This window comes from Chenopodium quinoa, unplaced genomic scaffold (assembly GCF_001683475.1).
Source record: "Chenopodium quinoa cultivar QQ74 unplaced genomic scaffold, ASM168347v1, whole genome shotgun sequence".
Classification (NCBI taxonomy): domain Eukaryota; kingdom Viridiplantae; phylum Streptophyta; class Magnoliopsida; order Caryophyllales; family Amaranthaceae; genus Chenopodium; species Chenopodium quinoa.
Genome location: NW_018742205.1, coordinates 1087862 through 1214369, shown reverse-complemented (window position 1 = coordinate 1214369; position 126508 = coordinate 1087862). Strand labels below are relative to the sequence as shown.

Sequence of the window (126508 nt, the reverse complement as noted above, 5' to 3'; positions counted from 1 at the left end):
GAGCCACAAAAGTGATGAGAATTGATTCCAGGATCACCTGACACCGGGAGGAGACCTCTAACCACTTGAGGTATTCTTCACTCTCAACATGATTAGTATATGATGGCAAAGTATGAATAATGTAGTACTATAAAATAAAAACAATAGAAAGAATTATGCTAGGTTGAGAATGAATGAAGATTGATCATGTTAGTTTGGTCCAATTGTATATTTGTACGACTACGTCAGATTTGGTAGTCATTAAATTTAGTCAAGCAGAGTCATCTGATGTTGGTAGAAGAAAAGTAGAAGTAATAAAATAAGATGACATATATATAAGGTGAATGGATAAGCATTAAAGAGAGAGTATTAAAATCCAACACAGAAAACATTATTGATTATTCTACGTAGTATTTCTTTTATCCAACCGTCAAACTCGCACAAGCACATGTAGCGTACGTTAGCATGAGCCAGCCGTAACAACTAGTGGAGCCAATTTGCCGCGTAGGTTTAAAAAATTAAAAGGAGTTTAAAAGGGGTGAAAAAGAGACTGACTACTTGGCTACTTGTTAACATACATACCAATTTTAGTAAATTACCAAGTATAGAAGAGCTTCTCATTTGGACGGATTGAGGGGTTAAAGTTAAATAGGCTATTGGACTAAAAAGTCATTTGACTCTTAATAAAGGGACTCTAAGGCTGAATATAGGGGTGAGCAAATTTTATGTTACCTAGTTGTGTTCATCTCTAGCTGGAATGTAGTAAGTATCTATCACGCGCAACTTTTATGTCATACTCAATAAATTTGGTGCTCTTTCTTCGCATCTTAGAGTTGGTTACACTTTTTGTTCTCCTCCATTCATTAAGATGATTAAATTACATTTGTCTCGGTACAAATACTTCATATTTCTACTATTTGTCTAGTTAGAAAAATTAAATACTTAATAATATAAAAATATGAACAATTAATAATTATCTACAATTGACCCTCAAAATAAAATTTAAATCTGAACAATCTCCTAACACACGTGGCATAAATATGAAGATTGAAAGAACAAGATAAGAACTTAAGAAGGCTATAAGTGCCACCATCTAAACTTGAAATCTTAATTTCAACTCCCAAACCAACATCAAATTTACCTATACAACATATATTTATTATTATATATGTATTTGGAGAAACTTAATAAATATACGAGATTTGTACCATATTAGTGTTACAAGCCATATTATAGGTACAGTACAACCAACAATCATGATGAAGATACTATATAAAAGTGTAACAAGCCATATTATAAGTATAGTATAGCGACAGTATCATGATGAAGATACTTTATAAACATTCTTTATATGAATCACGTTCAAGAAATTAAGGGATACATTACGATTTTTTTGAATATACAAGATACGTGTACGTACGTTGGACTTTAAATCAAGTAGTTTCTTGGAATTTTCATACATAAAACCAACATAATTGAAAATTGAAGAACCAAAACTTTCACAAGATTTCCATATCAATCTAGAAACAACATTTTTTAAAAAAAAGAGTCCAAACCCCAAACCCAAAGTTGACCCACCCCAATGAAGAAGCAATAGCTTAGCTACCCATCTAAAGAAGACAACACAAGTTATAAACAACAACATTCTTTCTTTCCTTATTTTTAATTGTAACTTGGACTGCTTCTACTTTACGCGTATTAATTTAATCATATTTTAGGAAACTTTCTTTAGTTTCGATATCTGCCCTTTTCCCACCGTCCTTCCTTAATTTTGTTTTTAATTAATATTTTTTCCAGATGCTTCCTTTTTCCTCTCTCTTTCAACCCTATATATACCACCTCTTTATTCCTTCTTTTTCTCCAAGTTTCAATTATTCCGCTTTTTTTCAACCATCTTCATTTTCTCTCTCCTCCCCAAAAAAAAAAAAAAAAAAACAATCAAAACTTCTAAATTTCTTCAAGATGATGTCATCCATCTTCAGTTCGTTTGAAGCCATGGGCGCTGAATCGTACGGCTGGAAACTCGTCAATTTCACTCCTCAGAAAATCTCTCCTAAATCAACGACGGCTAATACAACGAACTCGTCGAGTGTCGTCGAGAATAAGAGTAATCATGATGATAATAATAATAATGGTAATAATAATAATTCATCGTCAGTTTCGGGTTCGGTGAAGAAGGAATTGATGAACAACAAGAAGAAGAATCCTCGTTTTGCGGTGGAATTGGATGGTGTTCATTGTTTCGAGACTATTGTTCCGTACTGATCGATCAAATTAGGGTTATAATTCATATGATTTACTTATAATTGGTAGTTTTTTTTGACGATTTATATTGGTTTAATTGAGATCTTAGGTAATTCGATTTATTAATTTCATCAATTGTAATGTATATAAATCTATATTCTATATGAAAGAAAGATTATTGTTCTACTGATATTAAAAATTTATGGTTTTTTTTTTTAATCGGTTTGGTAGATCAAGTTTCTGTTACTTTGATCTTTTTGGTAATTACGCCGTTTCTTGCTTTCGCCGGAATTTTAGGAAGAATAATTTCTGTGGTTGCTTTTGGAAGAAGCAAAATTGGAGGGAAAGAATCAGTTAGTTTGTTATTGTTGTTTCAAAACCAAAACAGAGTATTAGTATTAAATATTAATAAAAAAAAACTGTTAATTTTTTGATTAGGGGTTAAATCCTGAAAGTAACGACCTTGGTTGTAGTATAGTTTATTTTGAAGATTAAATAGAGTTAATTGACAATAACATTTGTATCTTGGAACATGCTTTTGTTGAGTTAAGCTTGTACACTAATTATTCTTATTAAGCTTGGATTTAATACGAAACTATATTTCAAGGTGAGTTCAAGTTCAAAATTGAATTTGATTTAGTCAAACATAGTTGGTCACTTGGTCGACGTTAGAGTTCCTATGTTAACCATGAGAAGAGATGTTTAATTTCAAACAATATGGATCCAAGAAAGAATTGGAGAGTAAAGCATGATGTTATTTCTCTAATGGTCTTAATTCTAACATTTATAATTAGAATTTTGGGATCATACCTATTAAACCTATATATGGCATGGCACTTCGAGGGTAGAGATCTATCACCCTTTCCTCATTTCCGAAGATTTTAATCTACTAACAAAAAATCAGATTGACTCTTAAGAGATTTCAGATCAATATTATAATAGTAATAAGAATAAAAAAAAATTGTATGGGAGGCCGGAGATGGCCGGGGAAGATTAATGCACTCCACTAATTAATACTTCGTATATCTTCTTATAGAATGATTGAATTATGTAGTGGTTAAATGATGATGCAAAATTGCAAATAGTTAAGGCATTGGAAAATTAGGATATTGAAATGATAGAATAAAATGCACCGAGGAAGGTTAAGGCCTATAATTAAAGAGCCCTCATACTTCACTTATCATAACTTATCTATCAACTAATGGTCAACAACAAACCAATAATTCATGTCTATCTACTTAATTATTATCTAAAAGTACATCCAATACCTCTGCTTTTAATAGAAAGAGAGAGAGAGAGAGAGAGAGAGAGAGAGTTGGTCAAACAAAGTAGATAATAGACGCCGTCCCTTTTTTTTTTTTTTGGAAGTAACGAGGCTTTATTAAGTATTCATAAGATCAGAAACAATACAAGCTTGAACTTCAGTTGGGAGCTCCTCAATCCAAATACGAAGCTCATAGTAATTTTTACTAAGTTGGGCTAACTTATGAGCAACCAAGTTGACTCTTCAATAGAGAAGCTGGAGCAGCATTTAGCATATTCTAGGATATCTCGCACAATCAAACCAAGACAGGTTGAAGAGGTTCATACTGTCAGTCTCCAACTCGATTTTGTCCAGACCAGCTTCAATAGCAATGCTAACAGCATGTCTTGCTGCTGAGGCCTCAGCAACATCAACATTACCACACCCTTTCTGTTTTACGCACGTAGCAACCATTACATCCCCAGTGTGGTCTCGCATAACACCACCCAAACCCACATAACCATCCACGAAACAAGCAGCATCTGAGTTTACTTTGTAGCAACCTGCACTTGGGGGAGTCCACACCTGACGAGTGGGGGCTGATGTTGGAGCAGCAACGGAAGACGCCTCAAGAGCAATCTCAAACTCACCTACAACACTCACAGCTTTCTTAATCACATCAAACTCAACCACTTTTTTATTCTCAAAAATCCAGGCATTTCTTCGAAGCCAAATTCCCCAAAGGAGACTCCAAAACAAATTCCACCAGAAGGAGGAGAAAGCACATGTACTGACGTCAATTCGAATACCAGATACGAGCCGCACCCTCACAATGGACCAAAGCATGCATAGCATTTTCAGTATCAGTTCCACACAACGGACACACACTGTCAACAGGCATACCTCTCTTAGTGAGATTTTCACGAACAGGCACTCCATTGTGTAACACTTTCCACCCAAACATCTTAATCTTTGGGGGAATGGCTGCATTCCAAACTTTATTCCAGATGTTGTGTTTTTTAACATTTGATGACGAGGCCTTCGTACTTCTATTTGAGTTCAGTTCGGCATAGTAAGCGCTCCTAACACTGAAAGACCCAGACTTAGTTTTCCTTTCTTCTTCTTCCTCAAATAATGGAAACATTCACATGCTGCCAGGATATTATCAGTTATTAATCTACCCGGAACAAAACCACTCTGGGATTCATGAATAACAGCAGGAAGAACTTTTTTCAATCTGTTTGTTAAGACTTTTGCGACAATTTTATAGAGCACATTACATAAACTAATCGGCCTATAATCAACAGCAGACTCACATTCCTTTTTTTTCAGAATTAAAGCAATATGAGTCTGATTAATAGACTTGATTTCACCATTATTGTTCAAAATATCAAGCACTCTATTAATCACATCTGATCCCACAATATTCCAGAATTTTTAATAAAAGATAGCACACATACCATCGGGACTAGGGGCCTTTGTGGGGTGTATTTGGGAGAGGGCATCCCACACTTCCGAGCCACAAAAGGGGGCAGCAAGCATATCAGCCATAGAGTTGGAGACTTGCTTAGCTTATTCTGTTTTTTGCTTACTTTGGTTACTTGCTTTGTCTTTAGGAGCAAGGTATCTAACTATTCTTCCACTCTTCGAAGTTAAAACGATAAAGCAAATATTAGGAATTAGTATATTCTAAAGTATCTAAATAATACACTAGAGAATATATTGAAGTATAAGAGAATGTTATTATGAGAACAATATCATACAAGTATGTGATATTATTATGATACAAATAAGAGTCTATTAGCTAGGATTGTGATGTTGCATAAACAAATAATTCATTAATGAGAAAGAGTGCGACCAATTTGGAGACTTAAATGAATAATTGTCATTTGGTTTTCATGATAGAAACTTAAGAAGTCAAATTTAGTATGGAGTAGAATAATTTATTAATTTATTAATTAGTCATCAATCATTACTCTTGTAACATTTGTGTCATGATTTGTTAATCAAATGACCAAAATATGTTTGATAAATGTAAAGTGACAACTAATTAATTTGGAATGTACTATAAACTATAATTCATGCATGTAAATTAAATAACCAGAATTATACATGTAAAACTAATTTTGAACTAGGTTTGTGAACTGTATTACAACAATGAAAAATAAGATAATAATGTTAATTACTTAATATCAAGACATATAGTTAAATTCTGTTTATATCAGTGCTCCTTGTGGTTGCACTCTTAATACATATAGTTTTACCTTTGACTAATAGACACTAATAAGCGAATAACTATAAGCTTATAGGTGCTATATGTTTGCTAACATATAGGATGACATTGATGAAATTAAGTTAAAGTTTGTCACATGAAAGTGGGCTAATAAATTACCAGGTGAAAGGGATTTTTGGGGAAAATATGATGGCAAAAAATACCACTACGTGCATACGATATTACATAAAAAGTACTATTAAGAAAACTTATATTTTAATGGTACATTATACATGCATACATAAATTGTACACATCAATGTACCACGGTAGAAAAACATCAAATGAAAAAAAAAATAAAAACTCCAAAACACCCTTCTATATACATGCTTAATAAATACGAAGTAATTGCTATGCGCCTATATGCACTCTACTAATGATATTCTTATAATTGCATCATTAGTGCTTGGGTATAAAGAAAAAGAAAATACTACGTATTTTAACTTTTAAGGAATCAACTACAATAGCAATTTGTGTGACAAGGCACTTGAATAAAGACAGCTATGAAGAAGGCCAAAGTGCATGGTACCTCAATTTGATAATTAATTTCCTACGAAACCGTAGTGGCCTGAGTCATTTAATTATGTATTTGCGTGTAAGAAAGGTTTAATTTCTTGGTTATCAGTTTGTTTTTTACGAACTTGCCAAATGTGAATCCCAACATTTTTTATCGTACAAATTGTACTGCATGCATGCCTTCATGAACTTGTTCTCAAGGTAACATCTAAAGAGTTGAGTATTTTATTGCGTAGGGGAAGTACTAATCAAATTCGATGAGAATGATAAGCTAAAATTTGCCATCTATTTTTTTAAAAAAAAAAATTAAAATAAAAGTGCTCATTTTTCTAATAAAAGTGCTCATTTTGTTGTTCATAATCAGCCCAAAAGATTCAATCAGTACTATAGATTGGGTCTACTCAATAAATTAGAACTGATTGAATCTTTAATATAGATTTAATCTTTACGTACTTGCTTCATCATGTCTTGATTGAGTTCATTAAGTACTCCGTAATTATTTTTACTTTGGGCCTGAAGTTTGGACAGTTTTCATTTTTAACACCACCTAGTTTAATTAGTAATAAGGAGTTGAGATTTTGGGTGCTTTACATTTTATAACTAGCTTAAATCCAATGCCACGTAAGGTTTTTACAAATTATGTAATGAAAAATGTTAATTCTATTATACGCAATTTTAACTAACCAAAAAAAAAAAATTAAAGCAGAAAAAAAAATCAATTTAAATAAATTTATACCCATAACAAAGACATTAATTGATTAATGCATTAGACTTTATAAAATAAATATATATATATAATTTAGGGATTATGAGGTTAATACCAGTATGATAAACTCACATATCTTTTGCCCCCCCTTTTTTATTGACACCCATTGACTGATAAAACATTTAATACAAATTAACTATTTTTTTTACATTACTTTGTTATCATTATAATCAATCTTTTTAATTAATAGTTACTGAATACTATAGATCGATTATAATGGAATGAATACTTGATCAAGAAAAAAAAAAGTCTGAACACGTGTAATTTCTGATTCGCTTTTAGTATAGATAAATAGAAGATTCAAAGGAATAATATATGATGTATTTTCCTATTTAAAGATAGGACATAATATATATAATGTACGAAATATAAAACAATAGGTATGGAAAAATTTTTATACAAGAATATGAATATTTTCTATAATATAAATGACATGAATCTTTTTTATTGTATGAAAAAATATGGTGTTCAAATAGAAAGGTTATATTATAATACTATGTTAAATATAACTCTAAGAAGTTTTGACGAAAAAAAAAAGAAAAAGAGGGTTATAGAGGGGAAAAACAGCATCAGGAAATGACACGAGTCGTTCCTGATGTCTATTTTAATATTATGTTATTGATTTCATTTTGGATAAGTCCGTGGCCTTACATGACCGTCACGTAAAGGCACAATACGACATAATACTGTTCTTGTCGGGCTGTAGACCGGGCTTAGGTCACATTTTATGAGAAGCATGATAAGATCTTACCAAGCATGCACGAAACATATGAATCGAACTTGTGTCATTTCTGGACTGTACTTGTGAAAATTTCGACACGAAACATGGCAAGTGGATCCTTAATGGGCTAGGCCCAAGACGCCCCATATCCATCTTTTTTTATGAAAAACATTACATCTAAGTAACAACAACACTTCTTAATGTGAAATGTGAAACTGAGGTAGCTAAGTATAAATTACCACTAATTAAATGTTGTCTTAATCCTACTGTGTAGTTGATCAAGTCTGGAGAAGGTCATCACCAGTTGCAACAGCTGGCTTACAGCGTATTTATTAAGTTTAAGAAAGTGCATATTTACACAATTATATTAATCTGCATCTTCATAAATTTCATGTGACATTGTTCTGGTAGTTAGGAGCCTAATTACAACACACTACCTATTTCTCAAAGTACCCCAAAATTGTATAGAAAACAAAAACATGCAATTCTTAAGAAAGCTTTCTCCAGAAGATGAAAACTTTTTTTTTTTTGGGTGGCATATGTAATTCCGTAACTAAATAGGAAACATTTTAGAAGAGAAAATCTTGACAAGAAAACAAAAGACTAAAACATCAATACTAATCAACTATCTAACAGACTTTCGCTGGTTAAAATGATTATTTCTTAAGGTAAAGAGAACATCATCTTAGTTGATACATACTTACAGTACGTAGTAACGCTTGCATACAATGTTGTTAACAACCCTACATTTAGATAATACTGTGTTACTGTGTATGACTTTTCTAGAGGCCAAAATCATAGCTAATCCATCAATCTCAATCTCAATCTCTCCCTAAAATTTATGTGGTATCAAACAAACAGAAGTGGGAAATTGCTAATAAATCCAAAGGTATAACAACCAAGTACACCATAGACAACTTTACCAATCAGTATCAGAACAAACAGAATTCAGAGAAATCAAGTTGACACAGAACAAAACAAATTTGATGATATAGGTGAAAAATAAGGGAAAATATATGGACAGAATGAATATTTGCTTAGCAAGATCATAATAATAAGAAATGGCTACTCAGCTAGCAGCAATAAATTGAAGAAAAAAGAGAACCAGTTTCTGCTGATATACAAATTTATGATCTACTAATTTCTTCAAGTACAGCTTCTGTAGCTTCATGCTACTGTCTACAACATGCAAAACTCCCTAGGATATCGCCTTACGAAGCTTTTGTTCCTGGATTTTGATTTTTCTTTTATATTTTTCAATTATTTGGGGGGGGGGGGTGTTTGGGATTGTCTTCCTGCACAGGAATAATACGATCACATGATGCAGGAATGTCAATACTACCTCGTTATAATTAGAGCACCTCCGGTTATAATTTACCTCCTATTCTTCCGAGTTTTCTTGCGACACCAAAGATAACAGCCTTTGTTAGAAGCCCTCGGTCAAGACTGCATGCAAGAGCAACTGCCCCGCTAAAAACGAGGAGTTTTGGTACGTTCATCCCTCGTTGTTTTTCCTCAGGAGGAGCTACTTCAGTCGTCACTGACTGATCATCACCACTCAACAAAGAATTCAAATAATTTGGGTTTACTTTAGTGGTGATATGGGCCATGGAGGCAGAGGAAGAGAGGGGCCCGCCAGCAGCTCTTGCTTTCTGGTAAACTCGTAGACCAGGGTCGATTTTCTTAACAGCTCCCCACATCCCTTGTCGTACACCAAGTTTAGCTATTTCCCATGGAATGCCCATGTCTTCGTGATGAAACAGAAGCACTTCACACGCTGTCATCTGTCCAGTTCCTTTACTAGATTCCACTGTTTAAACAATTCCATAAAGACAATCAGAACCCTTACCATTCACAAAAAGACTAAGCAGAAAGTACAAAATACAAGATATGGAGTAATTAAGGTTCATCTTTTCTACTAGTCTAATATACGGAGTATGTAATAAAGTTGGCAAGTTATTGCCATATTTGCATTTAGGACTGAATTAAATGGATGTAAGTCTGTAGCTCATAATCACTACTCAATGGAAAATTTTAAATAGGAAACATAAAACCTACCTGGGCGAATACACCAACTTGAATAATACAGATCCACACGTCTTGGCTTGTCTTTACGTGGTACAGTATTGGGTACTCCCTAATGAGAAAAATGGAAACAAAAAACATTAGTAGAGAGCTTCAAATGTTGAGCATGTGAAAATACAAAGTAAATTACAATATGAAAAAGGTGGTGTTTGTGTAGCTTGTATAGAAAATGAAATGCACTTCAATAGCAAGAGCTTTAATCACAATGATGCAAAGTCCTTTTCCGCTTAATTAAATGCCACTTTTAGACTTAATGAGCTCAACAAAGGCAGCCCACATTGTCCTTTCTCTACTTCCATTTTATTAGTCTCCTCCCAAGAAGGAAAGGGAAATGAGAGTAAGAGGGATTAATCACAATAGCGTACTGTTCTTTGGCTTTTGGACTATGAAGTCTATGATCAACTAAATGAACATGACTCATTAAATTGTATGTTGTTATTTATTGTGAAATAACATTTGATCTTTATACAATGAATTAGGATCAATTGAAAGTTGATAATTCAAACACGCTTCAGTTAAAATCCTATTTGGAGATAAAACTATTGATTCAAGACCATCAAAATTATTAGATTCATGATTAAAATTACACGAAGTAGCATGTACCTTTGTCACGCAGTAATATGTTCTTCCAGACTCCCATATCCTACGGCCAATTATGTACTCTCGGTCACTGCAGAAGAATGGAAACTGCACACACAACCAACAAAGGTTAATTACATGCCACAGATAAATCAATCCACCATTCCACTACAACGATCCATAGAAAAACTTTCTTACCTTGCGAACCCACTGTACAATCATAGTTCCTGTGCTTTGAGACTCTTCAAGGATTTTAGAATCTATGAGCATGGTGTCCCACTTAGGTCGAAAGTCATCATCCCAAAAGAAGTCTCTCACCATCTCAGGCGTAGCATCTTCAAAGATTGTACTACTACGGTATTGAGGAGGACCGGCCTAACAAAAGTATACACATGAATTTCACAATAAGTTTATAGTCAAATTTAAAAACTCCATCCATCACATACACTACTAATTTCCTATGTATTTATGTTATGGCTTCAAAATCACATGCACTTAATTTCCTTCACATTTTTTGTAATGGCTTCAAACTTCACATGCATAAGTAGCTCATAATCAACCATTCCAAACAACTACAAAGCTAAGACAATCAAACAATGATCTTCTTAAAGGCGGCCTACAAACAATTAACTTCATATGCCATTAATCATTGTAATTAAGCTACTAACAAGCAAGAAATCCCTAGATTATAAGGTAAATTACCTCAGGGTCTCGCCGCCAAGCTCGATATCTCATGGTTGGGGTTGAACGGTCCATCATTGGTATCCAAGAAGGACCTCCATCTTTCTCCTCAACAAGCTTAAAAAGATGTACCATATCACCTTCGTTCACAACACCATTCTCTTCACCTTTCTTAAGCTTTGATGAACTACACAACCAAAACCCCATCATTATAATTCACTTGATCACTTCCAAAAATCCAATATATATTATAATACCCAATAACACAACTTAACATACTCAACATATGGAATTCTTACATATATAACATGCACAACTTTAAACGAGATCATGCAACTATAAAATGAAGTTCAGGCTACAAAAACCCATAAATCATACACAAATTCCAAACAAAAAATTAAACCAAAAAAATCCCAGAGATTGAAATTACCTGCTACTACTGGAGACATCAAATCTGGGTTGCAAAGATAATGTTTCATTATTTGCACTAATAATTTCATTTCCAGCTGATTGCCCCTTTAAGCTTGAAAAGTTCAAGTTAAAAGGAGTGAAGTTCTGAATAGGAGAATAAGGAGGAGCTGGAAAATCCGCAATTTTTGATAGGAATGAATCAAACAAGTTCTTATCCAAATTCTCCCACCACTTTGGCCGCCATGTCCATCCAATTACAAGACCAAGAACAAAGGCAGTCCAAATTGGAGTAATAATTAGCATAATTTCAATAAAAATTCCTCCTCCAATTGGAAATGCTTCAGTTAATCCCATTTCAACCCCAAATATGAACAAATTGAGCAAAACCCAGAAACTTATTCGCACAAAAGATTACAACTTTAACCAATTAATCTCCCCCCAAATTAGAAAATTTGGGGTTTTTTTACATGGGATTCAAGATATTGGCTTGAAACCCAGAAATGAAAACCAAGAACTTTCCCCCCCCCCAAAATTGAGAGAAAGAAAGCAAGAGAAAAAAATGAAGAAAATGGGGGGAAATAAATAGGGATAAAAATAGAAGTAATTTGTAATTGAGAAATTAAAGAGAGAGAAAAATGAAGAAAATAGAGGGATAAGGATGCCACAGTGGATGAGGCGTCTGAGGGTCAGAAGTCCTCTTTCCCAAAACAAGATGAACCAGAAGAAATCACCCCTTATTTATTGTATTTATTTATTTAATTAATTATATTTTATTTATTTTAAGTACAACCGTTCATAATAAAGAATCTGGCAAAGTGGAATTGGAAGATTTTATTTAATTTTTTGTGAAGAATACAGATCCACCAAAAAAATAAAAAATTTAAAGGGGACCAAACAAAAAAAGTAAAAACTTGCTAAAAAACAGAATTTTGTGAAGGTTGTAGTGTTCAATCACAAGATAGACTATATAGAGATTAGAGGAAAGAGAGAGAAAGAGAGGCCGTGTAAATATGACACGGTTGAGAAATGAGAATTGGGAGACTTTTATTTAATTTTTCACGTTTATTTTGACTAATTTGGACGGCCGTGTAAGATTACTCTATTTTTCATAACCTATAAACATGATTTTTATTTTAGGTGGGTGTACTATGATTGGGAAACCAAATCATGATTTCATCATACTTTTGAAGTTTTAAATATTAAAGCAATTTTTTTAGGTGGTGATGAATTGCTTATTTTCAAGGGGGGTTGGTGTTGGATTGAATTCAATGAGGTTGTGTTGAGATTGGCGGTCAAAATCATTTGGTCAAAATTGAAAATTTTTACTAGTAGTATGATATCCTTTATTTGAGTTGAATATGTTTACTAAGATCAAGGATTAAGTCAAATTAAATTAAAGCTTGTATTCAGGAGAGGTAAGTTGAATCGTTCATGGATTGATGTTTACAATGTTTAGTTGTTACAATTGCAAATGATCTTGTTTTGATAAGTTATTTGAATTAATGATTTAACAATTAGATGTATTACAAAAGTTTTTGAAGTACATAAACTCGTCATCAAGTGGCCTGGTGAGATGTAGTCATGAGATTTAAGGGGGAAGACTAATTCTTTGCTCCTTACGCACTTCCACCTCAAGATCGATCTTGGATAATTTCCTTCCTTTTTTCACACTTTTTCAAAATAATTATATATGTTAAATCTTGTATAAAGTACGAACATGTCTTATATCAATTTCACAATAGCTTATTTTGAGTTCATGTTGACATTATTATAAATTATTATTATTATTATTATTATCTCAAAAACAAAGTCATACAACCTACAATAAATTAGTGGGATCAGAAGCCGAGATACAATATGAACCCCCACTCCTCTAGCTATAGCAAAGTCTACCCTAATGAAGATATAAGCTGCAGCACGAGCCCCAATGTCTTGCGTCGTCGAGAACCTTTGAACCCGCTTCAGCAACGCAACAGCCTCCTTCTCTAATTCCCCAAGTGAAGAAAAGAAGAAGGGAATGAAACCATATCCAATCAGCTGACAACTAGCTTCATACTTCACCCGCTTCCGATGAGCCGCATCAGCCACAACCCGTCCAGGAACAAAGTCAGATAGCCCTGTCTGTGTCAAAAGAGAAGACTCTGTTAAGTCGTACACACAAACATCGCGACCACGATCCCAGGAATAAAGCAACACATCAGCAGGTCTGAGGGTCCCGTCATTCCCTCCAGACAACCCTATGTCAACCTCCTTTCTTGCTGAAATCCCAGATCTGTAGTAGGTATCAACAAGGGTATCCCGGACAACATTAAGCTGATGTTCAATACCCACAATACCAGCACACGACACCGCGTGATCACTGAAAATATCCCCAGTAAAAACCCGAGAACAAGCAGAGCACGGCGTCGAGATAGAGAAAATTATTATTATTATTATTATTATTATTATTATTAGAAAATTTATTCCCTAAAATTTGATCTATAATGAATTGATAAGTTTTCCAATGTAATTACAAAAGAGCTAAAGTAAGCTACGTCATTAGAAATAATTAAGGTGCTTCTTTACAAAAAAAGAATGCTTGATAGTAAGCGAGTTATTCAAGTTCAAACTGGATGTAGCAACATTTAGTATCTTGGATTCTTAGCTTGAAACTAATAAAATATAGTTTAGACTAATCTAAAGAGTAAGATATATAAGTTTACCTTAGACACAAGCCACCTTTTAATACGTAGTATTATTAGTATATATTTCAGTCCAGTCTCTCTTTAAAGCTCCTGTTAGTGTATATAAATACAACGTATACCTATAATACACGATATATTTGTATAAGTTTACTTTATATGTAAGTCACCATTTAGTAATTTAATAGTATGAGTAGTCAAATTCCTTTTAAACCTCTTGTTCGTGTATATAAATATGATGCACACATGTATTTATATACACTTAACACTTCTAAGAAGATATTAGAGAAAGAGCTTAAAATAAAATATATAAAAAAAAAAACATGTATTAAGGTGTTTTTGGGTAAGAAAAATAACATTAGAAAGTCTTCCTTACGAGGGGACGGAAATACTTATACTAAGGTGTATGTATTTATGTGTTTTATATATGCCTCAGTGAAATACACTAAAAATTAGAGATGATCAAAAAATCGGGTCGAGCCAATTAACATCTTAACTCGTGGCCAAACCTGCCCAAAAGTGGTGGGCTTTTTGGGCCTAAGCAGGTTTGTCGAGTTTGTTGAGGGTAAAAATACTCCGCCACGTGGTCCAATTTTATGGTGACACGTGGCCCAATAAATGGGCGACATGTGCCCCAATAGGAAGATGAAACGTGGCAAATATAAGACACTTCAGCAGGGTAAAAGGCAACCATCATATCAAAACCCAATTACCGAGAGAGGCACCAAAACGGTGCCCCCAAAGGACACATGTCCTAGGCTAATTGCACAGTCAATCAATGTCCTCCATTCTAAGGTGCAAAACCCTAGGAGGGCACACATTCCCGCCCCTATAAATACTCCAATAATTTATGATAGGAAGGTGGATAGAGACATTGCATTCAAGGCATTATTAATTGTTGATTGCTCTAACTTCACCCTACTTTTTTCTTTCTAAAACCCTCCGTTTTCCGGTTACTAACTTAATCATCGGAGGCGATGGAATATTCATTATTTTACAGGTGTCTCTGGCTGTCCGAGTGACATTGAAGATCTGTATCACAAGGGAATCTCAAAAAATCCCAAAACAGGGTTTTTTCGGATCGTGTTTGAATTTTTAACTAAAATTGTGTGTTTAAGCTTGTCCAAACCCATCTAATTTTCGAATTGAATTGGACTAAACTAGCACGTGGGGCAATAGTTGATCACCTCTGTTAAAAATTACACATCTCATGTGAGTGGAATTGAAATTCATGATAGATTCAATTTTATAGCCTTGAGCAAACATCATGCTCCATTAGATAAAACACTACGGAAAACACATTCCACGTTTTTTACGCCGCAATTGTACTTTTATCACTCGTAAAGTTCATAAGGCGTAACTACGCGTAAGCACTACTGACTTATGTCATAATCTAAACTTTATTTTTTTTTTTAGAAAATAATCTAACTTTTTATAGTAACTCATGATTCAAATGGAGTTTGTGGTAACTGGTAAGAGTGCAAGACACAAAGAAATAATTGCGACCACTTAATTAAAAATATAAAAATGTTAAGAAGCAATCACTAATAAGAAAGATAATCGACGACTTCCTTTGTTTTTGGTTAATTATAATGAGAGTATTTCGTAGTACAGTATCTAGGGAGTATAAAGTTTAAAGAAAATTACAAGATTGAGATGAAAGTAATTTTATGATACTAAAAATAATCTACTCGTATAATTAGCAGAGGTAACTAATTATTGAGGGTGAGAGATGTAATTTTAAAATATATAATTTTGTGCGAGTAGAGTGATAATCATACACATAGTACTTTTTATGATGAAAAGTACATTGAAAGTTGAAAAAATTAATTTTAACTTATGACAAAGGATGGTAAGTTCATATCAAATCGATCAATGCTTTCTATGCTTATGCTAACAACACACTGTACGCTTACGATATAAGAAAAACATTTTAGTAATACCTCTGCTTGATGTTGTGGAAGAGAAAATAAGTGGTGGTTGGGCCATGCCACTAACTCACTGAATTTCAAATTATAACTATTTTGAAATACTGAATTGGATATTATGGATTTATGGTTACCTAATTATGTTCATCATAACTCATAAGCAATTAACTCACAAGAAAATTCAAACCTATTATGTTTATTATAGGGTAATAGTGTACTTTCAAGTAAGGTGTTTGGAGTTATTTAGTAAACTTACTCCCTTCCATATAATATAATGAGACATTAACTGACGTTAAAGCCTATTTTCTCCCTCTTTCTCGTAGGTAGATTCCTTTATTCATTGTTAGTATCATATCGTTCTTAATTTGTAGAAACTTGGCAGAATCTAAGAAGGTGGTAAGAGGGAGGATCTAAGAAGTTGATAAGCTACTTTACAGTATCAATTTTAATTTTACTAATGAAAGTCGTTCTTTCATCTTCTTTATCAACTTTAATGGAGAAATGGAAACATAAACATACTCACAAGTATTTTCAATGTTGCAGGACAATAAACCTTACCCTTTAGGATCAACCATGCTATTTATTTCACCATTTTCTCTTAGGATTTTCATTTTCGCCGCCAAATATATGGTTGAGTCAAAATCAACTTCAATGGAGGACATAGATAGATAAGCAGTTCTTTTAGGCTTGATTCCTCCATTGTTATAATATGAAGGCGATCTTCTCTTTGTCTCTCTTCTATTTGGAAGGAGAAGTTAAAAGTGAATTATTAGACGTTAAATGCAAGTTCTTAGCGACAGCTAACAAAAGAAAAATATATTATTTTATAATTTGTAGCACAATATTCAAGGCAAAATATTTACTGAATTGCCTCTTGATAAACGTTTCTCGTCTCCCTTTAAATCCACTACCCTACTTAACTTACCAGACCAACTTAACTTACAACCCACAAACCCACCCTTACCTAGTTTACCCTTTTCAACCTATCCCGAGACTCAGCCCACCCCGTCCCTTATTGCTAGTCTTGTGTCACCTCAATCTAACCCAAGAACCACCTAATCCGACCTAGTTATCACGGTTGACCACCTTTACTTTGACTTATGCACTATTCAGATTTGATGAATATAATTAAGAATCAATAAGTACTAATATAGTCACGTGAGATCATGATAGATTAATCTCACTTAATTATTTCATTTCATGATTTCAAATGACAAGTATAGCAATTTTTAAAACAAAAGGGAATTATATCAAATCAAAACTTAAAAAATTTAGTACGGGAGTAGAACGTTTTTTTCATCCAACATAAACATACTCTATAAGTCTATAACATATAATTGGGCCAAAAATCCAATGGACAATAATTGGGCATCACGCGTCATCCTATGAATACCAAAGAGGCCCAAATCTCAAAAGATATTTTCTTTTAAGCAAAACTAGTTTAAGTCCCAAGCAACACATGGTTTTAACTAATATTGTTATGAATTATAATATTAATTCAATAATAATTTATCCAAATAATGACATTAAGGGTAACTATTGTATTAGGTCGACATTATGAAAAAATAAAAGAAATTTAAGAGCTACAGAGTTGTGTTTAATAAATAAAAAAATTAGGTTAATACTCATGCGATATACATATATACCTCCATCCTTATTTTGTTCACACATTTTGACGGACACAATATTTAATTGATTAGTAAAGAACATTTTTTTTTTTACAATTTTTGAAAATATAATGGTGGGAAATTTTTGCTCCAAATTTTGACATATACGGAGTATATACTACTTACTTTTTTTTTTCTTCTACGGACGCATGCTATTATTGATATGCTTTTTAAGAATGGAAAAATAAAGTATATGAATTATATATTACCAAAATGATTTTTCTTTTATTTATTGAAATACAATTTATTACCCAAATAATGAAGTTGGAGCTATTTAAAAATAGAAAGATTATTATAAAGAAATCTTGGTTAATAATATTATTCTAAATACGTTGCATGTTCATTTATTTTTAAACACCTAATTGTAATATGAATATATATTATACATAGAAAATATAACACATCATTATTTTTCTTTATGTAGGAATCAAATTATTCTTTTGAGTGTATATGGAAGCCAATATAATTGTCAAAATGTAAGGAAAATATTTTAGTTACGAAAAAAATAGTGAAGATCAGATTTGGCAAAAAAAAAAAAAAAAAAAAAAAAAAAAAAAAAAAAATTAAAGGGAAAATTTTCATTTTTCAACACATGGGTCACTCCTGATTTCGTTTTTACTATATAATTATTATATTGATTAAATTACAAAACGAAAAAAATATTGAAGTGTTTTATGCCAGTGTAGTGGAGTAAATTTGTGTTTTACTTTCATGTCTGAAACACTCTGATGTTTCACCTGAAACTCTGAAAACCAAAGGAGAGAGAGAAAAAATCCCCAGAAAAAAAAAATCCATCAAAAATTCAATTTTTTTTTTTTAATTTAATTATTTTTTAATTCTGTAATAAAAATTCAAAGACATGATTTCAACGTCAAGCTCAAACTGGTTAGACCGGCTCCGGTCATCGAGAGGTTTTCCGACCGGAAAAGAACCGGATCTAGACCGGTTTCTTTCATCCTCAAGCTCCGGTTCAGCTCCAACCGCCGATTCAGCAACTCACTCCGATTCGACTCATTCACACGCGCCGCCGATTCCGGCTCGTTCGAGGAGAGAGAAACCGCCGGATTCCGCAGGAGAATTCGCCGGAGTTTTATGTGGGTTATTTAATATGGGCGGAGAAGCTTCCAGAACTTTCTCGAAGAAGAGTTCTCGGAAGCAGGCAAACCCTAGGTTTTGTGGGGCGAGTTCGGAGAGTGAGTTGCCGAGTGGACCGAGTTCGTCTGATGATTTGAGGAGAGAGAAGAGTGATAATGGTGGCTTTGTATCGAGCGGCGATAATAGTTTGAATGATAATGGTGGGAATATAAATGTTAGGGTTGATGAGGTGAAATTTGATGATGATGTTGTAGAAGAAGTAATTGACTTGAAATCGTATTCGAGAAGTGAAGTTACAATTATTGATACGAGTTTTGATGAATGGAAATCGGATAAATGGGTATTTAGGAAGAATGATGAATGGAAAATCAAAGATAAGAAGTGTAAATTTAAATCAAGGGTTTCAGGTGGGAAGAAGAGGAATTTGTTGGTTGATAATTTGGGGGATGATAATAAATTTGATGATGATCAGCTGAATAAGAAGAACAAGGTGGTGATGAAGGAAGATGATAAATTGTTGCAACCAAATAAAGTAAGAAAATTAATAGTAATATTGAAAATAAATTAATTAATGGGTTTGTTTGATTTTCTTGCAAGCTTGAAAAAAGGGTTTTGCTGTACATGGAATAATGATAATGATTGGGTTGTTTTTTTTTTTTGGGTTTTTATTCTGTTTTAGGTGATTTTGATGGTGTTTTCTTGCTTGAATCTCAATATTTCATGTTCAATATGATGTGAAAATTATTGGGGTTGTTGTTTATCTTGGTTTAAGCTTGGAATTAGGTAGGAATTGTGAATTGTTTCGAGTTTTTGGTTCGATTTTCATGATTGAGTTTGAACTTGTCGCTGAACTCTGAAGCTATTTGTTGACTGGTTTTTGTGTATGAAATCCATTGTAGTAGCAGCTTGTGGTAGATTTGAACCAAGTACGTATTATAATTTACATAACATTGGTTAGTTTCTGAATTTCTATCATCTAGGAATTATGCATCATGTACATATGATAAGTCTAGATCAAAAAATGTTTGTGGACAGCTTTGTTTCAACTCTGTGATTGCCACTACTTTTGGCTTTGAAGGAGTTGTCAGTGCTTTATTAATGTGCTTATATATGGTGTTTGTATGTGTGGTTGAGTGCCGGCCTTTCTATTAAGAGTATGAAGATCTGCACTTATTTTCAGATAGCCTAAGAGAATCTCATCATAGCATTATTTGCTGACATTTTTAGGGGCATGTACTATTCATTTTCACGACTTGGGTTTGCCATCCCGTGCTTGTTTTTAGAAATTTTAAGCACCAATCCAAATGTGTAACCTCTGAACTTTATGATAGGGCGCGCTCTTTTGAATTTCGTTGTAGGATCTTGCTGAAAACTCTGTATTTCTTGCTCCTATTTGCTGCATTGTTGCTAACTGTTTGGAAGTTGATTTGGTACTCTGGTAGTCTGGTGGTTGTGTTCTAGGGTTCGCTTGATTTTCTGATATGGCTGTAGGGCAAGTGGGGGTTGCTTATACACTAAAAGTGTTTTGTATTTCCTCACTGTAGAAGAAGTTGCTCTGAATGTAATATGGGTTGTTGCTGATTTAGTATGTTACATGAGGAGAATGCTTCAAATTTATGTCTTGATAGGTTACTTATGTATTTGTAGTGAATAAGCTGCAGCACTCTAGTTTTTCTAGCTATTTTATGAGTACAGTGTTGTGAATTTGACATAAAATTCTGAAGAATTATTTGCTTCTTGGCTGTGGTTCAGTTTTGGAGTCAATAGTGAATAATCTAGGATGACTGATTTGTCTTCCTATTCTAAGTTTATGATGAATTGTGAAAACAGGTGAGAAGGAATAGATCGAGTAATGTGAAAACAAATTATGTTTTAGCCGAAGAAAAACCGTATTCTAGTTCCATTTCTTCTGGCTTTTCTGTTTAAACTAATTGTCATGCAAGCAAATGTTTCAGAATTTCATTTTCGTACTAATATTAATCTGCTTTAGCTTCAGGTGAGCATAGATTTTTCTGCATGTTTGCTTGCAGTATTCACTACTAGCATGAAGGCATGGTTTTGTAAAATATGCCTGAACTTGTGCAGAAATCTAGGCAGCTTGAAATCTGTTTATTTTGGAAACTAAGCTGGAAGTCTTAGAAGCATAGCCATTTTAGTGTACTATAGAAAAGAAAAAATACAACCGATTCAATTCTTGGGATTTAGTTTCATAAGGTTAGCTTATAGTTGAAGTTTCAATCAGGTTTGATGACAATGTTGTCTTCACTGCTTTAATTTCTGGGTTTTGTTAAATTAGTTGCATTGGATAAGCTTTAGTTAACGGTCCCTTTCTGCACTTGATTTGACACCAATGCAACCATCATGAGCAAATATTTGCTGTAATTTCCTTGTTGCTCACATTTTTGATCCCCATGTTTATATTGAGATTCACTTATAATAATGTTTATTAGATAGTTCTAATCACACAAGAGACCCATTGACCACATTGTAAATGTATGATAGTATTGCTAATATTTTTGGAAGACTAAAGAGTAGCTTTCACAGTTTCATGCTGGCCTGGGCGGCCTTCCTGAATCAGTTTGTTTGGGGATTCGGAGGGGCAAATAACAATCATTTGTAACCAGTTGGTATATCTTGCGTTTGATTCTATGATGCCGATCCTCACAAATAATTGCTCTACATTTCCATTCATACTGGTGGTATATCTCACTCCGATGCAAACACGAGTGCGTTGCTCATTCATATGCACACTAATGTGTTTTTCTCTTGTTTTCTGTTCTTTTTCCTGATCAACTTATGAACAAGATCTATGTTGTTCATCAGCACTTTCTTTTCTTTCTGTCTTGTCAGTGTGTTAGATGCTGTTGCTTATCACTTCTACATAAAATCTTTGGTTAGAGATTTTTGTTTCTTATTTTAGGTGTTTTTGGTCAGCATGTTTTTCTAGGAACTGTTATTTTATGCGAATTAACTCAGTAAGTCAGTAACAAACACTTCATCTTGTTGAATTTCCTTCCTTGGTCAAAAATGGCTGCAACAGCCTCCAGTGAGTATTCCTAGGTTGTTTGATAAAATTACTATGCTTATCCTTAATTAATTAAATATGGAGGAGTGATTAGTTGCGTAAAGATATTATTACCGAATGGGTGTTTCACTGGTGTTTTTACTGAATATTGTCGAAAATGTATTATTTTGTGTAGTTGCTACTTATTTCGCCTTAAAAATGACAACATTTCTCTCTGTGGTTTCTATTATTTCATGCAGGGACAACACCAGAATGACAAAGAAAGAAGACCTACACAGGAGAGAGAAAATTTTCCTAGCAAAGTATCTCAAAGGAGGCAAGTTTGTTTTAGCAACACAAATTTTGTGATCCTAATTCCTAATTATACTTCATAGCACTAAAGTTAAGCATATGCTCTATTACCTTTATCCTTCAGGTTCCCTTGCCCGAGACCACCCAAGAAAACCAGAAAAGAAGACTCACCAGTGATCCTCCTAAAGTCGATTCCATCAAGTAATACTAATGCAGCCATAACAGCAGGCAAATGCTTTCAAAAGAAGCGCCCTAAACAGATGAAGATCACATAAACATTGAAGGAATATGGAATACATACCGATAATCAACTAATTATATTCAATGCCAATTGGCATAATGCGTATCCAAGGTAATGTAGAGTGTAGAGGACGAATTCGTCCAATCCTGGAGTTATATCAACACCAGCTGCTCACTCGAACTCAAATTGAAAGATGGATTGTGTGGTCGTATTCGGCTTACCAGTCCCAATCTATGTGCTTCTTGTGTGTAGAATGTAAATTGTACTGCAATTTTGTTGTACTGATGTTACTCTAAATTTTTTACCCATCATTTAATATCAGATCTCATTTTTTGGTCTTGATACATTTTCTATACCATTGTGAACAAAACGGCCTAATGTTTGGTGGACGAGAACAAGAAGCATTCGCCAACTTTATTGGTTGTTTTTTCTAATGTTCTTGTCTTCATTTGAACTATTGTCATATGATTATGATGTATTGTCGTTTGATTAACATAGTGATTTGTCACTTTTCTCTAAATATTCGAATCAAATTTCAACGGTATTAATTAGATTGTTATGAATATAATTTACGCAAAATAATGACTTATTGAATTAAAAATTACACTCTATGTGCTTTATGAAAAACAAGATAGTCAAATAAGGACGATCATCTGAAATTGAACAAGTATTTTACGATTTTGAAGATTTTGTTAGACTCGTTGGTGAAAATTTAACCGCCAAAGTTTGATCTCAATTTCAAAATATTGGTAATGTATTGAAATTATTTATTGAGACGAATACAAACATGAAAACTAATATTGGTATGTATTGAAATTATTTATTGAGATGAATACAAACAATTATTAGAGTAGAGTTTTTAGTACGAGTAGTGTAAGTGTAAAGCCGTAATTTAAAGTGCAACCGTTATATTGCAACGTGGACGGAATATTCCACATAGAGTTATAGTCACTTTTTGAGAAAAAGAAAAGATTGGAGAGAGAGATTGGCGCCAAGTACATCTCAAAGTCTCAAAGTCACAATTATAGGTTCATACTCATAAAAATTCAAATCACAAGATTTTACCATCTCAAAAGAAGAACGTTGAAAGATGATTACTTTGATGTCATCATATTCTTTTTATCCTCAATTATTAAGCTTTTCTCCTCAACTTCCTCTTTACGCAACTCATACTTCTCCTCATCTTTGTTTTTCTGGGTTTTTTGGTGGAGATAATCGAGCTTTCTTGTTGCCAATTTCAATTCAACATTCCAGAAATGTGTTTATTATAAGAAAATCCAGTAGACAAAGTGTTAATCTCACTGAAATTGGTATGTACTTCTCTTAGCCCTTTTATCAAACATGTTATCTGCATTGTTATAGCGAAACAGCTTTTCATGTGATAATGTTTTTTTTTTTTTTTTTTTTTTTTTTTTTTTTTTTTGTGTTTTTAGGACATCTGTTTTCAGTTTTCCAAGTTCTGGGTATTGATGATAGAGTAGCTAATGATATTATTGGGAGAAACCCGGGTTTGGAGGTTGTACCAGTTGAGTTGATTCGCAGTCGTATTCGTGGGTTACAATCAGTTGGAGTGAATGAAGTTGTATTGTCTAAGTTGATTTCCAAACACCCAGATGTATTAACTGCTGAAGAAGTTGGTTTTTTGATAGAATTTATTCATGATGGTTTAGGAAATAAGATTGAAAGTATTCAGATTGAGCGCCTTTTGCTTGGGGTTGAGCCTAGGTTTATTGCAGGATTTGATAAGAAGGTTGATTTGCTGCTTCAACATGGTATTCCTCAGGAAAAGATTGCATATATTCTCAATAATGTTAATCTTAGCAAGGCTTTTTGCTTGAAGTCATGTGAAGAGATTCAGAGAATGTTGACATTTTTGAGCCGATTTGATGCTGTGAGTATCATTGCTAAGCGCCCTGCAATACTCAACTATGATTTGGATACTCAGTTAGTACCGCGAATTGGGTTCCTTCAACGGCTTAGTGGGGGAGATACAGATGCCGTAGGTGAAGTTCTGAATAGACTGCCTGCTATTGTAACCTATAGTGTGGAGCATCTGCAAGGTCATGTGGAGTTCTTCAGGTCATATGTTGGCCTAACTGATCTAGAAATCTTTAAGATAGTGCTTGTTTTCCCGAATGTGATGAGTACCAGCAAACAGCGGAAATTGCAGCCCAGAATTGATCTTTTGAAGGAATGTGGATTGGATTCAGGAGAGATTTATCGGTTCCTGATTAAAGCGCCTTTGTTTCTTGGCCTTTCTTTCGAGAAGAACCTCTCTCACAAGCTGGCAATGCTGGTAAAGATTGGTTATGGCCATAGGACGAAAGATCTTGCTATGGCAATGGGGGCTGTGACAAGAACAAGCTCAGAGAATTTGCAAGAAGTCATTGATTTATTTTTGAGCTACGGCTTTTCTTCTGAAGATATAGTTGCAATGAGCAAAAAGCATTTTCAGATACTGCAATACAATCCAAAGTCTTTAGAGAAGAAGATGGATTACTTGCTCGTAGAGATGGATCGAGAAATAGGAGAGCTCATGTCTTTTCCTGCATTTTTGGGGTACAATCTTGATAACAGGATCAAGCATCGGTATGAACTGAAGAAGAAGGTTGTAGGCAACGATATGTCTCTGAATAAGCTGTTGAGTGTCTCCAGTAAATCATTCTCCAAAACAAAGAAGCAGTTGGTCCAAGTTAGCTGCGATTTGGATGAAAAGGGCGCTGGTGAGATAGAGTAAACGGTAAATGCATCATATTCTTGGTTGTTTCAGAATTTGACATTTTATTAGATGAAATAATGATTATTAATGCGTTGTGTTCATTTGGAAATTGTACAACTCAACACTTAAAAAATACGAGTAACATTTTTATATAGCTCATACCTTCTTTAAAATGACAATAATCCATAAAACATGCAATGTATTCATAGCCACTCTCTAATTACTGTCAACTACGGAGCAGTTATTTAGATTTAGTACAATAATAAAAAACGTATATTCCTTAATAATATTTGTAGTTGGACCTATGTATATTCTTTGTCGGATAGAAGTGAGGAAATGGTTAGCCTAGTAGCCTACTAGTATCAGTTCAAGAACCCCATTCTTAAAGCTTTTAGGCAGCTCTAACAGTCGTAACTCTCGTAACAACCTTGACTTCGACGATACAGAATGTGCCGCTCAAGGTGTGGAAAGTTTGTCAAAACTCTGAACTCAGAAATTTGAATATGTTGTATGGTTCGTTCCAAGCTTTGTGAATGGTGATTCTAACTTCGTGGTTTAATCATGTACATGATGAGAGGTCTGATATGGAGTACTTGTTACTTTATGTATTTCGTATAACATTGGGCTTTGTATATTGAAAGAAAGAAACATATCATTGTATTTTACTGGAATATAATGAATGCATTCTCTTTTAATTCCTCCTATTAGCATTTCTTGCATAAAATAACAATTTACTTGACTGCACTTCCATGTTGGATTACCAACTACAAATGTAATGATATACCTTAATCAAACTGGTAGCAAATTCGCCTGTAAAACTGTCTCCAAGAGAAGTACAATCTAAACTGAATGCAGGTTTTTTGTACTAATATGGACTCTGGAGTGGAGATATTGGGGTTGCCAAACCATCTTCTAAAGGCAAATGTGCGTTCTCCCATTCTAAATGCTACTTTGAGATGTTCTTGGCAATTTGGCCTACATAAGAATTGTAAAGTCTTCGTTTCTCAAATCCAAGCGATTTACCTTGAATATGGGCAGATAGATCAGTAAGGCAGTGTTGTTTGTCACAAACTGATGGGCAGATACTTCAGAGAGCCATGCAGAACATCTAATGAAGGTCTACTTTATCTCCCTATCCTGGGTTTTCGCGAGGAGAAAGAAAGAAACACCCATCTCTGGTGAAATTATTTCCGAATTAAGGTTATAAGTGTACACAGCAGATAAAGTTCAGAATCTGAAGTAACAATCTTGTAATTATTTGTGAATTTCACCACGCATCCTTAGCTCCTTACCGTTGCAACAATAATCAGTCGGGCCCATAGCATACACAATTTTATTTTATTTTATTTTATTTTATTTTGAGATAAGCTTAAACATACAAACTAAACAACATTATTAAAAGAAGATAAACTATTATTAGCCGTAGTTGCGAGGATGTGCATCTTGTCTACACGGTCTCTCTGAACTTTGTGGATGCTACACCATGCAAATGCCTTACTAGCTCGGCGAATGTTATCAACCGTCTATCGAAGACTGACATCTGTGATTGTATTTTGTTTGCTCATCTTCCTAGTTATCTTCATTTGAAGAAATTTTACTTGTATAAATATAAAATAACTAGATGAAAGTCGTTCGATGTATGGTTTTTAATACATAAATTTCATAAAAATATATTTTTCATAATTAGACTCTAAGTTATTTTTAATTATTTTATTCATTTTACTATTTAATTGTTTTTACAAAAAGAAATCCTATTATAATTAGATAAAATTACTAATGCCTATTAGAATAGTGTAATTTATATTTTTTTTTAATGTAATTGTAAATATATTACTCATTTGTTAGATATTTGGAAAAAAATTTCAAATGTGAAAAGATATTTTTTTTTTTTTTAAATAGTCTAATCACTATTCATTGTTTTTTATACTTGAAAATAAACTCTCAAATATCATATTCGTTAATTTTGCTTGCGTGAAGATTGAATTTTTTTAATCTAAAATAAAATATAAATATAATTTTTTTTCATAAGTTGAAATCAGTCCAAGCTTATATGATGCGCCGAATACTTTTCGAAAAATGTCTCCTTTATATACCTTGCTATTCTAATTCGTTGGTCAATTTTTTTTCCTATAAATTAGAATAGCTAGTTTATTTAAAATTATTTAACTTATTTTATGATATACTTCTTAATATTTAACTATTACACTATATATGATTTTATTATAATGAATATCTCTTACTCTGCATGTTTTTTTTTTTTAATACAATTAATTAATATTTCTTGCATGCCTTTATGAAAATTAGTTCAAAGAAATGCGATGGAGGATTTTTTATAAAAGGAAAAATTAATTTCTATTATGTATAGAACGTACTAAAGATGGTACCCGGCATGGCCCAGCACGAAAAAGGCACGACACGACACGGGTACGGTATAGGCACGGCACGACACATTACTATGTGTGTTGGGCCGTGGGCCGCCTTTATTTGGGAGAAGTACGATAAGGTCTGACACGACAAAGCACACTAAAATCAATGAAATTTTGCTTAGACACGTAAGCCCGTTACGATGACACGTGGGCCTAGGCCGTACACGAGCTAACCTTTTAAAAATTTCGGCACGACCCGACACGACACGAAGCTCGTGGGCCTAGCCATGGGCCAGGCCTAACTAATCCCAAAGCACGTGAGCCTGACACGACCCAACACGACAAGAGCCATCTTTAGAACGTATCCTGCTAGAGCACGAAGTATATATGTTTCTTGCGACGAAAATTAGTCTTTGAATAATTGTAATAGGTAGTTATGGTTTTTATTTATTTTTTATTTTTTATATTTTATTTTTAATTTTTTTTTTAATAGAAGTTATGGGTGGTTTTAAGAAAAAGTAATTGGTATTGTTTTTTTATTTTTATAATATATGTACTTCCTTTGTCCCTTAATAATTGTCTCTTTTGGTAAAATTTTAGTCCCAAAATATTCACCTTATTTGTCTTTTCCAACAACCATGCATTAATATTGATTTTTGTTTTTTTACCAAAAATTCCCTCCAATTTGCAACAACATTTGTGCAAATTTAGCTTCCCCATCTAAATTTTATTTTGCATTTCTATAATTTTATTACTTTCTCTCTCTACTTTTTTGCATACCCCATGTAAATTTACTTTTCCAATGTATTTTTACTACTCCCTCCGTTTTTAAATACCTGCTCCATTTCTCTTGGACACGTATGTCGATGCTAATCTTTGATGAATAATATCTTTAATTATCAATAAGTATAAATTCTAACAATTGAAAACTAATAATCTATTCCTTGAGACGATTCCAACAAGTACTCACAAGACTATATTTTTTCTTATGTATAAATCACAAACTTTAGTCAAATTAGGATAAATGAATAGTGCAAAAAATAAAAATGGAGCAAGTATTTAAAAACAGAGGGAATACTTTTTATTTAAGTTTCTTAATTTCCGTGAAATTTAACCAAAAAGGACAATCATTAAGAGAGAAGAAGTGGAAGTTATGGTTTTAAGGATTGGAGTTTTGGAGTGTAGATAAAGGTTGGGGAATTAAAAAAAAAAAAAAAAAACTCTACAACTATATAATACGAGTAGAAGTTATTAAAAAATTAACGTTTTTCATTTGTTGGATATTTAGATAAAAATTTTAATATCAATAAATAATAATCTGTATCTTGTTTTAAAATTAAATTTAAATATTAAATCATCATTTTTTTTAATGACAATTGAATTTAAATTGTCAAATCTAATTCAGTGATAGAATACTATCTTTGACTAATTGAATGTGAATATATTTTGTAAGTATTTTTGTAGATAATTATAAGCTTGCCTAACTTAAAGGTCTAAAATATTGTATAATTAGATTATTGAATATTCAAAGATATTCCTAGAATCAAGTTTTGTATCAAATGAACTAATATTTTGTATCAATGCAAATCAACCTTACATAAATGCATTTATATATTGTTTCAAAAAAAAAAAAAAAAGCATTTATATATAGGTAATTTTTAGTTATACAATATTCTAGTTCACAAAAGAGTAATGACAATAATCAATAGAGAAAATTAGATACTCTGCATTTACATAATCAATAAAAAGCTTATTGTATAACTAGAAAAACTAGAATATCCAATACATGGTCCTAATGAATCAAGCTTATATAAATGCAGAATGTCTAATTTTCTCCATTGATTATCACCCGTCTCTGGTGAAATTATTTCCGAATTAAGGTTACAAGTACAAGATAAAGTTCAGAATCTGTAGTAACAAGCTTGTAATTATTTGTGAATTTCACAGTGCATCCTCAGCTCCTCACCATTGCAACAATAGGCAGTCAGGTGCGTAGCTTTGCTTGTATATGCTATGTTTTTGCAGTGTAAGACTGGTAGTAACATAAGCTAATAATGATTCTGGAATTATTGGAAAAGAAATGAGCATGTTTGAACTTATTTTTTCTACTTATTTAAGTGAGCCGTAGAAAGTTTATGAGGTTCCCATAAAAAAAATAATAAAAAAGTTTATGAGGTTATAATGAGGCCTGGCACCTCATTATAATGAGCCGTATAGAATTTTAATTATGTACTAAAATAAAAAATTTGAAGTAAATAGACAACATACTTGTGCTAAAATGCTTGAAAAGCCACTAATAATTTACACCAAAATCGTCTTCAAAGCTTCAATTTTTTTGAAAGGGAGAACAAACAAATTGGGGGGGGGGGGTGGGTTGATGACGAAGAGTGGGAGTTAAAAAAAAAAAAAAAAAAAATTTTTTAGTCTCTTTTACAAATAAATTATAAACTAAAACAATTGATGGGCCCCACCGCTTAACCATAGTTAATTTATCTGACTAATATTTTTTTTCTAGGTTCCAAACGGTGAAAGAAAAAAGTTTAGGTCCCAAAAGGTGAAAATTATAAAAAGTTTAGTCCCTAATTGTTACCTTAACTCGATAAAATATTGACCAATTGATTGTGAATATATTTGTATGTATATCTAGAATATTGTATAATTAAATTATTCAAAGATATTCCTTGATGTAAGCCTTGTATCAAACAAAAATTCTGTGTATATAACGAAGCCTAGCTTCTCAATCAATTCAAATCAAGCTAACATAAAGGCATATATATAGGTAATTTTAATTTATTGTACAATATTCAGTTCACAAATACATAATGCAATGAATTTAAGGTTATATGCCAAATACATAAGATTGAGAAGGCTTGGTTGTACAATATGAGTGAATATTCTAGTTCTCAAATACAACGACCCCTCTATACATGGAAACACAAGGCAATTATTGTGCCAATGCATTAATTAGTAATAACAATATTCAAGGCTACGGATAATATTATAATTTCCTTTGTAACATCAAAATTATTTGAAGTAAAAAATTATGGAAAGGAGTAAAAATTTAACAGAGAAATTTAAAATAAAGATGCATATTTGTCCTTTGGTTGATTCATGCCCTAAACTTAGAACTTTACAACACGAAAATGAGAGGTAAGAGATTTAGAGATTTTTATTTATGTAATAATATTTAGAAGGACGTTAGCTGTTAGGGAAATAAATCAAATTAGATAATTAAAGTGTCGAATTTTAATTTTTACTCCATAAATTTTTATGTAAAATTCTGTTCATGTTTAATATAGGAGATGATTACTTGTTTTCTTTTTTCTTTTTTTTTTCCCCCACATCTTAGCAAGTTATACTGTTATATGACATAATCTTAGGTTGCCAATTTTATTATTTATAATCAATAACACCACATGCCAATGTACTCTCCCTCTAAAACATACCAAATTCATCATTATTTAAGATAAAAAATTAATAAGTTTACCAAAATTAATTGTCATATTCCATAAGAAGATTGTCTTTAAGTTTTGGACAATCTTACAACACAACACAACACCACATGCCAATGTACTCTCCCTCTAAAACATACCAAATTCATCATTATTTAAGATAAAAAATTACTAAGTTTACCAAAATTAATTGTCATATTCCATAAGAAGATTGTCTTTAAGTTTTGGACAATCTTACAACACAACCCCTATATATATATATTCTAAACAACTTGGAGTATTAATCCTAAATACATTATATAATCATCAATTTATCCTCGAGTCAAAGAAATAACTAGTTCAAAGTCCAATTTCTTCATTTGAATTTCAATTGACATATCTTTCAATTCAGTCAATTTCTGTAAAATTTCTCTCTTCTATTTTTTTTTTTTTTTTTTTTTTTTTAAAAAAAAAAGAGAAATCTAACAAATTTTTATGGAAGAAACATTAGTCCTTGTAGTAGGGGCGGGACCAGCAGGACTTGGCATTGCTGCATGCTTAACCAAAAAATCTATCCCATACATTCTTCTTGAAAAAGAAGATTGTTGTGCTTCTCTTTGGAAGAAACGTGCATATGATCGATGCCACCTTCATTTAGCAAAAGAATTTTGCTCATTACCCTTTAAGCCTCATGCACCACAAGCTAATAAATACATGGGCAAGGATGATTTCATTGAATACATTGATGATTATGTTTTAGACTTCGATATTAGACCGCGCTACTATCACTCAGTTGAATCTGCATCATTTGACGAAGCTACGGGCAAGTGGCTAGTTAAAGCCAGGGATATCTTAGTAAAGGCAACTAAAGTCTTTGTCGCTAGTTTTCTGGTTGTTGCAACAGGTGAAAATGGCAAGAGTTACATACCTGATATCTCTGGATTGAAAGATTATAAGGGAGATGTCATGCACTCTAGTGAATATAAGTGTGGTCGTGAGTTTCAAGATAAGGATGTTTTGGTCGTTGGATGTGGTAATTCTGGGATGGAAATAAGTTATGATTTATGCAATTCAGGAGCCAAAACTTCAATTGTTATTAGAAATCCGGTTAGACTTCTTAATTCTTATCTATTGAATCCATTATATATATAACACAAATTAAGAGTAGTTATATAGGAAGTAGTAAGCTAATCCTTTGTTAATACATGTAGGTTCATGTAGTTGCAAGGGAAATGATCTTTGTTGGAATGCATTTGCTAAAATACATCCCCGTATCAACGGTGGATGCTATAGTCACTTTTGCTAGCAAGTTGAAGTATGGAAACTTGTCCAATTATGAAATTCATCGACCAAATGAAGGTCCCTTTTTTCTGAAGGCAACCAAAGGAAGGAGCCCAGTTCTTGACGTGGGAACTGTTGCTAAAATTCAATCTGGTGACATTAAGGTAAATTTCCTACTTCTTATTAATTTCTATTACTCATAGTGTTTTAAGGAAATGATTTATATTCACTTGTATAATTTATTTTTACAAGAGGAAAGACTATCTTATTTCTTAAATTTTACCCTTAATATTTTTGTAACTTGGGGACAAATTTACAATTCAAAAATGCACCTATGTATTGTATATATGTCTTGGCTTGTATATATTTATTGTTTATTGCTCACAGTTTTTTTTTTTTTTGTTAAGGAAATTATACATATTTACTTGTAGTCCGTATAATTTATTTTACAAGAGGAAAGAAAATCTTATTTCTAAAATTGCACCCTGATGTTACTTGGGGACAAATAATTGACAATTCAAATATGCACCTAATATGTACTGTAAATATGTCCATATTTCGAAACTCTACCCATTTCATTACCAAAGTTATTTAATGGAGTTATATAACAAAGATTCTACTGTATTGTTGTATCTTTTGCATAGCCAATTTCGTCATGCTTATACCCTAGATTAAATCTTTCCATAAAAACCCAAGTGGCCATATAATATATAGCATTTGATGTTTTATGTGAATTTATTACGAGTATTTTAATTCTTTTCTTATTTGTAAAATTTATAGGTTTTACAAGGAATTTCGAGGATTAATAAGACCAAAGTCATATTTGAAGATGATGTTGAATTAGCCTTTGACGCAATAATATTTGCAACTGGATTTAAAAGCACAGCATGTGATTGGTTAAAGGTATGCACAATATTAACCTTATATATATGTGACCTTAATTATAATTAATCTTGCTCTCTTAATATTATCATTTGTATTTTCCTCTAAAAAATATTCTCATTTGTATTTATGAAAATTTTATTCTAAGCTCATCCAAAGTATATTATATTATTATGGCATAAACAATTTATCAAATTGTATTTTTTTTTTTGTAGGATTATGATTATATACTGAATAATAATGGATTTCCAAAGAATCGTTTCCCCAATCACTGGAAAGGAAAAAATAAGTTGTATTGTGCTGGATTATCAAGAATGGGAATACAAGGTGCATCAAAGGATGCCATAGTGATTACCAATGATATTGAGATGGTTGTGAGAGCTATGATTGCCCCCTAAACACTATTAGTATTAAGTTTTTTGAATAAATACTAGAATTAATTAAGTTATCACATACTTGTCTATCTTAGTCGCTAGTGTTGAGTTTTTCTAGAAGTTAATTTTCCCCCTTTGCCCTTAAGGTTATGTTGTATAGGGTTGACTTTGTATAACTTCTTCGATCATGCTCTATAATAATATGGGCAAATCTATATTATGTTTTCGTTAGTTATATCCAAGAAAATTAATCAACTCCAAAGAATATATCACCTTCTTGACAATGATTGTAATTGTAATGCAATGCAACAATGTTTTGCTATTCACAAGTTATTAGCCATTACTTAACAAGCTTGCATTATGCTCCGTACTTTGTAGTTATATAACGTCAACGACCTCATTCTAAACCAGGCTGCATTAGAGCTATTGATACATGCAGAGTTGTAGCCAACAGAATAGACAGTGAACAAACAAGTATAAATAGCTAATTCATGCATTTACAAGATTGTCTAACATGGATAGTGTTTCTATACATACATAGCAGTATAGCACCGCGACAAACAGGTCATCCAAAAAGAGGAGGATAATCACAACTGGAGATTCTCTAATATCCAAAATCTTCTCCATGGAGTCCACATCCTGATTTTCAAACCTTGATTGTTTTTACAGTAAAAAAAAGGAAAAAAGAAAAACTGAGTTCTTTAAGGTAATTAGTACCCAAGACTAGCAACCTCAGCCTATTCTGCGAAGGAGGGTTGTTTGTCGGTTTGAACTTGCAAAGGATCCAACTTCTCTGTTTTCCCGTCCTTAGGAACAATAAGCCCATATCCTCCCTCTTTCCTTTTGTATAAAATATTAATTTGACCTGTGTGTATAACATACCCGAAATTACAAAATTGGCAGGGAAACATTTAAGACAAGCAGTGAGCTAAAGAGTAAAGTGCCAAGGTTGGTTACCAGTTTCTTCATTTCGGAAAGCATAGAAGTCATGATCAACATTTTCGAGCTGTTCAACAGCTTCTGTTACTGTTAGGGGTGGCATGTCAAAGTACTTTGTACGAACCACCTGATGGGAAAAGTTCAAAGATAAAAGTAAGACGTTAAGAAAATCTGATAAGCACAAAGTAAGCGTTAAGAAAGCATGATATGCACAAGTTAAGCATTAATAAAACCTGATATGCAGAAGAATATCAGGTCAGTAAGATTAAGAATGGCATGCCATGAAATAAAGCTTAGCAAGTGCAACAAACCAACCTCTTCAATAAAGTCATCATCTTCAACAGAAACAGGAGGGGCTGTTTCCATCTCTTCCTCCAAGATTTCTTCTCTAGTAATTCTTATTGGCTCAGGCTCCCTCACCTTTGAGCGATTGAAGCCTTTCATATGTCGACCATGGTCAGATACTTTGTCCTTAACCTTCCTCAATTTCCTCTGAATTATCGAGGAGACCAAATCAATACTTCCGTAGAGACTTTCAGCATCTTCCTCAGCTCGAATTACTCCATGCCTCTTGGTAAACAAGGTGACCTAAACACAAATTCTTTCAATAAGAATATTACTCATGTAAAGGCGTAAAGCATACAGAGAAACAACGTGAAAACGAAGAGGGTGAAATATAGTACCTCACATCTCCTTAGTTTAGGTCCTTTACCAAGCTGTCCACCTCTAGCAGACAAACGCACATCCACTTCCCTCACCAAATGGCTATGCTTCGTGACAGCTTTACCAACCTTTTCTTCCACATAGCTTCGAACATTATCAGATAACTGCAACACAAACATTCAGGATCAAATTTTCATTACAAAATCACAACAACAGTCTAAAAATCTTCATCTGTTATATAATACAACATCACAACACCAGTCTAAAACCTTCATCTCTTTATTGTCATCAACATTTTCACTCAAAAGTTTTCCCATAGAATTAGTAAATGTACTACTTAAACCTCATCACTTATCCTTCATTAATCAAAATCTACATCCCCACCATATTAAACTAAGAGTTTCTTTTTTATTCCTTGCTAAGAACACAGAAAGTGGCATATTAGTTTAGGCAGACCAAAAATAGAATAGTGGACTACTCCGTATTATTTAGAAATAGAGGAAGTACAAAAGTGATCATTGTATACAGTCTAATACAAGTACATTATAATAGCAACCACAATATTTTTTTAATCAGGTACTCCTATATTGGAAACCTGAAAATAGATGCTCAGAGAACTCAAATAATCATTCTAGGCTATCTGAAATAATACAAGAGTAGCTTGAATATAGGATGGATAGCTAAACGAAAGAGAGCTGCTCAAATGCATCATAAATATAATTATACTTTGTACAATGCAAAAAGACCAATATACTGAAAGGAACACTACTAACAATCTCAACAAATTACTAGAATTTAGTACCTAAAACAATAGTCAATTCAAGAGCAATCTCATAACATAAACGTTCATCATACTCAAAATTAATATCATATGCCTTTAATTTTGAAGATTGCACACACAAATTCAGAAAAAATCCCAGCAAATTACATTAAATCTATCCAATTTTAAAGTTTTCATCAGACTACATAGTAAGCATCCAAAGATACTAACTTTAAACAATTTCTCACAAATTTGGCATAAACACAGCATGAAACAACCATAAATCCATAATCAACCCAGATAACCAAACAACCAAATATTCAAAACCCAACCCCAAAAAATCACAGAAATTACAAAGAGAAATTCAAAAAATTGAATGGAAATTAGGAAAAAAAAACCTCAAGATTACGGCCCTGAAGAATAAGTTTAACAGAAGAAAGAGGACCATCCCATGACATACAAACAACATTAGGCTTGTTTCTGGTGATTTGAACACTCTTAATTGCAACAATAAGTCCCAAAGAAGAAGGATTAGTGAAAGTAGAACGAAGGGAAGATAGATTAGTGGGTGTTAATGATAAATTAATGGAATTGGAGAGAGGATTTGAGAGTTTTGGATTCATATTAATGGCGGATGCACACAAAGTTGCCATTTTTTTATATTTTCTGGGTAATGAAAGGGTTGAGATTTTTTTTGTTGAGTTGCAGAAATTGAGTACAGTACAGAGTAGTGATTAGTGAGTGAGGTTGGAAGATTGAAGAAAGAGGGGGTTGACGTGGCATATTATCCGGATTTATGTTCAAATTCTTGAATCCGAAAAAAAAACGGTGGGTTGTGGGTGGGACCCACTGACCCGTGAATAAAATTGATAATATTGGATAAGGGATGGAGTAGATATTTCCTTGTTTTTTGGCAATTTTTTTTTTTTTTATAAAAAAAAACAAAAAACAAATGAGACATATTGATTGGATCACATTTTGAAAATATTTTTCAATCAAATGAGCATAATCATGTTTGATCTTTGGTGATTTTCCATGATAAAATGATAAACAATGATTTTATGATTAAGGTCACTCACGTAGTCATGTGTGTACGTGAATGTAGCTTATCTTTAAAATTAAAGCCTATTTAAGTGAAAAGCAAGGTGAATTAGACATTTTGGGGGAAATTTGGCAAATTAATCTCATAAGTTTAGTGCCATGTTGGATATGGATGGGATTTTCAATTAGTGATGTTAAATGTACAAATTCCATTTGAGGGTTGTAGGAAGTTTATGATGGATTTGAAATTATATTATAAGTATGATGATTTCAAAATACACAATATAAATAAAATATGAAAGGAGTATTTAGGTCATCTTTTCTTCACCCGATATAAGGTTTTATAGTAAGATTTTTAATAAGGATGATGTAGGCCTCGAGCAAAAAAAAAAAAAAAAAAAAAGAGTGAGGCCTAGTTTGCTATATAGATGATTGTTTGACCACCAAATTAGCTATTTTTGTTATTTGAAAAAGAAATGATAAAGAGCTTAGAGTTAAATAACCTGTGATTTGAAAAAAAAAAAATATAGCTGTGGAGGTAGCTGTTAGGTGTGGTAATAGCTGTTAACTGTATAAGTAATGTTAACTGTCAATAAGCTGTTAGTTGTGAAAATAGATAATTAAATTATAAGTGTTTAGTAAAGTAGTGGTTGACTAGCTATTACATATAAAAATCAATACAAGTATTTGTTTTCTAAATCTATATAATACGTATTATTAAATTTTCAATAGCCACCTTTATAACTTTTAATAAAGCTACCTCCACCACTAAACAGTAAACACTACTCCAACCACTATACTGCCAAACACATATCATTTTTTTTATTAAGTAGTGGTTTGACTTACTCAAAAACTACTACTGAACACGCCCAAAGTCTAGATCATATCATCAATAACTTAATACTAAAACAGACACCGAGAGTGACACATGTCACATCCTAGTGTTGTTTTTTCCCTCTAAAACTTCCTTTTTTTTTTTTTTTTTTTTTTTGTGAACATTTGATACAATTATAATAATATCATTCGGGTATACATAATTTTTCTATACACATTTACCAAAAATATTATTCTAACTCCTTTTTAATTATATAAACCAAGTAATATTAAATTTTGCCGAAAAAGTAATACTCCGTAATAAAACTAATTCATATTATTGATATTAAAGAAATCACTTCTATCTGTTAGATATAATTATTATTTTATTTTTAAAAAAATTACACTTATCGTGCTAGTAGGATTAATATTGGAGCTAGATTTATTTAATAAGTTAGTCTTAATTTCCAAAAAGCTTAATATCGTAGCCTAATAGCCCAAAGCAAAAAAACAGCTCAATTACCATATTCTCCCTCTCTCCGTCCATCAGCTTTTCTTCCTTATGGCTTATCAAATCTCCAGCACCACCAGCGCCACCGTGATCAGTGCAGGAACCGCCGGAGTGATTCCTCGGTCTTTGAACTGGTCTGGTGGCGCTGGAGGTGACGATGATCGCTGAATTAGGGTTTGTCAGATGCTCCATTTTAGTGGTTGATTTCAAGGTATACATCTTTCTTTTTTGTTTTGTACCTAAATTTAAGATTATTTTTGTTTGTTTTCCAATTAGCAGTAAATCTTTAATTAGTAATTCAATTATCGATGTTATTGTAGCTGTATTTTGTCATTTTCTGTGCTAGAAACGATTTGAAGTATGGAGTATATTAATTAATTTAATTGACTGCGCGAAGTAGTATAAAAATTGTTATTCTAAATGATTTAGCTAATTATGTATGTGAAATTGTTTTGTAAATGATCTGGTTGCTAATTGTAGTATATGTTTGTGGAATGTGTTATACAATGATGTCATTTGAGGAGGAGTCACAATGTACTCTCTATTATTAAAATAAATTATGGAATTACCGGGTGTTTGGTTCGGTCATGCTGGGATACACATCATAGAGGTATCACAGTGATAGACTTGAAGGAAGGTTATGATTGATGGTGAGTTTCGGGTAGAGCTGTCAAATCGGGTGTTTGGGTTGGGTTGATTAGGTTGGTTGAAGTTATGTAGGTTCAATTAGCTGGTTAGTTATGGGTTGATTATGGCGGACTTGACCTCATTTTCAGAATTGTTGAATTTTTACTTAAATGTAGATGATAAATTTAATGTCTTGATAATACTGGAGTTACACTGTTATGTTTGATTTAAATGGTTTGATTAATATGACATGATTTGGTTGTGGAGAAAGGGCGTGCAATATTGGTATTGGTAAACGGTAACTGAAATATTCGTTGCATATTATAGGCTATGGATACTATTAGATAGGAAAACTGGCTGATCCTTGAGTGATCCTCAATCATAGCAGAGAGGCCTTAAACCTCTAACCTCACTAGCTTAGCAATTGTTGTAGAGTTTTGTTTTAAAATAAATAAAGGGACAATCATGATTCGTAATGATTAATGCTTTGCTCCAATTAAGTTGCGTCCTGTAGCTAATTTTGGGTCTAACAATCTAACATTCAAATTCTTCTATGAAAATGAGGATAAACAAGCAAATTAGATGGGCACTTTCCTGTTTTCAAGGCTATCAAGGTATTTTGGATAGCTTGTGTCCTCCCACCGCATTGCAGTTTGGTTCCCATCTTCCTTTTTCGGGTTGGTTTTTTACATGGGCCATTGGTCATGCCTTGTTAAAGCAAGTAGATGTCTTAAGCTTAGCTGAACTGCAAACCATTTTGCCGTTTCTATTGCATTCTAGGTAGGGCAAGATATTTCTAGCCTTGCTTGTGCTATGGTGCATCTGGCAGTGAGGAGGTATGTGGCAGTCAAATGTAGGTATATGTACAATCAATACATAAGGTAATTTATAATATATTTAAGTGCTGCAATATTGTTAGAGATATTATTATACTCCGCTGATTATATTCTTGGTGGGTCTTTGCATTTTACATATCGTGGATATTATGAGATTTGGTATGCAAGATCAGTATGAAAGAAAATGGAGTTTCTTGAGAATCTATGTTTCTTGTATTTTAGATTTTTGGTAGTGGAGCTGCTGGTTTCCCATTCTAGTGATTTTTAGGATTTATTACTTGAGATTTGTTAATCAAATGGTGATATGTTATTTGGGAAGAACAGTGGAAATTTCACCTACTGTTTGTGAGATATGAGTCTCTCTGCAGTCGTACGAATTCTAGCCTAAACTTTATTTTAAAACTCAGTTTTGTGGGAGAGTTAGATCTCATTTAGTAATAAGTATTCGATTTTTATTTAGTCAGGCTCTATGGATGATGTTTGTTCATTTGTTGTCATGTTTTCGAGTCATCAAAAATCAAAATGGTGGTGCCAATTGGTTTTTGAGAAGCATGTTGATGCACCTTGCTGGTTGAATTGTCAATGAGTACAACTCTTGGATATTGTATTATTCAACATCCAATGGGATGTAATCTGGACAAAAGTTTGTCCAACTTCCAGGAAAATAGTGGTTTCTATACTTAATTACATTTCTGTTGAATATATTATCCTTCTTTTAGGTGAAATATGGTCAAGATGGATATAAAAAAAGGCCACCAGTCTTAGTAATGGCTGATTTCACAAGGCAGGCCTCTTAGGCTCATTCAGCTAGTTGGCTATTGTCATCCAAGTGACTCACTAATAGCAGATTCCTCTACATAGTACTTTTGTCTGTTAGTTCACATTTTGTTGGTATTCATATTAAAAATTGAGTTGGAAACCCTAATTGTTTTTCTTAATGTATTTTTTTATTACATCTCATTATGCTACAATATACGTTTTATTTAAGGGTATAATTTAGGGAAGCATGGGACTATGGGTACATAGAAAGGTTGATATACTAAAATTTTGAATGTGACCAATTCCTTAGGGACAAAGGGATAGATTATAGGAATATAGGATCCTATGATCAAAATTTCATACCCTATGATCTCTAATGTAGTATAATTTTTTAGGATCATAGGATCTATTAATGAACTTTATGTTTGTTGAATTTTAAAAGTGTATACCATGTGTATTCTATTATGTCTAACAGGGTTTTTTTATTTATTTATTTATTTATTATTTTATTTTTTATATTTTAATTTTTTAAGGATTTTTTTCTAATTTTTTTAATTTACTATTATTATTTATTTATTTATTTATTATTTTAGAGTTTTAAAAAGCTGAAACTTGTAATAGATTAATTTTTACTTCTATTGACAGATTCAACAGAAATAGTTGCTCTTATATTCAAATTACCACTTGACATAAAAAAATAAAGAAAGCCTAGCATTTTTTTTTTTTATACTTTTTAGCACTTTGGGTTACTGCTATCATATTCTATACTCTATGGAATTATAAAATGAGACATCATTCACAACTCAAAATGTGTAATACTTACATAAAAGATTGAGGAAAACTGTGCTTCTATTGGGTGCACATCTTGACGGTAAGACACAGCAGTTTAAGGCCATTGTCAATGAGGTCACTGGATTCAAAAACTTATGGAAGATTTCCTTATTATATGCTCTGTGCTTTTCCCACCTACTCCCTTCCCCCCCTTCAAAACACTTCTACTAGTGGATGATGTGTGAAAAGGAACTTTGATTTGCAAGCTTTCTTGTTTGTTTGGCAGCATTTTATGAGTTTCAAGTTGATTCTAATATATGGCAGAGACTGTAGTTTGTTTTGTTTTGGACAAGCTCGTCCCTTTAATTACTGCAAAAGCAGGCATGTTAAGCGGCTTACCCACAGAGTTGGTGGCCATCGGCAATGAACTCAGAAGCATAAAAGTTTTCCTCAAGGATGCGGAGCTAAGGGCAGAGGAAAATGATGGTGTCAAAGAATGGGTCAGACAAGTGAGGGACATAGCTTATCAAATTGAAGATGTGATCGACGAACATTTGCTGCTTCAATATCCTCACGACCATCCTTATCATCAGTGCTTCAACATCTTTAGTTATCTAACCCGATGTGTGTTTCTGTTGAGGCCAAAACATCAGATAGCAAGCACCATAAGAAGGGTCCGGTCGGAGGTTTTGGAAATCAATCAAAGGAGGAGCAGTTTCACCCTTGGTGGAGGCCCAAGCTCTTCAAATGGACTTGAGTATGAAGATCCACACAAGCACATAGACCAAGACCCACGAGCAGGCTTTCTCTATGTTGACGAATCTGAGCTTGTGGGTATTGATGATCCCAAGAGGGATTTAATTAGGATGTTGGACTTGGAGCCTCAGGATTTTCCACAAGGCAAGTTGATATCAGTGATTGGTATGGGTGGCCTAGGAAAAACAACAGTGGTTAGAAAATTGTACGAGGACATGTATGTGAGGAAGCACTTTCCTCTTCGTGCTTGGATCACTCTTTCTCAACCTAATAAAACGATACATGTAATAAGGAACATGCTGACCCTATTTTACAGATCTGCCAGGGACTGTGTACCCCCTGAGATTGGTAACATGGATGAAGAATCTCTCATTGAAGTATTGAGGAACTACCTACGAGAACGAAGGTATGTAGCGGTTAATTTGAATTCTTAGTTATTGTGTACAAGGGTTATAATGATTAATGAGTTGAGCTGAACTCAAATTTGACTTAACTTGGCTTTGAGGCTTGAGCTTAGAAGGTTTATGCCCAGCTTGACTTACTATTAACCTTGATTGAGATCAAAAGTCACAAGTCTTTACTTTTTTATCTTTTTGATACTTTTTCACCTATTTTTTATTTATTTATTTATATTTATTTCTTATTATTTTTATTTCTAATAACTGGTATCCTTTGAAGCCCTTTGTAATATCTATGTTATTATTCAGAAGTAATACATCATGTTACTCACTTTGACTTATTTGGGTCTCAAGTTTAGCTAACATTCATTTTTCTAAGTATTCCAGATATTTTGAAAAGTAAAATTTCCAAACAAGTACTGTACAAGCTATATGTTTCTTTTTGCAGGTTTCTTGTTGTTTTTGATGATGTTTGGTCTATTGAAACATACATTAAAGATGTCTTGCCCACTAATAACAATGGAAATAGAATATTGATGACAACACGCCTTGAAGATGTTGCTCTTGCATGGAAGGGGTCATCTTTTGATCACGTTTACAAGCTTCAACCTTTGTCTTCCGAAAAAGCGTGGGATCTCTTCTGTAGGAAAGCATTCCGAGACCTTAAGGCAAATTGTCCTCTGGAACTAGAAAATTTGTCACGTGCTATAGTCAGGAAATGTGAAGGATTGCCACTTGCAATTGTTACCATAGGTGGTCTGTTATCAACCAAAAACAAGATTGTGATGGAGTGGCAAAATTTGTGCAACAGCATTGGTGCAGAACTGGCAAGTAATCTTCACCTGGCCAGCCTAAAGAAAATTCTGCTACTCAGTTATCATGATTTGCCTCACTACTTGAAACCTTGTTTTTTATACATGGGCATCTTTCCTGGGGATCATTCTATTGAGCTCCACCGTTTGGTTAGGCTGTGGATGGCTGAGGGTTTTATCCCAAGGAAATCTGGCAAGACACTTGAAGCGGTAGCAAATGAGTTTTTGATTGAACTTATTCGTAGAAGTTTGGTGCATGTTACCTGGGTAGATGTCTCTGGAAGACCCAGGAATATACGGGTCCATGATCTCCTTCGTGAAATAATACTTTTGAAATCACATGAACTCAGCTTTTTTCGGGTTCTCAATGAGGAAAACTCGTCCATGGATGCTCAAAGTAGGCGTTTGGTGATTCAGAATGATAAGCAGGGAACTAGTACTGAGGTGGTTGTTGAGGGAATGGCTAGAAAGCAAGGTGTCCGTTCTCTCTTTCTGTTTTTGGAACATGAAGCCGTGCCAAAGTTCATGACAGGCTCATTTTTAAGGGCTGTACACCTCTTAAAAGTGCTTGATCTTCAAAATGCTCCTGTAAATTACATCCCAGAAGCTACAGGAAGTCTACGTCACCTGCAGTATCTGAGCCTGAAATGGACTAAGGTAGAGAAGCTACCAAGATCCATTGGCAAACTTGGGAACCTTCAAAGTATGGATCTCAAACATTCCCTCATACAAGAGCTACCGGCTGAGATAGGTAAATTTCTTCATTTAAGACACCTCATGTCATATTCTTACCATTGGGATGATACTTTCAGTTTGTATGTGAAAAATGTGAAAGCTGCAAAGGTACCAGCTGAACTTTGTCGAAATTCCCAAGAAATGCAGAACTTGGGATGGGTGGACGTGAGTCATTCAGCTGGTTTCATAGACCAGTTGGGGAATTTGAAGCAGTTGAGAAGGTTAGGAGTCGCACAGCTCACGAGAGAAGATGGGAGGAACTTGTGTAATGCAATCAAGAACATGCATCACCTTGAAGAATTTATGATTGCTTCTAGAAACAAGGACGAGGTGCTTGAGATAGATCGTATGTCTTCTCCTCCTATGCTTCGCCGCCTACTTTTGATGGGACGGCTAGATAAGCTACCGGAATGGATTTCAATGCTCGAAAATGTTGTCAAATTGGTCTTATGTCACTCAAGTTTGAATCATGATCCGCTTGAAGTTATCGGAGCGTTGCCAAATCTGATAAAGCTTATAGTTTGTGAGGCATATGATGGTGAGCAACTACATATTAGTGCAAGAAGGTTTCAAAAACTTAAGGTGCTACGCCTTTACAATCTCTGCAATCTTAAATCGTTGAAAATATTGCTGGGGGCTCTGCCTGTATTGGAAGAGCTGGAACTTGGACCGAGCCCATTGCTGAAGGAGGTACCAATCAGCATTAAAAACCTCGAGAACTTAACTCTGCTCAGGTTCCATGATATGCCCAAGGAATTTTTGGATGACTTGACCCCAAAGACGGGCCAGCATTATCACATCATTGATCATGTGCCAAATGTTTATATTAATTTTATGGCTGGTGCAGCCCACTGGGAAACTTCTTTAAGACATCCACAATACAAAGAAATGGTGTCTTACAAAACAGGAGCCATGTATCAGAGATGCAAACGCAGCTCTGCTTGGGGTACAACTGGTGCTCCAATATATAAACCGTCTGGTGGTACTGGAAAGTGATTGCGACGAGTTGATGCATCAGTTGTGGTTGAGGATAATTGTATAGGGAACATTTCTTGGGAGGTAGACACAATATCCAGCTCTTTAATATTGTTTATGTATCACTTAGTTAACTTGGGGCCAGTATGAAAATTTTTATACACAATTAAATCTCCTTTCATTACTTGTGTGAATTGTGATCTTGTGAGCTGGTATTAATCTTGCCCTGTTCATGATGTTGTTTCTGACAGATGAAAATTTCATAATTTATTTTCAGAATAAATAGTTTTGTATCTGATCTAAGTATGATAGCATTAATTAATTATCCCCATTGCTCACAATTGAAAAATTCCATCTTTTCGAGTTTTGACAGCACGCTTAACAATTGCAATATTGAAAAAATTTCAGACTGCTTCAAGCACAATGTCAAGCAATCCAGTACCCTTTACTCCCATACTAGGAGACAGCATGTCTAGCAATTACAATAAAGGTATGTTTCATAGTATTTCTATGCTCACTGTCCAGTCTGTTCTATATACTCTGGTGCTCACCATAGCGAAACTCTCCATGCTGATTGTGTTGTGTGAATACTACTCCATACTAGTGAATTTGTGATCTTCATGAGGCTCTTTATTCAAACGACTCTGTAAAATGTAATTGCAAATAATTGTCCCTTTTAATTTCTAACCCTTCATTCATCTTGGAGGCAATTTACTAAAATGCAAACTCTGAGCATCCTTTTTTTGTTCCTGAGAATTCCTGCTAGATTTATATGCATGTCTCGTGCAACATTCCTATCTTCTTTATTCGTTGCGTAATATTTTATTTTTTTGTGTTCTTTTTCTTTGAAAACTGTAATTATGGAAGTGTAATTATGCCAGGTATTGTAACAATTAAAATCATAGATAATTTTGTTTTTCTTCGGGTGCTATATGAAGAATATTCTGTAAAATCTGGAACCAAGATGTCTCAGAATCTATTATAGAAAATATAAGAATTTGTGGTAGATTGAATGCTAAATTTGGTGTCACGTACACCTATATGGCTAAGCTTATTGGTTATTATAATAGGTCAATGATTTCTCAAGAATGTTTTTTTTTTTTTTTTTTTTTTTTTTTGGGTTGAACAGATCTTGTCAAACTTGTAGCATAAGTCCATAGTTTATGTAATGTATAGAGAATATTGTTGTGCCAAACATTTACTTAGAAGTATTTAATTACTTAATTTAAGAATATAATTGTTGATAAATAGTTCGATTAGTGCTGTATATGGTCGTGCCAAGCATGTACAATAATTGTACATGCAGAAGTTAGCCCCACAAGAAGGCGAGCACGTCCATTCCTTTTGAAGTGGAAAAAAATAATCAATCAATAATAAATCTAATAAATCACAGTTAAAAAGCAGACAAAATCTCAGCAACTAAACAGCAATAAGTTTTAAATGGGAGAATTAAGCTTAGCCCAGCTTCCTTTTACTTCAAACTCGACAATTAGTGCTTCTGTCAGCATTAACAATGTCTTGAATGATAGCCTGTTAGTTGAGATTCTTCAAAGGCTTCCAAGCATCTCTGTCCTTCGAGCAAAATCCGTCTGCAAACACTGGTTTTCTCTCCTCTCTGATCCTTGTTTTCTCCAGAGCTTTGTTCGGTTCCATGACCATCATGCATTACCTTTCACCCTTGTCTACGAGTTTCATTTCTGGCATCGCTGTCTCAGTGATCACCTTCATCACAACTTCCATATGGTCTCAGAGCACAAGAAGTTTCAGTTGCAAGGATTTCACCTGGGTTTCCTCCCTTGCTTCCGACCTTGGGAATCACACCCCATTTGGGTGGTGGCCTGCCACAAAGACCTCTTAGTTTGCTGTCACCTTAAAATGTCTTTATTGCAAGGTGTATACTACATCTGCAATCCTTTAACCAAGCAGTGGCTCAACCTTCCACCTTCCCCAGGCCACCATAGAGTAGCAGATACTGCTATTGGCTTCATTACTTGTGAAAAATCTGTTTCTCTAAATAGCTTCAAGCTGGTGCAAGTCCCTAAACTAGACTCGTGTGTTAGTAATGGTAACTGCTTTGAGGTGAACGTGTTTTCCTCTGAGGTGGGTGAGTGGAGAAACTTTAAGATAAGTTCTCCTCAGAGTTTCACGAGGACTTGGCAGTTCAGGCCTGAGTCAATTACTGTCAATAACAAGTTTCATTGGCTGGTGAACAGCTCAAATATTGTTGTGGTTGATCCATTTGAATTAGCTGAGGGATCATGCCGAGTAATTGAGCTGCCAGCTGAGTTGAATCTTGACATAGGAATTTGCTTAGGATTCTGTCAGGATTATCTCAGAGTTTGCCAAATTTCTAGAGGGTGGTCAAATTGTCTCTTAGTAGTTTGGAAACTCCTAGATTATGTTACCGGAAACTGGGACTTGGAATACGAGACCAGTCTTAAAGAGATGGCATTTTTTGAGAATGTAAGTCTTCATAAGTTTGGATTTTCGACAATGGAGGCGCTGGCTTTCCATCCAGTTGACTTTGGGATTTTGTATTTGAGATTCAATAATCAGATAGTGATGTGTGATGTAGGAAGAAAGACACTGGAAGTGGTCAGTGAGTGTTTGCAAGACTCGAGTTTCTCTGTAGGAACATGTGGTGTCTTTTTGCTTATGCATCCATGTTGGCCATCGCTGATCCCTTCACCCCTGTCCTGAAATTGCATAGTACTGTAATGAGCTCTCAGCCGAAAGAATTTGAAATCTGAATTTTGTTGCAGAGTAAGATCTCATGTAGATCTTGGATGTGTGCTGCTCTGTTTAGCACTCTAGTGTTTTTTCTCTTAAATTTGGTGTAATTTTTGAATATTTGGAATCAAGTTGAGCTGTTGAAGTATATGCTAAGCTTGCTTGCTATTCTTTACTTTAAACTCATGATGGATGTCATTGACAATTCATAACTAATGCACACTCTAGTTGTTTATTTATTTATTTGGTCTAAGATCGAACATCTTAAGGTATGAAAATTTTTCTTTGGTAATTCATACATATATGTAGTAATAATCTATAAGAGTATTTACAACAGTTTTATACAAATAGCATAAAATTTCAAATATAATTTCACTTGGGTAGTAAATGAAGCTCAAAAACATTACCCTGTTTTACTCTATGCTATATGTAATGGTATCTGACTCGCTTTGTAGCCTTTGTTTGTACTTTGAGGTGAAATGAGGCAAGCCGTGATAGATTAGACAGTAAATCTTTTGTGATGGACGTAGCTTGACTCCGTCTGGCATGCCAGATTCATTTGCTCTATTTAGTGTAGCTTTTGGTTTCTATGTGCAAGTTTGATTTGGCTCGGTTTCACAGTTAAACTAGTTAAGATGGTCTCTTAGCCTCTTGTTTCCCAATTTGCCTCAGGAACTCCTCCCCTACAATATATATATTCATTTTTAGTCGACCAAGCTCCACTCTTTTTTTTTTTGAGCGTAAGTGCAGGAAGATTTGTCTCAGGCACAAGTTTAATCATGGATCCTCACTAACTCATAATTATCCCAATAATACATGAAAGAAAGTAGATTCCATTAATTTAGTTTTATACTTCCATAATTTAAGATTGAGGGAACCACGTAATAGAATATTACATCAATCTGAAAGCACGTCTTCAAATTGCATCCTATCAAGAAAATGTCAACATATAAGCCTTAGCCATTCTAAATTTAGCTAACTCTTTTTTTTAGCATCTTTCAATGAAACAGATTCAATAGACACAATGCAAATCAATGATCTCCCAGATAGCTTGCTTATTGAAATCCTTACAAGGCTGCCTTGCCAATTTGCTGTCCGATCCAAAACTGTCTGCAAGCGCTGGCTTTCTCTCATCTCTGATCCGTTCTTCATTCGTAGCTTTGTCCACCACCAAAGCCTTAACCATTCTTCACCCTTCACATTGGTGCACCAGTTTTATTACTGGCATCACCATTTTGCCGAGACAGCTTCTAGGAAGCTCCATGTAGTTTCCGAGCATCCCATTCTTAAATCCCAAGAGCTCTTCCTAGACTTTCTTCCTTGCTTCCAACACCCTAATCAATGGCCTATCCGCATACTTGCATCACATGGAGACCTCATGGTGTGTCATGACAACAAATTATTTTCTCATCAAAGCAAGTACTATGTTTGCAATCTTCTAACAAAGCAATGGCGGGCTCTCCCACCAATCCCTGGCCGCCATGTAGAAGATGATATGGCCATTGGTTTGGTAACTTATGGCGATATTCTTCCAATTTTCAACTACAAGGTGGTTCGGATCCTAAAGCTAGGCTCCCATAGTAGTCATCTCATTGCTGAGATATTTTCTTCTGATACAGGGGAGTGGAGCGAGTCTTTGCTGTCCTGCCCACAGAGCATACGCCGAATCTGGCAGTTTAGGACAAGTGCTGTTACTTTGAACAATGCCTTACATTGGATTATTAACGGTAATGATGGAGAAACCATAATTGTGCTAGATCCTTTTAGTGGCATCAATGGCCAATGCAGGCTAATCGATCCTCCCTTTGAGTTAAAGTTTGAGATGGCACACGTTTGTCTAGGAACCTGTAGGGAGAAACTCAGGATGTCCACAATAAAAGGGGTGCACCCGAACCGGATGCTTAAGGTTTGGGAGCTAAAAGACTATGATAAGGGGGAATGGCTCCTACAGTACAGGATTTGCCTCAAGGAGATGGTGTTTGTTAGTGATTATCAGTTTAACATGCTCGAGTTTTCGACCAATCTTGTGCTGAGTTTCCACCCAAAAGATGAAGACGTTGTGTATTTGAGATGTCATAATCATATAGTGAAATGCAATATGAGGAAGGGAACATTGGATGTAGTTAGCAAGTGTCTCGGTGATCCGACTTTTGTTATCCGTACTCTCACGGTTTTTCCTCTGGTTCATTCCTGCTGGCCGTCATCAGTACACAGCCAAGTGAAACAGTAATTTAGAGCTTGTGATTTCTGTTTTTTTTTTTTTTTTTTTTTTTTTTTTTTTTTTTTTTTTGAACGGAGTTTGTTTTTTCTGTTTGATAATGAGCTGTTCATGATGATTTTAGTTGTCTCGAATGCAGTTGTTTTTTTAAATAATTAGAAGCCTATTTTTTTAGGAATAATATCCGTTCATCATCATTTAATAATGGGATGCTTGTTTTCCTCCAAAAAAAAAAAAAAAAAAAAAGAAAAAAAGTGATGCTTGAATATTACGGAGTAAAATTCTGAAATTAATTATACCCTTGAAATAATTTTGATCAATATTTGTAAAAGATATACAAATTTTTTGGACATAATTTTAAATTTGTGATACTATTCCATTATTTTGAGTTGTAAGATTTTTAGATAAAATCCTTTAATTAAAAGATATTATTTTTTAATAAAAAATAATTTAAATTCTCGAATTTCATTGGTTAGTTTTTGCTTATTTTGGCAATTAAATTTTATAATTCTACATTAGATTGTTATCTTTTTCAGTTAAAATAACATATACCAATAGAATCCTATATGAAGTATGTTTACTGTCTAGCTTAGAGTATGTAAATAAATATTGCAACTAAAACATCACATCATCAATATCGAATACACCTTCACATAAAGTTCTCTAGATCAACACAACAAGAACAACATCATGAATGCTCTGAATCTTGTTCTTGACAATCCTAAACAATTATCTCCTTCTCTGTCCAAATCTATCCATGAAAAACTCCGACAAAAACACACTCAAAAAATCATCAAACATCATAAGAATCACACGAGACACAACAACGACAACAACAACGATAACGAAAACAATTTTGTTTCTCGAAGAATAGACGAACTAGGTGGTGATATATTGCTCTTGTATCTTGTCAAAAATAGACTCATGGAAACTTTTGGTTCAATGTCGAAGTGTTTCGAAGCGATGGAACAACATTATCTATCAACCCATCTTCCTTGACCTTATTTCTTCGAAGTTTATTTTTCCCTTTCACCCTTTACGTCGTAAACCATGCATCATAAAACCTCCCTGATATACAAGCACCGTACCCGTTTTTTCAATCCCAAAACCCCCCATCCGACCTCGATTTTCACCCTTTTTGTGACCATATATACAAGCTCAATGTAGTTGGTTCCTACTCTAATCTCTCGATTTATTGTAATCATACTCAATATTTTCGTCTAAATAAGTAACTTTATTACTACTTCTGCAATCCAATTACTAGAAAATATGTCCAAATTGAAATACCTATTGACTACAATAATGATGGAGGTAATTTGAAAACAATTGGAGTACTGGAAATTTAGAGGGCATTAGTAGTGTTAAGGGTGAAGGAGGTTTTAAATTTGTACGCATCATATCAAGATCTAATTTTTCCCATGATATTTTACAAGTGTTTTCTTTTGAGAGTGGTAAATGGAGCACATATCGCATACCCCTAAAGTTTGATCTTCGCCTTACTTCTTTTCACTCCTCTAATTTTGTAACTGTGAACAACAAGCGGCTATTATATGACAGTATTCTAGTGATTGATCCATATAGCAATGATATTTCAAGGTATCGAATGTATGGGACCATATATTACTAAGTTTGGACCTTCCTTCGCCACATTGAATGTATGGGAACTCGATGATTATAACAAGAGCACTTGGACCATTGTGTGCATGACGAAAGTGATCAGTACGACAATGGTTCACCCTATTATTTATAGTCCCTTGAAGAAGTGTTTGGAAAACCTCCCAAATATCCGAGCACCCGTTTTTCCAATCCCAAAATCCCCCATTGGACCTCAATTTTTTCCCTTTTTGTTACAACTCCTACATAGTTGGTTCCTACTCTGATCTCTTGATTTATTGTAACCACGGTAGATATTCTTGTGGAAAGAAGGCACTTTATTACATCTGCAATCTATTTACTAGAAAATATATCGAAATTGAAATACCTATTTACTACATTGCTATTGATGGATGGAATTGGGTAGCAATTGGATGTGCTGGAAATTTAGAGGGCATTAGCAGTGTTAAGGGTGAAGGAGGTTTTAGATTTGTGCGCATCATATCAAAATCAACTTTTCCCTATAATATTTTGCAAGTATTTTCTTTTGAAAGCGGTACTTGGAGCACATATCGCAAAACCCTGAAGTCTGATCTTCACCTTAGTTATTTTCACAACTCTAATTCTGAAACTGTGAACAACAAGCTGTATTGGCCTTCACGGTATCTCCTAATCAAACTGCCGAGCCAACAACCTACTAAATGCATTCTAGGAGTATGCAAGTAGAGACTTAGGTTGACGGAATTTGCATATGATTCTAAGCTTCCATCTTCCTTCGCCACATTGAATGTGTGGGAACTCGATGATTATAGCAAGAGCACTTGGACCGTTGTGTGCATGAAAGTGATCACTACGACGATGATTTACCCTGTTATTTGGCCATTGAAGAAGAGCTTGAGAAATATTTTCAAGGTTATGTTTCATCCCTATGATTGTGATGTTGTATACTTGGAGACCATAAACACAATTGTTCGATATAATCTCGAAAGTGGTACTTTCAAAGTGGTGGTGGATGAATGGGGAGCAATATACCCACTGGTGAATCCTTTAATTTGGTGGTAGCTTAACAATGCTTTGGCCTCATCAACATGGTGTTCTTATACTAGTGGGGTTTTCTGTGTTATGGAATTCATTAATTTTAGAGAATTTAAAGGATTACTTGGAAAAGGTTATTTAAACCAAATGTTAATCTTGACAAATATTTAAAAATAAAAAAGGTACTCTATAAAATATTTACCATTTTTATTGTTCAGGATCTTTATTTATAGCGATGTGTGTGAGGGATGTACCATATTGCAAGATTTCGTAGCTTTGATTAAGGAAACCTTTGTTTGATTTTGTTTTATATATTTATTGACATAGATTTTATTTGTATATTAATGAATTGATTTTGTTCAAAAAGTAAATTAGGCACAAAAAAATAAAAAAAAAGTTTACATTAAATTAGATCAGAAATAATATGTTCTAAGTAGATCAGATCAAATCAATGAAAATAATAATCACAAGTAAGGTGAGCTAAACTATTCCTAAAAAAAAATTAAAAAAAATAAAAATTCCTTATCATAAGAAAAGAACTAAAGTCTAACAATTGGTCAGTAGGCCAAAACTTCTTATACTTTGTATTTTACAATTATGTAAATTGTAGCTTTTATTGGAATAATAATCAATTAATTATACATTATACTAAAAGCGAAATTTGAGGGACACTTGACAACATAGTATAAAAAGTTTTCCCTCCAAAATAACCTACTAAAAAAAACTTACCCTAATATAAAAATTAGGGTTGTATTTAAATTATGACTTTTTCTTTGTAAAAAAATTTAAATTAAACTTCATTAAATATTAAATTGCCCAAAATAACTATTTCATATTACATGTTTAATTATTTTCTTTCACATATATTTCATAATTTTTAATACGAAGTCTATTTATAATATTTTATATCAAAATTTTTTTTTTGTAAAATTTATTATTATTATTATTATAATTATTTAACAAGATGCACGGGGTTTAATCTAGTAATTACATATCTCCAAACCCTTGATCCTTGTAGCCGTCACCAAAGTTCAGCAAGTCTAATTTCATAGAAATATATGTCTACTTTTATTCCTTAACAATTAACCATGACCAAGAAAAGGGGACAATCCCAACAAGATGATGACGACGACAACGACAATAATAATAATCGTATCGACAATCTCGATGACAACGTGCTATTAGAAATCCTAGAAAGGATACCATGGATATGGGCAGTCGAATGCAAATGTGTTTGCAAAAAATGGTACAATTTAATTTCAGACTCTCATTATAGTATATGCTCCCCTTTTACCTTCATCTTCCAACTCGATTATTATGATAAGTATCAAGTCAATCGAGATGGGTTCGTGTTCTATGGTTTCACCGAACACCCCGGTTTCAAAACCCTTGGTTTATCCCTATCTTTTCTTCCTTGCTACAACCGTACTAACCCTTTTCGTCCCGTACATATAGTCATGTCTTACAATAATCTCTTAGTGTGTAGCGAACCTCCTATTTCTAATCCTATTGGCATTATAAGTGAAACCGTTTACTACATTGTGGATCCTATCATGAGGCGGTACATACAAGTACCTCCTGTCTTAACTATACAAAAGCCGGCTGCTTATGGGCTTTTTGTCGCAAATAGTGCTTTGTTTTTGAGTTATAAAATGGTGCGTGTGTCGTCGTGTTGGAGTAGTTGGATGCATGAAAGTGAATATTTTTGTATCGAGGTTTTTTCTTCTGAGGTGGAGGAGTGGAAGAGGACTTGGTTTTTATCCCCGAAAAGGAAGTTGTTTAATGATGGAGGGTGTTCTAGTACGAGTGCAATCGCCGTAAATAATAAACTACATTGGGTGGTAGAAAGGAATGTTCTAGTCTATGATTCGTCTAACGAAACATGTACCTTCATTGAAGTGCCGCCTCCACAAAGCATGGCGAAAGTCACTCGTTGTCTAGGGGAGTTTGATGGCCTGATTTGGCTGTGCCAATTGGAAAGTTGTGCTCCTTTTAATAATATTCTTAATGTATGGGAGCTCGAGGAATATGGATCAGGCCATATAAATTGGAGATTAGAACATTATATGATGTGGTTTGGTTTGGAAGTTGAAAAGTTTAAGAGTAATGAAGTGTTGGCTTTCCATCCATTTGACCCTAATACTTTGTTGATGACCTATGGTGATGGATTGGTTAGGTATAACCTCAGGAGAGGAACTCTAAAAGAAGTCATGAGTTGGCGCGGTTGTGATTCATCACATGTGTGGACAACGAAGAGGGTATTTCCGCATCATTCATCCACCCGATTCTATAGTTCTACCTTCTACTCCATGATAGATTTAACTTAAGAAAGAACTCGTGTTATGTTCTTGATAACTAATAATTTTATTCTAGGAGGTATTCTGTTTGAAGTTAAGCATATATATATATATATCTATGTGACATTTTTATTATTGATTGTTGTTTATTTAAGTTGTACTTGCATCGTCATTATTTTTTTTTTAATTTTTAATGAAGAAATAGTTATTGAAACTTTCTCAAATTTGAAATATTGATCATGTAGTAAAGTATTTAAAGTTCAGGAGTCTGGACATACGGAATACAAGATTAAATAATGATACTCCGTATTATACATTACAAGTAGAATATATACATGCACCCAAAACTATGTTGTTTCATCGTATTTAAAAGTTGTAGTTTGATGGGTTTGCTGTTATTTAACTCCCTAGTCCTACCCAAACGAAATAAAAAGAAATACAGATATGGAAGAACAGGATTAGATACATTCAAATATTCAATTAAGGGAAATTTAAGCTGATCAAATCTATTGAAAGAGTTGATGGTGTTGAGGCTTGAAAATGAAGTTGCATTCAATAGTTGAAGGATAAGCCTCGAGTAATCCAGGGAGATCGCTTCCTGCAAAGACGATGATTGGAAGACAAGCGAGGCCAGAAATGCCAAGATAGAGCCAGCCGAATTCAAAAATAAACGGAAGTGTTGCTGCGAGTGCTATCACCAAAGTAGCTATTGAGATGATGAGCAACGTGAGGCCTACCATTAGCTTGCGAGGCAATGAGTGGAGAAAATCTTCTTCAGCGAAATTTGAAGTCAAGATTGATGAAAACACGAATATTGAAGCAATAGATGATAACAAGGACATGGAATCAAATATTGCAAATACCCAATGCCATGCCCCGTGACTGAAAGGTTTTACAAACGATCTAAGTGCTGCAATCAACACTACAAAAGTGACTAGGATGGCAAGAGTAATACATAAGTTTGCAGTATCTACAATCCAATATTCTCCATGTTTCTTAAGTTTTTGGTGCTCTTTGGTAAACAAAGTTCGCGGTGTTTCCTCATCAAAATTCCGAGCTAGTGCAAGGTGGGGCTGTACAAGATCTTCAATTGCCTGGCACAATTGAAAGTTATATCCATGAACAATAAGCTTATGTACTTCATTGTTTGATAAGTTTTGACAATTTCCTGGTCGAACTTATCATCAGTTATAAATTTAATATGTTCTTCATCCACCTGATCATGTATTTAGATATTTGTATATTTTAAGGATGTACTAATTTTAATTCAGAGAGTAAAGAAGATACGTAATTTACCTTAAACCATAGCATCTCTCGATGCATCACGATAAAGGCTGAATTTGATGGTCTTAACCCGTAACAAACATCAGGAGATAATAGGCCAACCAAATGAAGGATGTTATTTCCATTACTGTCATTTACACAAATTGCAAGCAAATCTTTGACGACATCTATCTCAAGAACGAGCCTGAAAATCTTCTCTCGGCGATACTGAACTGCAACATGAAGTATACTTTGATGTTCGTCGTTCAGTTTCCATATCAGATCGGGATAAGAACTAAGTATCGTTGTCACAAACTCAACATTGCCTACTTCTACTGCAGTAAACAATAGCTTCCAAGGATGTGGACTCATCAGTTTTGGTACATTATTGCAATCTCGTCGATGCCTCAAAACTTCATCCCATAAACGTACTACCAGTAGAAGAGCTTTAAACAATTGTAGATCATTTTCCTTACGGCTTCCAATTCTCTTAACTGTAGTAAAAATTAAATGTAGAAGTATGAACTATATAATTTCTTAGCCTAATAATACATGTTAAATAATTAATAAAGTTTAGCATGCTTATAGTATACCTTGTATGCTCATTATTGATAAGCATATGCACTTCAATTATTTAATTCTATTTATATTTTGGTAAGAAAAAAGAAAACATTAGTACTACAAGTATTTATTAAGACGGGATTGAATATGTGGTTCAATTACTTGGTAAGTTGGTAGAAACACCGATGGAAATGAAACAAGTATTTCTATTTATTAAGCAAGGTAAATAAACTATATTAGTACAAGCAAATTAAGCTTAAGGAAATACTAACAAAAGTTGCAGCAGTAGCTCCAGATGCTAATAAGTCGATGTCCTCGACGACTTCCATTAGACTTTAGCGACTGGCTTTTTGCCATAGCCTGCAACGCCAGCGGTGCCTCCTCATTATCATACAGCGCCAGTTCAGGACGGTTGTTTAGGATCTGAAAGGATATATCTGCATTTATTCGTACATAGTGGTATATTGGTCATTATATCAAAAGGATCTACAAACTCTCAGACAAGTTTTACAAATTAAATGTAAGATATACTCTATGTATTACCTCCAATCCGTTTCTTTGACATTTAGAATTTTATCAATTTTCATAAAGTTACTTTGGTCATCACTTGCTCAATGTTTTATTTTTGTAAGTTTTGATGTATACCGAGTACATAGTAATAATGTTACATACCATATTATTTTTTTTTTGAGGAAATGTTACATACCATATAATTCTTCCTTGATAGTACTAATGAAGAGATCGACGAGGTCCTTGTTTGAGAGATACTCTAGAGTGAGTGGTAAGAGGTACCTAACCATCTCCCTATGGCCTAACAAAGTGGCCATATGGAATGGCGTCAAACCTTTATGACTTCGAATCAGTGGCAGCTCAGGCTGGACACGAATCCTCTCCCTCGCAACTGTAACAGTTCCAGATGCCAAAGCTAGACAAAGGCTTGTGTTCTTGATCGAAGCCAAGTCATTTGTAGCATCAATTTCAGTGCATAATTTCATAAAATATACCACAATATTAGAGCTTCTTGCCACAGCGGCGAAACAGTTTGGATGCTTTGAATGAAGTTTTCTCGCAGTTTTCCAGTCTCCCTTTAGTGCAGCGCCATAGAGTAAAAAACCATTTGAGCACTTAGCCAAGCTTTCCTCTTCATTTGGATTCCGTTTTTCAGTATATACATATTAGAGAGGCATATCGAATTCACGAAATAATAATGGTGTTAGAATTTATACGTGATTATAAAGAGAAAATTTGTCTATCCATGAAAAATGAAAGAGAGACGGTATAGAAAATGAGAAAACATACCAGATAACAGAGAAAAGATATCCTGTGGTTGATTTTCGAAACTATCATCGCTGTATTGTCCAACTTCCATTATTAGATGCTAGCAATGTTGATTAATTATTATGAATTCGCGAGGCTGGTTTAGGTTGACTGAGAGTAGGTGCTTAAATAGAGAGCTTGAAACGTGAAAATGAAACTTAATCAACCATGACATCTATGATATGATCATAAGGCATCATAGCGTTTGTTAAAAAAATTCAAAGAAAATGCAAATTGGTGTAACGATTTCTAGCAATTATTTACAATCAAGTGGACATTATATTGACTCCTCATTTTTTTTTCCTTTATTTTTTAGTGTTACTTTTAAATGATATGAAGTAGAAGTAGGCGATTATGGATAGAGGTGTCAAAAACTGACTTAATTGAATACTTAATCTGACCCAACGAGAAAGCAAGTCGGCTAGTTTCAACACGTATGGGCACAATAATTAACATGATTCAAAGTTGAAATAGATTAGACCCAACCAGGATCATATGATGTCTCTAATCTTGGATGTATTTATTTAATTTTTCCCATTTGTTGTCACTTATCAATATCAAATCAATTATAAATAGAAAAAAGAGACCATTGACTCAACAAAAGTTTTGTTTTAATCCTTGCTACTTGGCCAACTTGGATCCTTGATTGTGACACCGGCCGGCCACACCACAACACCCATGACTTCAAATTAAAAAAAAAAAAAAATATATGCACCCAAGGTGCACATAAAGGTTTTTTCTACTCATTTAGTACGTTTTGCTCATATTAAAATCTTAAAATGAGGAAAAAAAATAAAAATCAAAACGCATACATTATTAGTTAAATTAATATTTCAATAATATACATTAAGATAAATCAAGCAAAATCTTATTTAATAAATTATTTTGGACAAAATATAATATTACGTATTAAAAAAATGGTAAAAATCAAAGTGTATCCATTATTATTGAACAAAGGGATATGTATATATACTCATGAACCAAAGTACAAGATACAATAGACTATTACGTGTTGCGCATACAATAGTTAGACAATTATTTACGGCCAACAAATAAATCACATCACCTATAAACAATCTTGAAACCCTCATGATAGAGATAATGAGATGAAACCCTCGGGTTACATATAAGGTCTAACTATCGAAATATTTAATTACATTCGCTTCTTAATTCATGAATCTCGAAAGAGCTCTTGTTGAGGTTGAAAAATATAATTAGATCCAAATGTTGAACTATAAACATCAACCAACAATGGAAGATGCTGCAAAATATAGGAGCCACCAATGATCCATGCTAGGATAGCGATAGTTATCCATAACATTCGTTGTGGGTAGATGATGACAATAGCCACGGTGAAGGCTAACAACATTGTCATTATAGAGAAGAAAAGTAATGCCAACCCAACTATTAATTTGAGAGGCAACGATACTAGAAAATCCTCCTCGGCGTACCTTGAGGTCAAGATGGAAAGGAATGTCAAGATCGAGCCAGTTGAAGCCAATAATGAAAATGCATCCGATGCTACAAACATCCAAAATAACTTTTTGTTTTGGTTATTATTACTAGGTGAAGGTGGTTGAAAGATTGCTTGGAAGACGACTGCTGTGACTAGAGTTGCAACAACCATACATGAAGTTGCAGTGTCTCGCATCCATTTCTCCCCTTCTTTCCTTAGCAATCTATGCTCTCTAGTGAACAATGTTCGAGGTGTTTCTTTGCATTCAGATCTTCCTTTGTTTGAGATTGGTGGATTGTTTTTTGCATCAGCATATTCTCGTTGTACAATATTTTCAACGGCCTGTGTGCATCGATTTTAAGCTGTTATAGTTATGCTTGATTAAGGTTGAAGTAACTTTTAAATACGCCATCCGTCCCTAAATCAAATTTTCTTAGAACAATATTTTCAACGGCCTGAGTAAATCAAGTTTAACCAATTAGTTAAGCTTGATTACAGAGTACGTAGCTTTTAAAATACTCCATCCGTCCCTAAATCAAATTTTCTTAGACCAATCTTCTCTTCATTGCTTTTATATTTATTTTTATTAAACTTAAATCATGAAATGCTTACACTATATTTTGGGTCAAATTACGTCGATCTACATATTTTCTTAAGCTTTAAGGGGTTTATATTGGATACACTAGGTTAAATAATGGATGGACATTAGAAGTAACATTGTTTGTGACCAAATAGCAAAATCGAGAAGAGAATTAGAGAAAAACAATCACCTGAAACCATAAGAGTTCACGTTGCATTTGAAGGGCAGCCCCAGAAACAACGTTGAGTCTGTCAGTGCAAGGTAAATTGGCTGCTAGATGAAGAATATTATTTCCGTTATTAGGATTCTTGTAAGCTGCAAGTGAATGGTTGATACTACCTATTTGGCGAATATGACTAAAGATTTTCTCTTGGCGGCATTGGATAGCAGCATGAAATATGGTTCGATTTTCTTCATCTAATTCCCATATTAGGTCCGGGTAATGGCGAATTAGTGTGGTCACAAACTCGTAGTTTCCTAACTCTATAGCCACGAAGAGCAGTCGAGGCTGAGGGTGAGATAGAATCTCGGATATTTTCTCATGAGGTTGTTGTATTACTATTTTCCAAAGGCGCTCAACCAATTCAAGTTTAGCTTGATCTTTTTGTTGCTCCCTCCATAAGTTGGTAACTGAAACAAATAATTTAAACATAATAATGATATTAGTTATATTAATGCAGTGTACAATTTAAATGTTCTTATGGATGATCTAAAACCTTGATTTATATTAATTATTTGGATATTTAGTTTTCATTACAAAATGTTGATCACTTTTTGCATAAAGGAATGGGCCTGACTTGGGCCTGCCAGGTATAAATTGGGTTTGTTGTGTTTGGACTAAAATTAGGCCATAGAGGCCCAATACTAAAATGGAGTGATAACGCTATTCAACTTAACCATATGGTCCACATCCAATACAACGGCTTGATCATATAGGTCGAGCTAGAGACCGAGCCAGAAATCGAGGTTCTAGTAGATTTGAGCTAGGGCATACTCGATCATCTTTATAGAATATTCAAGCATTTAACCATAACTAATATTCCATCAATAAGAATGAATTAAACATAAGTTGGTCGATAACTTACACATATTGCATAATTGTCTCCAACAATTGAAATGACTTGTAATCTTTTTTCGATTCTTCCGTGCCAAGACATGCAATGGTGTCTCTCCCTGTCCATTCTTGTCAATAGCTAGTTGCTCATTCCTATTAAGTATCTCCAAAGCAATATCTGAATTGCACCAACAATAATATATATATATATATATATATATATATATATATATATATATATATATATATATATATATAAATCTTGCACTAACATAATTCATACTCCCTCCGTTTTTAAATACTTGCTCCATTTCTCTATGCGCGGAGTTTTAGGAGAAATTGAAGAAAGTAACAAAATATGGAGGTAGTGGGGTAGGTGAAAAAATAAAGAGATTGTAAAAAGCAAAAGTAGTTGAGAGAATTGGAGGAGAGAAAATATAAATTTATAAAATATGATTTATGTTGGGTCCACTAGTTGAGAGAAATGAATTAAATATTAAAAAAACTTTCCAAATTAGGAAATGGAACAAGTATTTAAAAATGGCCGAAAATGAAAAGTGGAGCAAGTATTTAAAAAGGAGGGAATATATATGTTCTTGTATCAATTGTATGTGATAGAGTATAAAACATATTTCTGGGCCTCAACCATTCAGCTTATGTTTTATACTCTATCAATATATTATGCGTACAAAGGGTTTAAGTACCAAATAAATCGGTGTTGATTGTGCCAATAAGTAGATCAATGCGTTCCTTATGCGACAATAGATCAAAGCAACGAGGCATGAGATGCTTAACCATCGCCCCATGACCTAGTAGAGCGGCTATTAGAACAGGTTTCATGCCCTTATTCCCAGGAATGTTTCGCAGCTCTGGATTTCGTCGTTCCATTTCCTCCACAATCTCAACCACACCAGAAGCAGCAGCCAAACAGAAAGCAGTATTACCAAATTTATTTTGCAACTCCAACTGCGTAGCAGTAATTTGGGATACTCGTAGTAGTTCCTTAACAAAATGACAGCGTCCGCCTTCTGCTGCTATGTGCAAAGCAGTATCTCCATTTCTCGAAATTACCTCTATAAAACAATTTTCATGTTTATCATGGATTTTCTTTGCGACCTCCCAATCACCACATAGAGCCGCTCTATATAAGCGTACTTGATAGCCCTTGCTGTATTGCTGCAGCTCTCTTTCATTAGCTGCATCAACAACTCACTCTTAGCTTGTTAAGAAGAAATACAACTCAATATCAATGAATGTAAATAGCGTCCGTTTGAAATATGACTACCATATTATTTTAATCATAAACAATATAAGCGATCCATTTTTTCACCTTAGTATTCTAACATCTACCATGCAAAAATAATTTTTGAAAAGTTTTATCCAACATAAAGTAAGAATAAAAATTACATAAATGAAACTAAAAATTTGATAAAATTAAAAAAATGTTAATAATAATATTTTATAGCAAAATTAAAGTAATATAATTAATTACTTGGAGAAAAATGCGTCAATCATGAACTACATAATCATTAAAATATTATGGTAGTCATATTTCAAACGACCACTATAGAATTTTCAGTCGGGACACGTATGCTTTTAAAAAAAAAATTCCCACTGTATACATGTATATAAACTTACCAGACTGTTGATCAGGATGATCAATGAACCCAAGTTCGATGTCATCTTGTTTTGGCGCCATTTATTAGTCAATTATAACTAACTAGTAACACTTGCTATACATAGGCCCTGCATTCGGCAACAACGAAGACTCGAAGATTGTATCTTTGTATGTGTATGTATGTATATATGGTAGATTAGCTTCAACTTACTAATTATATAGTATTAGTAGTATAATTAAGCTTACCTAAATGAACATTTGGCATATAGTGACACTTTTGTACGGTTCGTCAACTTTAAACTCCATATAAGCTATGTTGCACCGATACGGACACGGACACGGACACGGGTACGATACGGACACGGTAAAACGGCAATCCTAAAATAGGGGACACGGGTACGGCGAATAACTAGGCATTTAATATATTAAAAAAACGAAAATTTGACAACCTATTCAATAAAACACTAAGTAATTAAACTCAAAATAAGTCATTTTGTTTAAAACAAGTAATTATTTAGTGTCCGTACCAGTGTAATTATTTAGTACCGTAAAACAAGTAAACAAATTCGGTACTCATCTATCTAAACAAGTAAACAAACAAGTACACAAATACACTCAAGTAAACACTATTTCTTCTTCCTTTCTCTCTCCTCTCATCTATCATTTCTCACTCTTAAACTCCCATTTCTCGATCTCTCTGTGTCTTCCTCCAATCATACATCACAACACTTTGAAATTTTTTTCAACTCTTCAATAACACCAAAAAATCTACTCTAACAAGAAAAATCGAGAATTAAGGGATGAATTTAAATGAAAACGAGAATGAGAGGATTAACTGAGAGCACCGGCGGTGACGAGCGAGGGCGACGAGCGACGGGAAAGATTAAAGGGGGTTTCCGTTAAATTCGAGAAAGAGAGGACGGAGAATGACACCTGCGACCGGTGTGAGTGGTGATGAGCGGCGGTCAGCCGGTGACGAGTGACGGCAGTCGGAGACAATCTAGGTTGCGGTGAGGCTGAAGTTCCAGTTGTTGCCTTGTTGGTGTTTGAGTGACGAGAGAAAGAAGCAGAGAGGATTGAATTTGAGATAGGCAGGAGGACATGAGAAATTGAGCAGTAGGGTTTGAGGAAAATGCAAAATTAGCGTGTCCACTACCAAACGGGCCGTGTCTAGGGGTGACACGGTCCGTGTCCATGCATCGTTTTTTAAAAAAAAGAATTGGACACGGATTTTGGTGTGTCCGAGACGTATCGTACCGTGTCCCACCCGTGTCGGTGTCGGACACGCGAGTCGACTCGGACACCCCTATTATGTGGCGTGTCCGTGCATCACAGCATATAAGTATTAATTATAAATTAAGCTTGTTTGGATTAGATGAAAAGTAGGGAATAATAAGTGGTTGATGACTTTAATGCTGGTTATAAAAAATTTAATGTACTAATTCTGAGTTTACTTGTGTTGTTATTGGATAATTGGTTTTATAGTTGTTGGCTGAGGTCTTTTCTGGCTGACGATTTGGGTTTGTCTTGTCAAACAAGTCTTCGCTTGAATGTGTGGCAACACCTTGGCTATTATTTTCTTGTCTATTTGCGAATAAAGTTTTCTTTTTTTTAACAAAGTTTTATTAATTGTTATTGAACTTGGGCTTTAATTTTTGCAAGTAACGGTTAACATCTCCAATCACTAGAAAAATATATATCCTCTATTCCCGAAAATTCGACTCACTTTGTATTTGCGTGGTCTCCAATGAACATTTTGACCATGAATATCTTTGGCTATGTATGAGTAAAAATTATAAAAAAGTTGATATTTGAAAAATTTATAATAAGGCAAATCTAATAAAATCCCATTTGCTAATTTATTTCTATAGTATAAATCATAAAATTTGGTTAAACTTATTTTATTTTGACCACATGAATAGTATTGAGTCGAACTTTCAGAAACGGAGGTAGTATATTAATTTCACTTACCATTTTTTCATAAGTTAACTCGATCTAATTATACAAATGTCAAGGTACCCATTTGAAATTATCCAATTTCTTAAGCCACTTTTTTTAAACGGAGGTAGTATATTAATTTCACTTACCATTTTTTATAGGTTAACTCGATCTAATTATACAAACGTCAAGGTACCCATTTGAAATTATTCAATTTCTTAAGCCACTTTTAAATTTTATCCAATTTGATAATATAATAAAGTATGAATTTCACAGCTTAATTTCATTACAATAAAAAAATGACTCACACACAGTCATCCACATCACACTCCAAAACTGGATATAAAATGCCCTTCAATTTGCGTTAACTTTGACCTCATCAGAATTTCATGTACAAAATGTTTCGAAATCCCAAGTATTACGCCGAGGCGCCCAGCCCAATTTAGTTGGGTTAAGACTAGATTTTTGGTTCAAAGATCATGCCCAAAATAATTCTTTTTAGCAAAAACCTAGCCCAAAGCGTCTATTTATCCATGTTTAGGCCCAAAGTGTAGTTTAGCTGTTTATTTACAATCTTACAATTATACTTTTACGGAGTACATAGTAGTATAGTACATACACAAGTTTTTTGTATCTAATTACCTAGTGATACATTAGGTGTTTCCCGCGTGAAGTGACAACTATTTTAATGTTGTTATATTCCTTACCTTGGGAAAAAAATATCCTAGAATGAAGGATACTCGCTACGTACTAGACTAGTGTAGCTGTCTCGATCAAATCATGTAGTCCTATGGATTGAGCAAGAGTCATCCATTAATCACGAAGTAGTTCATACTGAGGACGGAAAAGATACTTTGCTCCAAAGGTTGAACGACAAACCATAACTAACAGCGGAAAATGCAACCACACATAGACACCACCAACAATCCAAGCAAAAGCAGCAACAATGATCCAACCCGATCTGTTGGGCGATTGCGTGATGATCGCCATAGTAAAGGCTAACAACATGGTTAGTATTGAGAAGAGAAGCGTTGCAAGTCCGACAATCAATTTAAGCGGCAGTGATACTAGAAAGTCCTCTTCCGCATACGTTGAACATAGAATTGCTAGAAATGTTAAGATTGAGGCAGTCGAGGATAACAAGGACAATGCATCCGATATGACAAAAGCACACTTCAGGTTGTTGTTGTGTGTTCCCGGTGATTGAAAGACGGCCTGAAAGACCATGGCAGATACAAGAGTAGCAACCAACATACAAGAGTTCGCGGTTCCCCTCATCCATTCCTCCCCTTCTTTCCTTAGGTTTGTATGTACTCTTGTATACATTTCTCCTGGCGTTTCCTCAATTACATCTGTTACAATCCCGTTCGATTTCTTAATGATTCTGTTCTTAGTATGAGCAAATTGATATGGTACTATACTTTTGACAGCCTGCCATAATTATAGAGATGCATATTATTAGAATTTTTATACAAATTTTTTTATTGAATCAAAATAATGGCCAAATTTGACCTTTAAGTTTTGTATTACTTCCATTTCTAACTTTTTGGTCATATTTGAATAATTGACACACTTCTTTGGGCATGAAAGGATATATATTTACTAATTACTCCGTAAATGAACTACTCCCTCTATTTGAAATAATTGAAACATTACTTTGGACACATAGTTTAAGAAAATATTGGGCGGAGACCATAAAATAAGTTGTTTCATGTAAAGTAAAGTTAGTGGAGGATGGACTACATGAATTACCTGAAACCACAAGAGTTCTCGTTGCATTTGGAGCGCTGCACCCGAGACCTTATTGAGAATTTCAGGGCGAGGTAAGGAGGCAGCCAAGTGAAGAATATTATTTCCAGTGATAGGATGCACATATTCAGTTAGCAAATGGTTAACATCTTTTAAATGGAATATATGACTAAAGATCTTCTCTTGACGGTACTCAACAGCAACATGAAATATGGTTTTTTGTTGTTTATCCACTTCCCATATTAGATCCGGGTACTCGCGTACAAGGGTTTCGATGAACTCATTGTTGCCCACCTCTATTGCTTCAAAGAGCAGTCCAGGCGACGGAAACCATAAGAAACTAGAGATTGACTCATGATCTCTTTCTCTTATCACTCTTTTCCAAACTTGTTGCACCAATTCATGCTTGCCGTTGTGATCTTTCTCTTGCTTCCCCCATTTGTTTTTTACTGTAACAAAATTAAAGATTATATCAATATATTGTCAATATAGTAATGTACTTGTAGCAGATAATTAAGTAGTACTCAGTATTATGTTAAGAGAATAACCTATATATGAGTTGTTGAAAAAAGATTAGCTAGGATAGCTAACATATGAAAAATTAGTTTGATGGCATACTCCATCTATTATCAATTGGTTACTTAAATCCAATTGCTAGTGAACAAAACTCTTAGGTAAGACCCGTCATTAAAGAAAAAAGAAAAAAAAAAAGGTTTATATGGCCATGTAGATTGTAGAATGGAATGATTTAGAATAAGTTGAAAGGGACAATTGGAATTATATTGGAGTAGTTGAGAACCTACGTGCATTGCAAATATACTCGAGATAACTTAATTTGCTCATCACTGGAGTCTTTCTAGCCAAGGCGAGCAATGGTGACACCGCGTTTCCATCCCGCTTAATGGCTAATTCGTCATCTTCGTTTAGGATCTTCAAAGCCACATCTGTGATTTAAGTATGTACTAAGGGAATCAAGTTGACAGAAAATCAAATAAATAATTTTATCACCACTGTGATATCAAACTTACATTAGGAATTCCCCCCATGAGACCGGGAGGGTTTCCTAAAATGATACCAAACTTATTAGAAAAAGTAACATTTTATTCCCTTATACAATTATTACATACTTCTTCTGTTCCATAAATATTGCAACAAGGATGAAATTCCGCATCTCAAAGCATATTTTATATGCTATATATCTATAATGATATAAGAGTAAAAATTATAAAAAGTTGATATGGTGAAAGTATTTTACGAGACGAATCTAACAATATCCCACTTGACTATATTTTACATTATGTATAAATCATAATATGTGATCAAACAAGCGTGATGAATAGTATAAAAGTCTAGTTGTTGCAATATTACTAGAACGGAGGAAGTTAATATTGTGCAAACATACCGTATAAATCTTTTTCGATGACAGTGATGAGCAGATTGATGCGGTCTTCTGGAGACAAATTGGTAAAGTAAGTCATGAGATGATCAACCACCTTCTCATGGCCTTGCATCGCGGCCATTTGAATTGGTTTCTTTCCTAAATTCCCGCCAATATTTGGCAGGTTTGAATTATGCTTCTCCATCTCCTTCACAAGATCAACCACACCCGAAGCAGCAGCCAAACAAAAAGCCGTATTTCCGGCTTTGTTTGGCTGCACCAATTGTGTATCCGTTAAATTGGCATGTGCAAGTAGTTCTTCAACAAATTTATGTTTCCCTGCTGCAGCTGCTATGTGCAACGCTGTATTTCCATTTTTAGAAATTATTTCCGAGAAGCACTTAGGATCTTTTACAAAAATTTCATGAGCAGATTTCCAGTCACCATGGAAGGCCGCTTTATATAACCGTACATGATAATCTTGGAAGCATCGTCGTCCTACAACATTCATGATGTACATTATGTAATACTCGTATTAGTTACATTAAGCTAGATACTCTTCCAAAAGAAGAAATGTACTTTATTTTGTGAAGAGCACTAATAGCACGTACCCATCGATAATCTACACAAGTATATCATTACCAATATCATATACTCTGTATCTAGCAAGTATACACCCTAATTAATAAAGCGTATAATTTCAAATATGAGATTCTAATCATCTATTTACACTTTTAATTGACTTGGTTCTTTGACGTGGTATTGGAGCCAACGTTCTTGTTAAGTTTCTGTAACCTACGATGTATGGATTGCTTTAACAAACGATAATATCTACAAACTTTCTCATGACATGAAACAAAAAAATTCTAAGAAAAATTCGAGAATCTGACTAGCTATATATATTTGAGTGTTTATTACTTACCAAGCAACTCTATTTCAACATTGATTTGTTCAGGCTCCGTGGAAAAGGCCATCAGATTAATTTGACCAGTTAATATACGATCACGATGAAGCTTTTGAGAAAAAAGAAAAAAAAAAAAAGGTGAAAGGAAAACTAAACCTTGAGTATTTGGAAGAAGATAACACAAACTCAGAGATTGGTATAGATTAGAGAAACAATGGCTTAGGATAAAGTAATTATAGGCAATGACCCTTTTATAATATGTGATTAATTATTCAGTAATAAGACTTGATAAACGACTACCAAATGAAGAGCTGAGCTAAGTGGTCTTCAAAAGCTTACCTAAAACCCATTAAGTGGAGGAAAAAGTGAAGTTAAGTGATTAATAAAACTGAGAGACGTGTTTAATTTTTGCACTAAGAAAAATCTCTTTATTACTCCCTCCATCACTAAAATTGTCACATTATCTCAACCTTTCATGATATTGTTATTTGAACATCCTTCATACTCCGTTTAAGATATATTAATCTCATACTTGTGATCTCTTGCCATTAGTCTATCTTAGTAAAGATATTGTGCGATTATTATATCTAGACTTTAGAGTAATTAATATGAAGTACGTACCATTTATACATTCTATTTTATTATACTTATATATTTTATTATTTCTCTAATTCCATTTCATTCCGGTCCAGCGGATGTATGTAAGCAGATGTATGATTCCTTGTAAGCTCTAAGCAACATCCAAAATTTATATCAATTTTTTAAGAATATAATCAAAAAGGAAGAGAAGAAAAAGTGAGAAGATGGACTAGGTTTTCTAGGAGATCGAGAGCCTTCATAGAAGTTACCGTCTCGGCTTCTCCATTTCAGAGAGGTTACCCAAATTCTGTTTTCTTCTTATTGTAACTTTCTATCCGAAAATTAGAAATATATTCATAATAAAGGCCAAGAAAATACAAAATTGCAAAACAAACACATGCGCAGAGCGTCTCAAACTTTGGGGGCCTGTGTTATTAAAAAAATAATAATATGAGGTTCTCCTACATTTTTATCTCAAATACTTTACATTTCTATGTAATAAAAAAACATAGAAAGAATTTTTTATTTATTCACTAAAATTAATACTAAATTATTTTTAGTAAGTAAGATACATGGAGTAGATTAGGGACATCTTCTCACAAAATCATACTCTAATCTGCTTAGAAATTAAAAAAAAAAAGAAAAAGAAAAATTGCTATTCATAGATGAGTGTATGGGTTTATATCTTGGTGCATCGGAGTAGAAGATCCAAGAGTGGCAACATAAGCAGCTGCTCGATTTCTTTCATGGTAGATATGACTGGACTTGAAGGGCGAGAAAGAATCCAAATGTTTTTAACATCATTCATCAACAACAGGAGTTTTCACGGTTAGTTATAGTGACCCTGGAAAATACTAATAATGAATAAGTATGCTAAAAATAAAAGTTGGAAGTTCAGTGCATGCATAATTTCTTCTTTACGTTAAAAAATAAAAATAAAAAAGTGTAAAAGTTATAGTTTAAATAAAAAAAAGCCAAAATAAAAGAGTTTGAGGGCATGGAAGTTGGAAGTTTGGTATGTATAAATGTATAATATCTTTAGTTAAAAAATAATTAAGAAAGCATAAAAACTACTTGTATAACTTTTTTACAAAGGCCAAATTAATAAAGTTAGGGGGAGGGGGTTCGAACCAAGAATATCAAGGTTAGCATTTTTCCTTTTGTGTGCAGTGACCAACACGGCTAACTTGATTTTGTTCAAAGCATTACGTAAAACATTCATCAATTACTTTTATACTACGTATAAGGTTTCTTCAAAAAAAAAAAAAAAAAAAAAAAAAAAAAAAAAAAAAAAAAAAACGCCAGATTACAGGGCCCAAAATTTATAAGAAGCCTGTGCTGTACAATTGGGCTGTTTAGCCGGCCCTGCACATGCGCCAGAATAGAATTCAAGTGTTGTACTTCATCCTTTTTTATTAATTGCTTCACTTTTTTTTACAGTTATATTTTTATTCATCACTTATTTCATTTTTTATAAGAGTTTTTAACAATATAATTTTTATTTTCCTTCATATTTCATATATTTTTTCAAATTTCCACTTATACTTACTTTTGTGTTTTTTTTTTGTTTTTTTTTATTTTTTTAAGTAACCCCACTTCCATCATAAATTAATACTTCGTATATTTTACTATTTCTCTTAAAACTTCATGTTTGAAGAAATGAAACAATTAATAACAAAAGGAAAAGAGTATTAAATAAAAGGAAAAATTAAAATAAATAATCCCATCTTTTCTCGATCTTTCCAAAACAATTCCACCTTTGAATATTCTCAAAATAATCCCACCTTTGACATCAATCTTCTTTTAGTAGGCCATGACCGGTTTTGATAAGTTAATAATCTGCTAAAGAAGATAAGTTGCCGCGTGTTGAGTTTCTATTGGACAATTGGGCTGTTTAGCCGGCCCTGCACATGCGCCAGAATAGAATTCAAGGATTGTAGTATTGTACTTCGTAATTATTCCCTCCGTCCCTATTTGTTTGCCCAATTGTCAAAATGTAGGTCAAATTTTGATAACTTTGATGATAAATTTTCGTTGTTCTACAAAATGAAATATAGTCATGTAAGATCTTATTTGGTTCGTCTCATTATAAATTTAATTAATATCTACTTCTTATAATTTTTACGCATATGGAAATTGAGATATAAATGTTTTATCACATGTCTTGGAGACCGCGTAAAGTCAAATGGGGCAAAAATAAAGGGACAGAGGGAGTATTTTATTAATTGCTTCACTTTTCTTTTACAGTTGTATTTTTATTCATCACTTATTTCATTTTTTTAAGAGTTTTTAACAATATAATTTTTATTTTCCTTCATATTAATGATATCCTCATATCATATTTTAATATTTTATATATTTTTTCAACTTTCCACTTATACTCACTTTTGCGTTTTAATTTTTTTTTTTTTTTAACTAACCTCACTTTCATCATAAATTAATATATTTTACTATTTCTCTTAAAACTTCGTGTTTGAAGAAATGAAACAATTAATAACAAAATGAAAAGAGTATTAAATAAAAGGAAAAATTGAAATTAATAATCCCATCTTTGCTCGATCTTCCCAAAACAATCCCACCTTTGAATATTCTCAAATAATCCCACCTTTGACTTCAATCTTCTTTTAATAGGCCATGACCGGTTTTGATAAGTAAATAACCTGCTAGAGAAGGTAAGTTGCCACGTGTTGAGTTTCTATTGGACAAATTCTATAAAAAAAAAGGAAAAAAAAAAAAAACTCTTTCCCTCTTCCCTTGCCCCACCTCCTCAGTCCTCCCTTGGCTTACCAGCCACCTTTCCCTTCATCCTCCATAGAAACACCAACACAGCGCCCATAATAATTGACAACCACTACAAACACGAGCAATCAAGCCCAATTATGGGGAAAAAAAATGCAAAAGAAAGACTTATTAATTTTGGAGCTTTTTCCTTCAATTGTTACGAATTATCTCCTCAACAACTAAATTTTTTAACTAATTAGATGAATTGTATGATTAAAATGATTTAGTGTGATTTGATAGAATGATGATCTGATGGATTAGAGTTGCAGCAGCAGCTTACTTAATGCGGCTTCTTGGTGTTTATGTGTTTAGGAGGGAGTAGTGGGTTGGGCAAGGGGGCATTGTTGTTGGTGGTGGGTGCGATTAGCAATGAGGGAGAGTTGATGTGCGGGTTGGGTGGATGGAGTTGTGGTTGGCTGGACGTGGCCGGGTCTTTGTGGGTGGGATTATGTGTGGGTTTGGAGGAGGGTGGTGCCGTGGTGGGCAGTGGTAGACTGGTCGGAAGAACGAGGTGAGGAGGTTTTCAAAATTTCGAGTGGGTCTCCTACGGTAGCGATGGTGAGCAGGTGAGGGCAGTGGTGGTGTTGGTGTTGGTGGTAGAAGTGAGTTGGTGTTATGGAGAGGAGAGAGATTCAAGAAAAAAAAAAAGAAAAAAAAATAAAAAAAAGAAAATTATTAACCTGTAAACCAGGTTATAAGTCAAAAGGACCGTTAAAAGAAGATGAGGGTAATAGGTGAGATTATTTTTGGATTAATTGAAGGTGGAAATGTTTTTGAAAAACTAGTCAAAGGTAGGAATTATTGTTTTCTATTTTTCCTAAATAAAATGAAGAGTAGAAAAAATCTAAAAAAAAATTAAGAGGGTATAATTGGCCCAATGTCAGCGGCCACAAATCCATGAGAAGACCACAGAAGCCATGAGCCATGACCCAGCGAAAACAGGCGCACTTTCAAATGAACCCTAGGCCCAGTTAATGTCATGCAAAAATCAATTTCAATTTACGATTTATTCTGGATGTAAAATTCACACTTTGCAAATGTAATTTATGATTTAGAGTTAATATGATCACTTTGTATCTTTAATAGTGAATTTTTAGTTAGTAATCTAATAGTTAATCTGGAAAACACCCTTTTTTTTTATTTTTCCTCTCCCTCTTTTTCTTTTAATATTTTATTTTAGGGGATTAATAGTAATTTAAAAATAAATTTGAATAAAATTATTTATAAACAAACACCCTTTTTTTTATTTTTCCTCTCCCTCTTTTTCTTTTAATATTTTATTTTAGGGGATTAATAGTAATTTAAAAATAAATTTGAATAAAGTTATTTATAAACAACATAAGGCATTTCTAAAAAAGGAGGAACAAATCTCACAAGCAAAACTAAAAATTCTACAAAATAAACCGAATGTCAAATCCGTAATTCTTCCATTACATAATAGCTGACTAATTATTTTAGACATGTTTGTCAATGTATGTTTCAACATTAATATAAATTATGGATAAATTTGTTAAAAACCATCTTATAAAAAACATATTTTGTTGAAAATCATCTTATAAATTTTTTTTTTGTCAAAACACACCTGTTTTAAATTTTTTTTTTGTGAAGTCCCACCACTCCCCAGATTCCGACCTTTGACTGCATTTCCCGGCGTTGACTTGCACGTGCAAGTCATGTGACCTCTCTCTCTCTTTTTTTTTTTTTTTTGCTCTTTTCCCGCCTTCCTCCATTCTTTCCTCTCTCTGCTTTGCATCTTTTCATCCACCTCAATTGAAGCACACTGACTTCAACTTCACCATTAAAGGTCAGATCTTGAGCATAGAATCACATCAAAAGCAAATGCCAGACGCAATTCAGGCAAGTACTCCCACTCCTCCACCTTAATTCCAAAAGACACAAATTGATGAAACTTATATTCATACAAATCAATTGTTCTTTGAAGAGAGAGTGGTGTTCTGGATTTCAATTGATAAACACCAAGTATAAATTGCAGTTTACTAGAATCAGAAAATAAAGATTGAGATTGAGAAGTGATGTTTCGCTTGTTAGGATTCCGGCGAGTGTAGCGTCGGCGACGAGGAGGGAAGAAGTAAGAAATTGGGATGACGGAGCTTTTGGGTTGCCATTGATGCTGTAGTTGAGGTTAAAGTATGGATTCTGGGACTAAGAGGGAGGTTGGGGTAATGGCTGAGCGAGGTTGCCGAGTTGGCCGCCATTAGAGGCGGAGGAGAGAGAGTGCGAAGGTTGGTTGTTGGTTGTTGTAGTGAAGCGGGAAAGAGGTTAAAGGGAAAGAAAGGGGGGAGTTTAGTAGTGGTCAACACCGAAAACCCAGTCAATGGTCGGAATCCGAGGAGTGGTCGGACTTCACAAATTTTTTTTTTAAAATAGGTGTGCTTTGACAAAAAAAAATTTATAAGATGGTTTTCAGGAAAATCTGTTTTTTATAAGATGGTTTTTAACAAATTTTTCTAAATTATGAGAAATACAAATGTATACAACACCAATTTTCATATGTGTGGCTAGTTATTATAAGAGTTACTTCGTTAGTATTATAGGGGTTACTTAATCATTATTACAGGGGTTACTTCGTCAATGTTATAAGGGGTTACTTGGTCGGTTTTTTATTTTATAACTTTATTATTATTATGCATCACGTACTTGAATTATATATATATACTTGGTATAATACAACAATATACATACACACATACACATGCTTTTATTTTACTTATATTTTGATATTTTACATAGTAATCTCTCATCGTGGGCATCGTTTACTTTAGAGTGATCACATCTTAACACTCGTGAGAGTGAGGGATAACTCAAATGGTTAAAGCTTTCCTTCCGATTTCAGGTGATCATGGGATCGATTCTCATCACTCGCCCTTGTAACTCTCTAAAATTCCAAAAAAAAAAAAAAAAAAAAAAAAAAAAATTTAACACCCGTGGTTTGCGTATGTTTTATACTAGTACATAGCTACCAAGAGATACTCAAAGTGTGTAACAATCAACAACATATACGTAGCCATCCTGCATCATATTCCGGAGAACATTATAGCCGCGAACCACATGCCCAAACGTCACACATTGAGCCCTCAAACTTGAAGCCTCGTCCGAGGAGTGGCTGATGATGAAGGACCCATCGTTTGCCATGAAGAGAGCTCCTTGATTGAATAAAGAGCCGTCTACATTGTTGTTGAGATTGATATCTAAACGGGGTTGATTCGCCGGGTTGTTGACTTTGAACCTCACCCCTCCTGAGGGCATGGCTTCCAGTCTGGGGTCTATGTACTCTTGTCGTCGGCATAAATCTAAGAAATTCTGCACTATGGGTTCCAAATTATCGTATAGTTCCACCATAAACTTTGTCCCGTTGTTATTGTTGTCTCTTATCAAGAACTCCACTCTGTTGAGCAATTTATTTCCATTTCATTATTCAAACTAATGTAAGCAAACAAGATTAAATTAAAACATTAGAGCATATGCACCAAAAAAAATGAGTATAGATTTTTGGATGTTTTTACAGATGTCGTATAAAATATGATTACGGATTACCATATTATTGTAATGATAAACTATATGATGTTTTATTTTTTCACATTATAATATGGACACAATTAGTCTTCTAATATTTACAATACAAAAATAATTTTAAAAATTTTAATCTAATATAAAATAAATATTTCTTGAGAAACTATAAAATAATAATAAAAATTACATAAATAAAACTAAAATTTTGATAAATAAAAAATGTTGATGATAATACTATTTTATACCAAAATAAAGTAATATAATTTATTACTTGGAGAAAAAAATGTCGATTATGAACTACATAATCATTAAATATTATGGTAATCATATTTCAAACGACCACTGTAAAATTTTCATAGGTTTTTGCGTATATTATTAATGGTCATGGTTTTAGTTATTTTTATCTATTTATTTAGTGTTTTGAAACAATGGTTTTAGCGGATGTGATCACAAATGTATTGTTTTTCCACTTACCAAATATGACCACAAGTTTTTGGTGTGTTTAAAAAAAGAACGCAAATAAAACGGGGGAGGAGAGTGGCACAATTATTTAATAAAAATGGACTTGTACTTGAAAGTAAAAAATTCTAATCACAGTGAAACGGAGGGAGTATCAATTATTTCTTAATAGTGTCGTATATAAACTAATCTTGTGCTTCAACCATTATCTTAACCTTTTGGGTGTGATGATTCTTTAGTATGGTATCAACAGAGCCAGCCAACATGACTCAAAGGTTATTGGTTCAAATCTCATCCGATCCACCCCCACTTTTAAGTGGAATATTTCGCGCTGGATGTAAAGACATTCTCATATGAAGGGGCGTGATTAAAGATGGCTTCAGGCCATGCTGGGTCGTGCCTCGTGTCGGGCCCATGAGCTTTGGTGCTGTGCCGGGCCGAAGTTTTCATAAGGTTTGCTTGTTCACGGGCCCAAGCCCACGTGCCATCATGCCAGGCAGTGTCGAGCTTGCATGCCTAACCAAAATTTCATTGATTTTAACATGCCCGTCATGCCGTGCCTTATCGTGCTTCTCCCAAATAAAGGCGGCCCACGGCTCACACGCACATTAACGTGTTGTGCTGGGCTTACATCGTGCCCGTGCCGTGCCGTGCTTTTATTCATGTTGGGCCGACCCGACCCAGTGCCATCTTTAGGCGTGATAGAGTATATAAACCAATTTTGGGATTCAGCCATATATCAACTGAAGTTTTCCGTTGAATTGGTCTAACATTTATATAATTTCTGCGTTATAGAATTAAATTAAAGATATTTATATTTGAAAACAACCCCCCTTCCTTTTCCACGACCCCAAAATAACCTTCGTCTCTTTCAACCACCCGAAACGCCCCTAATTCCCCTACCCCAGCCCGAAAACCACTCTTGATCTCCCTTTCCGTCTCTCCATAAACCGCTCTTAACCTTTCCCCTACCCTTAAATGACATGTGCTAATAATTTTTTTTTTTTGAAAATTTAACTAATTCCTAAGGTTGGCGATCATCTGGGACTAATAATATCCCTAAAGTTGGAATTATTCTATAATATTCCAAAGTTTTGGAATTATTAAAAGAAAATCGGCCAAATTAAAGTTGAGATTATTAAACCCAACTTTTTCTTTATTAATGAATTAGGTTCACTTAAAACGTTCCATTTGATGAATTGATTGGGTTAGGGTTGAACCTTAATTAACTCAAAACCGAACAACAATTATGACACCATAGCCAATTTCTTTTAGCCAGACTACATACTATAAAAATTGTTAGTGTGACATGTAATAATTTGAATTTTTTGTCTGAAACCATCTAATAAAATCTAGAATTTATGAGAAACTACCTAATAAAAAAAATTAATGTTGTAAGAAACTACCTATTAAAAGGTAAAATGTTGAAAAAGACTACCTTTGGCCGGATTTCAATCGTTGAACTAATTTTCCGGCGTTGACCCACCATAAAACACCCACTTTCATCCCAAAACCAACACAACCTGCTTGAAATTGCCTTTAGCAAGCCGAAACCACCATCCTATCCCAAAGCTAGCAGTTTCAAGGGTATTTTGCGGTGGGTCAATGCCGAAAAACTTGGTCACCGGTAAAAATCCGGTTAGAGATAGTCTTTTACAATAGTTTACCTTTTATTAGATAACTAGGTAAAAATCCCGTGCAATGCACGATTGTTATATATTTTTGACAATAATATTACAAAATATAAAGTATATAAAAGATATTCAGAAATATTTTATTTGGGTATATATGAAATATGATTGTTAAAATGGAAAGAAAATATCATATGGTATAAATAGTTTACTTAAAGATTTTGCCAAAAAAAAAAAAAAAAAAAAAAGAGAGAGAGAGAGAGAGAAGCGCCTTTAGTATAGGGTAATAGATAGATTTTTTACAACTTTTATTTTATATTAGGTAGTTTTCACAAATTTAAAATTTATTAGCTAGTTTATGACAAAAAAATCCTAATATATATATATATATATATATATATATATATATATATATATATATATATATATATATATATATATATATATATATATATATATATATATGCAAAATTTTAAATTCTTATTTATGCAATATTTTCTTTTGCCTGGTTATTTGTGTTTGGTCCATATGGGCCTTAAAAAAAAAAGTGGATTATTTAAGCCACCATGTTTATTTGTTTCAATTGCATAAAAATCAATAAAGTAGGGGTTGTTGACGATAAAAAATTGACATAAAAGGAATAAAGTAAATGAGTATAAGGCCCTGTTCACTTCACCTTAAAAAAATAATATCCAGTAAAAATAATTTCAGTTCATTAAAAATTAGTTCAGTTCAGCAAAAATAATTTCAGTTTGGTAAAAATCAATAAATGTAAAGAAGAAATATAATAGAGATTCAGTAAAAATAATTTCAGTTCAGCAAAAATAATTTCAGTTCAGTAAAAATAATTTAAGTTCAACAAAAATAATTTCAGTTCAGTAAAAATAATTTCAGTTTAGCAAAAATAAGATGAAGTGAACGGGGCCAAACTTAGAAAAACGGATGAAAACGAAAAGTGGGTAAAACTTTGGGAAACAGAGGTATTAATATTTGTTATTTACATATTAGCTTGGGTATACCCCCCCATCCCATAATACATGAGATGTTGGACTTTTTTTTCACTATTCATGCATTAGGTTTGACCATAATTTTTTACTAACATAATTAAAATATATTTTATCATAAAATATGTTGTTAGATAGGTTTTAATATAAAGTTTCATAATATAATTTTTAAAATAATTTTCATTAATATTTAATTATATAAAAATAAAGTCAAACTAATGCATTGACATGTGTGCAATGTTTGACTGTGTCATGTATTATGGGACAAAGAGAGTATCTGTTTTTTGTAATAATCTTTGCTTGTGATTTATTACCATTTTTACCCTAGTTATAGTATTTTACCTCTTTTTCTAAATACTCTCCATCTTGCATCTTCCTCTCTCTTTTAGTTTCTCAATTCTCATACCAGTCCCTCCCTTCACTATTCGGCCTACATCACCACCTATTGCAACGTCAATAACCCTGCCCTCTCCGGAGTCCTCCCTATCGTACCTACTCTCGGTCTCCCCCGAACACAAAGCAGCCAGTTAATCAGCCATGCATATCAATATCATTCTGTGCATTATTAAGATAAAAAAACATACAATATGAAGACATAATTATTGTACTTTTATAAGAAAAGGACGACGAACCTGTTAGCCATGGTTTATGATTACGAAGGAATATAACGTTGGACTTGTGTTTGGAATTTAGGGATTAATCAGCTTTATAACCTGTAACCCTAATTAAACCAGAACTTTATCTCATCTGCATTATATACTGCGGAGTCGTATGTATGTTTATGCATTAAACTATTAATTAAGTAGAGACCATTTGAGGGTTCTTATTAAAATAAATAAATAAATTGAGGGTTGAACGTAATATGGTGCGTAATAGGATGCAGACATTGCACCCAATTGCTTCAAATAAAAAAATTTATATTATATGCAAAATTTTAATTATTTGCAACAATCAAAATTACATATTGATGTCTTGTAAAAAAATAAATAAATAAATAAAATTACATATTGATACATTTTATGAAGGGGTTTATTTTATCACACAAACATGTAAACTGTCTCCACCCAATTTAAAGTTTACATATGTTTGTGTCTAAAGCTTACATATATTTGTGTCTAAAGTTTGGGACTGATTTCAGTTGGTCTACCCTTCGAATCCTGCATAATGATATTTAAGGATATTCACAAAATATTAAATTTTTGTTTGCCAACCATATATGTTTTAATAACATATGGTTACTTTAGTCCGTCCAAAAATTTGCTTTTGAATCGGATTTTGTTATTCGTCATTATGTCACCAGGCCATGAATAGTAGTTGACAGATTTTTTTTTTATTTATTTTGTTGGAGTAATGTTTTAACTTAATTCTTTCTTTCTTTTTTTTTTCCTTGATTTTTGAACAACTTAATTTTTATTGTATTCGCAAATAAGTTTAATAATTTAAAGATTACTCTGTATATATTCATAATAATAAAAAACGCCTCACAATTTTGAAATTATATGTTGATAAGGATAAGCTTGGGTGAGAGTTGTGGGACATATTTATTTTAGATCAACTCAGAAAAATAAGTTATGACATACTTTATTGTTTTATGTACGGTTTTAAATCGTTAAATATTTTTAATTTCGTAATGAAAATCATTTATTAATAAAATACACATTATTACGAATCTAAGACCCCATTTTTTTCCTTATAGATTAGCGAATATATATTGTCATAGTATAGTCAAATCAGACAATTAGACCCAATTAAAAAAAAAAAAAATCAGATCAGATTAGATAAATGAAAATATGGTGAATTAAACTGGCACTAAGTCTAATATTACAATTACATATTCATAGTTTTGCACTTCCTTCATGATTTTCCATTTCACAGGAAATTACTCCCTAATGTTATCAATTACCATTTTATAATTTTGCACTTCCAAGTGGAATTACCTAATATGTTCGGTTGTCATGTAAAAATTTGTAAATCTTAGTAATTGTGAATGACCAAGCTCATCTTATGTGGAAAATTGTAAATTTCATGAATAGTAACTTCTCCAATTTTGCTTTTTAATGTTGACCCGACATCATGGTAAAAAAAAAATATGGAAAAAGTAAGTGCCTATAAAATTTAATGGCAATTAAACAACTAATCCAATTACTAAATAATTAGCATGTGACCCACCCTAATAGGTCTTCAACTATATTTTACTGGACTTGCACACACTCTTTAATATAGGTGCAATATAGATGTCAATTCGGGTACTTGGGTCGGGATAGGTGAGGTCGGGTCTACTTCAAAATTGAGTCGTGATAAATTATTGAGTCACGAATAGAGATCTGAATTAGATCATATTGAATCGATTGAGTCAATTTCTAACGCCTCTACTCTTCGATCGGCTCAAACTATGGCTAAGCTTGGCCTATGACCAATTCTACATTTTACAGCACTTGTAACATTATAATGGATATTAAGTTCAGTCGATCGGATCTAAAATTAAATTGTATATAGATTCCCAAAATGAAAAAGTAATCTTAAAAGTTCAGTTTTTTTAAATTTATTGGAGAGCATGATAAAAAATTAAAAAAAAAAAAAAATTGTGATTAACTCCTAATTAGTTGAATCTTTGGGTTACTAAATACTAATTACTTATAAGTTATAACTTCAACCCATAACTTGAAACGTGCAACTGGCCCAAAAAATAAAATCAAACCATAAAAAGAATGACTCGCTTTATTTGATTTAATTAATAGCCATTTTCCCATTATCCTTATATTTTTAAAAGTCTTGTCTTATTATAACCTCATAGCAATGTATTGTATACGTGAAAATACTCCGATCCGTATGACACTTAACATATATTGTTTCATACTTTCATACTAGGTAAGACTAAGATTACCCTAACTAATATAATTATTAGGTGTCTTGTCAAAAAAAAAAAAAAATTATTGTGTGAGCGAAAAATTAAAAATAACATAAAACAGTTTTCTAGGTATGATTCGTTTCAGCAAAATATATAGCTTGAATTAGTTACATATACAGTAGAAAAAATAACCAGTAAAATCTTTCATCAAAATACTAAGTAAAAATAAAAACAAAACCAACTATAACAATTTACAACTCACAACAGCATCTTTTTCGATCTGGCGCAATTGTTTTTGTTTGCAACCTCTGATCGATTCATTCATATTACTCTCTCTATTACTTTAGTTAGAATTCCGAATTCCTAAATTGTATTTGGTTATAAGTTATTTGTATTTCACAAGGTAGTATATTCTTAATAGTTAATACGATGTGGTTGTCCACAAGTTCATGACTTACATAAACAATTATACTGTCTTTATTTAATTATTAGATTTCGCTTTCCTGTGATATTATTGTTAGACAGGACATATCCAATGCACTAATGCAGGCTACAAAGTCAACCTATTAACTTAGTACAAATCTAAGTCATATTTAAAGCAAGCCTACAAATAATTTAATTGTTAATATGTTTATAATAGTTTTTGTATTAAATTAAGATTAAATTTCATTGTCATGGCAAATAAATACTAGGAATTAAGGAATACAAAGTATTGAAATACGGATTATGATTATGTGAATCTTCTAATCAAGTGGCCATGAGCCCATGAGCTCATCCATATCATACATTCATAGAGTCATACCGTATAACTAACATTGTAATTGAATAAGTCAACAACACATTAAAATGTCGTCTTTATTGTTGTTTCTCTCTAAAGTCTATAGACTATGTAACTATATTATCACTAAACCATTTATTCCGAATTATATTATTCTTTATCTTTCCATTTCTCCACCTAACCATTTACATTTTTAAATGTGTATAAGTAAAATGTAGGATATTATATACTTCTTTCGTTCTTTTTTTACTGCACCATAGGAGTTGGGCACAAGATTTTTGGTAGTGGAAAAAAGGATTAGAGAGAAAGGTAAAAATACAAGATTGTCCATGTAATGGTATACATAAACTAAAAAATCAAGTGTTGAAAAGTAATGGTATATTTGGTATTTGTAGTGTAAATACAAATATCTCTTATCCTAAACTAAAAATGGTGCAATATTTGTGATACTTCTTTAAAAGGCAAGTGGTACAATATTAAAAAAAAGGAGGAAGTATATATTTTTCAGTATTCATATATATTAGACTAACTTTTGTGTGCACCCGGTTTACAATAAAATTAGTGTACGTTGAATAGTTTAGGGTAACTTTTAGCTAACTTGGAGCAACTTTTAAACTTTTTTGGGATTTGAACCAGCATGATTTTTAAATATATAGACAACGGAATAAGCTTTATAAGGGTGATATTCTTAGTTTCGCTCATTGAGGTTTGATTTTTATTCATTTAGAGAGAATAACTATATCCATAAAGCATAATTTACTTTTAATTAAGCTGGGGTAACTTCCATTTATTTTGGGTAACTTTTGATCATTTTAAGACAATACAAATTTCTAATGTATAATAATTATTGTACACCTGATTTTTTTTAAAGTACGTGTTATTAAATGAAGTTTAATAAAATTTGAACTTTATAAGATTTTTTTTTTTTTTTATAAAATTTAAAATATCAATTATAATACATATGATTAGTACTAGCTCCTTTTTTTTAGTTGACGCCAATCTGTTATCACGCTAGCCAATACACAATTTTAACAATTTATATCTCTAATTATAAATAATTTAAAATCATAAAAACTGGATATTAATAAAAGAATAAAATACACATATAGTCGATACAAACAAGATCCCACATGACTATGTTTTATCGTAGTTATAGACCACAAAAGTTAGTCAAAATATAGTTTGTAAATAGTGTAAAAGTCAAATGGTGTCAACTAAAATAATGGAGAAAGTACATTCGAGTTGAGTGTACCTGGATATATATGGTCCCGCTCAAATTTCGCTCTTGCTTAATTATATTGACATGAAATTTCATGAAAAATTAATAGAAAATGATAGATTATAGGTAGTACATGTTTATCTGCCAAATTAAATACATGATGAGTTTGTTCAAAACAAAGAATAAAATACACATATGGTCGATACAAACAAGATCCCACATGACTATGTTTTATCGTAGTTATAGACCACAAAAGTTAGTCAAAATATAGTTTGTAAATAGTGTAAAAGTCAAATGGTGTCAACTAAAATAATGGAGGAAGTACATTCGAGTTGAGTGTACCCGGATATATATGGTCCCGCTCAAATTTCGCTCTTGCTTAATTATATTGACATGAAATTTCATGAAAAATTAATAGAAAATGATAGATTATATGTAGTACATGTTTATTTGCCAAATTAAATACATGATGAGTTTGTTCAAAAAAAAAAAAAAAAAAATTAAATACATGAGAAATCACATCTCTTTTGAGTAAAAAAGTTCCACCTCTCAAAAAATGGAAGAAATTGCTTAATTAGATAAATTAGCTCCTCCTAGTAGGTAGGATTATCCCACTTCTTAGATATAATTTGTTATTTAAGTGTTGGCCTATGGTAAGGAGAGAACTTTCTAACCTTGAAATTGGGTTCAATCCCCATTAGAGATATTTTGAGAGTTGGAGATTCCCTTACATTTTCACCTTCCATTTTTTTTTTGGTGAGAAGGATCAGAGTAATCAATTAAACCACCCCTCTGAGGTAGCAACAAAACGTACAAAGTCATAAGCATACACTGTTAGGAATTAAACTGGTAGCACAGCACCCAAATGTTCATGCCAATTCTGGCCAAAAGAGCTATAGTTATCTTCTGATATTCTAATACAAGGATTAGGAGGGGGGTTACAGCAAAAGAAATTTGAAATCCAGCTCTGATCTCCTTTCCTTCTAGGCTGGGTAGGAGTTAGAGTCAACCTAGCTTTCCTAGCTTGGAAATCTACTTCCCTGACTTTCATCCTTGGAACTTTCAGCACCCTATTGCTCCCTGAAAGTTGCATTAGGTCCCTACACCAGATGGAAAATAGATGACCTTTATTAGGGGGAGAATCTGTATCACAAATACTAGTGACAACTCTTTGACAATCAAACATAATATGGACATTCCCCCAAGAATTATCTTTTGCCCAATGAAGAGTAGTTAGGATGGAAAATACTTCAGGAACATAAGAGTTTGGAGCTAGGCAGTGTCCAGCAATTCCCTAAATCCAGGACCCATAATGAGTCCTACAGATGCATGCATGCTATACCAGTAGATAAAGAGGCAGAGGTAAAGGAAGCATCTACTGATATAACCATTTGATTTTGATCTAGGTTCAGGTTCAGGTGGTGAGTAAAGGTTAAGGATGAAGAAGGATGAGGGTTGGCAGAGGAGAAATGAAATAGTTCTTTGATGGAGTCAATAGTAGAAGCCCACCAGGTGGTGATAGCTAGGCTTGGATTTATGGTTGAAAATCCAATCATTTCTTCTTAGCCTGATCTTCTTAAGAATGATGAGAAGGAGAAGTTCCATGGTATCCCATGGAGATGACTTGATGAGCGGTCAATGTTGTGCAGGATCCATGATTGGATGTCAGGCTAGTCAAAGATGATGGGATGGTTTGCCATGTCCCAGATTTCCATAGCTCTTGGACAGTTTCTTAGGACATGGATGACATCCTCAATGATGCCAGGACAAAAACAGCAAAATTGGGAAGGGGTTATGTGTTTAAGAAAGAGGTTTTTAAAGTTGGGAAGTCTATCCCACAAACGTTGCCAAAGGAACAGTCTTGAGTTTGGGGGAATGGATTGCTTCCAAATTTTGTCCCATGGGATGTTGGGGGCTACGCTTGATTTTAATGTTTTCCAAAGGTAAAGATATGCCTGATTTGCATCAAAATATTTGCCTTTAAAGAGAGAACAGAAGGGAGATTCATCCCCCTATCTTATAAAGGGAGTAGCTTTGATTAAAGCTTGTATATGGGGAGGAATAGGCACACTAAGGCTTTGTAGGTCCCAGACATCATTTCTGATTATGGAGTTCACAGTTCTAATCTCCTCATCTTGCATTAGAGGCCCTTGAATTAGGGCTCTAAGGGGACCATGGCCAGTCCAATTGTGATCCCAAACCAGGCAGTGGTTGCCACTGCCAATGGATGGGTGAAAGTTTGGAATACATCCCATCCTTTACCCATACTTTCCAAATATGAGAGCCATATTTGAAAGAGTTTAGAGTTGGTCTGGAGCAGTTTTAGGTTTTAATGATGGAAGCAGCCAGAGAATCTGAATGACACATTTTCCAGCAAAGCTTTGCTAGTTGAATTTTGTTTTGAAGTTCAGAAATTCTGAGACCCAACCCCCTAAGTCCTAGCTAGTACAGATACTTCCCTACCCAATCATGTGGGCTTTCTTCTGATCATCAGTAGATCCCCAGAAGAATCTACTACATATTTGGTCAATCTTTTTATACCCTGAAGAAGGAAAGTGGGTGGATTTGGATAGCATATTGAGGGATTTTAGCTAAAGAAGCTTTAATCAAGACAGCCCTGCCAGCTTTAGAAAGAGTTTTTGATTTCCAGGCTGAAAGTTTTGAGGCCATGTTTCTAGTAATGTAGCTCACTTGATTAGGGGTATGTCTTTAATCAGTAAGAGGGAAGCCAAGGTATGCTCCCAAGTCAGAGCTAGGAGGAACACTAAGATGGGAGGAGAACAGATAAATTATAGCCTAAGAAGCATTCTTTGAAAAGTAGATCAGAGTTTGCTTTTTGAGTTGTTCATTTTCTGACCAGATAAAAAGCGAAGAAGGTGTCAAGGGTATTGGATATAGAGTCCAGGGTTTGTTGAGAGGCTTCACCAAATATAATGAGGTCAACAGCAAACATCAAGTAGGATATGGACACAGAGTTTCTCTTGAACTGGAAGGGGATCCAGGAACCATGCATCATCACAAGCTTCTTGTATCAAGGTGGATAGATATTCCATGCAGATGATGAATAAGTAGGTTGATAGGGGATTCCCTTGCCTTATTCCTCTAGAAGCATGAAAAGTCTTAGTAGCTCTGCCATTCACCATGATATTAAGAGGGGGATGACACACAACTCATGATTAGATCACAAGAGTTTTTATCAAACCCACTTCTGACAAGGCACGCAGCTTCTAATGAAGGATCATTCAAGCCTATCATAAGCCTTCTCCAAGTCTATTTTCAATGCAAACCAGGCTCAGTTACCAAATTTAAGTTTCATAAAATGCAATATTTCAGATGCAGCTATGAAATTATTCTGGCAGCCCCTTCTTGGAAGGAAACTTCCTTGAGTTGGGGAGATTAATCCATTCAGTAAGGGTCTTATTCTTTGCACCATAATTTTGGTGATTATCTTATAAGAAGAATTACATAGACAAATAGGCATGAATTGCTTAATAGCCTCAGGGTGGACAACTTTGGGAATAAGGCGGATGGAAGTGTGGTTGATGTCATGGGGGATGGAAGCTTCATTTCCACCTTCCATTCACTCTCAAAGTGTTTGATATATGCTAAGTCAGGACAAATTTGACTTGTGAAAGGTTCAAATAGAGGCGTCAATACTTTATTATCGTCCATGAAAAAGAAATATTAATATCTAGTAGTGCATTGAATATCACACGTAATATGAAATATAGAGAAGAGAGTAATTTACTCGTCTTAACCATGAAAATTATTTCAAATGCCAATACTATTATTAGAGCGTATATTATTCGAATATATTCTTCTTAGATTTAGTTCATTATATATTTATTTATTTTATTTTGGTAACTGTGTGAGGACCATCCATTATGTTGCAATCTGATCAATGGTAAACACTCAAAAAGGGTTGTCATCACAATCTATATACCTAAGCTGATATTGTGCTTTATAGCCGTGTAGCGTACCTCCTGTACATATAAACATACATGAACTTCAAAATAGTAAGTAGGCTAAGCACCTAAAATTAGTGTCTTAACACCAAGCTATGGAATACTCCGTATGTATTGTATAATAAATAACAATACTACTCATGTAACAAATGTTCAGCCAGACCACCACTAGATCGAGAATACACACAACACAAGCAAAAGGTCAATGATAATAATACTTGTAATTTACAAACCAATTACACCAAGCTTCTCGATTAATCTCGAAATAACTGTTGTCGAGGTCGAAATAGATAACGAGAACGAAATGTGGAATGGTATGCATCAACCAAAAGCGGGAGATGCTGCATAATATACAAGCTGCCGGTCATACACGCGAGTACAGCTATAGTAATCGCTAGCGGTCGAGGTGGGAATATGATGGCAATGGTGTCGGTGAAGGCTAATAACATTGTCATTATTGAGAAGAAAAGTAACGCGAGGCCAATAATTAATTTTAGAGGCAACGACACAAGAAAATCTTCCTCCGCATACCTTGAAGTCAGGATTGCGAGGAATGACAAGATTGAAGCCGTTGCAGCCACCAAAGACAACGCATTCGAAATGACAAACATCCAAAATAATTTTTTGTTGTCATGACTTGGTGGTTGGAAGACTGCTTGGAAGATTACTGCTGCGACTAGTGTTGCAACAACCATACACGAAGTGGCCGTGTCGCGCATCCATCTTTCACCGTCTCTCCTAAGCGACCTATGCTCTTGGGTGAACAATGCTCGTGGTGTTTCTTTTCGTTTCTTTGATTTTTGTGGATTGTTTTTCATATCAGCATACTCGCGCTGTACAATTTCTTCAACTGCCTGTAATTAACGAAATAACACGTCATTTTTTTTTTGTTTTAGGTGTAGTTAATGAGATAAATGGAAAAATTATTGCAACCATAATAGAGATGAGAGGGTAAGAAAAATAAACTTGTATACAATCCATTGAAAAACCAACTACGTACATAGCAACATGTATATATAAATGCAAAGATAAAAACAAATTAAGCTAAAAGTTAAGAAAAAGATCCTTAATCATTAGATCATGCCTAACTTTAACTCACTAAACCCATCCACTATTTTTATGACACCACTAACACAAACTAATCCCTTGTCAAGCTCCTAAAATTGAGACGCTAATCAATAGCATATTCGATATTCCTATACTTTAGAAGTTAACTAACCACTAACAATTTAAAGCAAATATTCCAACAAAAAAGACTCAAAAAAGCTATGAATATATTATAGCACATTATGAAGCCGATACTTCGGTAAGATTGTAGACTGCCTAGTACTTCAAATGATCTTGAAGCTTGAAAAAATTACCTGAAACCATAAGAGCTCCCGTTGCATTTGAAGAGCAGCACCCGAAACAACATCGAGTCTATCAGAACTAGGCAAAGTGGCTGCTAGATGAAGAATATTATTACCATTGGTGTGATTCATATAAGCTGCTAGCAAATGATTGATTCCCTCAATTTCATGAATATGACTGAAGATTTTTTCTTGACGGCATTGGACAGCAGCATGAAATATGGTTCGATTTTCTTCATCTGTCTCCCATATTAGATCAGGATAATGGCGTATTAGCGTGGCAACAAACTCATAGTTGCCTAATTCTATTGCGGCGAACAGAAATTCAGGTTGAGGATGAGATAGAATCTCGGATATAGTCTCCTCGGGTTGTTTTATAACTACTTTCCAAAGACGCTCCACTAGTTTAAGCTTAGCTTCATCTTCTTGTTGCTCCCCCCATAAGTAATTCGTAACTATTAAAAACAATGATTATACATCTACATATATATATAGTAGTAAATCAAGAGAATCCACACGTAGAAAAAAAAAAGAGTAATTAATCAATTAAAACAAATCCAAATTCTATGTCTCACAATTTGTGTACCACTGTGCCTCTTTATTCTATTGGTTGTTATTAATGTCGTAATACATTTGGAAATCATATGTTAGACGAAGTAATATATCAACCAATAGAATGAAAAGACACACGGAAGAATTGTACTCACCAAAAACCTACCAAAGTTGAAACGTTGTCTCCAACTGTTAAGTCGACCTGGTCCATTTTTTCGAGATTTTCGAGCTAATACATGTAATGGTGTCTCCCCATTTCCATTTCGAACAATAGCTAACTTTTCATCGTTGCCAAGGATTTCCAAAGCCACATCTACATCCCATAAACATAATTAATAATGTACATGTAGAAAGTAGTTTAATTATGATGTCAAAGTTATGTGGAATTGAATATATACATACATAATTTATTTGAGTGTAATGAAAGCTTAAATTACCATACAAATCTGTATTGATGGCACTGATAAGAAGATCAATACGATCATCTTCAGACAGATCATCAAAGCAATAAGGGCTTAGATGCCTAACCATCGCGCCATGGCCTAGTAAAGCAGCAATTAAGATGGGTTTCATGTCATGACTCCCAGGGATGTTCGGCAACTTTGGGTTTATACCTTGCATTTTCTGAACAATCTCAAGCACACCAGATGCAGCAGCCATACAGAACGCGGTATTATCTAAATTGTTGCGCACCTCTAATTGTTGAGCAGTTGGACGAGAGTGTGCTAATAATTCTTTCACAAAATCACAACGCCCTCCAGCTGCTGCTATGTGCAAGGCAGTATCACCCTTTCTTGATATTTTCTCCATGAAACAATTAGGGTGTATGCTGTGGATTTCTTTTGCAACTTCCCAATCTCCACATAAAGCGGCTTTATATAAATGTACACGATAATCCTCGGAATCATGTAGTCCAATATGATTTATTGTAATATGAGTCCCCTCATTATCTAGTCAAGCCAAGAAAAACAATAATTCAGAATCGGTTATATATATATATATATATGGATATTACTTAGACGTTTTAAGAAAACTAATTATTTACTGTAACAAATTCATCATTAATTACAATCAATTGACAACTTCCAAAGATCAGTTTTCGTAATCCTCTAGACTAGATAGATTACTACTAATTCCTCTATGCTCTGTACTAAACTTCTATCCAGTATGAATTAATCTATACTTCAATAATTCAATCAGGAAGTTAAACGAGCAAGGAAAAATTTCATTGCAAGATAATCTTAATGGAGAATTAGGGAAACAAATAGCTTCTTCATAACCATCGAGTTAACCAAATTATATATAGAGATTAGACCACGCGTGTAAGTGTACAAACTATCAGATGTTTGATACATACCAGAATTTTGAAGTAGAACAGGTGGATTAATATGCCCAAATTCAACAGCTGTTTGATCTGGTTGCGCCATTTAAAGATAATTGAGCTTAAAGTTTAGTATTTGGACCGCCTTTTTATTAGCAGAAAACTATCAATCGGAATGAAATCTCACAGATTATTAGGTTCAGCTAATACTTATTCGTTATAATTAGTACAAATTTAATTAACATTTGCTATTCAAAGTGCACCTAAAAGCTATAGTCCTTTGGCAGATAGCAATTACCAGGATGCATGGGTTAATGACACTTTATAATATTTATACATAACCTCTTTAATCATTCCCCTTTGCTCTACTATACAGTTTTTGTTTACATATAATTATAGCTTAATATGCCATACTGCCACGCCATTTCTGTAAAATAATCCCTCCGTTTCCAAACAAGTTTGCACTACATCATTTTTACTTTATGTACTATTCATATATTAACTTTAATATGGCTTTTATTACACCAACATAAATAAGAATCGATCCCAAAATCTCTCGGAATCAGGTTGAAAGCTCTAACCACTTGATCTTTCCCCATTATCATGAAATATTAAATTTATATAGTAGTGGTTTTTACGAATGTGAATGACATGGTCTCAAGAAAACTTACGTACTTATTTAAACCAGATGGATTACAAATGCTATTTGGCTAAATATAAAAACAAGCTAGGCAGCCAGCCTGGCCAAGTGGCCAATACTCACTAACAAGTTATGGGCTATGAAGAATTAGAACGAAGAGAGCCCAATAACTACCTGGCCCAATTAAACTTTGGTCGCTCGACTTCGGAAGATTTCTCTGTCTTTTTCTATTGCGTTGTGTGCCAAATGTGAGGCAATTTCTGTAGGACTAATTAAGAAGTTAAGTCCAGCCGGATTCATATTCATTATGGTCGTATGGATTATGACATTGATCGGACTAAAAATATAAAAATCCTTCTTCTTTTTTTGTTTTTTTGGTGCGTGCGCGTACGCCACTAAAATATTTATAAGGGTATGTAATGGGAATCGATCTCAAAATCCCCTAAAATCGGAGAAAAGCTCTAACCAACGATTGACTACCCCTCAGTCCCTTGGTCCCTCACTCTTAACTTATCTTATTTATTAAACGGGGATCCCAACACAATCTTTTTATTGAATGGTTACTCATCTAGCCCATTTATTTATTTCTTATCACTATTATTACATCTAGTAATTACTTTTCATTGTATCAACAAACTAAATAAATATCAACTCACCAGATTTAACTCTACATTAAAAAGGCAATACGTACTTCTTGTCTACGTACACGTCAAAGGACGGATTCATGGGCAAGCCTGCCTGTCTAAGTCATGGCCATCGCTATGTCTAGAAATTTCTAGTTTTATATACTATATTAAATGGTTGTATTAGGTATACAAAAAAAAAAAGTAGCTGAATTATCATTAATATTCATTTTGTTGGTACCATAGGTATTGGGTTCAAATCGCAACGGAAGCAAATTAATTAAATTGTGTGTGTTTGTGTATTTTTCAAAAATATTCTCATTATTTCGTACTAACGACATGTCGACATGTCTAATGCAAAAAATATTGGATGTATCATTGTTAATGCCAATATATATACTCGTAGATACTCCCTCTGTTCTTGTTTGTTTGTCCCTTAGACAAAATGTGCTTTATTAATAATTGAATCGAAAAATTGCTAGTGGTTGAGATGTCTTTTTCAATTTTAGAATGTTGCAAGTGAGTTTAGTGGTGGGAGCATGTTACTATATTAGGAAATAAAAAGGACAATCTTCAAAGGACATTCCAAGATAAAATATGGGGCAAACAAATAGGGGCAGAAGGAGTATTATATTTTGACATCATAGTGTGAGTAAGCAAAGGTCAAAAAGTATGAGAGCAAACTAACATGAAATTTGCCCTAATATTAGTTCCGGTGTTAAATTAAAAGATAAATAAAAACAGAATAAAGTTAAAAGTTTATTTTCTAGCTTATCATGCAAACTCAAACCAGCAGTTTTAATGTCTTATTGTAAATTCATTAGTACACTGATGAATTATGATAATTAACGCTAATTCTATTAATCATGCGTAACTTTCGGATTGACGACACTCAATCTCACAATTAATAGAGGACTCGAATAAAAGTTAAAGAAAACAACTAAAAATATGATTTTAATGCTATTGATCCGCATCAAAAAGTATCTTCGTTTCAAAGTGGAACTTGCAACATATGATCTGTAGAAGGAAATTTATCTAAAAATAAGTTTGCATAATCTCCAAATGAAGCTCGCATGCCGCGGTTCTCCAGCTAGAATCTGCCAAGTTTACAGAGATTTAAATTATTTAGTTCATTTATGTTTTATAATTGTAGTAAAAAAAAAAAAAAAGAAAAAAAGAAAAAAAATCACAAAGGGAATGAGAAAGACCCCAAACTACCTTCCTTTCCGGTTCGAAACCAACAAGACTAGGAAATTTAGTTATGTTTCTTTCTTTTCTGGTTCTTTTTCGACTCCTTTCCCTTTTTTCCTCTGCTTGAACCAAATTAAACGAAGTCTTAGCAAAGGTTGTCTAAATCAATAACTAATATCATCATTAACGATATAATAAGTGTCCATTGGTATGTACTTTTAGGCCTCATGTTGGTAAAATATTTTGTACCAACATGTGGTGTAAAAGTACCAACAAGACTATTGGTAAAATGTTTATACCAACATGAGATCTAATAAAAGTACCGGTGTACGACATTTGTTGCTATATTAATGACGAGATTAATTCATTGTCAAGCATTAGCATTAGTACTATTTATGATTTGAAATGTGTTGTGGTGACTGGTAAACTTTCATAATTTTGATAATTTGATTAATTTAAATCTCTAGGATCTACAATTAGTTATGTTACTCACTCTGTTGTTTGGTTTTTATTGAAGTCTGCAGTAGATGGCACATGGCGTGTACTGGAGCTGCTTGCTACGGTGTAGTTTCTGTGCTGCAGTTCATCAACAAGCAAGGTTAAATTAAGAATTTATTGAAGGTAAGTTTTTGCTTTTTATTTCTAGTTTGGGTCCAATTTACTTCAATTGGACCGGTCCATAAATGGTTTAATTGCAAAGCCCAAAGCAAGGTTCAACTCTCCAAATAATTGCCAAGTCAGTCAAGGCCCAGTCAAGGTGGCAAGCCCACTTGGTTTAAGGTCCATTTATCCATTAAGCAAAGGTATAAAAGCCTTCAATCCTCTCTCACTCTCTCTACATTCATTCAATTCAAGCCTCAAGCAATTAATACTCTTGCATAGCTTTCTCTCTCTAAACACTGTATTGACTTCGGCATCAGAGGGGCCTTCCTTGGCACAACCCCCGAGGCCAGTTTACGTGTGTTTGCTGTGCAGGAAACCCTCGGCCCAGTCATCACTTGGACCAAGATCAGTCTTCAGTCCACACAAAAGGGCCTTGCCGAAGGTTCTATTGTTTTCACCCGAGACAATTTGTGGCCGTCTGTGGGGATAGACATTCAAAAGCAAGCCAAAAATCAACCAATCTTAGCAAAAATGACTAAGAGTGGTAAGAGTACTAAGACGAACGACCCTTCCTCTTCGAGGAAAGGTCCAATTCCGGTGAGAAGGAATCTACTGCTCCACCATCACTGGAACCTTCTTCTTCGAAATCTCCCTCTTCCCCGGAAAGGGCAGCGCCGGAGAGGTCACCATCCCATCATACTCGCCAGCCGACCAGCTCATATCGGCCGAGTCAGTCCAATGCTAAGAGTCCCCCTCGAAGTTTCCATTCTCGGTCTCAGCCGAGAGCAACTCCTTAAACGGGGCCCTCTACGGAGGAAGCGGCACGAGCCGTTGCGGTCTTCGTGGACCTCATGAAGGCCCAAGGAGGAAACTTTCTACCACCCCGTGACCACTCGCCTCTTCCGCCGAGAAATTTGAGAAGGAGGACCAGCCAAGAGGAAAGTGGACGAGCTCTATCCTTCAAGGAGCTCGGGGATAAATGGGAGTAGGACACTTGGAGGACTGAACGGGAGAGGAAAAAGAACCCCTAGTTCTTTGAAAATTCAGAAACCCAAAACTCTAGGAGCTACAAAAGCATCAACACCACCTCCGCGTGGCAAGAGCCTGCTTGCCGAAACGTTCACGAACGTCTCGGCTCAAGAGAGATGAGCGTGCGTAGTCGCCTTACTTACCTCGAGGGAACTGATCCTTGTCCCGAATCGTCCCAGCCGAGGACGAAAACCACTTCAACCTCTTAAAGAGGGAGGAGCGAGGTCCCGTTGGCTAGGCGTAGGGGAAAGGCCGTGATGGTTCCCACCAGCTCACCCTTCCAAAGCTGGATTTTGGAAAAGCATGTGCCAATAGTGAAAATCCCGGCACACATAACTTATGACTGTACTTTGGACCCGAAGGACCACATTGCCTCTTACGAGGGGCACATGTACCTGAACCCCAGGTCCGAAGCGACCTGGTGCAAATATTTCCCGACCACTCTTAAAGGTGTTGCACAGGTGTGGATCATCAAGGAAGTAAAGGAAGGCTCGATAACCGGTTGGAAAGACCTTTCCAACAAATTTAAGAGCAAGTTTTCTATGGTGAACCGCCGGGAGAAGACAACTGCAGAATTGATGAGTCTGCAGCAAGGGGAGGACGAGAGCCTCCGAGACTATCTGACTCGCTTCAACAACGAGTCGTCTATAATTACAAGTCTGGACCAAGGGCTAGCCGTTTTTGCACTGCGAAACGGCCTGCAGGCTGGAAAGTTCCTTGACTTCATGGTCATGCATCACCCGCAGACCTTGGAGGAAGCTCTGGATGCCTCGGATAAATACATTCGGGCCGAAGAATGGAACAAAATCAAATCGTGGTCTCAATCCGAGGCTAGGAAGACAAAAGGATAGCAATCCGAAAGCCAGAACCAGAGGAAAGGGAAGGCGAAAGCCTCAGAACCATCCTCGGCTCCTGAGCTGAAGAAAGAAAAAACCCCATTCATCGGGAAATATGAATCATACACTCTTCTCGCCCTTCCACGTGCTAAGATCTACAACATAATGAAGGACGAGCAGAAGTACAAGAAGCCGAGGCCACTACCATCGTGGCATCAGCAGAAAAACAAGGATCGATGGTGTGAATTCCACGAATCTCCTGGACATCACACCGAGGACTGTATCAAGTTGAGGGATCAGATCGAGGATATGGTCCGAAAAGGGTACTTGAAAAAATATCTCGCGGATCGCCGCGAAGAGAAAAAAGCCGAGAAAGATTCTCGACAAGAACTGGACTTCCCCCGGAAAAAAGACAAGCTGCAGGACAAAGACAATCCCGACATCCTTGTCATTTCCGAAGGAACAAGCTCTCGAAAAGCGCGAAAATGCCACTTGAGGGCTTGACCTATCAAGTGAACCATGTTGATATCCGAGCACCCCAGTCTTCGATGCCGAACTTTATGTTCACAGCCGAAGACTGCCGGGGGGTGGCATACCCTCATGATGACCCGCTGGTGATCGTTACATGGATCGTAAACCACAACGTCTGGCGAACTCTCGGCGACAGCGGAAGTGGTGCGAATATCCTCTTCCGGGAGGCTTACAACCAGCTAAAGTTGAGGACCAAGCACCTGACTCCGGTACCCTACCCGGTATCTTGATTCAATGGGTCTGCAACATATATGGACGGGAAAATCACTCTTCCTGTCACCATCGGCAGAGACCGAGCAACCCGAAATATCATGGCCGAATTTTTGGTCGTGGACGTTCCGTCTGTATACAACGTGATTATGGGGAGACCCATAATTCATGAGATCCAAGGAGTAGTCTCAACGTACCATTAAATGATGATATATGTTTCAGACGAGGGACACTCCGAAAGGATTCAGGGCAGCCAAAAGGAGGCCCGAAGATGCAACTACCTCAAGCCATCCAACAGTCATCGCGACAACAAGGATGACGGGGAAGAAGAAAGAGAAAAAGACCGATGCACAAAGAAGCCTAAAGGCTTAAATGCTTCGGCCCAAGGCGCCCCAGCACGAGAAAGATCTTTGGGAAATGAAAATGATGGTTCCTCATTTGAGCTGAAAGACTCAGAACACCGGACGAAGTCTGGGAAGCCTGCCGATATTGACAGCAGGCTAAATTGTGAAGACTCTAGTGCCAAAGCAATGGAGTTGGACCAGCAGACTGAGTCATCAATAGAATTGACCGAGGGAGACCCTGAAAAATGTGTCAGCATCGGGCTCGGACTCCATCCGAAATTCCGTGTTGAGCTTATCCAACTCCTTCGGGACAACAAAGTTGTGTCCGCTTTCTCGACAGCAGACATGCCCGAGATTGATCCGAACCTCATCTCTCACAAGCTTAATGTCGACCCTACATGTCGACCGGTTAAGCAAAAGAAGCGAAATTACTCCGTAAATAAGAACCGAGACATCGCAGCCGAAGACAAAAAAATCCTAGATGCAGGTTTCATTGAACCCTGTCAGTATCCGAAATAACTGGCCAATGTGGTGATGGTTCAGAAGGTAAATGGAACCTGAAGGATGTGCGTTGACTTCACGGACCTATATAGGGCCTGTCCGAACGACTTTTATCCCTTGCCGAGGATCGATCAACTAGTTTACTCGACAAGTGGGCATGCCCTGCTTAGTTTCATGGACGCATTCTCGGGGTATCATCAGATTTTCATGCACTCCGACAATTGAGCAAAAACGACCTTCGTTACGAGCGCCGGGGTGTATAATTACAAAATGATGCCTTTCGGATTAAAAAATGCGGGGGCAACATATCAAAGGCTGGTTGATCAAGTCTTTTCCGAGCAAATAGGCTGTAACATGGAAGTTTATGTTGACGATTTGATCATCAAAAGCAAAGAGGACAAAGACCATGTCGCGGACATGGCCGAAATCTTCGCCGCCTTAAGGAAACACCAAATGAAGCTGAATCCGAAGAAGTGTGTCTTCGGTGTGAAGTCAGGCAAGTTCCTCGGCTTCATGGTCAGCAAAAGGGGGATTGATGCCAATCCCGCCAAAGTGCAGGCAGCGCTCGATTTTCCCAAGCCGAGAAAAAAGAGGGACGTTCAGCGTCTCACCGGGAGAATGGCTGCCTTGTCCAGGTTCATCTCCAGAGCCTCGGATAAGGGGTTACCCTTCTTCAAAGCGTTGAAACTCCCAAAAACCAAGGAGCTTATCTGGGAAGACGAGCAAAAAGAAGCCTTTAAGCAGCTCCGTGAGCATCTGGCTCAACTCTCGACGCTAGCACACCCAGCCGAAGGAAAAACTCTGTACTTATATGTGGCACTTAGCCAGGCCACTATAAGCGCGGTTTTGCTGAGAGAAGAAGAAAAAGTTCAGCAGTGGGTCTACTTCTTAGTCACACTCTGACGAATGCCGAGACTTGCTACCCCCTACTCGAGAAAGTTACATATGCCGTAGTGGTAGCCGCTCGGAAGCTGAAGCCCTATTTTGACTACCATCAAATAGTGGTCTTGACTGATCAGCCGCTGGAAAAAGTCCTCGGCAAAGTTGAACTATCTGGTAGGCTAGCAAAGTGGGTCTTCGAGCTCACTGAGTTCAGCATCAACTACCAGCCGAGAACAACCATCAAGGTTCAAGCCCTAGCGGACTTCCTGGCCGAGTGTTCTTACCGAAGACACTGGACGAGGAAAAGAAAGTTTAGACTGTTTTCGCGGATGGATCCTCCACCATGAATGGTTCGGGGGCAGGGGTAGTCATAACCTCGCCCGAAGGCAAGTCCTTTGAGTATGCACTGAAATTCTCATTCAAAGCTTCAAACAACGAAGCTGAATATGAAGCAGCAATCGCGGGCTTAGAGCTGTGCATATCATTGGAAGCCGAGCATGTCTGTGTAAAGACAGACTCTCAGCTTGTCGCAAATCAGATCTGAGGCGAATATGAGGCCAAAGAGCCCTCAATGATAGCTTATCTTGCAAAGATCAAAACAGTTATTGAGAAGCTAAGAACTCTTGAAGTCGAGCTGATCCCAAGGGGTCAGAAAGCACAAGCCGATGCACTCTCCAAACTTGCAAGTTCATATCTAACTGAGCTGAACCGATCTGTATATGTGGAGGTGCGCCGAGAAAGAAGTGTGGACGAAGCGCCTGAGGTTTGCTGCGTCACGCACGAGTTGAGCTATCCTAGCTTACAAGCTTCGGGGAGAAATTCTTGCAGATAGGAACTTGGCCTCCAAACTGAAACGAATCAGCTAAAGGTTCATCTTCCTAAGAGGAGAGCTGTTGAAAAAATCCTTCTCAGCCCCACTACTAAAATGTGTGGGACCAACTGATGCTGACTACATCCTTTGGGAGATCCACCTTGGCATCTGTGGAAACCACATCGAGGGAAGAACTTTAGCCCACAAGGCACTGAGGGCAGGGTATTATTGGCCCATCATGATCCTAGATGCTAAGGAGCTGGTAAAAAAATGCGAAAAATGTCAAAAATTCGCACCAGTGATCCATTAGCCAGCCCGAGACTCCAGCCGATCCTAAACCCGCTTCCATATGCTCAATGGGGGATGGGTATCTTGGGGCCATTTCCCGATGCTCCGTACCAGAAAAGATGGCTGATAGTCGGCATTGACCATTTCAGCAAATGGATCAAGGCCGAAGCAGCCTCGAACATCACAGAGCAAACTGTCAGGAAATTCATCTGGCAGAATATTATCAATCGCTTTGGAATCCCGAAGTTCTTTGTCTTCGATCATGGAAGGCACTTTGATAATTTGCCGCTAAGGCGGTACACTGATCAGTTCGGCATCAAGTTGGCATATTTTGCAGTATGCCATTCACAGAGTAATGGTCAAACCGAAGCTGCAAACAAGCAGATTCTCAACGCTCTCAAGAAGAGAGTTGAAGATCAAAAGTCTAAGTGGATAGAGGAACTTCCATGAACCCTCTAGTCACTTCGGATGACTGAAAAAGAGGCTACGGGACATTCACCTTTTGAGCTGGTGTATGGATTCGAAACTGTTCTTCCAATGGAAATCGACACAGAAAGTATGCGGGTAAATCTCTTCTCGGCCGAAGAAAACGAGCAACTCATGAAAGAATCCCTCGATTTTCTAGACGAGGTCAGAGATTTGGCTCGAGACAGAATGGCTGCGTACAAGCAAATAATCAGCAAATTCTACAACCAAAGAGTCAATGCAAGACCTCTTAAAGTTTGGGATCTGGTTCTTCGGAATGCTGCAGCTGTGCAAAAAGGTCGCATTCATGGAAAACTCTCAGTCACTTGGGAGGGACCCTATGAAATTTATAATGAACTTCAGCTCGGAACATACCGACTTTGGCAGTTGGATAGAATTGAGCTAAAGAATCACTGGAATGCTGATGTACTGAAAAAATATCATGTATAAACCCTTCGGGGGAGAACAATATATGTAAGTGCATCTCTTTAAATTAATGAAAGGCCTTTGAGCCACCATTTCTATCAATTTAGCAAGTTTCTATTTTTCTATCTTCTACATTTTTTTGAAAAAAGAAAAAGGTTTCCCTTCGGCACTGTTCGAAGTATAGCCCAGTAGAGGCATTGTACTTTGGATTGCCGTCAAACCTGATTAACAGGGAACAATGATTTCATCACCGAAGTACAGCCATTTCAGGGCATTGTACTTCGGATAAATCAATTCCTTGGGGCAAAGAGGATGTGGAAAGCATAGCCTAAACATCGGCATCGTGCTTCAGAGGAGTTATATCCGAGGCATTGCCAGAATGATGGCCTTGTGTTTCGGATAGTCATTCCCTCTGATGAATTTTAAGGATTGAGAGAATATTGCTCTCGGAGTCTAAGACTTTTGAGCAAAGAACTCATAGATTCTTCAAAAAAAAAAAAAAAAAAAAAGAAGAGAAAGGAAAAGAGCAGAAACTTCAATATTTTGTTTCATCCGCACTGAAAAAGTTAAAGCAAGCACCTTAGAAACCTGAAGATTACAACTTCAAATTTCTAGGGGGGCAAAAAGCACTCAGCTAAGTAATAATTCCAAGCCTAAGTAGAAAGAGCAAGGCAATGGGAATGAGAAAAAGAGCAAAGCATTAACAGCAATTCAAATGTGCTCGGATCAACGGGCCACATCAAGTTGAAAGTTTCAAACCAAATACAAGGAAATTCTATATCGGCAGCCGCCCACAAGCAGAAAAATACAGCTGCTGAACTAAGTACAACTACTCAAGGCAAAAATAAAAAAGAGTTTGTACAATCAAGGCAAGCTGATGCAAAAGGTTAAGGCAAAAACAGATGTGACAAACATAACAATTAAGCACAAGTTGATCTGCAAGATTCTGAAGACGACTGCCCGAATTCTTATGTTTCAGCACCAGCAGGATCAGGCTGAGCAGCTACGCTTGGGCTCGTAGAAGCTTCAGCACCAGCTGAAGAGGAGGCAAGCCGAGCAAGAGTCTTTTCAGACTCTCTCTTCTTGGCTTCTTCTCTTTTCCTCTCTTCAGCTTCGGTCTCAGCCTGACGAGCCAAGAAAGCAACTTTGGCGGGATGGGCCATATGCAGATGCAGGTCATTAGGATCCATGGACCACTCCTCGGCTGCGTTGTCAATGTTGGGATCGGCATGGGAGGCAAGGCGCCAAGCTGTCTAGAAGCTGTTGTCAAAACCCTCGTCATATTCATCTTGGGTGTAGATTTTGACTTCTAACAACTTTCGGGCAGCCTTAAGGTCAGTCTGAGTCTTGGCAGCCCCTTCGCTCTAAGCCTCCAGCTGGCTTCGGGCATCATTTAGCTCTAAGCCTTAGAGAGCTCCGCGTCCCGAGCATCCAGCTCATTCCTAAGCTGTAGAATCTCGGCCTCAAGCTCAGACTGCTTCTTCTTAGCTTCGGCTTCGGCCTGGGCAGCCTTCCCTTCGAAGTCCTCGACCATCAGACGCCAAGTCTCAACCTCCCGCTGCACCTTTTGCTCAATACGGGCCTTGAGGCTGGGAATGTCTGCAGCCCCTTACTCTTGGACCAGCGCATGACCTTCGTCTAACCAAGGGAAGGCGGTCTGCTCCAAATCCTTGCAGAAGGTACGGAAACTGGCAGTCATGGAATCCAGGTCAGCTTTGAGGGTAGTATCAGCTTCTTAGGCATCTAGCCTCTTCAGCTCAGCAATCTTGGCTCGGCACTCAGCTTCCTCGGCCTTCTCTGCCTTGGTTTTCAGCTCGTTGTTCATCTCCACAGCCAAGAATTGGTTATGAACGACCTGCAGAGTTGAGGAGCAATAATCAGCCGAAGTTAAAAAAAAAGAAAAAAAAAAGAAGAAGAAGAAGAAGAAGAAGAAGAAGAAGAAGAAGAAGCTTAAACTTAAGTGAAAAAGCTTAAGTACCGAAGGGTTTACCTGCATCAGCAGCCTCTAATTTTCGGCAAAGGGGTCCGGGACCCTAGCAAGTGGCTCGGCAGCCCCAACGGTCCAAGCCCTGACCCTGTTTAGCTCAGACATGCTAGAGAGGTTATTGAAGTATTCCACGGCTGAGCTACGCGTGGACTCGAAGATGTTCCTGGCATGGTCGGGAACAGGTACCAAAGGGTAGGGCTGAGCAAAATTATCTGATAATCCGAACATCCAAAATTCCGATTCGCATCCGATTCAAAAATTTAGGATAACCGATCCAAAAATTTCGGATATCGGATCGGATATCGAATATCGAAAATTTCGATTTTGGATATTCGAATATCCGAAAAAGTCAGATATCGGATATCGGATCGGGTATCCGATCCGAAATCCGAAAAAAAAAACACTTTTTTTTTACCATTTTAAAATATTTTCATATTATCATATGCCCTAAAGACAAAGGCCCAAATACCCCAAAGTCCCAACAACCCAAACCAGAAAACCCTAAATAATTCCCTCAAATTCCAACCTCACCGCCTCTTTCTCTCTATCTTCTCTGATTCTCTCTCCTTTCTTTTCTCTATCTTCTCTCTTTCCTCATTCCTCTTAGATCTCTGCAACCTACCACCCTTCTCTATCTCTTCGTTCCCAAACCGCCATCTGAAACAGCCCCCCCTGCCTTCCCGATTCCCTTTTGGAGCAGCACTACCAGCCAACCCCACCCTTTTCCTCGCTAGAGTATCACCACTGGTTAACCCCACCGGAGAAACCCCACCCCTTTCCCCATCGACGATAGTAGCCCCCACCCCTTCTGTTCCCGTCGACAATTGCTGCCCCCCACCCCTTCTCTGTCGACAATAGCAGCCCCCATCCCTTCTCTACCGACGATAACAGCCTCCCACCCCTTCCTCGTCGACGAACAGCAACCCCCTACCCTTGTCGGTGAACAGTTACCTCCCATTCTCCCTTCCTCAAAATTTCTATGGCGGTCTAGTGAGGGGGAGTTCAGGTGAGAAGAGGTGGGTTTAGTGTTCAAAGACAACGACGACGACAACCCGCAATAACAACCGCAACCATACGGTTCAACAACCTCGATCTTCCAACCTGCAACACCAACGACGACTTCTCTAATTGAAATTTCTTTGTTTAATTAATTGGTTTGTGTAAAATTTTTATGTTTTATAGTTTGTGAAAAATCTGAAAATCATTTGTTGGATTTTTTTATATTTCTAGTCTATTTGATCTTCTTGTTTAAGATTTTTTTTTTTTTTTTTTAAGAATTGTTGTAGAATTAATTTGCTTGATCAAGTTTGTTAAAAAAAATGCTTGTTCAAGTACAATTCAACGTATATACTTCGTATAAATTTGCCTCTATTTTTTTTTTGCCATTAAATTAGTATTTATATAAAATTATTAAAAAAATATACAATAGGGTCGGATATCGGATATCCGAGCTATCCAATCCGAAATTTTCGGAAATCCGGATATCGGATATCCGAACATTTTTGGATCGGATACGGAAATCAAATATAGGACTTTTTGATACCAAAGGGGGCAGAACCGAACCCCATCTCCGTAGACTGAAAAGTCTTGAAGGATTCAGTAGACGAAGGTGAAGGCATATTAGTGTTCTTGGCCTCCTCAGCTTTCTCTTCCACGTCGGCCTCCTTCGGACCATCAGCACCAAGACCCTGGGGGTCTTCACTCAAAATTGGCACTCCTACGTCCTCAGGGTGGACGAGTTGTGCATCAGCTTCCCTTTGAACCTCATCAGTAAAAGGTTCGATCTCGTGCCGAGGAGAGGAGGGAGGAGCTAAACTGGAAATTTCAACCTCCTGAGTCTTAGGAGGAGGAGTCTTTGTCAGGATATCTCCCTCAGCGCGAACCTCAGGAGGGGGAGGAGTCTTCTCTTTCCTTTCCTCTGACTTGTCCTTCTCAAGCCGAGGTTTCTTGGTTAGAACAAGGGCAGGTTGAAATTGTCCGGGGTTAAAAACGACCCTTCTTCTCTTCGGGCCAGACATCTTGTAGTCTGAGGACTCGTCTGAAGAGGATTCTTCTTCATCTGGCTCTCCTCTATTTCCTTCTTCATCAGACTGCAGCAGAAGAAATAGGGCGGCAAAGTGCAGTATGAGCACCAAGTTCAAAAAAAAAAAGAGGCTCATTAAGACAAGTCTGGAAGTCTCACCCACTACAAGAAAAGAGATGGATTCCGACGGAATTTTTCCGTCGGAAACATAGCAAAATCCGTCGGAATCACCTCTTCCGACGGAATAAGTCTGTCGCAGCACCCTTTGTCGGAAATTCGACCTTTTCCGTCGGTGCTATTTTTGACTTTAATTGAAAGTCCGTCGCAATCTTCCGACGGAAATTTCCGTCGGAGGTGGATTGGTTTCCGACGGAAAAGTCGGAGGTGGATTGGTTTCCGACGGAAAAGTCATTAAAAAAAAAAAAAAACCAGCCCTCCACCCCACCCTGCCCAGACCACCCCCACCTATTCGCACACCCAGCGCCACCCCCCTTCCCACCCACACCACCACCAGCCCACCCTACTTCCTTCCCCCCTACCCCCTTGACTACCCCCTACCCACCCACAACACCACTAGCCCACCCCACCCCCTGCCCCCCTGACTACCCCCCTACCCACCCACACCACCACCAACCCACCCCCACCCCCTCTGACTCTCCACACCACCACTGCCCCCCTACCCTCCTGCCCCTAAACCGTACCACCAACCCACACCACCCACCTTAACCCACCAGTCCCCATAACCCGTACCACCAACCCACACCACCCCACAACTACCCTAAAAAACCCGAAACCACCCAAAAAAACCCGAAACCACCCAGATCTACCACCAAAACCCACGCCATCAAACCTACGAAACCACCAAAAAAACCCACCACCTCCAAAAATTGCCACCCACCACCAACCCACACACCACACACGCACACACAACCACTTTACACCCAAAAAATAAAAATAAAAACAAAGAAAAAAAAATCGAAAATTGAAAAATCAAAAAACAAAACATACCTTATTAATTGAAATGGGCTCGAATTTCACCACGAGAACGGTTTAACAAGGCCAAATTCGGCCATTAAAAGTCTAGATCTAGGATTTTAATGGTCGAATTTGGCCTAAAAAACCACCAAGACGTTGCGCATAGTGTTGGTACGGTGGTGTTGGTTGCGGCGAGAAGGAGGGGAAAGAAATCACTCTTCAACGTTGGTGTGAGAAGGAGGGTGAGAAGTCAGAGAAGGAGGCGAGAAAGAGGAAAGAAGGAGAGGAGAGAGAAGGAGAAGAGATTCAGAGATGCGCATAGGGGAAGGAGAAGAGAAGAAGAGAGAGAAAGAGATGGGAAAGAGGCGGAGAAAGAGGGGAAGTAATTAAGGGGAAACCGGTTAGTCTTAGGGTTTTTTTTTGTATAAATAATTACTTTTATTCCGACGGAATATTCTGTCTGAAATATAATTATTCCGACGGAATATTCCGCCGGAAACGTAATTTTCCGAGGGAATATTCCGTTGAAAACTTCCGACGGATTGTAATTCCGCCGGAAAAGTAACTTTCTGACGGAACATTCCGTCGGAAACCCTTATATTCCAACGGATTTTAATTCCGTCGGAAATTTCCGACGGAATAAAAATCCATCGGAACTTCTGAGATTTCTACGGAATTTAGTGTCCGTCGGAAACAGTTCGTCGGAAATCAGCCTATTTCTAGTAGTGACCGAAGTCTTCAGCAGGCGCTCGTCTTCAGAAGCCCCGTCTTCTTCTTCAGCTTTCTCCTCTTCTACTTGAGGATCAGTAGTAGGGGTAGATGGTCCAACACCACTTCTAGAGGCCTCGGTAGCCCTTGCCGCCCTCATAACAATAGCAACAACAACAACCTGTTCTGCGGGGCTCAGAAGGAAGAAAGGGGTCACGATTCTTCCACCAGACCTTCGACGCCTCGTATTCAGCAGCGCTGACTATCTGAAGCTTAGTCTTGCACAAAGAAAGGGGCCGGTCTAATGACTCAGTTATGTCGGGGGCATTCTTCGTCACCCGCCTTGCGGCGTTGATCCCGAGCTGATTGTAGTTAATACCACAATTTCCCTTGTGCAGCACTGAAAAGCCGAAATTCAAGGCTTAGTCAACACGAAGAAAACAAGCAGTGAAAGAAAAAAAAAGAAAAGCAAAGGCCTTCGGCCCCAGCCGAACTCCTTACTCCCTTGGTATTTTCGGCTGAGGCCAACAACGGCAAGCATCTTCTCCTAAAGATGTAGTGGTAGGACGGCAGCCAAGTTGTGGGCACTTGGACCATTCGGCCCGTGCCCCTTGGATTCTTCTTCTTGCTAAAGAGAGTTAGCAACTCCTTCTCTTGATCATCAAACTCGTTAGGTCCGATGCTCCTCATCTGGGGATCAGGCTCGCTCAAGTACCTCGGCCCTCCAAAATAGTTCGGATGGTCCTCTTTCGAAAGCACTCGAACCTAAATCCATTGGCCCCACCAATCCTTGTCTGAAGTATCATTTAGCCAGGTAGTAAGATGCCCCATATGGGTCTCAATTCGCCACCAACTAGTGCCATGATGTTCGTCTGATTGTTGGTTTGGCACCAGCTTGTGGAGTTTCCGAAAAATATGGAGGCCCAGCGCAAAACCACAGAAGAGGTACACCCGGAGGAACATCATCACCCTTCGGATGCTGGCAGGGGTTAATTGGCACAACGAGATATTGTACCCGTTCAGCACTTCAACCACAAAGGAGTACGGAGGGAACCGAAGTCCAAACTGCAGCTGCCGAGTATACACCCCGATGTACCCAGGGGGAGGGCGGCGAATCCTATCTAGAGCTGTATGCATTCGGCACCAATACCCATCTTCCTCCATTATGCCGTAAAAAATTTCAATTTGCTCGGCAAAATGTTAGAGGGGACTCTCGTTCACCCACCAGTCATAAGGAGGGGTGGTCATCAGCTCAAAGTTCTCGGGGACGTTTCCCTACTCCCTTTCTCCAGGGGGAAAATCCCAAGGTCCGGACGCCCAGCTCTTGATTTGGCCGGAGGTACTAGCCTCCCCCAAATCTCGAGGAGGCGCGGATGACAGTGACACCGCAGGAATTGCGGCTCCGCTGGAAGAAGCTGCTATCCCAACCCTAGGACGAGGGTTGCGGCCGCTCAAAGGCGGCATCATCTCCGGCAAACGGTTGCGCCGCGGAATCAGTTGAGGAACTTCCTCTTCCTTATCGACTACCATAGGTCTCTTTCCTCGGTCTCGAGCCATTCTCGTAAGTGGAAATTCGAGAAATCGGGAAAAAAGGGGGGAGGGGGGGTGCTCTAAAAATCAAAGAAATCCGAAGAAATTTCGAAGGAAATTAAAATTACCTTTATCAGAAACCGATCTACGAGTTTGGAGCAACAAACTTCAGTTTCAGGTTCAGGATTGCTAAGAATATTCGGAAAAAGGAAAGCGGTTTAGCAGTGGTGATTAGCGAAGAACGGAAGTGAACTAGCAAAGAAATGAGGAGAGAGAGTGGGATGAGTGGTTTGAAAAGATTTTCCAGAAGCAGAATTCTGGGAGTCTGCGCCACTAAAATCCCCACTAACTCCACTTCAATGCAACCGTTAACACTTCCCTAATTAACTACCCACTAAACCTTCCAACTTCCCTAATTACTCTCTAAATAACTGTTATTGCCTCAATAACTACCCAAATTCAAACTCTAATTAAATCATTTACTTCCCTCCATTTTGCAAGTCAAAACCCGGGCCGTCATGCTTCCAAATCGAGTTTGGGGGCAAGTTGTTTGGGTCCAATTTACTTCAATTGGGCCGGTCCATAAATGGTTTAATTGTAAAGCCCAAAGCAAGGTTCAACTCTCCAAATAATTGCCAAGTCAGTCAGGGCCCAGTCAAGGTGGCAAGCCCACTTAGTTTAAGGTCCATTTATCCATTGAGCAAAGGTATTAAAGTCTTCAATCCTCTCTCTTTACATTCATTCAATTCAAGCCTCAAGCAATTAATACTCTTGCATAGCTTTCTCTCTCTAAACACTGTATTGACTTCGACATTGGAGGGGCCTTCCTCGGCACAACCCCTGAGGCCAGTTTACGTGTGTTTGCTGTGCAGGAAACCCTCGACCCAGTCATCACTTGGACCGACATTAGTTTTCAGCCCACAAAAAAGGACCTTGCCGAAGGTCCTATTGTTTTCACCCGAAACATTTCTTTTGGTAAGTTAGACTACAATCTTGAGATAATAATACAATCAAAGTACCTTCTTTTTAGTACTATACAAAACTAAATCTAGTGTGTGAACAATAATACAATCAAAGTACCTTCTTTTTAGTCGAACCTGTATCAGCCTGCTTCCTGCGTAAATAAATAAACAAAAGCATCAAAATAATTAAGTTGAGACACATTGGAAGACAAATTTTGTAATTCTTCAATTCAATTCGTACATATAATTAACTAGGAATGGACATACATAATTTTAATGAAATTAAGCTTAAAGCAAAAGGTTACCCATTTGTCAAATCTTCAATTCGGCGCACAGGGCGTTTTCCGTTGCCGTCAGAGGATGGCTTTCTTGATGGTCCTCCGGAGCTATGGGTAGGAAAAAAAAATGGAAGCAAAATGATGACATAGTAATGACTAAAAAAAGGTGGTGTATTTTATACGAAGATTCTACATTGATTTTTTAAAAGACGACTATGGCTAGCCTATTGTAACCTTGTTTTTACTCATATTAACCATCCATTATGAATTTCAATCTCAGCTCTTCATTACTCTATCTTTATTTTGAAAAATTAAACAAATATACAAATCTTTTTAAAAAAATTTCAATTTAAACGGAGTATTGCATATGTTTGGTGATTTAAACTATGATTAGACTATGTAAGAGCACATTGAGACATATCAATTAAACAATTACGATCTCACATGTGTTCATTTTTAATTTCCTCATATATTGATCGAGAGCGATAGGTTTCATTCGAATAGAAATTTATAAGAAATCCAAACATGATTAATAAGTATTCTCTTTATTTCAAAATAAATAACTTACTTTGACAATTACGTACACTATTTACACACATTACCTTGACCTTTGTTAGTGCTTTATACTTTAGATTAGATATAACATAAAACTTGTTAAAATCGTTTCAATGTATAGTTTCTTAATAATACCAATTCTTATTTATGTATGCATTTTATATTTATTAATAATTAAAGAGGCCGGTAGTGATCAAATTCTTGCGTTGATAAAGGTGCTAGTCAAATTATATTAGGGCTAGAGCATTTATTATAGTAAATTTCTTGTTACTTTTTTGACAACAAAAGGGAGTAACTAAGGATTCAGTTCGAGGGGCATCCCAGTTCGAGGATGTTACTTACTCACCTTGTGCTCTGCGGATGCGTGAAATTTTCAGTAACACGCACACTTGTTCGAGTTGTTCCATGATTGCTTGCCGTAGATGTTTCTGACTGCAGAGTGTAGACAACATATAATCACAGTAACTACAAATTATTTAAGGGATGATGACCACCTAATTAATACTCCCTCCCCATTATTAAGTGCCTGTTTTTTCTAATTAGGTGTCCCAAAAATAAGTGTCTACTCGTATTTCTATATTTGTTTCATGTATAATTACCTACATACCCCAACTTTATACCTTTTAACATACTAAACGTCCCTAAATATCGTACCCTTTAAAATTGGTGCCCACATATACTTCACTCATGCTTTTTCATTATTGGGATGATTTACAAAAATATAGCTTTTAAAAAACTTATTTATGGTCTTGCGTCGGAATGAAACTTATTTACAAAAATAGTACACGTAGGCTCGGTAATACATTTGGAGTAATTTTATCTTTAGAGACAAACTGCTACCTTAAGTAGCGGTTATAGTCTAAAACCACTACTTAAGGTAGCGGTTTGTCTTTAGTACTCCAAGTAAAGATACGGAGTAGAAATTTATAAAGGGTAAATCCGCTACCTCAGGTAGCGGTTTTAGTACATAAACCACTACTTGAGGTAGCGGTTTTATTCTGAAAAATAAAAAAAAAAAACAAAAATAAACTTATCCGAGCCTACATGGACATTAGTTTCGTAATTAAGTTTCATTCCGATGCAAAAGTGTAAATAAGTTTTAAAGTAATTTAACCACACTTTTGTAAATCATCGTCATTATTGTCTCCGCTCTCTACTAGAAAACAAAATATTGTACTTTTTATAATAGCTCTCAATGTATTTCACACATGCTTTTTTTTACTTCTCTCATTTGCATTAAAACCCGCGAAACATGAAAAGTGGGCACTTAATAATAGGACGAAGGGAGTACAATTTTTTTTCCCAAAAGAAATACAAGGGCAGCCGAAATACAAATTACAAATTAAATGGCCTAGGGGTGAATTGAACCTGTAACCTATCTTACACTCTCAATCTTAACAATTATTAGGTCAAGATCTCATCGGTATATACACATGATATCATAACTCACTTGAACTAGTATTTTAATTACTATATTCAAATAAACATGGTGAAAAAAAGAGAGGGGTTATATATCTAAGACATAGTTCGATCTATTGAAGAGCATAACATTTTCAAATAACACACGTATGTGAATGCCCCAAATTAATTAAATTGTAGAGAGTAAGATACTTTATAAGATTAAAAGTACTAATGCCATATATTTTGGATACCTTTGCTGAACTTTCACTTGAAGATTTGCTCCTGATGAAACAAAAGCACCATCAATTCAAAAAGTTTTTGTTTAGCATGACTAATGACATGATCTATGAATTTAGGATTTTAGGATATCACATGACACATGGTAGTGCTATTTTGTTATTGTAAGAAAATAATGCACTTGGACAATGTACTAACTCCAGATTTCCCTTGGTATATGTCGTTAATGTTAATAATTCATATATAATTTTATTTCTGTAAAATGCAACACCTTGGCATTACATTTACACTATTCATATATAGATTGTTATGTATACATATTTTAGATTAGACTCAATATGAATGGATTTAATCTCAAATATATGAAAATTTTACTGATTTTATATGAGTATCAACTTTTTTGTCTTTCTACTGATAGTATATTAAAGATAATAATGGTGAAAATTCTATATTAGAAACATAACACATATTAAGAAAAAAAAAAAAAAAAATTATACAAACACACAGAAATAAAAGTATAAAACTATATATATATATATATATATATATATATATATATATATATATATTTATTTATTTATTTTGAGGGAAAATGTTAAAGTATATATAAAAGTATAAAACTATGTAGTATTCCGTAACTACCAGAATAATTATTTGTGTTAGACTTTGTTATTATTTATAATACATTAGCCAGCCATGCATGTCAATAAATAGTGCACGTATGACGAATATGATGAAGATGTTTTCTATTATCATATCATAGTCTTCGTAGACTGTGGACTCGAAGATAGTATAGTACGATTTTTTCCATGTTTACAAAATTAATACGTAGTACTTGTTCTTAATATTTTAATTGTTTAATTTCCAGATGGGATGATAATAAAGCTTTCTTCCGTGTTTTTTTCGGCAAGTACCAAATGATGGTCAAACAATAACTCTCTTCGTCCCTTTATTAGAAACCTATTTCTAATATTTATTACTCACATAATAAAGAGAAATAGGCTTCTAATTTAGGGACGGAGGAAGTAGCTAGTTTCAGTATAAAATGTAACACAAGGATGACCAAAGATCAAAGGATCCATCAATAGGTCTATTGTTAGTTAATAGTTGATGCTACTTATAGGAATTCATAGAAAAAAAAATAAATAAATAATTTGAAAAGGGGAGAAAGATATTCAACCAAAAACAACCCTAACCTCTCTCTCCTTTCTCCTCTCTTCTAAGCACTAGCTTAGCCTCCATTGTTGATGGAAAGCTACAATCTTAGGGTTTTTTTTTTTTTCCGCTTTTTAGGCTATAATAATGGTTCCTCCGTTTGAAAGGAACTTGTCTCTTTCAAAATTAAGGGTTTTTTTTTTTTATCTTTTCATTAGACAAGCTGGTTTTCTCGATCTCCTTCGAAAGACAGAATATATCGTTCTATATATTTGGATATTTTCTTGAGAATATTGTACAAAGTAGCAATAATCTACTAAAATGATCCCATCAAAACCTTTTCAGCCTTACGAAAACTACATCCAACCTAAGACCATTACCGTAACTTCATATATACCTCAACAACAATCTAAATAAACATAGATGAATATGAGAAAGTTTCTAGAAGAATGATTTTCAAAATCCTCCCAACTAATAGTACATCTAATTATATGAAGATGAGTTGCGCGCCTATTTCCTGCTGTTCATATGTTAAAGATTTTTTTCAATTCTCAAGCACTCGATCTTAGATTTTAGCTTGTCTGATCGTGTTTGTTCTATAGCCTACTGATAGAGTATATAACCATTAGCTTGAACTTTTGGTTAAATTGATTCTTTAATTTTAACTTGGTATAACGAGTCTGCGTAACAATAAGGTCACGGATTCAAATCTAATCAACCCCAGCCTTCTTTGTGGAATATTTAGCGTTGTGCCGGGTTTGGGCCGGGGAGGGTTAATTGTGAGTTGATCCTTTAACACATACAACTCTATAAGAACAAGAACTCAAATGAGAGTAAGTTCTTCTACAAGTATTGTATCATGTATATAGATCAAAATTATTACAAGTATTGTAAAATGTAAATAAATTGAGGGTACGTACTTTGTTGTCACACTTTCAAGCATATGCCCATGATTTCCTTCTCTGCGATCTTTCGAGCTCTTACTCGATTTGTCACCCATTGTTGTTTTTGCTCTGCAGGCATCGCAATATATATCTTTAAATTCAATAATATAACAAAAGTGGGAAAATACAATGATACAAGACTAAACAAAAGTAGAGAAGATACAATAATACAAGACTAAACAAAACTATACAATAATGGTTCATTGCTTGCCTGAATTTACTGGCTAATGCACTTAGAAAATTCATATGATTAGCGTTAATTTTTTAAGCTAAAGAGTGATGGATTAAAAAATACGAGTATATGTAATACAAGTGTAGTTTTTAGCCTTACATATATATTTCTCATTATATAAGGGAAGACAGGAATTGGTAGGCAGTACATGGACGTCATGACAATTGTATTTACAAATGAGAATTTTTTTATTTTTATTTTTATTTTTATTTTTTACGGAGACAACTAATTAATTTGATTTGATTATAATAAATATTGAAGCTTGACCTAGCTTAGCTTGCAAGGCTTGTAGCTAGTCGTCGTGGAAGTGAACTAGTAAGGCGCAATAGAAGCGTATGCATGCTAGACGTACATTACTTAAAAAGTACCGTACTATAGAAGACGAAAAATGCAAAAATAGATTTACTAGTCAAATAACACAATATTACAAATTTTGGTGTAAAGAGTCTGGCTGTTCTATCAGTCCAAGACCAGATTGATCCGGACCGGACCGAATACCGAAAATTAGAATTTTAAGAATCGAAGACCGGACCGGACCGAAAGAATCGGTCCAAACCCCGGACCGGACCATTTTGGACCGATTTAAGAATTTTTTTTAAAAAAAAAATCTAAAATTTTAAAAAATTTATGAAAAAGTCGAAAAAAGTAAAGTAAAAACTATATTTTAACGTCTTTTTTTTGTACGTTTAGTACAAAAAAGCTTATAAAATTAAAGTTTTCTAAGCTTATTATGGATAATTAACCATTATTTAAGGTTTCACGCATAATTTTAAGCAAAAAAAATCAGTCTGGTCCCAAACCGATTTTTATAGGGTTTTGGACCAGATCGGACCGAAGACCGAAAAAAATAAATATCTAGACCCGAAGACCGGACCGATTAATTCGGTCTGGACCGGTCCGGTCCATTTTTTAGGTCCGCGCCGATTTATGAACACCCCTAGTAAAGAGAGCCATTGAGATTCAATCTTAAGTCTTGAATACCACTTTCCTGTGTTTTGTCCTAAGTCTTGAATACCATTGAAGGCAAATTTTGGAGTGAACGCTTTTTTTTAGTAGTGTTGTTTAGTCTAACTTAAAGCTTTATATAGTATAAGTTATTTCTTTTGGAATTTTAAGGCTGTTTCATTTGTATTAAGATACACAACTATTTCAAGCTTTTCTTATTATCTAAGAGGATGCATGGACTTTTAATCACAAACGAAGTATATATATAAAATCAAGCCAAATCGAAATAGATTATATTCTTTACGAAAACTGAAACCAATATATAGGGTTCGTTTGGTATATCCGTAGTTTTATGTTTTTTGGTTTGTTGTTTTTCAAAATCATATAATATATGTCATATAATGAATAAAAAAATTAGTCAAATTTATTCAAATCATGATAATTTTGAAAAAATGACAATAAAAAAGTGAAACACCTTTTTCATATTTCTTGTTTTTGGTTTTTTTGTTTTAAAAAAAACAGAAATTTGAAAATAAAAAACGATGTCAAATTTGTACAGTACTACTTTTAGAGTTTGTTAATTACCACTATCAAATTTTTATTTGTTTATTCAAAGGTTTTATAACATAAAATGTATGTGGAGTACTTTTTGTCTAATATTCTTTTTCTCATAACTCAATCATAAGGTTGTATGAATAGAAAGCAGAGGTGGAGTTTGGAAGTACGAGACCATAAATTCCTTAAGAGCTTTGGACGTGGTAAGACTAATTTGTATCTTAAAATTAAGAAGACAATTGTCATGGTCTTACTGATGTTAAGTTTATTTATTTTAAAAGAAATGGTCTTCAATTTAGCAATATAGTAATAATACTGGCATCATGTCACGTCACCATTCAATAATTTACGGCAATGTTAACTAAAAAACGCATCGAAAGAGGTCTCAACCCCTCACCTCATAGAATGAATACCACATGTCTTGCCATCTCAACTAGAAATAATTTATGCTCTATTTATCCACATAAATGTAAAATAAAAACATCCAAACTAAAAACAAAAAAGACTGATACTACTCTTTATATTCTCTTCGATATTTAGTATTATATTTCAGATTATTAATATTAAAAAATTTAAACACTTTAAAAAAAAAAAAAAAACCTCAATGTAACATTGCGGGGCAACGCCCGGATCACACACTAGTTGTACTTTATATGTACACACAAAAACAAAAAAAGCTTCGATTCCACACCAATTAAATGATATACTTATTGTGAGGCTACAATGTTACATAAGAAATACCAATAATTATGCATAGGTCAAGCCTTAAGCATTTTCATTATTAACAATATGTGAACATAATTACGTAAAATATTTGCATTGAAAATTATACTAAAAAATTGACGTAGACTATATAGAATAAGTAATACCGATATATATAGCGTACTCTGATCCATATAAACTTGTAATTAATCTAGCAACTAGACAATGTTCAACCTTGTGAATGCGAGTTGGGGCTATAAATATGTAAGTGGATATTGTATCCTTATCTTTGGGGGAAAAAAATTGAAATTGATAGCGTAAGCGGAAAATTCAGTCTTGTTATAAACTAAAATTAACGACTTTGAAGAAGAGAGATTTCAGACTTGTGTAAAAGTAGTATATTGTTCCTGACTTCCTGTCCTCGATCATCAATTATGTGAATACTTTCATTTTCTTCCTTTCTAATTGGTGTTGTCACCTTTTTTTGTTTTGGGGTGGTAGTTAAGTAGATTTTATCACAGTTTTTATTAATCGAGTATATTGATCGATCAATCAATTAATTAGAGTAGGTAAGAGACAAATCTAACAACCAGCGAACGTAATTTGATACATTTATTTTCTCAACATGCATATTAACTTATAATGTTACCTTCTAATGAAATTTTTATGTATAATCTACATTAGGCCTGATAATCCTGACCCATACCCAATAACCCGACCCCAAAAACCCCACTCGTGACCCAAAATCAACCCAAAAACATCAACCCGAAATCTAAAATTGACCCGACCCAACCCATATCCGATTTGAAAATGGAGTTGACCCGATCTTGACCCTACACCTGAACTGACCTGACCGATTGTACCCAATACCGAAATGACTCGACCCGAAATTAACCCGACCTAAAGTTGACTCAAAGTGTTTGACCCGAACAGACCCGATACCCGAAATGTCCTGAACTAAAATTACCTTTTAACTGAACTAAAAATGTCTGGTGCCAAAAAAGACTCAAATTATTCATCTCCAACCGTAGTTAAGCTCATAAACTGAATTGATAGTTCTTAATATAATAATAACAAAATATAAATTAAAATTATCGATTCGAGCTTGATCTAGAAATGAACAGCCCGAATATGACCCAAACATACTTGAACCGAATAGACTCGACCCGAAATTGACTAGACCCGGTACCTAACCCGAGTCTAACCCGAAACCTGAATTGACTCAACCCGAACCCAAACCGAATGATTCGACCTAAATGACCCCTTTACCATGTCTAATCTACATAGACAACGTAGTACATAAACTTAAACTTAACTTTCAAACAAACATTTATGTTCATACTCCTCCGTATAGAGGTGTCAAATCCAGTACCCAGATGGAGTTTGGGTTGACCTACAACGGGTCGGGATGTTTGGGTCGGGTAATGATGGGTCATTTAAATCTAACAAACCAAATCAAATCGAGTTGAGCTTAATCAGATTCGGGTTAAAGTTGAATTCAAGCATGGTCGGATACAAATCGAACTTGGGTCAAGTCAAATTTGGGTCGAGTTATATCGAGTTAAGAAGAAATCGGATCCGGATTTTATTGGGTTTATTTGGGTCAAAATGGATTTATTTGACTTTGGATTGGGTCATTTCGAATTCTATTAAATCTCGGTTCAAAACAATTCAGTTCCGGTTAAAATTTGACTCTAGTTACTTCGATTATTAGCTCATTCTCAGTTAAATTTACTTTAGTTTTGGTTTTGAGTCGACCAATTTGAATTCGGGTCAATTTTAGTTCAAGTCGTTTTAGCTATATTAGAATACATGTCATGTCAATTTTTGTTATTGGAGATTTTCATTCATATATAGTCTGTTGAGTTTCATTTAATTAAGGTTCGTATTGGCTTATTAGAATTGTTATAAGGTTGATAACTCATGTTACAGAAAATGACTATTTATCGCCTTGAGCTGATCGGGTGATTATCACATCATTGTAAAATGTTTATTTCCTTACCGTTTTGCGTTTATTGTCGTCTTTGCGGCTATTTATCATCGTCAATTCATTGACAACTTAATTATTAGAAGTATTAAGATAGTTTATTATATATCAGCATCTAAATCCTGATTAAGAATACAGATTTTCAAATTTTAGCAATGTTTGGATTTTGTTATTATTAATGAAGTTATACCCCTCTATTTTGTAATAATCACAACACATTTATTTTACGTTAGTTTCATAATCACTACTAAAATTTAGTGAAATTGCGACCGTTTTTTTACGACTGTCATAAAAACGGTCGCAAAAGCTTAAATCTGCGGCCATTTTGTATACGTTCGCAAAATTGCGATCGTTTTTGGCTTTTTAAACCATCGCAAAGGTATTTGAACAATTATTTTATTAAAAATACATGTCTAAAATAATTCTAAAAAATATAACCTCATTGCGACCGTCCAAAACAGTCATAAATTGCGACCGTCCAAAGCGGTCGCAATTAAGGTATTTTTTTTTTTTAAAAAAATATGGTATAAAAGGGTGCTTAACTCACTCGGCCTAATCCTAATTTTCTTTCATTCTCATGCCGCTCTTTCCTCTCTCTCTTCTTTCTCTTCTCACACCCCTCATCTCTATTCTCTTTCCGTTCTTTCTCTTCTCTTTATTCCTCCCTCTGTTCCTTAATGCCGAGCTCCATCAGCTAGGGTCGCCTTCTTCTATCTTTTTCTTCCTCACTCTTTCTTTCTCTTGTTCGGATTTTGACCCATGACATCTATTCAAATATTTCACTTTGAGAACATGTTTCAAGAAGTAGAAGGGATGAGACTTTGAGCAACGAACGAATTTTAGAGTTTTTAGTCAAATTCGACCATAAAAATTCCAGATCTGAAGTTTTCATGGTCGAAGTTAACCATATAAACACAACGAGGATTAATTATTTGAAAAGGTATGTTGATTTTTTTGAATTTTTTTTTGTTTTTGTTTATTTTCGATTTTTGTGGTTTTATTTCAATTTTTGTTCGAATTTCTATGTTTATATTCATAAGAATTTGGGTTGGATTTTTCGTTTGTTATTTGGGTTTGATTTTGTTGATGTTCATACGAATTTATGTTTGTCTAACGACCCGCAAATGTAGGAGGGCCTCCGCCGAACTGCGTTACCAAAGCGATTCCTCTTGCCGGAAGGTAGGTGTAGGTCCGGTTCATCTATGTCACTTCAACCCTGACGGATCGTTCGTTCGTGTGGTCTTCGAACCCGGCAGAAAGGGATATATCCGTAACTTCTTTTTCATGGGCGGTGGGAGGGGAAGCTAAAGTAAGCGACTCAGAAAGAATAGAAGGACTAGACTAGTGACAAAGAGGGGAAGGTCGTGAAAGCACTCATGCATGTCTTTCTGGATTACTTGAACAAGAAATTCTATCCCAAAAGTTCTTCCTTCCTTGCAGTTCAGTGTTTGATCGGTAGATTCGCATTAAGGCTACCCTACCATTCTTTTTAAGAAAATGCAAGGTCCCCCCGAGGGGACTAGGGGGGAAACGATCCGATTAATCGGTGCGCCGAAAAATCGGAAAAATTGTTTTTGTTGTTTTTGGGTTAGTTTTTGTTAATAATCATACATTTTTTTTAGGGTTTGATTTTTTGTTTGATTTTTGGGTTTGATTTTTGTTGATGTTCATACGAATTTTTGTTATTATGTTGATTTTCATACAAAAATTTCTTGGTTTAGTTGTTTTAGTGGGTGATTATGTGAATTTTTCTATAATTGTGGGTTTAATTTTTTGTGGTATTTTTTGGGGTACTGTAGGGTGGACGGTGGTGGTGGGTAGAGATTTTTAAGGGTGGCGATGGTAGTGGGTAGAGGCTGTTTAGGGATAGGGCGGTGGATGGAGTTGCTTGGTTTCGGGTGGAAACGGTGGGGCTAGGTGTATTGCATGCGGGTTGCGTTTGTTTACAATTTTATTTTTTAAATTTAAGCGACCGCCTATAGCGGTCGCAAATTTTGAGATTTGCGACGGCACTTAAACGGTCGCAATAAATATTTTTTGCGACCGTTTTAGTGTCGGTCGTTGAAAATAAAGGAAACGGTCGCAAAAAATCTGCGACCATCATGCAGTCGTAATTATGAATTTTTGCGACCATGTGAATAATGACAACCTCGTTTCGACCGTTGGCGGTCGCAATTATTTTAAGCGACCGTTTTTGCTATTTTCTGCGACCGTTAAAGGCGGTCGCAAAAACTTTAACTTTTAGTATTGAATAATTCTAACACCTTATTTAGTAAGGACACAATACTAAGTATCAATAATGAATAAATGTTACTTGAGTTTGACGCATAACTTAAATAAGTTTTAATAAAGCTTATCCGAATTTAAATAAATTACAACTAAAATAAGCTATAAAAAGAACTAATAAGTTAAAGTATGCTCAGATAAAGGTTTGTCCAATTCACCTTATTTTCTCTTATTTCAAGACTATAAGTTTAGACAATATCATATAATTTTAGATAGGTTTATACAAATTCAGATTAGTTCAGATAAATTCAAATTAGTTCAAATAAATTCAGATAAGTTTGGATAATTTCAGATATATTCAAAAAAGTTCAGATAAGTTTTGAAATATTCATATTAGTTCAGATAATATGTTATAAATTAAGATAAGTTCAGATTATTTCAAATAAATTCGGATAAGTACAGATAAATCAATATATGTTCGGATTATTTCAAATTATTCAGATATTTTCTTATAAATTCAAATAAGTTCAGATAACTTCAAATAAATTCAGATAGATTCAGATTAATATGAGTTCAGATAAATTTAGATATGTTTATATAAATTCAGAGTTGTTTATATAAATTCTGATAAGTTTAATAAAGTTGAAATAAATCCAGATTCGTCAATAATGGGTAAAAATAACACACCTAATCACATTAATATATCATATATACATATTTATGTTATAAATTTAAAATTTTATACATTTTAGGAACTTATTTCAAATTTTATACATTTTAGGAACTTATATTTTATGGTATAATGATAATTTAAGATCGTTTGATTTTAGAGTACTAAAATCATAGACTAATATATCGATCATTGTACTGTCCCTATAATGTTGACTCCATTCAAACACTCTTGTTGCTTTGCCACACCATTCTTTACCTCTGTAGTATCTCAATCTTTCCTATAAATTAAAGTTTTTTTTTATACCATTTTATTACCAATTTCCATTCCACTCTGTGTCTTCCTTTGTTCTCTCTACAATTCACAAATTGGATCATGAGTTATTATTGGTCTGCCCTATCACCAATTACCTTAGTCATGTCGGGTTATGGTCATGGAAAAGTTTAGTTAGATTAATAATAGGTCGGGTTTAATTGGATCATGAGTAATTTCGGGTCGGTTTTAATTGGGTCATGGGAAGTTTCAAATCGGGTTATTAAAGGTTGGGTAAAACGTGGTATTGTTTGGGTCTAAACGGTTTCGGGCATATTTTGTTTCGGGCTAGATAATATTCGGATTTTTTATTATTAGGTCTTATTTGTTTCCGATTAAATATGAGTCGATTCCAAGTTGACTTTGGATCAAAAATTACCGGATGGAGTCGGTTTCAAGATAACATTTGGTCGACTCTAGATCGAATTTGGAAAAAAGGTATCCGGATACAACTAGTTTGAAAACAGTTCAGTTTCAGATAAACCTTTCAGGTCGGGTAAGGTTTTGACACCCCTACCTTTATATGTACGAGTAAATTGCAATGCCAATTTTGCTTGGCAAATGTCACTTGAGAAAATGAAAAAAAAAAAATTCTATTAAGGGGAATTTGCAATAGTATGACGCCTCCACGTACTTCCTTAGATATTGATGCCATATATCCACCATACCATATTTAATCAACCAGCTAGTACGGATTATTATTAAGCCAATGCATTTGACATAATTGTTTTATAATATGCAAAATTTGGCTAATTTCATAGAACATAAGCTCAAATAGTACATACACTCACAAATTGAACGAATTGCAAATCGGTCTGATCCAGTCCGATCTGGTCCGGTTCATTTTTTAGGTCAGCGCTGATTTATGAATACCCCTAGTAAAGAGAGCCATTGAGATTCAATCTTAAGTCTTGAATACCACTTCCCTGTGTTTTGTCCTAAGTCTTGACACTACTAGAAATAGGCCGATTTCCGACAGACTGTTTCCGACGGACACGTAATTCCGTTGGAAAAGTCAGAAATTTCGACGGATTTTCATTTCGTCAGATATTCCGTCGGAAGTTTCCGACGAAATAAAAATCCGTTGGAATATAAGGGTTTTCCGACGGAATTAAAATCCGTAGGAAAATTCCGACGGAAATTAAAATTTCCGACAGAAATATAATCCGTAGGAATATTACATTTCCGACGGAATTAAAATCCGTCGGAAGATTTCGACGGAATATTCCGTCGAATTTATAATATAAAAAACCAAATCCTAAGAAGAAACCGGTTCTCTCTCCTTTTCATTTCTCTTTCTCTCTCCTTCTCTTCCTCCTGTTTCTCTTCTCTTTTCTCTCTCCTCTCCTCCGCCTCTCTACTCTTTCTCTCTCCTCTCTTCTCCTCTTTCCTCTTCTCTTCCTCTTTGATCTCCTCTCCTCCTTCATTCTCTCTCCTCCGCCCACTCTTTCTCTCTCTTCTCCTTCTCCTTCCTTCTCCTTCTTCGTCCTATTTCCTTTTCTCCTTCCTTCTCCTTCTTCGTCCTATTTCCTCTTCTCCTTCCTTCTCCTTCTTTGTCCTCTTCGACCACCGCACCGACAGCAACAACCAACGACACCAGCAGCACCGACAACCAACAACCACCGCCGCAACAACTCCACCGCGCGAGCATCTCAAGGTTTCCACAACAACACCACCACCGCGAAACAACGGCCACCGTCGCAACAACACCAAGTGTTTTTTGTAGATCTAGTTTTAGTTAAGGTTAAATTGTAGATCTTGTTTTGTTTTTGAACATTTATGATTATAGTTAATTATTTTTGTAATTGTAATTGTAATTGTAGTTTATAAATTTATTAGATATTTGTAATGATAATAGTGTTGAAGTTTTTTTTTTTTTTTTATAATTGAAATTCAGATCAAATATGCATATCTACTGGTTTAGATCTTGTTTTTGTGGTAATTTTTGTTTCAGATTTTACCTTTTTATGTTTTTCGATTTGGTAATTTTTTTTTTCGTTTTTCTGGGTGGGTGGGTTAGGGGGTTGGTTAGGTGGGGTGGTGGTGGCTCGGCAGGGTGGGGTAGGGTGGGGGTCTGGTCAGGGGTGGGTGGTGGAGATTTAGTCAGGGTAGGTGGGTGGGTGGGTGGGGTGGGGAAGGTTTGGATAGGGTGGATCTGGGTGGGGTAATGGTTAGGGGTAGGGCTGGTTTTTTTTTTTAATTTTTTTTTATTGACTTTTCCGACGGAAATTTCCATCGAAATATACCTCTTCCGATGGAAAATTCCGTCGGAAACCTCACCAACTCCGACGGAAATTTCCGTCAGAAAATTGCGACGAAATTTCAATTAAAGTCGAAACAGGGCCGACAGAAATAAATCCGTCGAAAATTCCGTCGGAAACTAGCCTTTCGACAGAATTTCCGTCGGAAAAGCACTACCAGAAAAAGGTCAATTTTCGACGGATGTGTTCCGACGGACATGAAAATCCGTCTGAAAAACCGAAAATTTTGATGGATTTAAATTCTGTCGAAAATATCCGACGAATTTTGATTTTTGCGACGGAATTTAAATCCATCGGAAAATACCTAATTTCCGACGGAGTTAAAATCCGTAGAAAATTTCTGTCGGAAATTTCTGACGGAATTTTAATGACTTCCGACGGAATTACCATTTTTTTTAAAAGAAAAAAAGAAACCCCCCAAAAACCTACATGAGTAGTCGCCCCCTATTCCCCTTCATTTCACTTTCTCCTCTCTCTCTCTTCTCCTTCTCCTTCCTCCAGCTCTTCTCCTTCTCATTTCTCCTCTCTTCTTCTTCTCCTCATTTCTCCTCTCTTCTCGATCTGTTTCTTCTCCTCCTCTTTTTCTCTACTCTCTCATTCTCCGTCCCCGCTGCACACCGCTGCCCCAACCGCCACGCCTCTGCCCTCTATGCTATTTTCATACCTTAAGGTTTTTAAGGTCAATTTCGACCAAAAAACTCTATATCTAGAGTTTTCTTGGTCGAATTTGGCCTTATTAACCAAGTTTGAGGTGAAGTTCGAACCAATTTCAAATTTTGAGGTATGTTTTCGTGATTTTAAATTTTAAAGCTTTGTATTTAAGTTTTGTTTTTTTTAAAAAAAAAAATGGGTGGTGGTCCGTCTTGGTTTTAGGAGGGTGGTGGTGGGTGGGTCTGGGTCAGTGTTAGGTTTAGGTGGGTTGTAGTGGGTGGGTCTGAGACGGTTTTATGTTTTAGGTGGGTTTTGGTGGGTGGGTTTGGTCGGTTTTAGTTAGGTTTTAGGTGTTTGTGATGGGCGTGTTTGGTCGATTTTAGGTGGGTGGGTCAGGGTCGGTTTTAGTTGTAGGTAGGTTTTGGTGGGTGGATCTGGGTCAGTTTTAGGTTTAGGTGGGTTGTGGTGGGTCGGTTAGGGTGGTGGGTGGTGGTTGTAGGGAATATTTGAGGAGTTTTTGTAATTTTATTTGTTGCGGTGGAGGCTAGTGGCCGCGCTGGGGGTGGAGGTGGTGGTTTAGCGGTGGGGGCTGGTGGTGGTATGGGGTGGTGCGGGCTTTTTTTAGTTTATTTTTTTTACAGGATTTTCCGACGGAAATTTTCGACGCATGTGTTCCGACGGACACTGTTACGACGCCACTTTCCGACGGAAACATGATTTCCGACGGAATTTTTCCGTCGAAAATGGCCTGTTTTCTAGTAGTGAAGGTCGAATTTCCTACAAAGGGTTTTACGACAAACTGATTCCGACAGAATTTCGTCGGAAGGCTAGTTTCCGACGGAATTTCCGATGTTTCCAACGGATTTTTCCGTCGGAATTAAGCTGTTTTCTTGTAGTGTGAATACCATTGAGAGCAAATTTTGGAGTGATCGCTTTTTTGAGTAGTGTTGTTTAGTCAACTTAAAGCTTTATATAGTATAAGTTATTTCTTTTGGAATTTAAAGGCTGTTTCATTTGTATTAAGATACACAACTATTTCAAGCTTTGCTTATTATCTAAGAGGATGCATGGACTTTTAATCACAAACGAAGTATATACATAAAATCAAGCCAAATCGAAATAGATTATATTCTTTACAAAAACTGAAACCAATATATAGGGTTCGTTTGGTATAGCCGTAGTTTTATGTTTTTTGGTTTTTTGTTTTTCAAAATTATATGATATATGTCATATAATGAATAAAAAATTAGTCAAATTTGTTAAAATCATGATAATTTTGAAAAAATGACAATAAAAAAGTGAAACACCTTTTTCAAGTTTCTTGTTTTTGGTTTTTGGTTTAAAAAAAAACAGAAATTTGAAAATAAAAAACGATGTCAAATTTGTACAGTACTACTTTTAGAGTTTGTTAATTACCACTACCAAATTTTTATTTGTTGATTCAAAGGGTTTTATAACATAAAATGTATGTGGAGTACTTTTTGTCCAATATTCTTTTTCTCCTAACTCAATCATATGGTTATATGAATAGAAAGCAGAGGTGGAGTTTGGAAGTAGGAGACCATAAATTCTTTAAGAGCTTTGGACGTGGTAAGACTAATTTGTATTTTAAAATTAAGAAGACAATTGTCATGGTCTTACTGATGTTAAGTTTATTTATTTTAAAAGAAGTGGTCTTCAATTTAGTAATATAGTAATAATATTGGCATCATGTCACGTCACCATTCAATAATATATGGCAATGTTAACTAAAAAATGCATCGAAAGAGGTCTGAACCCCTCACCTTATGGAATGAATACCACATATCTTGCCATATCAACTAGTAATAATTTATGCTCTATTTATCCACATAAATTTATTTAAATGTAAAAAAAAGAAAAAATAACATCCAAACTAAAAACAAAAAAGACTCATACTACTCTTTATATTCTCTTCGATATTTAGTATTATATTTCAGATTATTAATATAAAAATATTTAAACACTTAAAAAAAAAAAAAAAAAAAAAAAAAAAAAAAAAAAAAAAAAAACTCAATGTAACATCTCGGGGCAACGCCTGGGTCACACACTAATTGTACTTTACATGTACACACAAATACAAAAAAAGCTTCGATTCCACACCAATTAAATGATATACTTATTGTGAGGCTAAAATGTTACATAAGAAATACCAATAATTATGCATAGGTCAAGCCTTAAGCATTTTCATTGTTAACAATATGTGAACATAATTACGTAAAATATTTGCATTGAAAATTGTACTAAAAAATTGACGTAGGCTATATAGAATAAGTAATACCGATAAATATAGCGTACTCTGATCCATATAAACTTGTAATTAATCTAGCAACTAGACAATGTTCAACCTTGTGAATGCGAGTTGGGGCTATAAATATGTAAGTGGATATTGCATCCTAATCTTTGGGGGAAAAAAATTGAAATTGATAGCGTAAGCGGAAAATTCAGTCTTGTTATAAACTAAAATTGACGACTTTGAAGAAGAGAGATTTCAGACTTGTGTAAAAGTAGTATATTGATCCTGACTTCCTGTCCTCGATCATCAATTATGTGAATACTTTCATTTTCTTCCTTTCTAATTGGTGTTGTCACCTTTTTTTGTTTTGAGGTGGTAGTTAAGTAGATATTATCACAGTTTTTATTAATCGAGTATATTGATCGATCAATTAATTAATTAGGGTAGGTAAGAGACAAATCTAACAACCTGCGAACGTAATTTGATACATGTATTTTCTCAACATGCATATTAACTTATAATGTTACCTTCTAATGAAATTTTTATGTATAATCTACATTAGACCTGATAATCCTGACCCAGACCCAATGACTCGACTCGTGACCCGAAATCGACCCAAAAAACATCGACCCGAAATTTGAAATCGACCCGACCCAACCCATACCCGATTCGAAAATGGAGTTGACCCGACATCCAAACTGACCTGACTGATTGTACCCAATACCAAAATGACCCGACCTGAAATTAACCCGACCTAAAGTTGAATCAAAGTGTTTGACCCGAACAAACCCGATACCCAAAATGTCCTGAACTAAAATTACCTTATAATTGAACTAAAAATGTCTGGTGCCAAAAAAGACTCAAATTATTCATCTCCAACCGTAGTTAAGCTCATAAACTAAATTGATAGTTCTTATTATAATAATAACAAATATAAAATTATCGATTCGAGCTTGATCTAGAAATGGAACAGCCCGAATATGACCCAAACATACT

The 126508-nt window shown here is 35.1% G+C and overlaps 17 protein-coding genes across 21 annotated transcripts; 7 read left to right on the top strand and 10 right to left on the bottom strand.

Moving 5' to 3' along the window:
• Window positions 1-3754: 3754 nt before the first annotated feature.
• On the bottom strand, window positions 3755-4405 carry LOC110726204. Its single transcript, XM_021905675.1, has one exon. It carries the CDS (start codon window positions 4403-4405, stop codon window positions 3755-3757), a length of 651 nt encoding a protein of 216 aa, XP_021761367.1.
• A 4384-nt stretch (window positions 4406-8789) lies between these two features.
• LOC110727846 lies at window positions 8790-12385 on the bottom strand. The gene is made up of 6 exons (XM_021907423.1): window positions 11516-12385; window positions 11107-11272; window positions 10603-10779; window positions 10429-10512; window positions 9799-9877; window positions 8790-9550 (listed from the first exon to the last, which is right to left on the bottom strand). Exons 1-6 carry the CDS (start codon window positions 11848-11850, stop codon window positions 9108-9110), a joined length of 1284 nt encoding a protein of 427 aa, XP_021763115.1. The 5' UTR covers window positions 11851-12385; the 3' UTR covers window positions 8790-9107.
• Window positions 12386-18352: 5967 nt separating this feature from the next.
• Window positions 18353-22768, top strand: LOC110727839. Its single transcript, XM_021907412.1, has 3 exons — window positions 18353-19399; window positions 22132-22208; window positions 22308-22768. The coding sequence occupies exons 1-3, from the start codon at window positions 18632-18634 to the stop codon at window positions 22456-22458; spliced, it is 996 nt and encodes a 331-aa protein (XP_021763104.1). The 5' UTR covers window positions 18353-18631; the 3' UTR covers window positions 22459-22768.
• A 593-nt stretch (window positions 22769-23361) lies between these two features.
• LOC110727830 (transcription termination factor MTERF8, chloroplastic-like) lies at window positions 23362-25244 on the top strand. The gene is made up of 2 exons (XM_021907399.1): window positions 23362-23734; window positions 23858-25244. The coding sequence occupies exons 1-2, from the start codon at window positions 23515-23517 to the stop codon at window positions 25159-25161; spliced, it is 1524 nt and encodes a 507-aa protein (XP_021763091.1). The 5' UTR covers window positions 23362-23514; the 3' UTR covers window positions 25162-25244.
• A 5839-nt stretch (window positions 25245-31083) lies between these two features.
• On the top strand, window positions 31084-33501 carry LOC110726192 (probable indole-3-pyruvate monooxygenase YUCCA10). Its single transcript, XM_021905656.1, has 4 exons — window positions 31084-32047; window positions 32152-32385; window positions 33002-33124; window positions 33319-33501. The coding sequence occupies exons 1-4, from the start codon at window positions 31436-31438 to the stop codon at window positions 33499-33501; spliced, it is 1152 nt and encodes a 383-aa protein (XP_021761348.1). The 5' UTR covers window positions 31084-31435.
• Window positions 33502-33935: 434 nt separating this feature from the next.
• LOC110727819 (ribosome-binding factor PSRP1, chloroplastic) lies at window positions 33936-36625 on the bottom strand. Its single transcript, XM_021907389.1, has 5 exons — window positions 36238-36625; window positions 35100-35243; window positions 34732-35004; window positions 34435-34543; window positions 33936-34342 (listed from the first exon to the last, which is right to left on the bottom strand). Exons 1-5 carry the CDS (start codon window positions 36490-36492, stop codon window positions 34215-34217), a joined length of 909 nt encoding a protein of 302 aa, XP_021763081.1. The 5' UTR covers window positions 36493-36625; the 3' UTR covers window positions 33936-34214.
• Window positions 36626-40978: 4353 nt separating this feature from the next.
• Window positions 40979-45989, top strand: LOC110727804 (disease resistance protein RPM1-like). 2 transcript variants are annotated; one of them, XM_021907377.1, is made up of 3 exons: window positions 40979-42359; window positions 42800-44957; window positions 45282-45989. In XM_021907377.1, exons 1-2 carry the CDS (start codon window positions 41515-41517, stop codon window positions 44892-44894), a joined length of 2940 nt encoding a protein of 979 aa, XP_021763069.1. In that variant the 5' UTR covers window positions 40979-41514; the 3' UTR covers window positions 44895-44957; window positions 45282-45989. The 2 variants fall into 2 exon arrangements, with proteins under 2 accessions (XP_021763069.1, XP_021763073.1); XM_021907381.1 differs by lacking the exon at window positions 45282-45989 and having other exon boundaries at window positions 42800-43914; window positions 44038-45176.
• Window positions 45990-46313: 324 nt separating this feature from the next.
• Window positions 46314-47573, top strand: LOC110726183 (F-box protein At5g49610-like). The gene has a single exon (XM_021905644.1). The coding sequence runs from the start codon at window positions 46314-46316 to the stop codon at window positions 47571-47573; it is 1260 nt and encodes a 419-aa protein (XP_021761336.1).
• A 1054-nt stretch (window positions 47574-48627) lies between these two features.
• Window positions 48628-49833, top strand: LOC110726176 (putative F-box protein At3g23950). Its single transcript, XM_021905635.1, has one exon. The coding sequence runs from the start codon at window positions 48628-48630 to the stop codon at window positions 49831-49833; it is 1206 nt and encodes a 401-aa protein (XP_021761327.1).
• Window positions 49834-53537: 3704 nt separating this feature from the next.
• Window positions 53538-54776, top strand: LOC110726165. Its single transcript, XM_021905626.1, has one exon. The coding sequence runs from the start codon at window positions 53538-53540 to the stop codon at window positions 54774-54776; it is 1239 nt and encodes a 412-aa protein (XP_021761318.1).
• Window positions 54777-54970: 194 nt separating this feature from the next.
• LOC110727793 lies at window positions 54971-58036 on the bottom strand. The gene is made up of 5 exons (XM_021907366.1): window positions 57870-58036; window positions 57277-57711; window positions 56843-57007; window positions 56043-56503; window positions 54971-55840 (listed from the first exon to the last, which is right to left on the bottom strand). The coding sequence occupies exons 1-5, from the start codon at window positions 57937-57939 to the stop codon at window positions 55253-55255; spliced, it is 1719 nt and encodes a 572-aa protein (XP_021763058.1). The 5' UTR covers window positions 57940-58036; the 3' UTR covers window positions 54971-55252.
• Window positions 58037-58860: 824 nt separating this feature from the next.
• On the bottom strand, window positions 58861-60575 carry LOC110726154. The gene is made up of 2 exons (XM_021905621.1): window positions 60114-60575; window positions 58861-59691 (listed from the first exon to the last, which is right to left on the bottom strand). Exons 1-2 carry the CDS (start codon window positions 60573-60575, stop codon window positions 59059-59061), a joined length of 1095 nt encoding a protein of 364 aa, XP_021761313.1. The 3' UTR covers window positions 58861-59058.
• Window positions 60576-61519: 944 nt separating this feature from the next.
• LOC110726146 lies at window positions 61520-62676 on the bottom strand. The gene is made up of 2 exons (XM_021905613.1): window positions 62616-62676; window positions 61520-62173 (listed from the first exon to the last, which is right to left on the bottom strand). The coding sequence occupies exons 1-2, from the start codon at window positions 62674-62676 to the stop codon at window positions 61674-61676; spliced, it is 561 nt and encodes a 186-aa protein (XP_021761305.1). The 3' UTR covers window positions 61520-61673.
• Window positions 62677-64881: 2205 nt separating this feature from the next.
• Window positions 64882-69000, bottom strand: LOC110727774. Of its 2 annotated transcripts, XM_021907353.1 has the most exons (5): window positions 68583-69000; window positions 67685-68158; window positions 67086-67226; window positions 66286-66731; window positions 64882-65964 (listed from the first exon to the last, which is right to left on the bottom strand). In XM_021907353.1, the coding sequence occupies exons 1-5, from the start codon at window positions 68632-68634 to the stop codon at window positions 65347-65349; spliced, it is 1731 nt and encodes a 576-aa protein (XP_021763045.1). In that variant the 5' UTR covers window positions 68635-69000; the 3' UTR covers window positions 64882-65346. The 2 variants fall into 2 exon arrangements, with proteins under 2 accessions (XP_021763045.1, XP_021763052.1); XM_021907360.1 differs by lacking the exon at window positions 67086-67226.
• A 5620-nt stretch (window positions 69001-74620) lies between these two features.
• On the bottom strand, window positions 74621-79288 carry LOC110725503. Its single transcript, XM_021904974.1, has 2 exons — window positions 79183-79288; window positions 74621-75330 (listed from the first exon to the last, which is right to left on the bottom strand). The coding sequence occupies exons 1-2, from the start codon at window positions 79191-79193 to the stop codon at window positions 74916-74918; spliced, it is 426 nt and encodes a 141-aa protein (XP_021760666.1). The 5' UTR covers window positions 79194-79288; the 3' UTR covers window positions 74621-74915.
• Window positions 79289-87347: 8059 nt separating this feature from the next.
• Window positions 87348-90740, bottom strand: LOC110725496. The gene is made up of 5 exons (XM_021904968.1): window positions 90619-90740; window positions 89699-90211; window positions 89428-89574; window positions 88722-89164; window positions 87348-88214 (listed from the first exon to the last, which is right to left on the bottom strand). The coding sequence occupies exons 1-5, from the start codon at window positions 90686-90688 to the stop codon at window positions 87615-87617; spliced, it is 1773 nt and encodes a 590-aa protein (XP_021760660.1). The 5' UTR covers window positions 90689-90740; the 3' UTR covers window positions 87348-87614.
• A 1794-nt stretch (window positions 90741-92534) lies between these two features.
• LOC110727750 lies at window positions 92535-113346 on the bottom strand. Of its 3 annotated transcripts, XM_021907331.1 has the most exons (9): window positions 112929-113339; window positions 112694-112786; window positions 110633-110663; window positions 109327-109412; window positions 108453-108533; window positions 108266-108299; window positions 93530-93612; window positions 93064-93155; window positions 92852-92942 (listed from the first exon to the last, which is right to left on the bottom strand). In XM_021907331.1, exons 1-8 carry the CDS (start codon window positions 112961-112963, stop codon window positions 93101-93103), a joined length of 498 nt encoding a protein of 165 aa, XP_021763023.1. In that variant the 5' UTR covers window positions 112964-113339; the 3' UTR covers window positions 92852-92942; window positions 93064-93100. The 3 variants fall into 3 exon arrangements, with proteins under 3 accessions (XP_021763029.1, XP_021763023.1, XP_021763035.1); XM_021907343.1 differs by lacking the exon at window positions 93530-93612 and having other exon boundaries at window positions 112929-113343; XM_021907337.1 differs by lacking the exons at window positions 93064-93155; window positions 93530-93612 and having other exon boundaries at window positions 92535-92942; window positions 112929-113346.
• Between the last annotated feature and the right edge of the window lie 13162 nt (window positions 113347-126508).

What these genes read in the sequence shown, in the direction of transcription:
- LOC110727830 (XM_021907399.1), top strand. Translation starts at nt 23,515, where the DNA reads ATGATTACTTTGATGTCATCATATTCTTTTTATCCTCAATTATTAAGC. An exon ending in TGTTAATCTCACTGAAATTG is followed by an intron (nt 23,735 to 23,857) that starts GTATGTACTTCT and finishes TTGTGTTTTTAG; the next exon opens with GACATCTGTTTTCAGTTTTC.
- LOC110727839 (XM_021907412.1), top strand. Translation starts at nt 18,632, where the DNA reads ATGATTTCAACGTCAAGCTCAAACTGGTTAGACCGGCTCCGGTCATCG. An exon ending in AATTGTTGCAACCAAATAAA is followed by an intron (nt 19,400 to 22,131) that starts GTAAGAAAATTA and finishes TATTTCATGCAG; the next exon opens with GGACAACACCAGAATGACAA. An exon ending in AGCAAAGTATCTCAAAGGAG is followed by an intron (nt 22,209 to 22,307) that starts GCAAGTTTGTTT and finishes TTTATCCTTCAG; the next exon opens with GTTCCCTTGCCCGAGACCAC.
- LOC110726183 (XM_021905644.1), top strand. Translation starts at nt 46,314, where the DNA reads ATGGGAGAATTAAGCTTAGCCCAGCTTCCTTTTACTTCAAACTCGACA.
- LOC110726192 (XM_021905656.1), top strand. Translation starts at nt 31,436, where the DNA reads ATGGAAGAAACATTAGTCCTTGTAGTAGGGGCGGGACCAGCAGGACTT. An exon ending in CAATTGTTATTAGAAATCCG is followed by an intron (nt 32,048 to 32,151) that starts GTTAGACTTCTT and finishes TAATACATGTAG; the next exon opens with GTTCATGTAGTTGCAAGGGA. An exon ending in TTCAATCTGGTGACATTAAG is followed by an intron (nt 32,386 to 33,001) that starts GTAAATTTCCTA and finishes TAAAATTTATAG; the next exon opens with GTTTTACAAGGAATTTCGAG.
- LOC110726165 (XM_021905626.1), top strand. Translation starts at nt 53,538, where the DNA reads ATGACCAAGAAAAGGGGACAATCCCAACAAGATGATGACGACGACAAC.
- LOC110727804 (XM_021907377.1), top strand. Translation starts at nt 41,515, where the DNA reads ATGGCAGAGACTGTAGTTTGTTTTGTTTTGGACAAGCTCGTCCCTTTA. An exon ending in AACTACCTACGAGAACGAAG is followed by an intron (nt 42,360 to 42,799) that starts GTATGTAGCGGT and finishes TTCTTTTTGCAG; the next exon opens with GTTTCTTGTTGTTTTTGATG.
- LOC110726176 (XM_021905635.1), top strand. Translation starts at nt 48,628, where the DNA reads ATGCAAATCAATGATCTCCCAGATAGCTTGCTTATTGAAATCCTTACA.
- LOC110727819 (XM_021907389.1), bottom strand. Translation starts at nt 36,492, where the DNA reads ATGGCAACTTTGTGTGCATCCGCCATTAATATGAATCCAAAACTCTCA. An exon ending in TTCAGGGCCGTAATCTTGAG is followed by an intron (nt 35,244 to 36,237) that starts GTTTTTTTTTCC and finishes TTTGTGTTGCAG; the next exon opens with TTATCTGATAATGTTCGAAG. An exon ending in ATGATGACTTTATTGAAGAG is followed by an intron (nt 34,544 to 34,731) that starts GTTGGTTTGTTG and finishes TTTTCCCATCAG; the next exon opens with GTGGTTCGTACAAAGTACTT.
- LOC110726146 (XM_021905613.1), bottom strand. Translation starts at nt 62,676, where the DNA reads ATGGCGCCAAAACAAGATGACATCGAACTTGGGTTCATTGATCATCCT. An exon ending in TCATCCTGATCAACAGTCTG is followed by an intron (nt 62,174 to 62,615) that starts GTAAGTTTATAT and finishes TTGTTGATGCAG; the next exon opens with CTAATGAAAGAGAGCTGCAG.
- LOC110727774 (XM_021907353.1), bottom strand. Translation starts at nt 68,634, where the DNA reads ATGGCCTTTTCCACGGAGCCTGAACAAATCAATGTTGAAATAGAGTTG. An exon ending in CATCGAAAAAGATTTATACG is followed by an intron (nt 67,227 to 67,684) that starts GTATGTTTGCAC and finishes CTTAAATCACAG; the next exon opens with ATGTGGCTTTGAAGATCCTA. An exon ending in CGAGTATATTTGCAATGCAC is followed by an intron (nt 66,732 to 67,085) that starts GTAGGTTCTCAA and finishes ATTTTGTTACAG; the next exon opens with TAAAAAACAAATGGGGGAAG.
- LOC110726154 (XM_021905621.1), bottom strand. Translation starts at nt 60,575, where the DNA reads ATGTTTAAATTATTTGTTTCAGTTACCAACTTATGGAGGGAGCAACAA. An exon ending in GTGAACTCTTATGGTTTCAG is followed by an intron (nt 59,692 to 60,113) that starts GTGATTGTTTTT and finishes TAAAATCGATGC; the next exon opens with ACACAGGCCGTTGAAAATAT.
- LOC110727750 (XM_021907331.1), bottom strand. Translation starts at nt 112,963, where the DNA reads ATGAATTTTCTAAGTGCATTAGCCAGTAAATTCAG. An exon ending in CAAGTGAAAGTTCAGCAAAG is followed by an intron (nt 109,413 to 110,632) that starts GTATCCAAAATA and finishes TACACTCTGCAG; the next exon opens with TCAGAAACATCTACGGCAAG. An exon ending in ATTGAAGATTTGACAAATGG is followed by an intron (nt 108,300 to 108,452) that starts GTAACCTTTTGC and finishes TTATTTACGCAG; the next exon opens with GAAGCAGGCTGATACAGGTT.
- LOC110726204 (XM_021905675.1), bottom strand. Translation starts at nt 4,405, where the DNA reads ATGGAGTGCCTGTTCGTGAAAATCTCACTAAGAGAGGTATGCCTGTTG.
- LOC110725496 (XM_021904968.1), bottom strand. Translation starts at nt 90,688, where the DNA reads ATGGCGCAACCAGATCAAACAGCTGTTGAATTTGGGCATATTAATCCA. An exon ending in CATCAATACAGATTTGTATG is followed by an intron (nt 89,575 to 89,698) that starts GTAATTTAAGCT and finishes TATGGGATGTAG; the next exon opens with ATGTGGCTTTGGAAATCCTT. An exon ending in GAGACAACGTTTCAACTTTG is followed by an intron (nt 89,165 to 89,427) that starts GTAGGTTTTTGG and finishes TGTTTTTAATAG; the next exon opens with TTACGAATTACTTATGGGGG.
- LOC110727793 (XM_021907366.1), bottom strand. Translation starts at nt 57,939, where the DNA reads ATGGAAGTTGGACAATACAGCGATGATAGTTTCGAAAATCAACCACAG. An exon ending in TATCTTTTCTCTGTTATCTG is followed by an intron (nt 57,712 to 57,869) that starts GTATGTTTTCTC and finishes ATCCAAATGAAG; the next exon opens with AGGAAAGCTTGGCTAAGTGC. An exon ending in GAGCTACTGCTGCAACTTTT is followed by an intron (nt 56,504 to 56,842) that starts GTTAGTATTTCC and finishes TTTTTACTACAG; the next exon opens with TTAAGAGAATTGGAAGCCGT.
- LOC110727846 (XM_021907423.1), bottom strand. Translation starts at nt 11,850, where the DNA reads ATGGGATTAACTGAAGCATTTCCAATTGGAGGAGGAATTTTTATTGAA. An exon ending in CATATTACTGCGTGACAAAG is followed by an intron (nt 9,878 to 10,428) that starts GTACATGCTACT and finishes TTTTCTCATTAG; the next exon opens with GGAGTACCCAATACTGTACC. An exon ending in AAGTTGGTGTATTCGCCCAG is followed by an intron (nt 9,551 to 9,798) that starts GTAGGTTTTATG and finishes TTGTTTAAACAG; the next exon opens with TGGAATCTAGTAAAGGAACT.